Genomic DNA, 144,179 nt, shown 5'->3' with positions numbered 1-144,179 from the left:
TACTCGCAATATCCGATGACGTAACAATGACATTTTGCCTCGCTTTCGATTCCGAGGGCGCGCGCAAGTACTGAGCTGGCTCGGCTCGGTACTCTGATCTGCTAAGTTCGGGTGTGTTCGGTTCTCGGGGAACCGAGTCTGAGCATCTCTAGTAACAACGATAAAGACACACATTGCTTAGGTATAAATTAGCTTTATTACATATATTATTTCATAATTGAATTAAACTTGAATATAGTGTTATATAATGGAAGTATAGTTATTTATACAAAACTATACATTCCATTCTGATGATACTTACAAATGCCTGCCTGATGTTTCTGTTCATTCACTCAGAGAAATGTATTATTTTTACTAGCTTTAGCACAATGTACAGCCCTTCTGCTTAGAATATTGTCAAACATTTATTACAGAGTTGTATATACTGTGTGCTTCTTTTCATTCTTGCTGCCAACCTAATCTAACTTAATGCATTCTAGTTCATATTTTACTTTATATTGCTGTAACACACCTCTAACTGTTCAATTAGGGGTGCTTCATGTGTACTGTGTGTGTGTTACTCACTCTCTCTGAAGTCACAGTGCCTCCACCCAAATCTTCTCCGCTGTACTATATGGGGATGTGGATAGCTTGCTCTACCAGCAGACAACTTGGGAGAGCCCCTGAATCCACACAGACCTCGCAGGAATAACACACCACAGCATGTAAGTAAAAACCACTGTGGTGTATTTATTAAAAAGAAAAGGTGGTGTAAAGTTACGTTTAAATTAGGGATGAGCGTACTCGGATTTATGAAATCCGAGCCCACCCGAACGTTGCGGATCCGAGTCGGATCCGAGACAGATCCGGGTATTGGCGCCAAATTCAAAAGTAAAACTGAAGCTCTGACTCATAATCCCGTTGTCGGATCTCGCGATACTCGGATCCTATAAATTCCCCGCTAGTCGCCGCCATCTTTACTCGGGCATTGATCAGGGTAGAGGGAGGGTGTGTTAGGTGGTCCTCTGTGCTGTTTAGTTCTGTGCTGTTTAGTTCTGTGCTGTTTAGTTCTGTGCTGTGCTGTGCTGTGCTGTGCTGTGCTGTGCTGTGCTGTGTTCTGCAGTATCAGTCCAGTGGTGCTGTGTGCTGTGCTCTGTCCTTCTGAGGTCAGTGGTGCTGCTGGGTCCTGTGCTGTGTCCTGTTCAGTCCAGTGGTGCTGTGTCCTGTGCTCTGTGCTTCTAAGGGCATAGTTATTTCCCCATTATTCCCAAGTTTTTAAAAAATAAAAAAAAAGTAAAAAAAAATAAAAAATTAGAAATTAAAAAAAATATATATAATTATAACCAAATGTGCAAAACCAATCCAGCAGTATAAGTCCATTGGTACTGCAATATTACCAAGTTCACACATTCTGCAGTATCAGTCCAGTGGTGCTGTGTCCTGTGCTCTGTCCTGCTGAGTTCCGTAGTGCTGCTGGGTACTGTGCCGTGTCCTGTTCAGTCCAGTGGTGCTGTGTCCTGTGCTCTGTGCTTCTAAGGGCATAGTTATTTCCCCATTATTCCCAAGTTTTTAAAAAATAAAAAAAAAGTAAAAAAATTTAAAAAAATAAATAAAAATATAATAATTATAACCAAATGTGCAAAACCAATCCAGCAGTATAAGTCCATTGGTACTGCAATATTACCAAGTTCACACATTCTGCAGTATCTTGTGCTACATATAATGGAGACCAAAAATTTGGAGGATAAAGTAGGGAAAGATCAAGACCCACTTCCTCCTAATGCTGAAGCTGCTGCCACTAGTCATGACATAGACGATGAAATGCCATCAACGTCGTCTTCCAAGCCCGATGCCCAATCTCGTAGTACCGGGCATGTAAAATCCAAAAAGCCCAAGTTAAGAAAAAGTAGCAAAAAGAGAAACTTTAAATCATCTGAGGAGAAACGTAAAGTTGCCAATATGCCATTTACGACACGGAGTGGCAAGGAACGGCTTAGGCCCTGGCCCGTGTTCATGACTAGTGGTTCAGCTTCACCCACGGATCTTAGCCCTCCTCCTCCTCCCCCCCCCTACAAAAAATTGAAGAGAGTTATGCTGTCAGCAACAAAACAGCAAACAACTCTGCCTTCTAAAGAGAAATTATCACAAATCCCCAAGGCGAGTCCAAGGGTGTTGGTGGTTGTCAAGCCTGACCTTCCCATCACTGTACGGGAAGAGGTGGCTCGGGAGGAGGCTATTGATGATGTAGCTGGCGCTGTGGAGGAACTTGATGATGAGGATGGTGATGTGGTTATTGTAAATGAGGCACCAGGGGGGGAAACAGCTGATGTCCATGGGATGAAAAAGCCCATCGTCATGCCTGGTCAGAAGACCAAAAAATGCACCTCTTCGGTCTGGAGTTATTTTTATCCAAATCCAGACAACCAATGTATGGCCATATGTAGCTTATGTAAAGCTCAAATAAGCAGGGGTAAGGATCTTGCCCACCTAGGAACATCCTCCCTTATACGTCACCTGAATAACCTTCATAGTTCAGTGGTTAGTTCAGGAACTGGGGCTAGGACCCTCATCGGTACAGGGACACCTAAATCCCGTGGTCCAGTTGGATACACACCAGCAACACCCTCCTCGTCAACTTCCTCCACAATCTCCATCAGATTCAGTCCTGCAGCCCAAGTCAGCAGCCAGACTGAGTCCTCCTCAATACGGGATTCATCCGAGGAATCCTGCAGCGGTACGCCTACTACTGCCACTGCTGCTGTTGCTGCTGTTAGTCGGTCATCTTCCCAGAGGGGAAGTCGTAAGACCGCTAAGTCTTTCACAAAACAATTGACCGTCCAACAGTCGTTTGCCATGACCACAAAATACGATAGTAGTCACCCTATTGCAAAGCGTATAACTGCGGCTGTAACTGCAATGTTGGTGTTAGACGTGTGCCCGGTGTCCGCCATCAGTGGAGTGGGATTTAGAGGGTTGATGGAGGTATTGTGTCCCCGGTACCAAATCCCCTCGAGATTCCACTTCACTAGGCAGGCGATACCAAAAATGTACAGAGAAGTACGATCAAGTGTCCTCAGTGCTCTTAAAAATGCGGTTGTACCCACTGTCCACTTAACCACGGACATGTGGACAAGTGGTTCTGGGCAAACGAAGGACTATATGACTGTGACAGCCCACTGGGTAGATGCATCCCCTTCCGCAGCAACAGCAACAGCTGCATCAGTAGCAGCATCTACAAAATGGCTGCTCATGCAAAGGCAGGCAACATTGTGCATTACAGGCTTTAATAAGAGGCACAACGCTGACAACATATTAGAGAAAATGAGGGAAATTATCTCCCAGTGGCTTACCCCACTTAGACTCTCATGGGGATTTGTGGTGTCAGACAATGCCAGTAACATTGTGCGGGCATTAAATATGGGCAATTTCCAGCACGTCCCATGTTTTGCCCACACCATTAATTTGGTGGTGCAGCATTACCTCAAGAGTGACAGGGGTGTGCAGGAGATGCTTGCGGTGGCGCGCAAAATTGCTGGACACTTTCGGCATTCAGCCAGTGCCTACCGCAGACTAGAGGCACATCAAAAAAGCATGAACCTGCCCTGCCATCACCTCAAACAAGAGGTTGTGACGCGCTGGAACTCCACCCTCTATATGCTGCAGAGGATGGAGGAGCAGCAAAAGGCCATTCAGGCCTACACAGCCACCTACGACATAGGCAAAGGAGTGGGGATGCGCCTCAGTCAAGCGCAGTGGAGACTGATTTCCGTGTTGTGCAAGGTTCTGCAGCCATTTGAACTTGCCACACGAGAAGTCAGTTCCGACACTGCCAGCTTGAGTCAGGTCATTCCCCTGATCAGGCTGTTGCAGAAGCAGCTGGAGAAAGTGAGGGAGGAGCTGGTAAGCCATTGCGATTACACCAAGCATGTAGCTCTTGTGGATGTAGCCCTTCGTACGCTTTGCCAGGATCCGAGGGTGGTCACTCTTTTAAAGTCAGAGGAATACATTCTGGCCACCGTGCTCGATCCTCGGTTTAAAGCGTATGTTGTGTCTCTGTTTCCGGCGGACACAAGTCTACAGCGGTGCAAAGACCTGCTGGTCAGGAGATTGTCCTCTGAAGAGGACCGTGACATGCCAACAGCTCCACCCTCATTTTCTTCCACATCTATGGCTGCGAGGAAAAAGCTCAGTTTTCCCAAAAGAGGCACTGGCGGGGATGCTGATAACATCTGGTCCGGACTGAAGGACCTGCCAACCATTGCAGACATGTCTACTCTCGCTGCATTGGATGCTGTCACAATAGAAAAAATTGTGGATGATTACTTTGCTGACACCATCCAAGTAGACATGTCAGACAGTTCATATTGTTACTGGCAGGAAAAAAAGGCAGTTTGGAAGCCCCTGTACAAACTGGCTCTATTTTACCTGAGTTGTCCCCCCTCCAGTGTGTACTCGGAAAGAGTTTTTAGTGCAGCGGGGAACCTGGTCAGTGAGCGGCGAAGGAGGTTGCTTCCTCATAACGTTGAAAAAATGATGTTTATAAAAATGAATAATCAATTCCTCAATGAAGTACAGCACTGCCCTCCAGATACTACAGAGGGACCTGTGGTTGTGGAGTCCAGCGGGGACGAATTGATAATGTGTGATGAGGAGGAAGTACACACTGTAGGGGGAGAGGAATCAGAGGTTGAGGATGAGGACGACATCTTGCCTCAGTAGAGCCTGTTTAGTCTGTACAGGGAGAGATGAATAGCTTTTTTGGTGTGGGGGCCCAAACAAACCAATCATTTCAGCCAAAGTTGTTTGGTAGGCCCTGTCGCTGAAATGATTGGTTTGTTAAAGTGTGCATGTCCTATTTCAACAACATAAGGGTGGGTGTGAGGGCCCAAGGACAATTCCATCTTGGAACTTTTTTTTTTGCATTATATGACCAATCAACAGTCGTTTGCCATGTTCAAAAAGTAAAACCAAATGTAAAAAAATTCAAGAAATTAAACCAAAAGTAAAATGCCGTGTCATAATTTAAAACAAGAGGTATTGACGTGCTCTAAAACTACTGTATTGTTGTTTATATTTTATAAACACTACACTTGAAAGCTTGAGTCTTTCAATAGAAAAGTAACTGTCCATTGCACGAATATTTGCAACAGGGACAATTTTAGGGTTAAGAAAGTCAACTAATAACACTTCGACGCTGTCTGTCTTTATAAACACTACACTTGGAAGTTGGAGGAGGTATTGTGGCCCCGGCACCAAATTTACTACCGGGGCCACTCCACTGTGCAGTCCATATTTAGGTGTATCAGATATTAAACAACGGTGACAGTTGATGCCCAATTTTTTAATTATATTGTGGCCTCGGTACCAAATTGTGTACCGGGGCCACCACACTACGCAGTCCAGATACTTGTTTGGTGGAATTCAGACCAGTTGAGGGTTTTATTATTATATTGTGTGGACCACTCTATCTATACCACACTACAACTCTATACCACTCTATTTCATACTTTAATTCTATTTCATACTTTAATTCTATTTCATACTTTAATTCTATTTCATACTTTAATTCTATTACTAATTAATTACCATAAAGAGGAACAAAATAAACCAATTTTACCAAAAGTATAATATGACTTAGACTTACAAACACTACACTTGAAAGATCGTGCCTTTAAATGAAAAAGTCAGTCTTCATTGCACGACTATGTGCAACAGGGACAGTTTTTTGGGTTTACAAAGTCAAACAATAACACTTTGACCCTGTCTGTCTGGGATCTCAATGACGAATTGTCTGTACCATGTTTGGAGGAGGTATTGTGGCCCCGGTATCAAATTGGGTACCGGGGCCACCCCACTATGCAGTCCAGATACTTGTTTGGTGGAATTCTGACACGTGGAGGGTTTTATTATTATTATATTGTGTGGACCACTCTATCTATACCACACTACAACTCTATACCACTCTATTTCATACTTTAATTCTATTTCATACTTTAATTCTATTTCATACTTTAATTCTATTACTAATTAATTACCATAAAGAGGAACAAAATAAACCAATTTTACCAAAAGTATAATATGACTTAGACTTACAAACACTACACTTGAAAGATCGTGCCTTTAAATGAAAAAGTCAGTCTTCATTGCACGACTATGTGCAACAGGGACAGTTTTTTGGGTTTACAAAGTCAAACAATAACACTTTGACCCTGTCTGTCTGGGATCTCAATGACAAATTGTCTGTACCATGTTTGGAGGAGGTATTGTGGCCCCGGTATCAAATTGGGTACCGGGGCCACCCCACTATGCAGTCCAGATACTTGTTTGGTGGAATTCAGACACGTGGAGGGTTTTTTAATTATATTGTGGCCTCGGTACCAAATTGTGTACCGGGGCCACCACACTACGCAGTCAAGATAGATAGATGCGTATTGCGTATCATAGATAAAGTACATTCAGTGGTGTGGGGCAAATTGAAAAATATTCAAAATGCACTGACATTATCAAAAACAAGAGGTTGTCACACGCTAAAACTCCAACATGTATATGATGGAGAGGATGGAGGAGCAGCCGTATGTGTAGTGTAATGCAGATCTGTTGAAGGTTTTTTATATATTTTATTGTGGTGCCCAGTGCCCACTCCTCTACGCAGTCCAGGTACAATTATTGGTGCGAATCATAAAAGTTCAGGGTTTTTAAGATATTGTGGTGACCCACTCCTCTACGCAGTCCAGGTACAATTATTGGTGCGAATCATAAAAGTTCAGGGTTTTTAAGATATTGTGGTGACCCACTCCTCTACACAGTCCAGGTACAATTATTGGTGCGAATCATAAAAGTTCAGGGTTTTTAATATATTGTGGTGACCCACTCCTCTACGCAGTCCAGGTACAATTATTGGTGCGATTCATAAAAGTTCAGGGTTTTTAATTTATATTGTGGTGACCCACTCCTCTACGCAGTCCAGGTACAATTATTGGTGCGAATCATAAAAGTTCAGGGTTTTTAATATATTGTGGTGACCCACTCCTCTACGCAGTCCAGGTACAATTATTGGTGCGAATCATAAAAGTTCAGGGTTTTTAATATATTGTGGTGACCCACTCCTCTACGCAGTCCAGGTACAATTATTGGTGCGAATCATAAAAGTTCAGGGTTTTTAAGATATTGTGGTGACCCACTCCTCTACGCAGTCCAGGTACAATTATTGGTGCGAATCATAAAAGTTCAGGGTTTTTAAGATATTGTGGTGACCCACTCCTCTACGCAGTCCAGGTACAATTATTGGTGCGAATCATAAAAGTTCAGGGTTTTTAATATATTGTGGTGACCCACTCCTCTACGCAGTCCAGGTACAATTATTGGTGCGATTCATAAAAGTTCAGGGTTTTTAATTTATATTGTGGTGACCCACTCCTCTACGCAGTCCAGGTACAATTATTGGTGCGAATCATAAAAGTTCAGGGTTTTTAATTTATATTGTGGTGACCCACTCCTCTACACAGTCCAGGTACAATTATTGGTGCGATTCATAAAAGTTCAGGGTTTTTAATTTATATTGTGGTGACCCACTCCTCTACGCAGTCCAGGTACAATTATTGGTGCGAATCATAAAAGTTCAGGGTTTTTAATATATTGTGGTGACCCACTCCTCTACGCAGTCCAGGTACAATTATTGGTGCGAATCATAAAAGTTCAGGGTTTTTAATATATTGTGGTGACCCACTCCTCTACGCAGTCCAGGTACAATTATTGGTGCGAATCATAAAAGTTCAGGGTTTTTAATATATTGTGGTGACCCACTCCTCTACGCAGTCCAGGTACAATTATTGGTGCGAATCATAAAAGTTCAGGGTTTTTAAGATATTGTGGTGACCCACTCCTCTACGCAGTCCAGGTACAATTATTGGTGCGAATCATAAAAGTTCAGGGTTTTTAAGATATTGTGGTGACCCACTTCTCTACGCAGTCCAGGTACAATTATTGGTGCGAATCATAAAAGTTCAGGGTTTTTAATATATTGTGGTGACCCACTCCTCTACGCAGTCCAGGTACAATTATTGGTGCGATTCATAAAAGTTCAGGGTTTTTAATTTATATTGTGGTGACCCACTCCTCTACGCAGTCCAGGTACAATTATTGGTGCGAATCATAAAAGTTCAGGGTTTTTAATATATTGTGGTGACCCACTCCTCTACGCAGTCCAGGTACAATTATTGGTGCGATTCATAAAAGTTCAGGGTTTTTAATTTATATTGTGGTGACCCACTCCTCTACGCAGTCCAGGTACAATTATTGGTGCGAATCATAAAAGTTCAGGGTTTTTAATATATTGTGGTGACCCACTCCTCTACGCAGTCCAGGTACATTTATTGGTGCGATTCATAAAAGTTCGGGGTTTTTAAGATGTTGTGGTGACCCACTCCTCTACGCAGTCCAGGTACATTTATTGGTGCGAATCATAAAAGTTCAGGGTTTTTAATATATATTGTGGTGACCCACTCCTCTACGCAGTCCAGGTACATTTATTGGTGCGAATCATAAAAGTTCAGGGTTTTTAATATATATTGTGGTGACCCACTCCTCTACGCAGTCCAGGTACAATTATTGGTGCGAATCATAAAAGTTCAGGGTTTTTAAGATATTGTGGTGACCCACTCCTCTACGCAGTCCAGGTACAATTATTGGTGCGAATCATAAAAGTTCAGGGTTTTTAAGATATTGTGGTGACCCACTCCTCTACGCAGTCCAGGTACAATTATTGGTGCGAATCATAAAAGTTCAGGGTTTTTAATATATTGTGGTGACCCACTCCTCTACGCAGTCCAGGTACAATTATTGGTGCGATTCATAAAAGTTCAGGGTTTTTAATTTATATTGTGGTGACCCACTCCTCTACGCAGTCCAGGTACAATTATTGGTGCGAATCATAAAAGTTCAGGGTTTTTAATTTATATTGTGGTGACCCACTCCTCTACACAGTCCAGGTACAATTATTGGTGCGATTCATAAAAGTTCAGGGTTTTTAATTTATATTGTGGTGACCCACTCCTCTACGCAGTCCAGGTACAATTATTGGTGCGAATCATAAAAGTTCAGGGTTTTTAATATATTGTGGTGACCCACTCCTCTACGCAGTCCAGGTACAATTATTGGTGCGAATCATAAAAGTTCAGGGTTTTTAATATATTGTGGTGACCCACTCCTCTACGCAGTCCAGGTACAATTATTGGTGCGAATCATAAAAGTTCAGGGTTTTTAATATATTGTGGTGACCCACTCCTCTACGCAGTCCAGGTACAATTATTGGTGCGAATCATAAAAGTTCAGGGTTTTTAAGATATTGTGGTGACCCACTCCTCTACGCAGTCCAGGTACAATTATTGGTGCGAATCATAAAAGTTCAGGGTTTTTAAGATATTGTGGTGACCCACTTCTCTACGCAGTCCAGGTACAATTATTGGTGCGAATCATAAAAGTTCAGGGTTTTTAATATATTGTGGTGACCCACTCCTCTACGCAGTCCAGGTACAATTATTGGTGCGATTCATAAAAGTTCAGGGTTTTTAATTTATATTGTGGTGACCCACTCCTCTACGCAGTCCAGGTACAATTATTGGTGCGAATCATAAAAGTTCAGGGTTTTTAATATATTGTGGTGACCCACTCCTCTACGCAGTCCAGGTACAATTATTGGTGCGATTCATAAAAGTTCAGGGTTTTTAATTTATATTGTGGTGACCCACTCCTCTACGCAGTCCAGGTACAATTATTGGTGCGAATCATAAAAGTTCAGGGTTTTTAATATATTGTGGTGACCCACTCCTCTACGCAGTCCAGGTACATTTATTGGTGCGATTCATAAAAGTTCGGGGTTTTTAAGATATTGTGGTGACCCACTCCTCTACGCAGTCCAGGTACATTTATTGGTGCGAATCATAAAAGTTCAGGGTTTTTAATATATATTGTGGTGACCCACTCCTCTACGCAGTCCAGGTACATTTATTGGTGCGAATCATAAAAGTTCAGGGTTTTTAATATATATTGTGGTGACCCACTCCTCTACGCAGTCCAGAAAGATACCTTGTTGCAACGTTTTGGACTAATAACTATATTGTGAGGTGTTCAGAATACACTGTAAATTAGTGGAAATGCTTGTTATTGAATGTTATTGAGGTTAATAATAGCCTAGGAGTGAAAATAAGCCCAAAAACTTGATTTTTAAACTTTTTATGTTTTTTTCAAAAAAAATCCGAATCCAATACCTTAAATCCGAACCGAGACCTTTCGTCAAGTGTTTTGCGAGACAAATCCGAACCTCAAAAATAACGAAAATCCGGATCCAAAACACAAAACACGAGACCTCAAAAGTCGCCGGTGCACATCCCTAGTTTAAATGAATAAAATCAAATATGGTAATTTGTCACAACAGCAATGTCAATCAAACAATGACTCCTAAACCAGCAAATCACTTTACTATCAATAATCAGATTATACAGGGTGATTCAAAAGTCGCAGTACACCCTTTTATTTCAAAAACTCTACAGGAAATTGGGAAACCTGAATACTCCAGTAAGGTATGGGTGACGTGGTCTATCTTTTACGGAATGTACCAAACATGGGCGCCATCTTGAAATCGGCCAATCAGCCCAATTCCTGTAGAGTTTTTTAAATAAAAGGGTGTACTGCGACTTTTGAATCACCCTGTATATCCCTACAGTCCTACCACTCTAACAGTTATGAATGTTCACCTGTAAACATGCCCCACATTCAAAACTGTCTCAATACCTGTCTGCAGACTCTTTGGGGTACATGACAAAGACAGAATTCAAGTCAATTAATGTATTTAGTACATTCTACAAAATGACAGCTAGAATCTGATTGGTTGCTGTAGGCAACATCTCCACTTTTTCAAACCCACAGTTCAGTAAATATACCCCTTTATCTCTCTCTCTCCAGCCCTCTTCCCTGACTGGGTCCAATGTAGGGTGGAAATTCTGGTGTTGTTCCTGCTGGTCTCTCTCCAGCACTGACAAAGATTCCCAAAATGGTCCTCTCCCCTATTTGGCTTCCCATCTCCCTTTTACCAGCTCCACTCTCCAGATTTGCACTGACAGGCTTCTTTCACTAGGCACAGCTTCTGGAGTGTTCCCTCTGCTCCTCTGCTCCTTCAAGCAATAGGGGCTACTGGACAGTGCATGCTGTGGTTCCGCTCCACAGTTTTGATGAAGCCCTGTGTTTTTTCTCTTTATTTTGCAGTTTCCCCTTTGATTTGAATTCTGTCTGTGTCATGATTTTTTTACACTAATGTGTTGTTAACACATTAGTGTAAAGCAACCTCCATAGATGTAAACACTATGGATTTCACCCTGAAAATATTTCTGTGCCCGTTTTTCCCAAATCGATATCTACTGAATTTATTTGATTTTTACAACAATTGATTAAGTTATTGAGCAATCTATAAAAATATGTGTAAACGTAAGTGTCATACTAACTCACTTGGAAAGGGTCTTATATTTTCCTCGACCCCTCTGATTCAAGAGGTAAAAGTCTACAGAATTACCTCAATAGGATAACAAGGGAATTGCTGCCAACACTTTATTTACATGGTGCAGGGTCATTTACATAGTTAGTTCAGCAACTCTTGTAAATTGGATCACTAGTCCTGGTCGCTGTGGCCAAAGCATGAAGATTCCATTCATAAAAAGATGGCAACAATGTAGAGAGTTTTAAGCTTTAGAATCTTATGATTTTAACATTTATAACTTTATTGGTTGCAGACAGTTGCAGGTAAAAGGTATTTACACAGGGTACAGGAAAACATGATTTATGAACATCACCAGGCTATACAGCAAGATGGGCAACCTGATACACTTCATGGGCCGTGTATTCGGCCCTCTAACCTTCCAAAGTTTCAACGCATTACTATTAATCTCAGGAAAAATATTAAAACAATGTTTTTAATCAAAGAAAGAGACACCACATGTCACTTAAACCACTCAACCCTAAAATGCCCCATGGACCACAATATCCTCACACCCAAAGCACAATCATATGCCCTTTAGAGCCCCATTTATCTAAAATGCCTCTGAAACACCCCTCAGCCTCCCCACTCACTTATTGAATTAAAGCTGAGGCTGATGAGCCATAAAGCAGTAATGAGTCAGGGGCCACAGAGAAAATATTGGTGGGACACATGTGGCCCCTGGGCTGCCTGTTGCCCATCACTGACATATAGGATACAGATTGCAATTACTACAATTCAATAAGTCCAAAGACCCTAATACAATCCTCCAAGGTCTCTCTCCACAAGGGGTTTAATATGTTCAGTCTATTTATTATTTAGGTGGCAGCACTGAGTTCACAGGCACTAACCCTGTTTTCTCAAATTATTTCAATTCCCATAGAGCTCTATGGGGACAGAGAAAAGTATAAAACTATCAATCGTCGGGATCTCTTCAAGTTAACGTCACCTATGGATGGTGTTTAACCCTAAAATTCATCAAATCAGACCCCCCGAGGAGAAAAAACAGGAGTGGCAACCACTCAAATCTACCTAGTTCCTCCTCTGCATGCTGAAATCACCTGACACAACACGATTATATCCACGTTTTATCCGTTATGATAACATCTATAACCCCCTGTCCCGGTTTGCAGTGTGAGGTGCTCCCCTCCCTCTCCAGCACTGGCTAGCTCATGCGCATGGGTGTAAATTACCAGGGGATCCCCACACATGCAGGTTATTAGAAAGTCTCTTTGAACATGTTGGTACACAGGTTATGTACCTTTGTGGTGCAGTGCAGTCAGATGCTTCAATAATTTGGGCGCCAGACCATCTCCATATAGCAAAATATAGCATCTTCATTTAGACACCTCTTCACTCTAGCACATTCTTAAACTGTTGCAGTGATAAGTAAATATGTACAGTTCCTATATACATCTCCTGTCTCCTCCTGCTCAGTGCTTAACAGCTATATGAACAATGCACTTTAATTTAGCTTTGAGATTGATAGTAATCTATGTGAAGTTACTGTCTATAAACTATTCTTTATGGCATATATACAAAATGTTTTAATTCTAATGATGTTAGGATGAAATACTCTGGAGAACGTTACATCCACTAAGACGCTATGACCCTTAACGGGGTTGTAGTTTTGACAAGGATCAGAAGCAGAACTTTGGTCCACTCAGCTACTCACAATCAGTCACATGGCACTCTCTATGACTTTAATTTTCTCTTTACCCTTGTAAAGGTTTGCTGCTGATCAAAAACATATTTTTACAGATTGAGAGGTGTACCATCCCCTTTAAAGAACTCCATCCAGAACTAAAGGTTTACCGCTACACCTCCATCCATACGTCTAACAAAACCACAGAGATCTAAGGCCTGAGTCATTAAGGAGAGCAAAGCGTAAAAAAGAAGTAACTTTGCATCTGGGCATAACCATGTTGCACTGGAGGGGGAGGTAAATTTAAAATGTGGGGACAAATTTATAGTTTGGGTAGGGCATGTCCTAGATCATCTTTAACTTTCAGTGTAAAAATAAAGCTATCATGTATTTGTGTGCTAGATGAAAAAACATCCAGTATTTAAATTATGTGCAAAATAATAAACTAATTGGAACCCATTGCATCATAATATGGTTTGTCCCGGTGAACAGTTACTCCATTTTTTTGCCTTACTTTCCTTAATGACTTAGGCCCTGAGAGTCCAACACCAGTGCCATTCAGGAGGAATGAAGCACTTGGTCAATTCATTTTTTGTTTTAGCTTTGTCAACAGCTTAGAACTTTCTTGTGTCAGGAGCATGATGGTTGTACAGATGACCAATCAGAGCATTCAATACAAAAAGTTTCAGAATGCTGAAATTCTGGCAGAAAAATTGACCACTGAACCGGTACCAAACGCAGGTTCTCCACATTTCTGTTAATGGAGGAAACATACCAAACATACCATAATTATATTATGAACCATGAGAATGCTGGCTTGCACATCAATGTACTTTTTGTTCTATGAAAGCAAACTCACTGAACCATACAAATTTAAGGAACATATATTCTATTTGGCAGAATAAAAAAAGAGATAACCCTATATGTGCAGCCAAATACATGTTTTATTTTCCATCTACGTGTGTAATTATTGACAGAAACACTTCTGTGTATAAGGAAATATATCTTCGGATCTGTTCAATTTCATAAACTTTCTCATAGGAGTGCCCCCCCCCCCCCCGAATCAGTAGCACCCCCCCCCTCCCAAATCAGTAGCAGTGCCCCAACCCTGTTTCTCTTTCTCATCTTGGCCAGCTAGAGGTGGGGGCTGCAGCCTGGTATCCTCAGATTAGGAATGTGGTGCTTGTCTCATGACATTATAGCCAAGTGCCACATTCCCAGTGTGAAATTGACATCACTGGTAATGATAAGCAACAGACAGTAGTTTCACATGTACGCAGATGTTAACACTCAGAGAGGAGGTGAAGGACAAGTCTGGAGTGAATCGATCGTGACATTCTGCTGCAGGGAACAGGCTAAAATGATATGATTTGCTGCAAATCTCACCACGTACTGCTCAAGTCCTGCACTAGGAAGTGGACAGGATACAGATGAGACCTGCTCTCCCCAGAGTCCAGGAGACCTACCCAGAGTTCGAGAGTCTTCAGGACATTCCAGGAGAGTGGCAGGTATGTGTTAGTGCTTCTCCTAAATGACAGGGGCCGGCATTCCATGTGGGGGGTCTGTGAAATTATGTCACTCATTCAGTGTCTAAGGTGCCCCCAGACCATCGGTGCACTAGGTAACCTCCTAGGTTCACCCAATGGTAAGCAAAGGCCTTGCAATACGATCTGCGAATGCTTTGTCAGACTTTTTGTGACAGTAATATAGACCCTTGTATACTTGTGTGCAGACTGCATTTGTTTGTTACATAGCTGTCAAAACAATATTGCAGCATTGCCTGATATGTTTCACAGCTGTTTTTACATATCTTTCACCAGAACTACTTATCTTAATTATCACAACATATAATGCATTTTTAAAACATACATCAAATGTACCTTACAGTAGTAGTGTCACTTCACACTGTGTACTTTTGGAGTACAATATTTAGATGTACTTATTCCATTTACAAATTGCCTATATATTCACGTTCTTTTCCTTAATAAAACATTTTTTTTGTTAGATATTTCTATGGGCAAGAGAGACTATTCATTTACAGATAAGCGTATTAATACTTAAGAAATTGTGTTGCATTCTAAAATTTTAAACATGATGCAACCTTTTAGCAACGGTGAGAACGACCCATAAGCAAGTATTCATTCTTTTTATTAATACAGTTTTCAGGTATTAGTTAGTGGCTGACAAATGCATTAACAGCACACAGGTGTGAATGAGCCCTTAGTACAATATACACACTTGTATTGACGGTGGTAATTGGTGTCTCTCAGTGGTGTGTCCACCATGGGTGCAGTGTGTGCAATGCACATGGACCTATGAGTCAGGACAGATGCCAGTTGCTTGACTTATGTCACAACAACAACAAAAGTTTTCATGCATTGCGAGAAAGGGTGATCACAGGCCCAAATCTGTCATGGTTTATCAGAGCTGGCCCTAGCCTATAGGGCCCTTTCTGGTGGATGACCACTACCCAAGGACTAGCCACCTATTAAATGTCCAGCTACTTACAGCCACAGCATTAAATCCAACTGCTTAATATTGTGTAGGTTCCCCTCGTGCTGCCAGAACAGCTCTGATCCGTCGAGGCATGGACCCAACAAGTTCTCTGAAGGTGTCCTGTGGTATCTGCCACCAAGATGTTAGCAGATCCTTTAAGTCCTGTAAGTTGCGATGTGGGGCCTCCAAGGCTCTGACTTGTTTTCCAGCACGTTCCAAAGATACTCGATCAAACTGAAATCTGGGGAATTTGGATTCCAAAACAACACCTTGAAATTTTGACATGTTCATCAATCCATTCCTGAACATTTTTTGCAGTTGGCAGGGCGAATTATCCTGCTGAAATAGGCCACTGCTACCAGGAATACCGTTGCCATGAATGCCAGGACCCAAGGTTTACCAGGAGAATATTGCCCAGAGCATCACACTGTCTTCGCCAGCTTGCCTTCTTCCCATAGTGATTCCTGGTGGCATCGTTTCCCCAGGTGAACGACGCACACACACCCGGCCGTCCACATGATGTAAAAGAAAATGTGATTCAACAGACCAGGCAACCTTCTTCCATTGCTCCATGATCCGGTTTTGGTGCACACGTGCCCATTTTAGGTGCACAACATTTAGCATGGGCAGTCTGACAGGTCTTAACTTTTTCAGCAATTTGTGCTACAGTAGCTTTTCTGCAGGATTGGATCAGACAGGCTAACCTTCACTCTACATGTGCATCAAGGAGCCTTGGGTGCCCATAACCCTGTCATCAGTTGTCCTTTCTTGCACCACTTTTGATAGGTACTAATTGCTACTTATCAGGAACACCCCACAAGACCTGGCGTTTTGGACCTGCTTTGACAATGGCCAAATTGTCATAGCTAGATGACTAGGTCAAAGTCACTCAGATCTCTACACTTGCCCAATTTTCCTGCTTCCAACAACTTCAAGATCTGACTGTTCACTTGCTGCCTAATATATCCCACCCCTTGAGAGTTGCTATTGTAACGAATAATCAATGTTATTCACTTCACTTGTTTTAATGTTGTGGCTGCTCAGTGTATAGTGGATATCAGTCCCTTGCCCTGACTGGCTCAGCTACCTTTCTGTTGTCCTAGGGCACGATGCAGTGCTGTCTTTTACCAAAACATGTTTTTCTTTCCCTATTATACCACCTTCTGTAAACTTCTCTGCATTCCATTCTTGAGTTATAAAGTTAAGTGAATCCATACATTGATGCAGTAGGATGCCTGGGGCTAGATTTACTAAGCTGCGGGTTTGAAAAAGTGGGGATGTTGCCTATAGCAACCAATCAGATTCTAGCTGTCATTTTGTAGAATGTACTAAATAAATGAAAGCTAGAATCTGATTGGTTGCTATAGGCAACATCCCCACTTTTTCAAACCCGCAGCTTAGTAAATCTAGCCCCTAGTGTCTTCATCTGTGTGTCTTGTTGGTCTACCCATATAATTCCTACAGATTTGGGGGCTTATTTATTAAGCCATAAACCATTTAGAAACAACTGTTTATGACAAATACATAAAAGAATATAATAATCAGATATTTTGTATATGTTTAATAATAGAATGTATAAAAATCCTAAACAGTTTTACTACTTTATCTTACATACATCAGTGTATTTGTTAATATTACAAATGTTTTGAGTACTGTATCATTATACAGTGTTATGGTGGTGTTATATTTATTAAAGCTGCCTCTTGAAAACCTCAGCATCTGCTTCTACTGTACCACTCACAAGCAGCAAACAATGGATTGCGGTATGTGCAGGCCCGGCGCTACCATTAGGCAGCTGCCTAGGGCTCTGGGCAGCGCCACTGAAATCGTGCACATCTGCTGTGCGGCGGCCATTGAAGTTAAACTCAGCGGCCACCGCACAGCTTTCTAGATGTGCACGATTTCATCTGATCCATGGTGGGGTGATTGATCACCGCCGCCCCCCCTATCGCTGGGACGCGCTATTTCCCGCCCCTCTCTTCCCTCACTGACTGTCAGGAGTGACGTCATCATCGTGTACCGACAGTCAGTGAGGCGCCCAGAGAGGAGCAGAGCATGGTAAGTACAGAGGTGTGTGTGTTGTGCGTCTGTTGCGCAGCGGGGCAGGAAGGGGGGACATGGTGCTGCGGGGGGGAGAGGACATTGTGCTGCGGGGGGGAAGGACGTGGTCAAGTAGGGGGGGTGACATGGTGCTGCAGGGCAGGGAGTAGAGGACATGGTAGTTTGAAAGTTTGCCTAGGGCGCCGAGAAACCTTGCACCGGCCCAGGGTATGTGATTGGTCCTCCCACTAACACTCCCCACCTGCCGCCAGTTTACAGTGCGAACAGCATTGATTTGCTTATTACAGAACCTCTAGTACCCTGGGGAAACATCTTCATGTAGCAACCCCCAGTTTTTCAGCTAGGGGGTGGGGCGCACAAGTAAAATCTGCTACATAAGTGCAGCTTTAATATAAAACTTTGAATTTTACGTGTCCAAGAAACAAAGTTATTAAATACAGAATTCTGTACAATTACATTTACAAGTTAAATAGCCAAAATAAGATGAGGTTCTTCATGTCCATAAATTCAGGGAAACTTTATCAGCAAACGTATGACTGCAAAAAGAAAACAAAAGATGTGGTTATAACGAGTAAATTATAAATGCATTACGTAATATAACCAAACACAAGGAAAATCTATAATTGCAATTTGTAAGTGGTTAACAGCCTGCCGTAAGAGATATAAAGAAGTGGATTTAAGTTTGCTATGGTATATATTGCAGCTAACAAAACATTTATTACTGTTCTGAGCCTGAGACTTTCATAAACATATAACAGTTGTTGTTTTGAGAGTGACTGAATGCTTTTCTGAGTTAACAAAGATGATCTGATATCCAGCAAAGTACAATAATTGTAAATTTTGTGGTTTAGTTCAAATTAATCTATTGAAAATATTTACCATACTTGCAAACAATTGAACACACTGCGATGACATAGAGTTTGCACCTACCCGATCATAATAGAATTCTATTACACTGCATTCAGACAAAGGACACTACACCAACTCAAAAAGTGCAACTTTACAATATGACCTAACATATGGACACAATCAAAATAGAATTCTGTAGTATTCTATATAGATATATAGTACAATGAACATAACAAATGTGACCCGACCACTGGATTGGATGATAATGATTCTATTACAATCTATACAACTATAGAAAACTACACCTTGCCCAAAATGACACAACTCCTGCACATGATCAGGACACAATGCTTTTACAAAATCACTACACATATTCAACATGATCCTTGAAGAAGAAGTAAATGTAATTCTGTATAACTATATAGATATAGAACACTACACCTGCCCAACAAGACCTGACCAGTGGCCATGACCATAAATTAATAAAACTATACCTAACATAACATGGTTCACAGTAAAAGTAATAATAATACTGCAGACATAGGACAACACATACACCCAACACACTATGTGATCATATTAACATTATCTATACTGTATATAAATGTAATACACTGCATCTCCCAGAATGACATTGTTAAGAAATAAGGATCTCTCCTGATTGTTTGATCTGTCATCTGTACAATTTCTTATACTACTATGTGTAGGATCATTCCTGCAGTTCACTGACTCAGCTTCTTGCTACATAAATAGTTACAAGAGTCATTCAGCTCTCAGTCTGGCAGCCTCATGTGCGCAGTCACCTAGTACACTGATACAGCTAATAATCCTGCTTTTTCTGATTGGTGCTACTGCCAATATAAACATCTTTCTGACTTTTTACCAAAGCTGGTGATAGTTCCTGCTTGACGTAGTATGCCTTGTATCCTGACCTGTTCTGCTATCAGTGTATGACCCTGATTTTTTTAAAGGATTTTGCTGTCTTCTCCACTCCTGACTCTGGCTTTTTAAATTGATCTGCATATATATCTCTACCCTGGCTTGTTTATAGGAACTGCTGTCTTCTCTAATCCTGACCATGGTCTGTCTGTTACTTGCATTAACTCCTGCCTGTCAGATTGTCAGTTTGCAACACTATGCCACTTGGTTGCTCACTACATGTTACTGTGTTACTTCACCAGGCAAGTGCCAGCCTGATTCTCATTTCTCTTTAGGAAACCATCAAGGTTGCTTACTACCTCCTACTGTGTTATGTCAACTCCACTGGGCAATTGTAAATCAACAACTACTACCACTACCTGAGCTAAAGTCCTGGGGGCAACTGAGTACTGTGGAAAGTATCTACATCCTTGGAAAGGGGGTTGCTAAAGGCAAACATCTCGAATAGTGGTTCTAATTGTTGAGGATTACATACCCCTTGCCCTTAACAGACATAAAAAAGCTTCAGTAACTGTTAAACTCCATTTGGGACCTAAAAGGAGGTACTTTATGAGACTGATTCATTAGAATACGCATTCTGAGTGCAACTCGCGCTTCATGTTCTACACATGTATCCATGTGTTGTGGACTACTGAATTCATCAAGTAACGGATCTCAAGATATGTGCGCTGTTTAATTCGGGTGTAGGTCTGCTATGCTCTACTACACAACACTGCAGGATATGTCCAATACCTATGTTGATTATAAATTCTCAAGTCAACGCACAGGGAAATAAAAAAATGTAAGAATTAATGTCACCTGGTAATAATAAAAGCATTAATGATAAAACATTTTTTTTAAAACAAAAGTGTTTGTTTTTTTTGTTCCATGAAATACATTTATTAGACCATTGTTAATATTTACTGAACATACAAATAAATTTTACAGTTGCTTGTAATTGCAAAATAATGTTACAGGATGTACGAGTCTGTCATCATTACTGATCGGGACTAAGACTAGCCCCAGATTGGGTGCAAGATATATGGCAGAAAATCAAGTAACAATCACCGCCGTTCACTCCAGTTTGGCACGCCCTTATTATGATGTGAATATAGCAATACGCCTCTTTCCCATCCCCAGTTCACTCCCCTAAGTTGTATACTGTAATAAGTGCCCCTTACGCTCGCTTTCGCAAGGACTTTTCTTGCATACATGACTGTATCTCTCTGTTTCTCAGCCATGTCTTCTGGTTCTGCGCAGAATGCGCTCAAAATCGATGAACCAGGCCCTATGTGTTGATGACCTAAGCACACTTCAGGTAACATAGACGTCCTAGGTAGCCCAACTGTATGCAAGCAGAACATAGAATATTACACCTTTACAATATGACCTAACCGCTAGGAATTATCTTGATACAATTCTGTGGCACTCTAGAAAGATAGAGCACTACACATGTCTGATATGACTGGGCCATGAAGGAATGCAAATGGTCACAAATATTCAAACAGGCTGTGGCATTTAAACAATGGTACTAAGGAGCCTAATGTCTGCCAAAATAAATACTCCCCACACAATTACGCCACCAGTTTGTTGAGCCTCTGCCCACTGTAGCCTCAGTTTCTTTTTCTTAGCCTGTTGTGGTCTTTTGCTACTCTAGTCCATGCATTCAGAGATGCTCTTCTGCATATAACTGTGGCAATACATGGTTATTTGAGTCACTGTCACCCTCCTGCCAGCTTGAAGCAGTCTGGCCATTGTCCTCTCTCATTAATGACGCGTTTCCACCCCCAGAGCGACCGCTCTCTGGATATTTTTTGGTTTGCACACCGTTCTCTGTAAACTCTAGAGATTGTTCTGTGTGAAAATCTCAAGAGAACAACAGTTTCTGAGATACTCAAACAATACCACACCATCAACCAACAAGTCTGCCTTGCTGCCACGTGATTGGATAACAGATATTTGCATCGACAAGCAGGTGTGGAGGTGTATCTAATAAAGTGGCCACTGAGTGTAAGTGTGAGTGTAAGTAGCCAATGAAGAAGCAATGCTTTACCACTGTCTGATCATTGTGTCCAACAATGGCATTTACTTGCTCCAATGAAAGCATAATGATATGTAAAAGTTATTTTTTTTTTACTTTGAATATGTATATTGTGTAAAATTAAATATTAATTTAATTACCTGGGATTTCTCTTGACAGCAACAAGCACCACATATTCCTCCAATTAAACCATTGATGATCTGGATTAAACATAAAATGATCTGGATTGCAGACAAACCCAACAGGATGGAGAATAGGGTGACATTCCAGACAACAACATTATTTGGTTCAACGCACTGTGACCAAGTAGAATGATCACGCAGATAGCTGTAAAAAAAATATTTTAATTAGGAATTTCATTTTCTTAGAAAATATATTGTAATATTCAAATATAATAATAAAAATATTAAAATTATTATTAACAACAACAACCATCATGCACTTAAAACATTAAACATTATAGTGTTTTACTCCCTTTCAGCAGTTATTTGCAGATAATCCTATATAATGGATAACACTTAATCTAAACCTGCTCTTTAGGCAGTATAACAATGTGGCATTATTAAAGATATAGATGGCCATTTAATCAGGTTCAGCAGGTTTTCTGTGTAACATATTGTGAGAACGCCAAAGGCCACAATACAGCTCCACCCAAACTGTTAATTACTACTGAGGAAAGAAACCATACATATATCACAGGCACAAAACAGTAGTGCCTTCTGTATCTCTTTCTTTGTTTCTGCAATGTTTTGCTGCACCCAAAATTATAAATAGAGATGGTCAGGATATTTCAAAGTGGTTCTTGAACCCATTCATCGAACAGGTTCTAATAGACTAAACAATCTGAAATATATTCAAGCAAGGTGAACATGTTTGCCGATGTTCTAGTCTGTTTAAAATGATCTTGTTTAAATGGCTACTTTAAAAAAAAAAAATCCATGTGAACCACAGATTTCATCTTTGGATTTGCACTTGAACTCGAACACAGTAATGTTTCTGTTCAAATTATACAAATTATAAGAATTGCTTGATATATGTTTTGGGCCCATAATACACAAGTTTTGAAGACACTCTGTTCAATCCAAATTATCACCTTTGGCAGGTTGTATGCCAACACAGAGACACCCATTGTTTGACTAATCTGATGGGGAGAGGAATATTTGTATAGAAATGGCACCGAGCACAATAACCCTTTTACGATATTATAAATTACTTTTAGCTCCACAGTTGGTACTTTGTGTTACCATTTCCGGCAGCTTGTTTATAGCAAAAACCCCCATGAAGAACAACGTTTGTGAGAACTTAGGGCCTGATTCATTAAGGATCTTAAATGAAGAGGATTCTTATTTCAGTCTCCTGGACAAAACTATGTTACATTGCAAGGGGTGCAAATTAGTTTTCTGTTTTGCACATAAGTTAAATACTGACTGTTTTTTCATGTAGCACACAAATACTTGATAGCTTATTTGTACACTGAAATTTAAAGTTGATTTTTGTGTCCTACATGAAAAAACAGTCAGTATTTAACTTATGTGCAAAACAGAACACTCATTTGCACCCCTTGCAATGTAACATGGTTTTGTCCAGGAGACTGAAATGAGAATCCTCTTCATTTAAGATCCTTAATGAATCAGGCCCTTAGAGACCAGTTACATGTTTGCTCAGAAATGGATACATACTATATGTTAGAATTTGCAAATGGATAATCCCAATTTCCATTATTAAGACACCATGGTCCTTCCACCAAAGCCAATGCAGAGATGATGAGGCAGTAACCAGCACCAGCCACTCCGATTAAGGCAGCCACAACGGATCCCAGCATCTGGAATAAACAATGAAAGTCTCTGATATCCAGTGTTTACTGGGAAGAAATAACACACATTATAACAATAAGACTACTTACAGCACAGCTTTTCCCACAAGTCGCATTGCCACAACATCCACAACAGTCTTCTTCCTCCAGCCCAATGAACACAAATGCTGGCAGCAACATCTAGGAAAACAAATCTACCTTAGAGCATATAAAGTGAATATTACTCTAAACTTTACATTTTACACTTGATCGTTGATTCAGATCACTGGAGGCATTGTGTGGACTGCGTCAATATTTTATGAGAACGCAGCCTAACAATTCATTATTATTGATGTGATTCATTCTCAAAGATATAGGTTGAAAACACACAATGGCTGGCTCCACTGTGTGATGAATGGGGCACTTATTCCATATACTGGAAGGATCGTTTCTGCAGAGTTCATATAACTGAAATAACAAAAGTGTCTTTACAAATGGAAAATAGCAACATTCTTGCTTGATAATGTTTTTTTTAAAATATTTGTTTTATAACCAAATCGCAGAGACAATATAGTCATTATAACCCCTAAATTGTTAGTGTACAGTATTTTGTACAGCACTTTTATGTTAATATGAGCATGGCATAAAGCCTGAAGAATAGTAACATGTATAGTCTAGTCCTTGATATTTGTCTGAAGTGTATATACGTGTTGTATTACTCTTAAATGGGTCAATACAATATTACTCTTATTTTAATATTTTGTGTAAGTATTGATTGATGTAACACTTAATAAAACATGATATTTTAAACTAATAAGATAAATTCGGGAAAATAAAAAATGGTGATGCACAGCAACAGGTTACCCTATAAAACTAGTGAGCAGACTTAAAAATGCATCTCTTTAAAACTGCAAATATTAAGAGCTAATAAATCAGGTATGTGCAGGGGAAATGACCCTCCTCAAACAGGACCGGATTTCTTGTCCCCCATGTCACTTTTTTTTAAGCAGCCCCATACTCTCCTACTACTGTCCATCTCCCAGCTTCCAGCCCTCACTGTGTTTCATCGTACATAATAAAAACATGAAAATAATTGTTCCCTGACTGAGCGAACACTTCAATGCAAATGGTCAATTATTCATATACAAACCAAAAAATATATAAAATAATAAAAACAATGTGCAAAGTAAAATGCCGCCCCCTGTAAGTCTGCCTTCCATGGTCCAAGTCTGTGTGCCCTTTCCACAAATCTAGGCGTGTCAATCAAAGCCAAGGCTCTTAAAACTTTTATATATGTATCTGCAAATGGTATCGGTAGGTCTGTTTGGTATTATAATTTATTAGATATTTTATATAAAGCAATATAGGTTTTTGGATTCAAGGAAGAAACCATACTACCTACACAAATACAGACATTAGTTCTATGTTAATCTCCAAGTAGCAATTTTGAAAAGCAGTCTGCTTTAAACAGGACTGTAATAGATACCGTATAGTCTAAACTGGAGTTGCATTGTTCATAGCTTAACATTTAATGTAAGTTCCAAAAACTGATAAAGTAATATTTTTGACACCAGAACCAAATGTCCTTGCTGACCCCATTTATAAGATATGGCAGCACTAGCCGCTGTCTATTTGGGTACGTGGGGTATTCACTATAGAACTGGAACTGTGACATCAGCATTAACAAAGCTATTTTATCTACAGTATAGGGCAATAGTATGACAACAGGTAAAGTTTTTATAGATTAGCTACACAATAACAAAAATAGCATTATAAAAATATTTTAGATTTTTAATAACTACCACCAGGTACCTCCAATAAACTGCATATTCTTCAAAACTGGTGCATACACTGTCCCATAATTGTCAAAGTTTAAGTTTGGAGATGACAATTATCAAGAATTTTGCATTTGTCATCATATTCATATTTACAATATCCTAAATGCATTTCCAAATGTTGTTTATTTTTATATTTTGCTATTGTATTGTATATTTCCCATATAATCTGTTATACTCAATGGGTGTCATTAACAAACTAAGGGCAAATGTGCAAAAATCCATGACAACTGTAATGGAATCACACAGCCAATCAGACCTTTGTTTGGAGCAATAAAAGCTAATTTCTAACTGAATGCCATAGGTTCATGAGCATTTACATTGAATAATAGCCAATGTTAATAAGCAATTTTTGTGGATAACACATTTCGTTCTTCAAAGTCTCCTTGGACTATCAAATTATAGGTATCCCACTAATGTCATTAGAAATAACCACTTACATTATCTACTGAATCATATTACTATTTTTTGTCACTTGGTAGAGAAACGCATAATTGAAACTTGCCAATTTATATATAAAATGGGCCTGAATAAATCTATGTTGTGTGCACTACATTAGAAGAAATATGTATGCAAGCCTACAGTCGATTATTCATTAAATCCATGCATGTTATAGGACTGCAAGTGTACAGTGACTGGTGCTTTAAAGTTACTTAATATTTCTAGTGTGTGCTTGTAATGGGTGTGAACAGATCGATTCCTCTGCTTAGACTAAATAAAGAATAATACAAGAATAGACCAAACAAGTTAAAATAAAAGCACACAGCTTGCCCTAAAATGTTACAATTATTAGTTTTGCAGGGTTTTTATACTGAAGAAAGGTTTCCTCAATACTCACAACAAGTCCAGCTCCCCCAATACCGTGGAAAAACCATACGTATCTAGACAGGTTGTTTTCCTGAGCGTATTTTGTTTCTCCATTGGGAAAATATAGTAAGATGTTTGCCACAATGCAGAGGATTGCCAATATGAGAAGATGGTAGCCAATACATTTTGCACACTTTCCGTAACACATCTTTGCTGCTTCTGTGGCTGAGTTCAGCTCTCTCCCAAACAAGTGTTCTCTGCTGGAAGCTGATTACAAATAGTGTGAACCTTTTCTTTTATCTCCTAAATACCCAGAAGGCAGAGTTAGTCACCAGGGTGAGACTTATTAATATCAGTACTGATTGCTCAGTACACAAGCCTTTCTTTTGGTGAACATATAAACAAAAAGGCAGGGACGGTTAAGCTAATTACTATTTGCATTATTCCAAAGCAAAACCTTACTGAGCCAAAACTGTGAGGTCACATTACTCTTAAGTAGCTTTCAATGAGATTCATTCTCATGTGATGCATGTTTGCACACTTACTAATGTTCTCTGCCATTTACAGAGAGATTACAAGCTACACCATTTGTTTCCTTTATCCCTTGACAACAATGGGTAGTGTATATGCAATTATAAATGCTGAGCAAGCTGTCATATTGGTCAAGACTTCCACAAACTGTTTTTTACTCACAAGCTGATTAATAATACAGGACAATCTAGTTGAAACTTTTATTTTAAGTACCTATTATTATATTTTGTGACACTATTGCTTTTACTTGAGGAAACTTAAATACATTGAACAAAGAAGTTTAATTATCCAGAAATTCATAATAATTATTTGACCCCTTTTATTTTCGCTCTTGTAGGTGCATGTAAATTTTTTATACTTTGAAATCTGTGATTTGTTTTGACCCATAATATCCTGAATATACACAGTTCCTAAGAAAACCCATTCCCACTCATTCCCTCTTACTTGTGAAGCCCTTCTTTGTGGCTCAGGGTCTTTCTCAGATGTCAAACAGAGCTTTTGGGTTCTTGGGTGGAATATCATGTGTCCTTTCACCCTAGAATGACACCACTGTGGGACAAGATGTTAAATGATTGGGTGCCTGCTCTGTTAGAACATTTTATGAGCTACAGGTATTGGATAAAATTTGTCCAAATTGTCTTAAAACTGATGATAGTGCTCTAATGTGTTTAATAGTTGTTGCAAGTTAGCTATCAATGTAGCTGTACACAAAATGGCTTGTTCCATCTCACCCCAAAGATGTTTGATTGGATTTAGACATGGTGATTCAGGGATGCGGGTACTGCATAATGCAAATTTCATTGTCCCCTTGCCTACCCTTTGTCCCTACTCCCACCATCCTCTGTGTATACTTTCTCCATCCACTCCCCCTCACCGTCACCACCACTTCCTAGCCCACACACCTTTTCTTCCTTCACTCCGGTGTCTGCAGCTGAAGTCCGCACCATTCTCTACTCTTCACCTCCCTTCACCTGTCCACATGACCCCATCACCTTCCACATTCTTCGCTGCCCGTCTCTTAATGCCTTCTCCCACCTCCTCAATCTATCCCTCTTCTCTGGAACCTTCCCGTCCTGCTTTAGACATGCTATCATCTCCCTTATACTCCAAAAAACTATCCCTTTACCCTGTCTCTCTCTCTCTAATTATCGCCCTATCTCCCAACTTCCTTTTGCCTCCAAACTTCTCAGATGGATTGTCTACAACCATCTCACCTCCTTTCTCTCTTATAACTCACTCCTTGACCCACTCCACCAAAACTGACCTCTCCATTGGAACTGGTCACTAATGACCTTCTCTTTGCTAAATCTAAAGGACACTTTTCTCTTCTTATCCTTCTCAACTTCTATGCTGCCTTTGATACTGTGGACCATTCCCCCCCTTCTGCAAACTCTCAAATCTATAGACCTCAGAAACACTGTCATCTCCTGGTTTTCCTCTTACCTCACCAATCGCTCCTTTTCAGTCTCTATACATCTCTTCCTTTACCTGTCGGGATTCCCCAAGGTTCTGTTCTTGGCCCCCTGCTCTTCTTCCTCTACACCCCCTCCCTTGGTGACCTCATGCTCTCCTTTGGTTAACAGTACAAGCACTATGCCGATGATATCCAAATCTATCTTTCATCCACTGACCTCTCCCTTCCCTTATGTCTCATGTCTCATGCGGTCTCTCAGCCATCTCATCTTGGGTGTCCCAGCGCTTTCTTAAACTCAATATATCCAAGACTGAACTAATTGTCTTCCCTCCTGCAAGGGCTCCCTCACTTTCTCCCCCTCTCGCTTTCTGTTAATAATACTACTGTTCTTTTTGTCCCTCAAGTCCCTTGCCTTGGGGTCATCCTCGACTCCTTCTTTTCCTTCAAACCTCCCATTCTCTCACTCTCAAAATCGTGCTACTTCTACCATAGAAATATATCCAAGACATGGCCCTTTCTCACCATTGAAGCAACCAAAACTCTTATTCACTTACTTGTAATGTCTCGCCTTGATTACTACAACCTCCTTCTCTCTGGTCTACCTGACTCTCACCTTGCTCCTCTTAAGCCTATTCTTAATGCTGCTCACCTTATTTTTCTCTCCCGCCACTCTATCTCTGCTGCCCCTCTCTGCCAGTCTCTACACTGGCCCCCTTGGCCTACGGACTTAAATTTAAACTCCTGACCCTCACTTTCAAAACCCTCAGTTAATCATCCCCCCCCCAGCTCCAACCTCCTCTCTACCTACACCCCTTGCCGCCCCCTCTGCATCACTACATCACTGATTACCTCTTCCCATTCATGCCTCCAGGACTTTGTTCCACAGCTGGGGAGCAGTTAAGGCAATCTCCCATGCTCTATCAGATTAGCCTCTACTCTCAAAGGCTTCAAATGTGCCCTTAAGACTCATTTATTTATTCCCTCCTACCAGCCTTCCTCCAGTCTCCCTTGACTTGGCTTTCACCCCCACTCCTCTTCTCGATACCACACTATATGTGTCTCCCCCTTTCTTTTAGGATGTAAGTGTTCACAAACAGGGCCCTATTTCCTTGTATTTTCCATCTACTATTCCATCACCATCTGAACCTCTTGACCTGCTTCTCTAGCCTTGTTTTCTGAAGCTCAGGCCTACTTCATGCTGGTCGCTACCATCACTCTCACTCTCTCCCCTGTAAATAATTTGATCTGCATTAATGTTTTTTCTGTATATTTGTTTATTCAGTATGTCTGTGTATTTTGCTCTTCATGTATCATGTAATGTGTAATGGGTCACTTCTTTCTGTATATGTCTTGTACGGCGCTGCAGACCTTTTGTGGCAGCTTATAAATAAGAGATGATAACAATAATAATAATTGTCATGTTCCTGAAAACATTCCAAGATTTCCTGCATTATGGAGCATTATCTTCCTAAAAATTCCAATCTACAGATTGGTACATTGTTGCCAAGAAAAGCTGCCCTTGGTTTACAATAATGATCAAAAAATTGTTGCCATTTAAACGTTCCTCAATTCATCTCAATGAACCCTATGTCCCTATGTGTGCAATAAAAACACTCACCACTCTATTACAGCACCACCATGAACTCAAACATTGAGCCTGATCTTCCCAGCAGTGTTAAACCATAGGAACCAGAATTCACCAGACCAAGCAATGTTACTTCAACACTCCAAAGTCCAGTGGTTGTGTACCTTACCCATTGGTGGGCCACAATTTCTTGTTTTTTTTGCTGTCAGGAGTCAACTATGGTGGGGAAATGGCATAGCTCATCCATGGCAAGGTACAATGAGTTATGCATTCTGATATGGTCTTTTTGATGATCCAGGATGTACCTAGCTGTTGCCAGATTGAAGACTGCTAGTTACTGCATACATAGTTTTATACTTTATTTAGTGGTCTGTTTCCAGCAATGGACCACTGTTGACTAGATGTCATTGCATGTGCTAAACAATCTGTTTTATCACCATGAAAAGGGAAAACAATCAAACAGTTTACAGGGCTACAATTATTCTTCAAATATAATTTGAAATATATTCAGTATATTCTTGCAATAACTTAGATATTTATAATAAAAACTCATAGCAATGTTATCTTATTAAAGTGTGCCAAAATCTAAATTCTAAAACAAAATCTTATTAGATGTGAGCATACAATGAAATTAAAAGTGTTATAAATGACATTTTTATTTTAGAATGACATTGCACATTTGCTCTGTTTTTTCCCTTTGCTCTTAACTCTAAATGAGGCCCTGAGTGTATGTGGATTAGCTGGGAGTGATGTACAGCAGTAAGGGGAACTATCTCCATACTGAGTGTGAATGAACTAGCTGGGAGGGATGTACAGCAGTAAGGGGAACTATCTCCATACTGAGTGTATGGACCAGCTGGGAGTGATGTACAGCAGTAAGGGGAACTATCTCCATACTGAGTGTGAATGAACTAGCTGGGAGTGATATACAGCAATATAGGAAACTCTCTCCATACTGAGTGTATGGACCAGCTGGGAGTGACGTACAGCAGTAAGGGGACCTATCTCTATACTGAGTGTGAATGAACTAACTGGGAGTGATGTACAGCAATATTGGAAACTCTCTTCATACTGAGTGTATTGACCAGCTGGGAGTGTGGTACAGCAGTAAGGGGAACTATCTCCATACTGAGTGTGAATGAACTAACTGGGAGTGATGTACAGCAATATTGGAAACTTTCTTCATACCGAGTGTATGGACCAGCTGGGAGTGTGGTACAGCAGTAAGGGGAACTATCTCCATACTGAGTGTGAATGAACTAGCAGGGAGTGATGTACAGCAATATGGGGAACTCTCTTCATACTGATCGTATGGACCAGCTGGGAGTGTGGTACAGCAGTATGGGGAACTATCTCTATACCGAGTGTATGGACCAGCTGGGAGTGTGGTACAGCAGTATGGGGAACGCTCTCTATACTGAGTGTATGGACCAGCTGGGAGTGATGTACAGCAATATTGGAAACTCTCTTCATACTGAGTGTATGGACCAGCTGGGAGTGACGTACAGCAATATTGGAAACTCTCTTCATACTGAGTGTATGGACCAGCTGGGAGTGTGGTACAGCAGTATGGGGAACGCTCTCTATACTGAGTGTATGGACCAGCTGGGAGTAATGTACAGCAATATGGGGGAACTCTCTCTATACTGAGTGTATGGACCAGCTGGGAGTGATGTAGAGCAATATGGGGAACGCTCTCTATACTGAGTGTATGGACCAGCTGGGAGTAATGTACAGCAATATGGGGAACTCTCTCTATACTGAGTATGAATAAACTAGCTGGGAGTAATGTACAGAAGTAGAGGGAATTCTCTCGAAAGCTGAGTGTGAATGGACTAGGTAGGAGTGATGTACAGCAGTAACTATTCTACAGGTGGATTGTAAGCCACCCGTTGTATTAAAGGCAAAACTGCAGATAAACTGCCCAAAAACTGCTGTTTTATCTAGTAAAGCGTTGAACATTGCCATCCTGATTTTTAACCTTGACTACTTGCAAACTGTCAAACATTCCTAGTGATTTATGTTGACAATTTGACTGTCGACTTTACAACAATATAGACATTTTAACTGTGTGGAACTTATGAACATGTAGACATTATGACGGTCGACCATATGACTGTAAATAGTTTGGTGTAGACATTTTCACTGTGTGGACCTTATGAACATGGAGATCTTATTACTGTCTACTTTATGACTGTTCTGACTTTATGGCTGTAAATATTTTGGTTTAGATATTTTCACTGTCGACTTTTCAACTACATCCCAGTTGAATAATGCTTTCTTAATACTGTTAAAAGCCTTAGAATAAAAAGTTCAATTCCAGTGTTGTCATAGGAAATATAATATTCCAGTCTGACCATGTATAATGGAGTGGGTGAACTTTGATGTTTCTAAAATGTAAATTACTATCCAGTAATTTTGCTCATATGGTTGTGCCTGATCCTGGGAAATTTTGGTCTGATGTTAGTTTCAGGTATGCAAGTGGCCTTCACCTGAGAACTACTCGCTGCACACCTCACTCCACAATAAGACTGAAGTAAAAAGTAAATTATTGGGCAATAACATTCGTCTATAGAGTAGTAAAGTGTTAATTATTTTTGTTTGGTGAAAAGGTGTTGATTAAAAAGAAAAAAAATACATTAGCTTACTAACCTACGCTGTCTGACCAATTTGAGACAAATGGAGCTCATAACACAGCAAGTTCGCTCACCCTAAAAAAATCTTGAGAGTACAACAGTATAAGGGATCAACTAGGACTTTAAACTTTAAAAAGGCAAATTTTAATATGCTAAAGGAGTCTATAAAGAGCATAGACTGGGACAAAGCCTTTGAAGGAAAAAATACGGAAGAAATGTGGGCTGTCTTTAAAATGTTGTTGGAAACATACACGTATAAGTTCATTCCTATGGGAAATAAATGTAAAAGAATTAAGTCTAAACCAATGTGGCTAAATAAAAAGGTAAGGGAAGAAATGCAAAGGAAGAAGCGTGCATTTAAATTGTTTAAGTCTGAAGGGTCAGAGGAGTCCTTCCGTAGGTACAAGGAATGTAATAAAACATGCAAAAAGGAAATTAGATTGGCTAAATTAGAAAATGAAAGACACGTTGCAAAAGAAAGTAAGACAAACCCCAAAAAGTTTTTTAAGTATATAAATGGCAAAAGGATTAAAAAAGATAATATAGGACCCCTAAGAAGTGAGATGGGTGAATTGATAAATGATACTAAGGAAAAAGCAGAAGTATTAAACACGTTCTTTTCTTCAGTATTTACCAGAGCGGAACAAATGGCAGGAGTAATACATAAAAATGGAAATGAAACCATGCCATTAATTAATATTTGGTTGTCAGAGGAAGAAGTCCAAAGGCGACTGAAGAATATTAAGATAAATAAAGCTCCAGGTCCATATGGCATACACCCAAGGGTCCTTATGGAGTTAAACTCGGAAATAGCTAGACCGCTATTCTTAATTTTCAGAGATTCAATCTCATCAGGCTCAGTACCAAGGGATTGGCGAATAGCAGATGTGGTGCCGTTGTTTAAAAAGGGGACGAGATCAATTATAGACCTGTAAGCCTGACCTCAATAGTGGGGAAACTACTGGAAGGTATTTTAAGGGACAGTATTCAGGATTACTTGGTACGCAATAAAATTATTAGTGGGAATCAACATGGATTTGTGAGGGATAGGTCATGTCAAACTAATCTAATTAGTTTCTACGAGGAAGTTAGTGGGAACTTAGACCAGGGCAGGACAGTAGATGTGGTATACTTAGATTTTGCAAAGGCCTTTGATACAGTGCCACACAAGAGGTTGGTTTACTAAATAAGGGAACTGGGTCTAGGAATCAAAATTTGTACTTGGATCGAAAACTGGTTAGAGAATAGGGAACAGAGAGTTGTGATAAATGGAACATTTTCTAATTGGTCAAAAGTCTTAAGTGGAGTACCTCAAGGTTTCGTGCTGGGACCACTCCTTTTTAATATATTTATTAATGACCTTGGTGATGGTTTAGAGAGTAAAGTTTCTATTTTTGCAGATGACACTAAACTCTGTAAGGTAATAAAATCAGAGCAAGATGTAGCTTCTCTACAGAGGGACTTAAATAAACTGGAGGATTGGGCGGCCAAATGGAATATGAGGTTTAACACAGATAAATGTAAGGTTATGCATTCAGGGATCAAAAACAAGAACGCAATCTATAAATTAAATGGAATTAATTTAGGAGAATCTATAATGGAAAAGGATTTGGGAGTGCTCGTAGACAGTAGACTTAGCAATAGTGCTCAATGTCAAGCAGCAGCTGCAAGGGCAAACAAAGTATTGGCATGCATAAAAAGGGGCATAGATACAAGGGAAGACAGTGTAATTTTGCCACTGTATAAATCGTTGGTAAGACCTCATCTTGAATATGCAGTACAGTTCTGGGCACCACTCTATAAAAAAGATAATTTGGAACTAGAAAGGGTTCAGAGAAGGGCGACAAAATTGATAAAGGGTATGGAGTCATTAAGTTATGAGGAAAGGTTAGCCAGTTTAGGCATGTTTACTTTAGAAAAGAGGCGTCTAAGAGGAGATATGATTACTATGTACAAATACATTAGGGGTCAATACAGAGAGCTTTCATGGGAACTTTTTACCCCAAGGACCATACACAGGACACGTGGTCATCCCCTAAGGTTAGAGTAGAGGAAATTTCACAACCAGCAAAGGAAGGGGTTCTTTACAGTAAGGTCAAGATATGGAATTCATTGCCAGGGAAGGTTGTGATGGCAGATTCAATAGATATGTTTAAGAAAGGGTTAGACAAATTTTTAGCGGAAAGGTGTATCCAGGGATACGACCGTTAATTTAAAATGAAGGATAGTAGTGGATATAGGGTAAAAATAGGACTGCAATATTGAGTCTGGGGGGATTTTCAAAATTGAAACAGATTGGCGGTTGCTTACTCTGGATTAATTTCAAATATAAGTGCAGGATCGCAGGAGATCCAAATAGGTTGAACTTGATGGACTGGTGTCTTTTTTTCAACCTCATCAACTATGAAGTGACTAACTATGAAGTGACAGAAATCTGTACTTAATAATGGACCTCATCCAATCAGAGTTCATTTGGCTGTTTCCAAAGATAGAAAAGATAACATTTTCCAGTTAGTAGGTCTGTTTTTATTGTCTGCAGCCTATCCAACATACATTTGACATTGCATGACTGTGTAGTTTTGGTCACAAGGCTTAATTATGCCATAATACATTTCCTTGAATTCAAATCACATTGTACAACCATGTGAATGAAGGAAGACTGCAGTAGGTTGAGTCATCAGTAGGTAACTCTTAGTGCTATTAATTAGTCATAAATAAGAATGTTCATGTTAACCAGTGAAACCTCTGCTCATGTTAGACTAATACAAATCCAGCATAGAGGGTTTTATGTTATGTATTCATAGCCAAACTATATTTTATGAAATCTCTTTTTTTATGATTTTCCCCAAAAAACATTTACTTTAAGGGGGGTATTCAATTGTCAGCGAGTTTTCTTTTTTTGACCGTGTTCACTCATTTTAACGCAGTTTTTTTATCATTTTCGAGCGGGTTAACTTTACCAGCAATTCAATTCCATGTTTAACGCTACGTTTTTCTTCATGAAACGGTCCTCTCGCGCTCCAGTAGAAGGTCTATTGAAAGTATAGGGTGTGCGAGAGGCAGCCGCGTTAAAAGCTATTCAATTGTTTCTTAACGCGGCGGGTAAAACAGGAAAATATGCTGTTTTATCTCGCACCTCCTTGGGGTGTGTTAAAAATAAAGAAACCTCTGAAAAGTATTTGAAATCAGATAAAAATGTGGAAAAAAAAGTTAAACTTATGTTTATCACTAATGCCTAACTTGTGTAAGTTGATTTTCTTGTGAAAAAATAATGAAATAAAAAAAAAAAAAATTAAATCACTAATTAATTATATTTATGTATGTTTTTGGTACAAATATGAATGTAGTAATATGTTTTAACATGGTGTAGATGATTGTATGGTAAAAAATAGTTAAATTAAAAAATTTGCTAAGGAAAGTACTGTAATGTAGATATTATCATTGTGTAATGCAATCTAATGTATGGAAATGTATGCAAAACCTTTTTTTTTGTGTGTGTTACACATGACCATGTTAAAACTCCCCTTCACTCCCCTAAAATCTCGCAAACACAATTTTTAAAGCGTGGGGGCAGCGTTCCCTCTTTTTCAATTGAATTGCACGAGTTTTCCCGCTGCGCTAACTCAAAACGGTCGCTATTGCTGTCAAAAACCCGCGGGAGATTTTTTTATTTTTTTTTGCGCAGTGGGGAAAAAAACCAACTCCCTAACAATTGAATACCCCCCTAATTGTAAGCATTTAGTATCTGTTCTTAGAGCCTTAAACACACATTGATGTTTATAGTTCAATAAATAACATGATGAAATTTGTAGATACATTTTCTGACAAACATTATCTTTCACTCTGCCTTGTGTCAACTTAAACGTTGCTTGTAGGTTCAGAAGCAGTAAAGCTCTGTAATATACAATGGCATTCTATGCCGATTATTAATAATATATAATTTACTATGCTGCAGCGTAATTTGTAAAGGACCCATCCCCTTTTCATGTCCCCTTAGATATTAGCCTAGGAAATGCTGCACTTACTTGCTGTGTTTTCCTGCAAATAGTCTGCAGTGTAAACTCTAAGCTCCTGACCAAAGCACAGTGTTTCCTGGGCTAATACACATGGTAGTGAAAAGCATACCAAAATATTTAATTTATTTAAGGTTTGGTCTGCTAATGCAGGCAATGTGATAATAGGCAGGTTAGCTTAGGCTAGGTTCACACTGGAGGTTTTTCAGCCAATCATTGGGCCAATCAGCCAATATACGGCCATCTGATCGGATGTATACTTACACGATGAACGACAGTCGTCCCAAAGTACCGATTGTCGTTTCATTTGGTTGGTTCGCATGTTGTATAATCTCATTTCAATCACCTTCCGATCCTGCAGTGTGTATGCACTCATGTTCACGATCTGCATAGAGTCATGGTCTTTTCAGCTGATGCCGGCAGTGAACATGTCCCGATGACTAAATGTAGAGAGTCATGTAGATGGAATAATTCGTTCCTTCTGAGACTGTTAGGAGCCGCGGCGGTGCCCACCCGCCGTGACTCTCTCACCTGTGTCCCGGCCATCACTATGACGACCGGGACGTCACTTCCGGGCCCAGTTCAGAGCCGGGTCCCGGCAACACAGGGCAGCCGGGCGCGTGCGCAGTAGCTCAGCAAGCCTGCGGGCTAATTAATACTATCATTAGCAGAGTCTGAGGGCGATTACAGAGCTAGGCTCTGATTAGCTGATTCCTGTATTTAAGGCAGGAAGGGCTTAGCCTCCCTGCCGGTTATAGCTTCCAGACTTCTGTTTGCTACCTGCTGTTGTGCTGTTGGTGTAAAACCTTTGGACTTTCGTTTGCCGTGTATGACCCCTGCTTGTACCTTGGATTTGCCTTTTGCCTGTGCCCTTGACCTTCTGGTTTGAACCTTGGATACTGCTGATTTGCTCGTGACCCCGACCCTTGGCGTGTTTTCCTATTATTCTACCAAGCAAGTGACCCCTGACCTCAGCTTGTTCTCTGAATATGCTGTCTACCATAACTCTCTGTTCCTGGGTTCTCCACAGCCGGTACACATCACACAACCCTCCGTTTGTCTGCAGCCAAGTCTGTCCCCACCACTTGTCTCAGTGAACACCAGACTTTCGGAGCAGACTTCGGGTGTTGTTGTACTGGCTGGGGGGGTTCCTAATAGAGACTGAATATTTTGTTTCAGAATCACAGAAGCTAACGAAATTCATTATGACATGAGGATAGCTATAACAAGGTGGTTAATCATTGTGACCGTAATGAATGAATGCATATTGTGCTGTCATTCTCTAAACGACTACAGGACCAGATGAAGAGTACAGACCTGAAAGTAAATCTTGTAGTAGTGTTGTATGCATGAATCACCCGACCGGTTGGACCTTCAGTTGTAGGTACTATCGTTGTAGATAACAGATTGGTCAGAAAATTCTCCAATGTGTGCCTAGTCTTACTCATTAATGTTTATGTGAGAACCCCATCTATTTGGTCCAGCCATGTGCTCACTAAAATGTCCCAAGTAAAATAAAGGGAGATGGAAAACATCAATAGGCAGAATCAGTATTTTTACTGCAAACTCACATACTCAGTGTTTTTAAACCAAAATGAGCTATTTGTCAGGAAATGCCTTAAAGAACATAAAAAGCATATTTAGAATAGTGGCATAAGTATTCAGACCTCTTTGATCTAGTAGTTTTACAATTACAGAGGTAAAAAATGCCATAAAATTGCCTTACTATTGTGCTTTCTCTAAGTAACGGTCACATTTAGTGGATGAAAACATTAGCGTCTTTAGTAATGCAGAAGAAAAAATACATATATATATATACATACATTTTGACTAAGATTCAAAAGAAGTTAGATACAGTGTTAAAAATGCAAAACAACATTATCAATGGTTAGATCAATAATGGAACTATGGAAACTATATCACATCACCCAGACACCCCTTCGAAACGCATGTCCTTCATAACTCAACATTTGAAGATAGGAGATTGTTGGGGGAGACATTACGAGGCCTAGAATCACTTTGAAACACCTACATTCAGTGGATGAGACTGCAGTGAAGGTGCAAATAGCTACCAGTGTAAGTTCCTGGCCAAAGAGCAGTGTTTTCTGGACCAATAAACATGGGTGTGCAAAGCGCCCATATGCCATAAGCCTTATGGGTATGTATGAATGCAAGCAGGCCTATTTGCTTCTCATCATCATCGCACACAGGGAATATTGTCTGCATTGCAGTCTCACAGCACTGGAGTCATGAGTTTGATTCCAACCAAATTCCTAGCCGTGTAGATTTGTACATCCTCCATGAGTTTCCTTCTGGTGCTCCAGTTTCCTTCCACAGTCCAAAAATGTACTGGCAGGTTAATTGGATGCTGAATAAATGGACCCTAGTCTGTTTTTGTGTAAGAAATTTAGACTATAAGCTCCAATGGGACAGGGATTGATGTGAATGATTTCATATCCTCTCTACAGCGCTGTGTAGTTAAGATATTCATTTGATCAGAAATGTCCAGATGTTGATTGAGATGGTTGTAAAATCAGTTCAGGCAAAGACTGCAATCTCTCTGTGTGTTGCCTGAGTGCATTAGATACGCCCTATGTCATCCAGATTTAGCATTCCAGTTCTAGGTAAAAACTGGACATAGATCCAGACTCTGAGAGTAGTCTGGTCCAGTGACCAGATTGGACCTCATGTGGACAGCTTAAAAATCTCGAATGAACTGAAGGAAATCTACCAAAAGGAATGAAAGTTATTTCTAACCAGTGTAATTCCTACTCTAGAAAACAAAGATGTAATTGTGGAAAAAGGGCAGCACGGTGGCTTAGTGGTTAGCACTTCTGCCTGACAGTACTAGGGTCATGAGTTCAATTCCCGACCATGCCCTTATCTGTGTGTGGAGTTTGTATGTTCTCCCCGTGTTTGCGTGGGTTTCCTCCCACAATCCAAAAACATACTGGTAGGTTAATTGGCTGCTATCAAATTGACCCTAGTCAATCTCTGTCTGTGTGTGTGTGTTAGGGAATGGGGGTGGGCAAACCTGTCCTCAAGGGCCATATCCAGTTCATGTTTTTAGGATTTCTTTAATCATGTACAGCTGAGTTAATCTATTTGGCTGGGTCAGTAATTATCCCACCTGTTTCTACAGACAGAAATCCTAAAAACGTGAACTGGATATGGCCCTTGAGGACAGGTTTGCCCACCCCAGTGTAAGCTCCAATGGGGCAGGGACTAATGTGAATGAGTTCTCTGTACAGCGCTGCAGAATTAGTAGTGCTATATAAATAGCTGATGATGAAAAAGGTAACTCTACAATATATTAATGTTTGAACAATATGCATAAGTAGCATGTTTCCACTTTTGATTTATAGATTGTAAACTTATGAGCAGAACCCTTTTACCCCTTATTGTGCTGTTTATTTTCTTACTGTGTTATTCCCCAATGCTGTGGAGTATACTAGTGCTATATAAATAAATGATAACAAATAAAAAAAATAAGATGCCAACAATTAATGTGCACACTACACGTAGACTACAGCCCACTATACAGACACTGCACCACAATACAACTGTGAGTAATTATGGTGGATGGTTTATTTTGCATGCATCGTCACATTATATATAACTGATTGTATCACTTTGTTTCATTGCTTTAACAATATTAATAAACCTATATTAAACTTAAGCACCCAATTGTTGAGTCTACAAAGAAGAATAAACTAAGGTTTTTAAGATATTTGATGCGGTGTGAGTTTGAATTATGGTATGACCTTTTTCCATGTGTTTGTTTCAATTATGAAGTTCTTATGGATGTCTATCTCTGGTTACTTTATTATGATATTAGTCATACACAATAACATATTATGCTAAAAGCGTCTTGCGCCATACGTTTTTATTTTTTCACCAAAAATTGAAATCCTTTAAGGCTTGTGCAGGCTTATAACATCTTATTGATTCATTTTTGCAACTGTAATTATGACTGTTACCTGAGTAAAGGGTAGAGCCCCAAAATATTGTACACTTTGGCTGTTCTGGAATAAAACTACTACTATGGGAGAACTTGTCTCTTCATCTAAGTGGTGGCTATTTGTCCAAAATGACCAACAATCTATAAAAATGATCCTAATTAAAATATGATTTGCATAATTTGGATTTTGTTTGGTTATGCAGGAAAATACTTTTGGCCAATGTATGTGTCTAATTGGGCCTTAGATGATCCAGTCATTTGGTCTGACAAGTGCAGAATGATACAAGTTTCCTATGATACAATAAGTTTCTGTCAGTTCTATTGAGACTGAACTATTTTATTGTGCTAGATAGTTTTAGTTGGCATACTTGACACGAGAATTCATTGGCATTGAAAGCATTTCAAGTTCCCTCAATACAAAGCTATCAATCCTTTTTTATTACTTTTTCCTCTCTTGTTTTATGACTGATTGTTATGCCCCATTCTCGCACTCACTGTTTTTCGCTCTCTACAGTTGACATTGCCCAGAAACCCACACACAATTAAAGCACAACAGTGTTGTGGGTTAGAACAGTGAGTAGGGAAGTTTCCAGCAACCTCCCAGTAAATACTTGTATTAAATAAAGTAACTCTGTTTTGTTGGAATGTGCCTATGTTTTCATTAACTTCTGCTTCAACATTATGGCCACTATATTTGTTCTTACTTATGTTTTGGCTCTAGTGCTTTTCTGTGGATATAGGAAAAAATAAAGCAAATTATTTGTGCCCCTATGCATTTTCTTAGCTGCTGAGAGTGCTATGAAGCAAATGTCCACCCAAATACATATTTTAACATTAAAACACACTACCCATAAGTATCCCGGGGCCTCTACCATTCAAGAGATATTCACCCTCTAACTGTTGATTGTTGCGCTGCCAATATCAGGGGGAATTTTGGAAATTTCAAGCTACAGAATCAAGATGTCACATGTCCAGATTGCTGATTGACTCATGAGTATTGGGAGCACTGAATTAAAAAAATGTCCAGTTGACATACTCCACGTTTTCTGGAGTTGCCCTGTGGCACGTGCTCTCTGGGCAGAGGTATATACCTTGGTAGCTAAGGTCATCCGAACTCCGATCCCTAATACTCCAGAAGTAGCACTTCTACACCTTTTTCCTCCACAAGTTTTATCGGGGGATCGGTATGTCATAGGCCACATTTTTATAGCTACCCGTGTGGTGATAGCCCAAGCATGGAAATCAACTACGTTACCCTCCATAGCTAAAATAATCTCTAAGGTCCAGCTAAGATGTGACATGGAAACCATGGGAGTACCTTACACCTCTTCTGCCTCCTCTCCCCACATCAAATGGTTTGATTGGAATCGATATGTCTCCAAAACTTCAGTTTAATCAATCATTTTGAATCCCCCCCATAATCCGTCACAGTAATATCTGGAAGTGGTTTCCCAGGCTACGTATTCAACAATTTGTAATTTGTTAAGATGTTGGGATTTGTACACTTTTTGATGCTATTGATATGTATCGATTTGTACTGCCTCCCTTTCTCCTCCCCCTCTTCCCCTACCTTCCCCCTCACCCCCTTTGTTCTTTAAAATGTATACTTTTTTTTGTGTGTACCCTGTAATTAAAAGCTTTAATAAAAACCATTATTGAAAAAAAATAAAAAATGTCCAGTTACAAGTAGCAAGAAAATTAAATATTCTCAAAGCTCCCAGAGAAAAGAATAGGCTGAACTGCAAGGACCACAGACATGGGGCCCCTGTCAGTTTGATTCTTGGGCGAGGGGTATTTGCTATTAAACATCTGCTTGAGTGTACACTAAATATATTGGGTTATAATTACCAAGCTCAAAATGTTATTTTAAGAAAGCAGCAAGCAAAGTCACATATGTAATTCAATATCCCATTGCACAGCCATCTCCTCTGGGATCAGATCCAGCCCACCACACTTTGCTGTTATTAAGGATTTGATGGGATCTCCACCAATCCCCTTTGGTAATAATTTGTCCACGTCCAAACAGGCATCTGTCATAGCCACTGATAGGCCAGTGTACCACGTGGCCTCTTGCCTTCAGGTCCTCCTCAACATAACTTGGAATCCCCTCCTCAAGATACAGGTGCCATTTCTGTTCTAAACATGAAAGAAAAACAAAAAATATATATAAAGAATATATGGATGTATGGATACATGTTTTCATTCCTACACATTTAGCCAAGAGGAGTTTTTTATTCTGGAGCATTGTGAACATTGTATTTTCAAGTTGTTTGTTTCTATATTGTTTCTTAATAACATTAAGGGCTTGTCAACACTAACCTTTTCTCATATTAGAAACAACCAAGGAAATAGAATGGCACAGAAATCCATTCATTTCTATATCATGTCCCTATGATGGCCACATAAATGGGGTTGATAAAAGTGTCAAATATGTTACCATGACAATCTACATCATCTATCAGATCTCCATGCCATACTATTTTACCGTCAGTTTGTTTCAAGTTGCATTCCTTTTGCGGACATGGTCTAAGTTTATTATGTAATAAGATATCAATCTATTCCATATGCTCAGGGCCATAACTAGGGCTGTGCAAGGGGGATAACTACACAGGGCGCAAAGCTGAATGGGGGTGCAGAATAGTTAATACTTTAGGCTAATTTGGCTACAGTTGAGGGCTGGGGGGGGGAATCAGTTTTTCTTCTTGGACCAGGAACAAACATTTTTAGCTATGGCTCTGTCAGGCGCCATTCCCACACTCCTCCTAAGTGCAGGGGATGGTCGCCTGTTCTTCACTACTCCGTGCATCCCATTGCCTAGCAATGGGACACACTTCTGGTTTTGGAGCACTCACTGTGTGCGCATGCGCCGAGATGATTGCGTCCCGTTGCTAGGCAACGGGACGCGCTGCCTGGGCTCCTGTGGGCGGTCAGCTGAATCTGGCCGCCAAATCAGTTTCTTCTCCCCTCTATATAAGTAACACTCTGGCAACATTAGTGTGCCAAAGTATTAGTTTACACCAGCTCAAGCACTTGCTGCCTGTATGTGTTTTGCTGACTTCTGACTTGTTCCTTGGCTCATTCTCCTGGATCCCGGATTGGTACTGCACAGTCCGTTTGGTATTGACCTTCTGCTCATCCCTGACACTTCTTCATGTTCTCCCTGTGTACTGCGTTACTGTTTGTCTTGACCCGGATCACCTGACTATTACTGTCCACAACTCCACTGTGCCGGTAACGGACTTGGATAACCATGACCTGCGCATTCCACACACCAAAGACCATATCTCCTTGCGGGGGTCCCTGGTGAAGACCAGGGGTGCGTTAGACTCTGCGCCTCCCTGTTCAGTTACGTAAATACCAGCCGGTAACCCCTACAGTGTCTATAACCATGGCAGGCTCTGCATACACTTGTGTATGCGCATGAGAGCTTAGGGAGCTTTTATAAAGGCTCAAAGTAATGTTTCTGCATAGTATCCACCACAAAAAAAACATATTGCCACTATTTGCTTATTTCGTGTATTTCACTGTACTTTGCAAAAATCAATGGCTTTTCAGCCAAATACCCCATTGAAGTCAGTTTGTAAGCTATACATCACACATTTGTGACCTATATAAGAAGCACTGGTGTGTTGTTAACTTCCTCTTTTCCAGTTTAGACCAGGCTATTATGTTACATGGGGAATCTAATGTAATAGAAACCAAACGGGAAAGACCTGTTATTAAAGTCATTGATACAAATGTAGTTTTTTATTGTTAAATATTTATTGCCACTGTTTTTTGCCCAAAAACTTTTTTTCCTTGTAGATAATAGCGGTTAGTTAGTGGTTTATACCTTCAAAAACTTTATACCATTGGAAAAGTCAAAAAAGACTTTTTAAAATAGGTAAAATAAGGTAGGTGGATTTAAGTTTGGTAAATGGTGAATAGAGTCAACAGAGGAAATACAGTTTCAGTCCCTCCAAATCGGCTGTAAGTAATGTAACATTTCCTTTTTGGGGAAATTACTTTGCAGTGTCTATGGATGTTAGCCCTAGGTTGCTCTAGGTTTCATGCAAACTATACTTCTACAGAAATCTATAGAGCTTACCTTTTTTTACATACATCACATAAAATCGAGGGGCATCAACAGCCTGCTGAGGATTCATTCCAAATTCTGCCATGTTTAACAGAACCTATACAAAATGTGTGAAAAACAAAAAGCCTGTTTACCTGAGTATGTCAAAGAGCCAAATAATTGTAACAGTATCCATGAACATGGCTTGATGTGTTTGATGTATTATGGTGTCTATTCATTACAGATGAGCCCAACACCCCACGTTTTGGGTTTGTGTTTCCGAAATCTCTATTTTGGTTTTTACAAGACTAGGCTGGCGCTTTGATTTCAGCTTGGGATTTCATCCAAAAAAGTTATTAATTATGACAAAAAAATGCTATAAAAAAAAACCTAATACAATCATGTAAGTTTTAAGCTTTTTCTTTTCCTACATTAGTATATATAAAAGTAAAATTTATGGTACAGAGAAAAGATGTGGGGCAATTGGGTGTAATTTTAAAACTTCATTGTTTATTGGTATGCCCTAAAACAGTTTAATTAGTGTGAGAACATCTTATAAATGATAGCAAGAAAAGTATACTAGATAGAAAAGTGAAGATAATATATCACTAAAATACAGTATTGCAACTGTAGTTATCACCTGTTGCTGTTTACATTTGCAATTTATATATATATATATATAAATACAGACACACACACACTTTTTTGCCATATTATTGCAATAGTTTATAGTAACTTTAGAGGTTGCACCATAGTCGTATTCTTTAAAGATCTCATCTTTTAAAAGTGTTATTATAAACAAAGAAGTTGCACGTTGTTTTAGGTAAATCAGACTGTCTGTAAGCTGTGGTGCAGGGGTGCATCTGCCCCCGGGGCCAGCTCCATAGTGGGCTTCCTTGGGCTTGGTCACTCAGCCACCTGCCTTTAGAATGTTCCTAATGGGCTACTGAATCGAATCTTGCCCCCCTCGTAAGGTAGATATCATATCTTGTGTTCACTTAAATTGCTCTCTTTTAGCTCATTGACTATTATACAGAGTCATTTTCATTCATTTGTTCACTGCACCTTAGGTTAGAGTTGGTACTTTCTTTTTTTGTTTTGTATCTGTATAATTTACATTCATTTACAGTCTATATTGCAGTGACCACCTCACAATTAGCAACATTATGAAGGCAGAAAATGTTACCTACACCTAACATTAAATGAATTTGGCTAACAGGCTGGTGGAAAACTAGGTCTGTAAGTCTCCTAAACAACACCTAGGGTGATATTTAGTAAAGTGCAGCTTTACAAATCCACGTGTTTTTTGGCTATTTTATGTGCAATTTGCAAACCATGACAATTACTAGAGGCAAAACCACAAATCAAACCCTATAATTTGAAACCGCCAGAACAATTTTGACACATGTGTAGAATACAAATTGTGCAATGTATGAAGCTACTATTTGCAAAACAAGACGCCTGACAAAAAGGTTTTTTTTTTTAATTTCAGACGTGATTCTGGTAGTCAAGATTGCTCATCCACATGATGTTTGAGACGGTGGTAGTCAGCATATCAATGCTGACAACCCCGATAAGACTTACACCGACGTCTTGACAGCGAACGGCTCCTTCCCGACTGATGTGACCAATGACTGCTAGGCATCGCGATGAATGGAGACGTCGCCGAGAGTTGATGACGTCACCGGCGAGTGCGACGCTGTTATCTGTGCTGTCAAAGGGGTAATGTAAGTATGCGGGCATGGACTATGTACTACGCTTTGCAAAGTACAAAGCACAAAGTACAGGAAATGAGTAGTGTGCCAGCAGTGTTAAGGATAAGCACTGACATCTCTTTTTAGTTTTGTATACATATATGGGCATTTATATTGCCACGCAGCTGGCACCATATACAATATGGGATATATCGAGTGCAGGCTCATTGCCATGCAGTTGGTACCATATATAATATCGGATATACAGAGTACGGGCTTATTGCCATATATAATATGGCATATGGGTACCATATATAATATCGGATATACCGAGTACGGGCTTATTGCCATATATAATATGGCATATGGGTACCATATATAATATGGGATATACCGAGCGCGGGCTTGTATTTTTCTCTGGTTTTGCCACCATGCTCAGGCTCGGTTCCTCGAGAACCGAACACACCCGACCTTAGCATATCCTAGTACCGAGCCGAGCCGGGTTGGTACTTTTGCGCTTTTTCGTGACCTGAAAACAAGGCAAAACGTCATTGTTACGTCGTCGGATCTCGCGAGTTTTGAAATCTATAAAAACTGCCCCCCATGGCGATCTAGCGCCATTTAAAAGAGGGACACAGAAGGGGTAGCACAGTGTGTAGAGCAGTTGGGCAGCAACATAGATAGAATTGAAAGAGGAGGGGGTAGCAGTGATCAACAAAGTCTACAGTGACATTCAGGAGAGCTCCATTGCTCCATTGCTAATTCTTATTGCTGAACAATACAAATACTAGTGTTGGCAGGCTTGGTGTAATTCTGCAGTCACATTCTACTGTGTTATATAGTTAACACACAAAGAGGAGAGCTCCATTGCTAAATGTCATTGCTGAAATACAAATACTAGGCCTGGCAGACTTTTCTTCATATTTTTGTCAAATTGTACAGTGTTTTATAGGTTACACACAAAGAGAAGGCTCCATTGCTAATTGTCATTGCTGAAATACAAATACTAGGCCTTGCAGGCTTTTCTTCTAAATTTGCAGTCAAAGTATACAGTGTTATCAAAATGGATTCACAGCAGTACACAGAAGAGTAGGAGTACCAAGCAGCTGCTGCCACCAGTCATGATGTTAGTAGTCCCTGCATGTCATCTGGTAAAGCCTATGTAAAAGTACATAGTGTTTTTAAGTCAAGGAAACAAAAATGTAAAAAAACACCTTTTACCTTGGTCAAGAAAAAAAGAGCTGTAATTCAGGCTGTTAAAGGATTCCATGTTTCCCAGTGGGGGAAGGATTTTTATGTGTACATTCACTTATCTAATTCCATTGTGACTGAATCTATTCAAATATTATAAAATGAAACATAAATAATAGATTATTTATGTACTCTCATCACAGGCAAAATTGTCTGCACAAAAATATAATATTCCCAACATACCATTCTACACACGCAGTGGCAAAGAAAGAATGAGGCCTTCGCCTTTCTCTATGAGTGCGAGTTCTGCAACTGTTACCGAGACATCTTCTTGTAAGGTCAGTCGTGACCAAGCAAGACCTTGCCATTCGGACTCCAAAAGTTGTGCCCAAATACTTTTATGTGTAAAAGCCGAGCTGGAAATAAACATTAGAGGAAAATGTATGTTCAGATTCAGAAATGACACAAATCCCTGAGCAGAGTCCATCCACGAGTGCTATGTGTAATCGTGACCATTCTGATAGTGTACCCATAAAGCAGATCTGTGCCTGAACAGCCTGAGTGTAGCCAGTGATACATCAATTGAGGATGCCACTTTGGAATTGGAAGAGGATGAGGGGGAGATTTGTGTAGCTGACGAGGGCACTAATGAGATGTTGATGAGGATGATGTTGTTTATGTAAGACCTTCACCGTTGGAAGCATTTCTTGCATATGATAAAAAGAAGGCCAATGTTATGCCTGGACATAAGACCAAAAAATCCACCTCTTATGTGTGGAATTATTTTTACATAAATCCTGACAACAGTTGTCTAGCCATTTGTAGCGTATGTAAAGCCACAGTCAGTCGAGGAAGGGACCTTAACCATCTAGGAACCTCACCCATGTTATGCCATTTGACGCAAGTTCATGGCAAGGTGTTGGGAAAATCAGAAACTTATGATCAAAAAATAACAACAAGCAGTCCTTCATCAGCTAGAACCTTTCTCTCACCTACATCACGACGCCTGCAATCTACACCCACAACACCATCCTCACCAATATCCTCAGTAGCGATCGGAGTTAGTCCTGCATCCAAATTGCTAAGGCTAGATGGCTAGAAGTATTCTTGAGCGTTAGTCCCACTGCTGCTGCTGCTGGGGGTGGATCTTCATCCCAGAAGCAGACCAAGAAGAAGACTATTAGTAGTTTACAACAATTGACTGTTAAACAATCCTTTGCAAGAGGAAGCAAGTATGAAAGCTGTCACCCAGTCGCAAAGCGGATCACAGACACCGTGGCGACTATGCTCGTATTAGATCTGCGTCCAATATCCACTATCAATGCAGCATTGTTTTAGACAGACAGAAAAGTGTATTTTGGGCCGGTGGAGTAACCTGCCCAAGTTTCTATTGCTTGGTTGGCTGCCCCCTTCTCCGAGACCAGCCACCGTCTATATTGGCCGCGGATTCTGCTGATCCGTCCCCCCTCCCTCCCTGTCCTATGTGTGCCTATCAGTGAGAGCCCCGGTGTCACATGGGACATGCACCACGTGACAGGTGCCGTCCCATGTGTGAAGTGCGGTAGACAGCACGCGGCACGGATTGAATAAGGCAAGTGTTGTGGGGAATGTTAAAATAGAGTGAGTGTGTGTGGGGGTACAGTCTGTTAATGTAAGGTGTGTGAACACAAATACTTGATAACTTATTTGTACACTGAAATTTAAAGTTGATATTTGTGTGCTACATGAAAAAACAGTCAGTATTTAACTTATGTGCAAAACGGAAAACTAATTTTCACCCCTTGCATTGTAACATGGTTTTGTCCAGGAGACTTAAATAAGAAACTTCTTAATTTAAGTTCCTTAATGAATCAGGCCCCAGGTTTTTAAAGCAAATGGGCTTTTTGCATTTTTATAAATCCCATTATAATCAGACAGGTATGTGGTTACAAAAACCATAAAAGTGCTCTAGGGATAAGGAACATATAAAATAAAATGCAATATAAAGTGAAGTTTGTTTTTTGTTGCATTATTTAATTTTATTATTTAAGACTTACCATTTATAATAATAAAGTATTGGATTAAGCAAGACTAAAATAGCGTCTTTTTATATTGTAAATATATATTGTACTGAAAAACAGCCTTTAAGGATGGGCCGCTACTTATGGGCCAGTGTTGTGTGCTTGCCCCCCCCCCGGGACTAAAGTCTGCCAGCCCCTGGCCTTGGACAAGCTGATATTAGAGTGGTTGCTATGATTTACAGCACATAATTGTTCTTTGCACCATATTAGTAAAACCTTTTTGCCTAAATATATGAAAATATTGGTCCATGGAGAAATCAGCTGTTTGGCATTAAGCTCCTGATTTTACAAATTCAAAACTAATCTAGGTATATTTTGTCCTTCCCTAAAGCATCAGAGCATAAATATAGCAAAAATATAGCAGTCAATATATTTTGTCTTTTTAAAACATTATTACATTTATCTTAGCCAACTTGTGGTTATCGCCGGCGTTGCCATAACTTTTACAGAAATATAAAAATAATTTTCCCTTCAGTCCTTCTACACCAGTGGTCAGGAAACAGGGGTAAATTACCCCAAATGGGGTAAAAATGAAATTCCTGCGGGTAATGCTGCCGATTCACATGCTCTCAGTTGTACTGTAGACCCCTTTAAATGTGAAATTGCTGTAGTAGCAGAAGAGCCTCAAGGGTTGGCAGAGGCACTTCTTGAGCTTCGATGCAATAATGAAGCATGTATTGCATTTGAAAACAAAGCAGATCTGTCATATTTTTGGACGTCAACAGCTGTAAAGGCATTCAAAATTGCACATGAGGAGGCAGTCAAAAAGTTGCTGCCTTTTGCAACAACCTACCTTTGCGAACAAGGATTTTCCACTCTAACGAACATAAAAACAAAGCAGAGAAAATGATTGGACGCTGAAGACTGTATCCAAATTGCTCTGACATCACAATGACCCAATATTGATGCTCTTGTATCAAAAATGAAGCAACATCATTTCTCCAAAACCTGAAGTTTTGAAGTTGAAGCTTTCAAAGAAATTTTGAATAGATTCAATAAAATTTTGAATTCCAATAATTAATAATATATGATTTCCTTCTTTTCAAATCAAGGGGGTAACGTCAGCGTATCTAAATATATTTGGGGGTAAAAGGTAAAGAAGTTCACTGACCCCTGTTCTACACTATACAGCCTCTGGCAGCGTGCCAACCATACAGAAATCCCCCACTGGTGGCATGCTGCATACAGTACAATAGGTTCCACCTAGTAGTGCTAGACATGTTCCTGGGTGACAGTAGATATGCCCACGGGTGGCGCGACACAGATGGAGCACAACATGCCCACCTCGCTGCCGTGCGCCACCTGTATGGTACTTGCATAGTCACTCAGAAATTGTTTTTCAAAAGTGGGCAAATATGGCATAGACACATCCCAAGGGGTCTGCCAAGTCTCTCTAACGCACTAGGCCTCCCCTTACCCTCTCCCTTCCAAACACCAATTAATTGTCACACATACCTACCACTGGCGTGCTATGCAGAGCAGCAGGTAATGGAACACACCTCCCAACTTTCTGCAATGCAGAACCCCCAAATCAGGACTGTGTCATCTAATTCAGAATAGTTGGGAGGTATGAAAAAAGTAAATTGTTGATTAAAAGTGCTGCACGCTCATTTCTTTATTTTTATAAGTTGAAGGAATATGAAGGTATTTGCAGTACTTTTAAAGTGAAAAAAGAACATAGACAGTTATGTGAGGGACATAAAGGGTTGCCTAATTTATTAACTGCCCCTCCAGTGAATAAGGGGATTCATTCCTTCAGACCCTCTCATGACCTGAAGCTAGGAACCAGTCTGTGCTGTTTATATTAAAGCAGCCACTGCATCTCACACGCTCATCTCAATCTACTCAGTATAAGCGGCTCTAAAATAAGAAGGGGCGGATCACAATTTAGAATGGTTTCTGGCTGCCCAATTAAAGGCCTGCAAAAGTTTATGTAAATGTGCCCAGCTGTATGTATTGTACATAATGATCTTCCCTTATGAAGTTACTTGTGAACATTTCATTAACTAGAAACATACTGAATCTATTGTTTAATATATTTACTCAATTTCACCAAGCAACATGTTTCTACATCTCTTATCTTTCATTACAATTCCCATTAGCGGCGACGGCAGCAATTATCCATTGAGCAACTGTAAACATTCAGTGTCATACAGGTGGGGCTGCATCAATTATAGGTGTGCCCTTACCATTTTGGAAATTATAGAGTTGGCCACAGAGCCCTCTGTTAAAGTTCACAGCTCTCTGTTGACAAATACCACTAAGATTACAAACTTGTTCTTATATCTTTATAACCTGTACTTCTATTCTTATTAACATGTCTATGACATATTGCTCTTTGTACAATCACAATCTTGTTACTATATCTTTGTAATCAACCTATATAAACTATTTCATATCTAATAAGGGGAGAAAACCTTTTTAAAAGCTCAGTCAATATGCCACCAGTTATAAATTATATTTTTAGCTAGGTAAATATTTTAGCATCACTTCTGTTAACAATCGCTTATTATCAGATGTGTCCGCAGATGTGATTCATCACCTCATTATTCGGTAAAAACACTTGTATCAAAGAATAACATGACCTCTTATGGACATTATATGAATATGTGAAGTAAGTTTGGGTCTTTATATGGATTAAAACACATATGTTTATTGCCTAAAATAATTGTTTAAATTGTATATTTCAGTGAAAGAGAGAATTATTATAAAAACTGTTTAAACCTAAAAAATAACAGCTAATTGTTAGCCCAGTGGATCCCAAACTTTCTCCGTTCGAGGCACCCCTAGGGTCTCCATAATTTTTTCAAGGCACCCCTAAGCCAAAATAATTACCAAGAAGTCCGCAGTCCTGCTTACCACCGGCCCTGGCCACAGCACAGCGGCGCACATTTTGGGAACCATTGCCTATTATTACTGTTGGAATTTTGTATTTTCATAAAAAGATCCAATTTCACATTATACATTACATTAATTGTCATGTATTTAGGGCAGCACGGTGGCATAGTGGTTTGCACTTCTGCCTTACAACACTGGGGTCATGAGTTCAATTCCTGACCATGGCCTTATCTATGAGGAGTTTGTATGTTCTCCCTGTGTTTGCGTGGGTTTCCTCCAGGTGCTCTGGTTTCCTCCCACACTCCAAAGACATACTGGTAGGTTTTCTATCAATTAGCAAAATGCAAAGTGAATGAAGAGAAAAGAAATCTAAATCAAATCAATATTTTGTGTGACCACCATTTGCCTTCAAAATAGCATCAATTCTTCTATGTACACTTGCATGGGATTTTTTAGGATTATAGTCAGGTGCATGATTAACCAATCATACCAAAGGTGACAATGATCATCATTTTCATATGTATGTTGAAACACCGTCATTAACTGAAACAGAAACAGTTGTGTAGGAGGCTTAAAACTAGGTGAGGAACAGTCAAACTCTGCTGCATAGGTGAGGTTGTCGAAGACAGTTTCATGTCACAGGTCATACACCACGGTAAGACTGAGCACAGCAAGGTAGGTATACTGCATCAGCAAGGTCTCTCCCAAGCAAAGATTTCAAGGCAGACAGGGTTTCAAGATGAGCTGTTCAAGCTTTTTGGAATAAGCACAAAAAAACAGGCAGCGTGGAGGACTGTAGACGCAGAGGTCGACCAAGGAAACTTAGTGCATCAGATGAAAGACACATCATTCCTACTTCCCTTTGTAATCGGAAGATGTCTAGCAGTGCCATCAGCTCAGAACTGAAAAAAAACAGGGGGACTCAGGTACACCCATCTAGGGTTCATAGTGGTCTGGCCATAAGTGGTATTCATGGAATAATTGCGGCCCAAAAGCCATACCTTCGAGGTGGAAACAAGGTCAAGCGTCTCAACTATGCACTAATACATAGGAACTGGGGTGAAGAAAAATGGCAGCAGGTGCTCTGGACTCATGAGTCAAAATATTAAATATTTGGCTGTAACAGAAGGGCTGGAGAGCAGTACAATAATGAGTGTCGGCAGGCAACAGTGAATCATGGTGAAGATTCCTTGTAAGTCTGGGGCTGCATTTCAGCAAATGGAGTTGGGGATCTGGTCAGTGTGACCCAGAACACAACACCTGTCTCCAGCAACAGTCACACCCCACAGAGTGAACCAGTGGGGCAAGTTCAACAGCGTGATGAGGGTAACTTTTCTGTATTAATGTAGCAGCTGGGGTCCCTGGGAGAGAAAACAACTGAGGCAGAGCGGTTGCTTATCATAAAGTTGTGGGGCAATCGATGGGCACCACCTCCTGTAGCGGCCTGTGAACCGTCATCTGCTGCACCCAGATTGGGATCTCTTCACTTTACCAAATTTGATTACACTGTTGGAGATATTTATGGACATTTGCAGGGGTTTGAAATGTCTTGTAGCCTCCATGACTTGCCCAAACAGGAGGGGGACTTGGCTAAAAGCACCCATATCAGCCATGAAGAATTTGCCAACCATTTGCAGCAGTTGAAAATAAGATGGATTAATGGATATGATGCCTGGGAGGAATTAGTGGATTTAATTTGCAGAGAACAATTTCACCGCCCAGTTGGCGGATCAGTATGTGGCAGTGAGGCCACAATGGCAGAAGCGGCAGGTTAGCAGCCAACCCCAAAAGACTGTACAAACAGGGGGACACCCCTCTTCTACTTACCCCCAAAAGCAAGTACCTAACCCTTCAGGTACTACTACTCGCCAGCCACTGCCCCGCCCTGTCCCTGGGAGTTATCAGAGACCACCGGAGCCCAGGCTGGAGAAGAAGTGCTACAACTGTGGGAAAACCGGTCATCTAAGGATGAACTGTCCCATAACCCCAATGCACCCCAGACTCGTGCCCCTAATCCAAGTCCTGGGGCCCGGCTGACTTGCTTCACTGGCAAAGGTGAGCCATTAAAGACTGTTTCCACCCCTGCCAGCACAACAGAGTGTGGCCTGTCTGAAGGTGATTTGTAGGGAAGAGTTACCGGTGTGTCCAAAAGACCCCCCTAAAACATGTGAAGGAACCTGCAGCCGGTCCAACTGGGACCCCTGCAGGGAGAAAGACTTAGAGAATCAGTGGCCTCAGTCACTGTAGTGAGTCCCCTTCTTATTGATCCTGCTGCAGTACTGCAGGATCACACTGCCAAAGTTACTGTGGTAGATAGACTGGAGAAGGAAGTGCCTGTCACAAGGGTGTCTCTGGACTGGGGAGATGGCTAGGAGTTGCGAGATGTTGCCGTTATGCATGGCCTCCCAACTGATGTGATCTTAGGCAACGATGTTGGGGGTGGAATTGTGACCACATTTCTCAACTCTATTACCCGGAGCCAAGCTGCTAAACTACAGTCTTCAGGATCTTCACCTGCACAACCCAGCCCAGAGCAAAAGACCACAGCTCCAGCGGTGAATATAGCTGACCACAGTGATCTCCCTTTGACTAACCCCACTTTGACTGACCTAGCCACCCTAACATAGACCCCCCCCCACAGCATATCCTGACTTAGAAGATAGTGAGGGCCGCAGGGAAGAGTTCAGGGCGACACAGCTCTCTGATCACTACTGGAAGACAAGCCAGGCATAATGGGTTGTTGTATGTGTACTTAGGAAGATAGATGGGGATAGACCAGTCCGAGAACAAGTTCAACTGGTGGTACCACAGGGCTTTTGCACGTAACTAATGTCAGTTGCCCATGAAATCCCTATGGCATGACACCAGGAAAGAAACCGAACACTAAAGCGCCCGACACAGAACTTTTTCTAGCCGAGAATGTCGGATGACGTCCGGGCCTACTGTAAGTCCTGTTATGTGTGTCAGTGACTTCGGCACCCCAGTGGTCGTGCTCCCCTCAGGTCTTTGTCAATAGTTGGGGAACCTTTTCAGCGAGTGGCTGTGGACATAGAAGGTCCCCTGCCTGTGCCCAGTAGATTGGGGAAGAAGTACATCCTCACTGTGGTGGACTACGCTACCCGGTATCCAGAGGCTGTAGCTCTGTCCTCCATAACTGCGGAAAAGGTAGCGGATGCGCTGCTAGGAGCATTTAGCAGAGTAGGGTTCTCTAGTGAGATCCTAACCAATCAAGGGACACAGTCCATGAGTGAACTAGTCCAGTGTCTCTAGGCCAAGTGCGGAAACCCCGTGCTGCCCCCTACAATCCCCAGACTAATGGACTGTCCGAGCGGTTCAATGGCACTCTGAAGCACATGCTACTGGCATTTCTAACTTTGTCGGGGGGGGGGGGGGGTCTGGGAACGCTACCTTCCGCACCTCCTGTTTGCTTATCAGGAGGTGCAGCAGGAGTCTACTGGTTTCTCCCCCTTTGAACTACAATATGGCCGCAGAGTCCGAGGACCTCTTAAACTGTTCCGGTAGTCTTGGGAAGGGGAGCTACCCACCCAGGATGTCTCTGCTGTGGAAAATGTGTTTAAGCACAAAGGTCGGTTAGAGAATCTCATGGTGCTTGCGCAGGCTAACCAGGCGGAAGCACAGGCAAAACAAAAGACTTGGTATGATCAGGGCGCGCATGTCAGAGTGTTTGAGGTAAGACAGAAGGCTCTTGTTCTGATGCCCACGCGCCAGAACAAGGTTCAGGCTGCCTGGGCTGTACCGTATACATCTCAAAACTTACGTGGTGTCATTTGATAGCGGCAGCTGACCTACCACATAAATATGTTGAAGGCATACCACGAGCGTGTGGAGGCGGTAGCGGTGGTTTGCTGCTTACCAACTAAGGAACCCGGAAGTGACCCACTACCTAACCACCTCGCGGATGCCAGAAGTGAAGGTGGTGTAGAGGAAGTGGGCTGGGATAAGCAGTTGAGTGCCTGTCAGAGGGAGCAGCTTGAGGCAGTGTTGTGGCCCTTTGCGACTCAGTTCAGTAGGAAACCCAGTCGGACTTCCTTGGTGATGCACCATGTGGACACTGGTGAGCATAGGCCAGTTAGGCAACCCGCGCATCGGGTCTCACCAGCGGCCAAGGAGAGTCTATAAAGGGAGATTTGGGGGCCACTTGAGCTAGGGGTGATCCAGCCATTGCGCAGCCTATCTGCTTGCTCCGGTCTATTGGTTCCCACGAATGATAGGGCAACGCAGTTTTGCGTATACTACTACCAGTTGAATAATGTGCCCATGTCTGACACCTACCCCTTACCCTGTATTACCATTTTTGTAGATGAGTTGGACAGAGTTCAGGGTTACCTAGAAGACATTTCCATTTTCGGTAAGATTTGGGAAGATAGCAAATAGGGCTGGTGTTAGAAAGATTGGGTGGGCATGTCTGACCATCAGAGCAGACAAGTGTCAAATGGGGATGTCAGAGGTGCAGTACCTGGGTCACCGTGTGGGGGGAAGCAGGGTTAAGCCAGAACCAGCTATGGTAGAGGCAATCCGAGACTGGCCCCGGCCCATAACAAAAAGACAAGTACTGGCATTGGTAACGACTGCAGGGTACTACAGACGTTCTGTCCCAGACTTTAGTACTGTAGCAAAACCCCTGACAGATCCAACTAGGAAGAAACTCCCCAAAGTAGTTGACTGGACACCCGCTTGTGAGCTGGCATTTCAGTCGTTACAGGAAGCCCTGGTTCATGCTCTAGTACTGTTGGAGCCCAATTAGGACAAGGACTTTATTGTGCAAACTGACGCATCACAGTATGGACTGGGAGCAGTACTTAGCCAGGTGGGGCCAGATGGGCAGAAGCACCCTGTGGTAAGCCGTGAGGTGGAGCATGCCACAATCGAGAAGGAATGTTTGGCCAGTGTGTGGGCAGTGAAGAAACTTCAACCTTATTTGTATGGACGACATTTTACTGTAGTTACTGATCATAAACCTTTAAAGTGGCTACAACACACCTAAGGGGAAAATGGCCGACTGTTGCACTGGAGCCTTGCACTTCAAATTTATGACTTTGACATAATTCACAAGCAAGGAAAGGCTCACAGCAATCGGACAGACTGTCTTAGCAGCAAGAGCCGGATCCTCCGGGTCACCTCCGGTAACCCTAAGAACTGCGGACCAGAAGTCATATCGTTGGGACATGGCACCCTGGTTGCCCACATCGACAAGGGGGGGAGGAGTGTGACTGGATCACTGATAAATAACTTATTTGTGGCTGGATCATGTGGAAATAATTTATTGTAGAAATGTATTTCAATCAGAGGTGCAGTCACCAATGTATACTTTGAAATGCACTTATCCTGTTACATTGGGATGTGTTTTGTATGGAAGTATCATTGTTTGGGTTTGTAAGGTTGCTAGTGGAAATCTCCAATTAGGTATATGTGGGGAGGGAGTCTGATAGCAGGAAATGCTAACTAATGAAATGTCAAATGCCTGCTCTCGCCAAAGGCCCAGCAGGGGGTCGCTACTGTGTGGCCTTTTGTCCAGAGTGTTCAAACCTTTCTGAACATTGTAAACAGCATGTGATGCAGGAAATCACAGCAAGTTATAGGATTTTCCGGTACCACTGCTCTGCCTGCTACCCTGCAGCTCTGATCAGTGTGATAGGCCAGGGGGAATCCATCCATAGCAACTCTGATCCATAGAAAGAGGTCAGGAGTACCAGCCCAGGTACACCAGTAACGGGGTACACTCGCAGCATCAGTAACTCCGAAGAAACCCAGTATAGGTGATTATCGTTTGAACAGTAGAGGCTTCAGGTTTCAGCAAGATGATACTATATATGATGAATGGAGAATCATTTATTAGTCTGGCATAGGGAAAGGAAATTACGGACCTTATGATCTAAAATGAAGCTCAAATATCACAATTGCTTTCACTCTCGTGAGAGGGTAAAAATCATATTGGGGAATCAAGATTATTTCTAGATCACGAGTGAATCAATTAAGTCTAATCATAGTCCATGGAATTATGTAGGAGCCTGAAGTCCCCGTCTACACTCTCACTACAAGCTCTGAAGAATTAAGTGTAATATAACACAGTATATCCCAAATCTTTATTTGAGATTGAACTTGTCAAAACATATTCTGTGAACTGACTCTGCAGGGTGCCACACAATTATTTTATCACACATAACACTGTTTGTATCATTCTATGATTTTTATATTTCACTTTTCGTTGATCTATTAATTTTAATTTGACTAATAAAAGTTATATTTTATTTCATTTTTGAATGAGGATATATAATAAACACTGGAGTGCTTATGCTGATCTTTCTCCTTGACCTAGGTCAAGGAATTTCTTTTTTTTTAATTAAACTCAATAAGGTTTTGAGCCAGTTGTAAGTAGGCGTTGTGGGTCCCAGGCTTGGTTCTAGTAAATTAGACCATCACAGATCCCTAGAGAAGTTACATAAAGTTTTTGGGGCCAGTACATATAGAAAATGAGGCAACCTGTGACCTTTATGTAATTTCAGTAGCCAGACTTACCTGCACATGACCTTGTGGTTGCATGAATCCACCCATCACTCCAAAACTGCACAACAAGTCCTCAGTATGGGCATTGGTGGCCAGGGCTGGGATGATTGTGTGAAAAGGACGTTTCCCAGGTGACAAACAATTGGGATGTGCAGGAGACAGAGAGAAATTGTGTCCTCGATTCTGAAATGTCAAAACCAAATATTAGAATGCAAATGGAAAAAAAATGGAGAAAATAATCTATTGGTTTTTTTTTCCTGTCCTAATGAACATTTTCTCTCGCTGTTTCTAGAAGGTCTATGTAGTCATCAAATAGTCACAACTTCAGGCACCCCTGCCACTCGTTCCTTGCAGCCAGATGACATGGCAGTAGAAGGTTGGAAATTAGTGCAGATGATCGCTATTGGCTGTGTGTGCAGTCATCGTCCAGTCATGCCAGTGGCCCGAGCACTCAAATCTCATACAATCTGTTAGTACTTTGCCCAAAGTGGTCAAGACGACATTGGTCCTGTCGTCCGATGCAGTAGAATATACACATGTATTTACAGCGTAAGTGAAATACAGGGCTAAACCCAAAATGCACAGCGCCTATACAGCACAGCAAATGTGCCTTTCTTTAGCCTCGGAAAGCTTATGACTTTGAACAACATGTTTGTAAGGAAAATCAGATCATTTCTGCTCCTATTCCATAGTGTAGGACGACAGATATTGATTAATGATTTTATAAAATTTATGGTTACTTCAGTTATTTTTAAAATGTTTCTGTATCTTTAAAATAAAATAAAATAAACAATAATATAAAATAAAGTAATATAAAGAACTCTGTAGATATTTATTCAATATATATATATATATACACAAGTTAACCCGTGCATGATACTCATGCATTCTAGTCAAATCAAGCTACTTAAGGTGTTAAAAAGGTTCTTGTCATGCATTTGGGGTTAGCCCAGGCCTCCTCAGGGGAAGAGCGTTGCTACCCGACGCAAGCGCCCTTTTTTAACGTGGTTTTGTCCACATGTCATCACCTCATCATTCTTCTCCATCACCTCATCCTTCATTTTCATCGCCACATCTATCCAGATGTCTATCCAGACACAGGGATCTCTCTCAGCTGTCCTTAATATCACACTCCTCTCGCTCTGTCACCCCCGGCAACCACCAACCACTCCCCACTGTCACCCCTGGCAACCACCAACCACTCCCAACTGTCACCCTCGGCAACCACCAACCACTCCCAACTGTCACTTCTACTTCAAGAAATATATATATATTTTTTTTTAAAATCTTTATAAACACTTTTAACAATTAACAAATTAAGTTAACTAATTAAAAACATCTTAGTATACCAAATTTCATCCCTTTCTGAGTTTTTTCCCCCACACACACTAAGAATTTAGTAGGTCAGTGTATAACTCCGCCCAGCAGGTGGCGCTGCAGCTTGTTGTTTTTTTTCACACACACACACACAGACAGACTAACACACGCCACTAGGCATTTATATTATATATCTATATATATATATATATATATATATATATATATATATATATATATATATATATATATATATATATATATATATATTTATTTATATATATACTGTATATACATTTTAAATCAGTACCACTAATCCTTAGTGTTTAACATGTAAAGACATGGAATTGGTTAAATTAGTGGAGGAGGGTGATCTCCCAAAAAAATATCCTGTAGTAAAATGTATTGGATACAGAAATTGCAAGCCCTCCACTCTAAAGGAAAACATTATTGTTATGAGATTACTTCATTTTATAAAAAAATAAAATAATTTTTCTTATGTTTTATAGAGCTTTTTATGATATCTATTTTCATAATACATACATGATATAATAAGATTATGTTTATTTTCAGATTTGTTCATAAGTATCTGCTATTATAATTTACGTAGCTATATCTCAATTTTTACACTGTGATCATATGCACTTTGATCTCTATATAATCACAGGAGTCTTTTCAGCGCCGTGCAGGTACAGACCAATAGCCTACATACTGTTTTAACACTGCTCAACAACATTTATACATTCAATCAATGGGATAATGCATACAAGCATAGTACTGTATTACACTGTAATATATTACACCACATTAGAGTGGCACGTGGCCAGCAGTTAGTGATGGCTGCACTTTGAATCAGCTCTCTGCCCTAACTCCTACAATCATATGAAATGATCAAAGGGGGAAATGACATGGTAGTGCCAAGGAGGATCATGGCATTGTCAAGGACAGGTTATCTAGAGGATCTGACAAGAGTCCTATCAGTAACCAAGAAGCTAAACTGTGATTGCTGTTGCCATATCACTGAAAAACAAAGTGTTAAATATCACTGATGCATTCCAGATGTACCAGGAGACATCATAGAGACCCCACCAACACTTTTGAAGTTCCAGACACTTGGATAACTATCCTTGATAATAAAAGCATTATATTCGGTGTGTGCACACAATACCAATAGGGTATATATTTATACTATACGGGCACTTCCATTTTTATATTAAAAACAGATATTTTTATTTATTTGCACAATTAAAAGGGCAGCAATCATCAAAACTCGATGAAACATATTTGGTAACTAGCCGTTCCATATAGAATCATATTGGTGTGCGTGTGAGGACTGCGACTAGAGAGTACCCAGCAAGTGAATTAGATCTCCACTGCGAGCAGGGCAGGGCTGGCAAATTTTTGCCCGGGGAATAAGACTCGACTCGACAGCCTATTTTAAATGAACAAATATGCAGGTGGCCCAGTGACCCAGCCCAAGGTAGCCCACTACGGGACCGGCCCAGGGGGCGGATGCCCCCCTGTCCCCCAGCCCAGCCTGCCCCTGACTGCTAGGAGATGACAGGTCACAGTCCCACAGGAGTACCAGCAGGAAGCATCTGCTTATCAATGTACCAAATCACAAAATAAGACAATGAACAAAACAAATGAGGTCAGGAGTAGGCAGCAATGAAATGTAGTGAAGAAGGTAAGGAGCAGGAAGGTTACTGAGGAAGTCACCAAGAGCAGACAAGAGCAAAATCTAAAGAACTTGCAGAAAAATGTTTGTCTTAGCACTTTTACATGGCCAGGTGCACACTTGGGGGAAAAAGAGACCACGTAACTTATATTAGGTCCTGCTATGACGTGCAACCTGATGTTATCACCGATGTCATGACAGATGGCTAAATCTGAGAATGTGTTATTTGCTCTTTTAATTTTTTTCTGGATTCTATAAACTGTAGAGAGCCCTTTGTAATTAAGTGTCTGCAACAGACCTGGGCATCTGCGGTAAATCACTTGAAACATTGCATTGAATCAACAGTTGGGAAGTGTGTTTCCCTTCACACTGTTTTTGTAATGCAGGACATGTGAAGTGAGAGTCCTCTGTACCACAACTTGTGTGCACAGCATTGCAAGAGGGGGTGGAGGGTGGAGCAGCAACTGATAAGTGCAAGTCACACCCTCTGCAGACTGACCACGCCTCCTACTGGCTTTTCCCACTGCCTGACTACACTGCTTGCTTAACGGAAACTATGACTCCACGATCTGTGTCCTCCGAGTTGACATTATATCGCCATTTATTCATTATTCTGCTGACAGATTTGGGTCCCACATGCTTTTTTTCTTCATGTTGATGTATTAAGTGTAAGATTCCCTAAACCACTACACATTTGTTTCACACCTATCGGGGTATCCAATCCTGTTGAATATATTTGTATCACCAAATATCTTATCTTCTATAACATTACATAAGCTCCTGCATATATATTTCATAAGCATAAAATATGCTTTTTCATATTGGAATAATTTGCATTCTAGTAATCATTTAATTTTATATGTACTTGGATTATAAAATAGCAATAAAAGATAGTTCAATATTGTGATGAAGTAGGAGGAGGCGGTAGATAAGTTTGTGCGTATGTTGTACGTTACTTTGGGGATCGTTCATAAGAGATATCAGCTAACTCATATTAGACCACTCCCAGGTTCCAGTGTCTCATGTTTATTTAGTATTGCATATTGTGACAATATGTCTACAGGATGTTAATGGAAAACTATAGATCACTATTGTCACAAGTCAAAGTCAATAAGTATGACTCATTGTAACATATCACTCCCTATACAAGACAAAGATATCTGGAGGGAGAATATTTGAGTTGTAAATTCAGACATACAGGAATGTGTCGACATAAATATGCAATTCTATTAAACAAAAGAGCTACAAGCAACATTCGCAAATATATGCACAAAAATTTCAGGAACTTGTTAGAATTAATTTAAGTGTAAAAATGTCATCTAATATGATATAAATATGTGTCAAATATATTTTTATTACATTGTAAATCAGCATTAGAACACGGAGAGCAAATAAGGAGGGGCACAAACCTCCTGGGACAATGTACGGAGGCCCCTGGAGTGGTACCATGGGGCCCAGCGATTGAGGGTTAGGCCCCTTATGACATGTTTCAGCTATTCTTTTGTCTAAAAACTAATATACGTTTATAAATTTGAGCCTCAAGAATACTAATAGTAATAGTTTGCTGTGTACATTGTGAAGGATAATCTCTGATAACTTACAGGCACAGAACAAAGATTACGTCTCTGTCCATTGACCTTGCTTATTTGCACCAAAATCTTAATGCCTGGAAAAATATTTTTTATTTCAAAATAACTGCACATAGAACATACAAAGTCCTATCTTTCTTTGATAATGGTAAATGGCTTTGTTTTATATAAAGGTGCTTTTACCATCAGGTTTTCCCACATCAGTTTGACAGGTGTCTCTCCTGATTTCCCTGTACTGTCAGCAGATCCTGCTCATTCCACTATCTAAATCTCAGTCTGTGGCACCTGCTTGCTTCTACTTTTCGCCTCACATCGTAACATTTTTTCTGTCACACTGACCCTGTTCTCTTTTAATAACACAAGTGAATAGCAAGCCCAAATTTGTTTAATAATTTTTTGATGTATAAAAATATACATCAACATTCTTTTAGATATGTTAAATAACTTTTTTCTCTTCAGGAACAAACATAAGGTGGAAAAAATATGACTTACCTGCAAAGTAAACCCACAGCCTTCTGGCACTAGTCCTGTACCAAAATCCATATAATTGCTATTAATGAAGGAACAGGCATTGCCGTGTGAATCCACCACAGTGAGGTAAACCGTGTCACTCCCCATTTCAAAAGGACTTCCATGTTTATTGCCCTCTGATGCTCTTAATAAAACAGAGAGGAGTGCAATGTAAATAAACATAGTACATATACATACTAAAAGTGAATTTAATTATTCTAATTATCATTTAATAATTGTTTTACCTATTCCTTTGTTTAAATGTGAATATGGTCACGGGGGTCTCTTAGCACAAAATATATGCACATCTCCTTTGCCACTGCTATCACTGTTCAGAATTCCATTTACATGGTTGCTATAGGCAACATCTCCACTTTTTCAAATCTGCAGCTTGATAAATGTATCCCCCTGTATTTGCCCCTACTGCCCTGGCATTTCCATCCGCGTTAAATTGTTTTGAAAAGAAAATAATAACTATAGAAATAAACACTTTGATATATGACAAAATCACCAAAATGCAGGATTCATTTACTTTTTTCCTTCCACCTATTGGAACTTCTGGATAACACATTTCTGGACAAGTTATCCCATACCTGCAATTTATGTAGATCTCCCAGGACTATGCTTGCTACTGCATCCTCCACTGTGCGGGACATAACTGAGGAGCTCCCCAGCATTAACGCTGCCCCCCGTCCTCAAACAAAATTGAACCCATTCCGGTCTGCAAAACAGGCCGCAATGGGGTTGGGGACCACCTGCTGGGTGACTCTTCTGGTGCAGTTCTGCTGCTATGTGGCAGCTGCATGTTTTCCAGTGTTAGAGAAGGAAGTCTTGCAGCTGCTATACAGCTGAAGTACTCCATCAGAAGCTCAGTCAGTAAAGGGAGTTTTTTTTAAGATTCCGCTATCATTTCATTGACAGAGTAAAAAGATTTATATTATTTTGAAATTCAAGAATGAGAATGCTAAATACTATATACATGCTTTACAGAAGAGTCCATAAAGCTATGAGGCCAGGAACAGGTTCCAGAAATAATTTTTCAGTTTTAAGAATTTTTAATCTATTTTTAGACTACTTTTATTGTTGACCAGGAGAGACCATCTACAGTTCATGCACATGGCAACTATCTCTAAAGGACGCTTATAAACATCCATTCGTTGAGAAGGGATTAGGATGCAAAATTAATCCATATGAAAAGATATTTTTTTTGTAAGACTTTTTTTTTATATATTTCTCCAGTGATCTTACTTTCTTACAATATGCTACAGGATGAGTCTTCATACACGCAAAAAACAAAAATTACAAAGCAAAAGTTTACATATAAATATTACAAATGTCAAAATGATTTAGAGTTTCTGGTCTTGTGTGTAGTTGGTGTGAACGACATGTTCGAGTTGTTTGGGTGGGGCTCCCAGGTGGCACTGCTCTCTCGTGTTTTGGTTCATCACAAAAGAGGACTATTCTCTGACAGAAAGGCAAAGAGGTTTCAAAGTCTGAAGTCTTTTTATGACCAGGTAATTTCCATGGAGCAACCCAGCTAAGTTAGATAAACATTTTTATCTAAAGTACACAAAGCTGTCTTACACACACTGGTACCAGCATCACGGGGCACCCTGCAGCGGTCATAAAGTCAGCCTCCACCTGTAATATATAACAGCTCTAAAGGGCAGAAGCTGGAATAACAATTTACCTTTGAATAAGGCGTGTGTGTTTAGTTAAAAATTATGACATTTAATTACACTTATTCCAATGTACTGGCAAGCTCACTCTCCTTTTCTACTGAACATGGGATGCAAGACAGCAGTTACAAACAGACAAAGATACATAAAAGTCATCTTCTGCCACACTACTTTTCTCTGAGCATAAAGTAAAGTAATCAGGATAAAAGGCATTATTCCAGGCACCAACTATACACTGCTTATACCAGCTTAGTAAGAGCTCTAGGAGACATTTGAGTTAAAAAAGCTCTTAACAAAAAATAGTCATTTACTTTATACTCAATGTACGGAGAAACCAGTAGCCAAATTGTGTCTTCCTAGTGTTAGGAAATTGGATTAAAACGAGCACTTGCACTGGCCTTTGCTTAAGTTATGGGTCCCCACATCAAATATGTCTTATGCATGATCTCCTACACTAAAATCACTTACATAATACTTTTATTATATTTATTATTATACTTTTGTGAACATTTTCATTAGACGACACAAAATGAAACTTCATGAAGGCTTTTAACATAAACAGCAAATCGTATACTTGCTAATCTTGGCACGTGCAGCCTAAAACGTGTACTTAGATATCTACCTATCACACTTTAAGGTACATCGCCACCCTCCACTCTCGTTGGGAACTAGGTGTACACAGAGTCTGAAAAATCTCTGCAAAAGTGTAAATGTACTGTTAAAAAATTGAAAACTCCTACCACATTAGAATCACCCATTTAATTAGATATAAGAAAAACATTCCCCCTAAAATACAGTTTGGTTTACGCTCATTATTAGTTTAAATTAATCATCATCCCAGTTAGGAGATATTGGGGTGGTTTTTTATTACATGTGGCACTGTTGTGTGTTTGATGCTTTGTTTTACATTGGGCAAAGTGCACTAGGAAATGTGTTTCTTCTCCAAAAAGCAACTGAGCCAAAACAAATAGCAAGTCCCTTTGCAAAATGGAAGTATCCATACACCCCACCACACAGCAAGGAACACCCCTAAAATGCTTCCTTCCCACCCTGTATCTAATTTAAATAACCAAAAAAGATAGACCCAAAAGGGAATAACTCTCTAATCATTGGTTAGATACTCTCTAGTAGACTGCATCTAACATTAAGGATCCAATATCTGGCTTTGTGAAGTTAGGCATATGCAGTACTCTGCCTGCACGGCTGTATCATGTGGCCAATATCAGTAATTTGAACTTAGTAGTGTTAAAAGATATTTGCAAGTTTCAGTTCAAACCCAAGGACATCATGTTCGTGACACACCAATAAGATTGCGGGAGCCATAAATAGAAAGAGGAGCATTGAAGCAATTATTAGGTGTAAGATAAGATTAGACTTACAAAACATGCCCTATGGGTTTAATTTGCACATTTAACCCCTGCAAAAATACCAGATCAAACTGTGAACTCACAATTTAACACTTGTAAAGCTCTTGTCAGTACACTTGTCAAAGCCACACTAACAGATGCTACCTTTCTTGTTCACCAGCTATGATGGCTGCTGAATCTTTTTCCTGGGTCACAGACATTATTAATTTAAGTCTCTATAAATACGCTTATGTGTTGCTCATTAATGGTTCAAATACGTAATGACTAAGATGACATAGGGGGTCTATTAAAACTTGGCAGTTTTTCACTTATTGCTGCAATATAGCAATAAAATATCGTCTGGGTAGGTGAGAGATATGCAGCTGGGCCAGTCTATCCGGTTCAAACATAAGCAGTGCTACAAAGCCCAGACCTGGGCTCGCAGTTCCACTTTGTGGATGAAAAAAAATTACAAATGGATTAACTTTATTAAAAAGAAGAAAAAAAAATTAAAAAGCCTTCAACATGGCAAAAAAGTTTTATTCCAATAATAAAGCACTTTTTTCATTCATTTTCCTGTGTTATCGCCATTAAATAGGCATATCCATGCTTTACATGAAGGTGCAGTTGACAAGACTCTGTGAGCCGCCGATGTGTTTTTTTCCTCCTTTAATATATATAACCCATAGTCGATGCCTTTAATTCAAGTTATCCTGCCTATACAGTATTCCTGTTTTACTTATGTCCAGCCAGGCTCCCTTGGCATGCTGGGTAAACACTTGCTCATCCTGCAGTGGATGTGTCTGTGAACAGGGGTAATGAAGCAAAGTACACAAATCAGGAAGTAACAATGTTGTCCTCATTGTTTCCACTTCCTTAAGTGTCCCTATGGCATATAATTTTGAGAATATAAAATATAAAATATAGGCAAATGTATTGCTACCTAATAACAGAGACCATCATCATCATCATCAACATTTATTTATATAGCGCCAGCAGATTCTGTAGCGCTTTACAATTGGGAACAAACATTAATAAGACAATACTGGGTAATACATACAGACAGAGAGGTAAGAGAACCCTGCTCGCAAGCTTACAATCTATAGGACAATGGGAGTTTGAAACACAAGGGCATGTGCTACATCATATTGCACAATGGACCAGCTAGACCATACATGCCAACTTTTAAGACTTCTCCCCTGGGAGATCCGCGAGTCATGTGACATGGCACTATAAAAAGCCGAAATTCACGACATTGAATGGAGGGGGCGGGGCTTAAATCCTGTGCTGTCGGATATTTCAGGCTGTAATAGGCTAATTATCCGTTAATGGTCTGATATAGCTCTTGTATGTAACACTTACCTCTGGAAATCAATATGTTTGGCTTGCGTTGCACAGTACACCTTACTAAGGAGGTCTTCTGTGGGCACAGGATACACTGCAGGATCTGCACAGTACCACTGACAATCTGAAACACTTCTTTTTATAACTTCAGTTAGGATATGAATATAATCAGAGCTATTATGTCCCATCCCTGTAATATGACAAATTAAATAGTTATCATAAATATATATGATGGTATAAGTTAGACAGTTAAGGATTTATAACATTTATTCTCTATCTAAACCAGGCTGAAGAAACTTGTGGTTCTACTTTTATGGATCACAAGATCTACAAGACGCCTCTGATCAACCCAGGGCATTTCAGATCCTGACTTGCCCATCCCTGGTATAATAAGCTGTATTCATAGAATTTTAAAAGTGAAAAATATAAACTAACATATACTGAAAACAAATCCTGCATTTAAATGATAAATAAAATAATTAAAAAATAATTGATATACTGTCTGACGTGTCTATTTACACATAATAATTGGCACAGGTAATTATCTATAAGAACAACCTCTGATTAAGCCAAGGTTTGTTCAGTAAACATTTTATGTTGAGCCTGTTAAGGCTTAACACAGAGCAGCAGACTCCCTATCCAAATTTGCCCACACGTGGGTGACTGAACTAGATCTATCCACTTGGACTCTGGCTGAATGCCTGGATTAAATCCGGAAAGGATTAGGGTCTGTAACTGTATTATTCTGGAGATAACCGCACACACAGGCCAATATTGTTCACCTTTCAATCAAATTTTGCAACTTGCCTAATAATCATCTTGCTGAGTTTGATGCACCTGGAGAGCCATGTAAAATGTATGTATGTACAATATATACATTATATATATATATATATATATATATATACATATATATATATATATATATATATATATATATATATATACACACACACATATATATATATATATATATATATATATGTATATATATATATATATATATATATATATATATATATATACACACATATATATATGCAGAGGTTTGTTATACATGGATCATATGCCTTTTTTTCGAAATAGGGGAAGTTTAACAGATATTTACTGTGGGGATTTTTCCTTATCTTTGTACCTTTGACACAGAAGTTTTCCAACATATTCAAAGCCATTAGAACAGTGATTCCTTGGCTGTTGGGTGGTAATTCCCAAACCTTTATTCCCTATGAAAAAAATAATACATTAAATGAGGTGGTGGCAACATTATTGAGTCCTATTGAGAGAGCTACAGTATATATACACAACATGCACACAGATTAGAACCAGGAAAGTTTGAAATGTTATAAAGATGGAGTATGTTTCTTTTGGATGAACAGTGTGACTGAGCACTTGCCACAGGCAGCATCAATTGTGCTCTAACAGTATTGCACCTCAGCAGTGTTACAACTGGATGAAGTGGGATAGTACTGTGGGATATTGTGTGTCCTATGCAGCTTGGAAAACATCAGATCATTGAGTTTGTTAAAAGAAACCTGCTCTATGTAGTGCAAATGCAGCTTGTAGCACATATTACGCTATAAAATTATTTTTGAGCTTCTTCTCAATTTACTACCTTGTTGATACTGGAAAACTATTAATAATAAAACAAATACATACATTTATACAAAAAAAAGTATCAGTAAGACCAAATTGTGCATTTCTACTTGGACATTTCAATTTCTATATCAACAAATGGAGCAGGAGAACCTGATCAACACTAGAGGCCCAGTAGGTAGAAGACAGTTTCTATGTAAAAGGTCAAAACCTTTCTACATAAAAACAGCTTTAGTATGTGAGGGTTTTCTCTATTTGGCTAGAGATAACTAAACTAATTATGTGTATAGAGGATGGCCTATCTAAATACATTTCTAACAATGGTCAAATTATTAATTAAGGAGAAAATTTACTGTAGATAAAATATTCTCCAAGACACATATGATATTCTACATTGTGTGCAGTAAATTATTGTTGAGGTCCAAAATCAAGATAAAATAATACTTATTCTATTATACCAATACAACAATGGTAAAAGCAGTAATCAAAAAACCCCATGATACGTCCTGAGGAGGAGGTGAGGAAGAGCGATGACAGAGGTCTCATAACGACCACATAAATAAACTTACATACTGAGAATCTTACAGGTACTTACTCATATCAATAGACTCCATGCATTTTATGCAGTTGTCATGAGTCTATTTAAAGTACTGATGGCCACACAAAGGAAGTTCCAGCCACTCAACCCAACTGCTGAATGATTTGACCTGTGGCCAATATGGACCGCATATATGTCAAAATGGCCATTGCCTGATGAGATTTACGAACATGTCAAAAACACTATATAATATTCAACTAATTTTAGTGAAAGACAACTACATTGGCAGTCCAAATCTGCACTGGAATGGCCAGTATAAAAGTGTCCATTCACACAGTGAGTTTTGTGGCCAATTAGGTCATAATTGGAAGCAAATTGCTGTGTGTATGGGCCCAAACACAACGTAGATCCTGATCAGCATCTGATTGATCAGATGCCAAAAGGAATGGAAAATAAATTCAGCTAGACAATGACAGCATCTGACCATGTATAAGAACATCAACCAACAGCTCTAATAGTGCATCTCCTGCCCTTCAGATCAAGCTGTTCATTGCTAGTGCCAAACAGTAGGATTTGTGTGAGCACCATAAGGATGAGGACTTATCAACTAAGCAAGCAATAAGTACAACATATATCGTGATATGTAATCTAACACAAGAGACCCCTGTAGGAGAGACACATCTGGGAAATAAGCATAATTTGTGCAGTACTGGAAAAAATCAGAACAATATATTGCTAAAAGCAAGAAAGTGATCCTACGTGTGTCACATAACATGAGGTCAAAACCTGGGCAGAGAAGAAGCAATATATGGACATACACACTATAAGCCCCTGCTGTGCTCTTCTGAGCATGTGCGAGGAGCGAGGGGCACGCGCATACCCAGTGAAACTTCATTTGCCTTCAGATCCTGGTAAGTGAAGTGCACTCTGTGCTGTGTAATATGTTAGTTACATGAACTTGCCCTGATAAGATGTGAATTGCAAAAGCTCCTTATGGCTTATTGCCCTATACAAAGGCTTTTCTGCTCGAGTGTTTAGTAACAGTTTCCTCTCTGACATTTTTAAGATTACTATTGGTACTAGGCAGGTTGTCCCCTCTCCCCCCTCTTTTTTCTCCTTGCAATAGAACAGTTGGCCAAACGAATTAGAATCTCTCACGCATGTAGGATGGTGTTTTGATTAACACTTTACATCAGTTATGTCTCCTTCGCAGAAGATGTGCTGCTCGTTTCTGACCCGGAGACCTTGATGATAGTCGTACATGAGATCTTAGCTTTGTATAGCAAGACCTCCCTCTATAAGTTAAATACTTCCAAGTCTGAGACCCTGTCGATTAATATCCCAAATGGAAAACTAAAACGTCTTAAAAACTGTTGATATGGAGCGCTACGCTCCGTCACCTATATGTTTGCCTCACTTCTTGTCCCCACTAGACCAACGGAGATAGAGTCCAGCTGTCTGCATGATGCTACTGCGCATGTGTGCACCAGAAGTTCGGGTTTGTACCTTTACTGTGTGAGGAGGAGTCGCGTACAGCAGTAGCTATGTCTTCTGTGTCTGTCCTGTCAAATATAAAAGTGACTGGAGGCAATATGTTTGAAAGACCTGCTCCTTACAGTACCCACAATAATATTCTGCACGGACAGGCAGTATATACTAAAGAGTTTTACATCCTGCATATATGTGTATAAGGATACAACTGTATATATAATCTGCATAAGACTGTTCTACATCTTACTGCTGCAGCCATTGTCATCTGTGAGTACCTGCATTACCATCTGTTACAACTGTTCAATAAAACAAACACCTTGGTTCAGTTTAAAGCGTATGTGGCTTAACATCCATATCCAACACCATTGACACCATTTACAGAAACCACAAAGGTTCTGCCAAATAAAATCCAGTTTACTTATTTCTGGGATACTTCTTCCCTATTTAGACAATGATTAACTATATAAATATAATAATATATAAATAAATAATATATAAATCAAAATAAATAAAGGAACCGTAAACCTTTTTCCAAGGCAGACATGCATCATTCCAGCATACATTGCTTTTAATGAGTGAAGCATTTTATTGCTGGCACACAAACTGTGCTGTCACTTTAATGGATCCTACAGAGTAGGAATATGCTATAGACATATCCCTACAGACATTTCATGTTCTGCCATTGCAGAAGTTAAAAACTTTCGGCTATTATGATCTCCTATATTTGGAAAACTAGCCTCCGGCCATCAAGCAAATTACCGTCGATAAAAATTGATGTGGACTCGCCATACCAAATCTTGCCAAATATTAAGGCTCAGCTCAGTTTTCAGATGCAAACATTTGGGATATCCTATTCCACTGTAGCTTCCCCATCCTTAATTAAATGGTTTAGTTGGCATGAATATGTGACGGATGGCGAGGGTTCACGATCTTAGTCTGCCAACTTGTTGCCTCCATTGCATACCTCTATACCAGATTCACCTGCTCCCTCACAAGCTTAAACCCCATTAGTTTTTCTTAAATATGTTGCCTAATATTTAGGAATTGTTTTGGCAGTTTTGATTTTACTGCTGTGTTCACTCCCCACTATGTACCCCTCTCCCTCTGTTCATTTCTTGTATTTATCCTCCATTTTGCTATGCAGCAATATACTATAATCCAAGGCAGGGCCGGACTGGCCATCTGGCACATCTGGCAAATGCCATAAGGGCCGATGGCTAGTTGGGCCGATTCAGCAGTAGCATGTCTGCCAGAGCAGCAGCACTCCACTGCGCGGTGCTTGGAGGACGGAGCTTCAGTGACGTGCGTCCACGTGATTTTAATCACATGGGATGGCACCTATCATGTGGTGCACATGCCATGTGATTACTTGCATTGGCTGCACATCACTGAAACTCTGTCCGCCGAGCAGCGTGCAGGGAAATAAGGTAAATCTGTGGCCAGCCATGTTGTGAGTGAGTGAGTATGTATGTATGTTCATTTACTGAGTAAGTGAGTATGTTCATAGAGTGAGTGGCCATTTTCATAGAGTGAGTGGCCATGTTCATAGAGTGAGTGGACATGTTCATAGAGTGAGGGGCCATGTTCATAGAGTGTGCGGCCATGTTCATAGAGTGTGTGTGCCCGCGCAGTATTTTAATATAGTGTGCGTGTGTGCGCACGCAGTATTTTAATATAATAGGTGAGGGAAGGGGGATCTTAATATAGTGTGGGAGGTAGGCTATTTATTGCTGGACTGTAGGTGGGGGTAATTATTTAAGGTGAGGTGAAGGAACCTAATTTAATGCTGGGGTAGTTTAGGGCTATCAATTGAATATGGGGCTGATTTTGGGGAGGAGGGCTATTTATTAAATGTGAATATGAATTATTTATTGCCGGGGATGGTTGTGGAAAATAGCTATATTTATTAAACTTTAATGCTGTTTAATTTATTGCTGGGACTGTTTGGAGGGAGGGAAATATGTTTTGAGTAAATGGATATACTGTTAATTTAATGTTGGGGCTGGTTGGAGGGAAATAGGTCTACTTATTAAATGTGAATATTATTATTGTGGGGACTGGAGGGAGGCCTAATTATAAAACGTGAGTGCTATAGATTTAACATCAGGACTGGTTGGAGTTTTCTAAATCTCATGTACCCATTTTTTTTCAAAATAGGGCATCCAATATTCCAGGATCAAGACAAGAAGGAACTGAGCTAAAGAAACCAGCTGCTACATGTGGGGAAAGTGACCAAGACAGGTTGGAGAGAGCAGGACAGTCTGCCAACTGTACTGAATCTGATGGGGCAGTCTTGAATTTGGGTGACTGTCTCTCTTAGTCAGGATTTGGTCCAACTGCAAGGACAGTTGGGTGGTATGTCCCGCTTCACAATGTACTGCTTGTGAAGGCAGAGCTGTGTGCTTCTAACAGTAGTGCACACAGTATTGCCTGTGTATTTGTCTAAAATGATAACCATGTTACATAAGAGGGGCCCTGATTCCCCTAATCAGAATTGCCTAATCCACCTCTGGTTAGGGGAAGGGAACTGATAGCTGCTCCCAGTTTCGGGACAGGACACAGACTGCAGAGCAAGCTAAGAAGCTCTAAGTATCACAAGATTTGGTAATCTCGTGAGACAAATAGCTTCACTGCTCACTAAACAGGAAGTTCCCACCTTTATGGATGTCAGCAGCACCAGAAGCATAGATAAGTACAGTGGGCTGGGGGTGTCATAATATGCCTGGGGGATGGCTTGATGTGGCTGGGAGGGTGTGATAAATGTAATGCTTTATTACAATGTATGTATCAATGCCCTATGTTGGCCCCACCCACAATACAATGTGGTCACGCCCCTTTTGGCATCGCCGATGCACGGCGGCACATAGTTTCTTTCCTGCTGGAACTGAGGTAGGCCTGTGTATTTTAAATGTCAGGGCTGATTTTTAGTCCCAGTTCGGCACTGATCCAAGGTTACTATGTCTTTATCAAATCTGCTCAACATTTTGTCAATTATAATTAATTGTGAACTATTATATTTTATTGTATGTTTACTGCAGTCTTTCTAATATTTTACATTTATCAGCTTAGAGAAAACCTCTGGAATTCAGTACATAAGTTACAACTGATTACAAAGTGTAAAGTTCTAGAGATAGTGATAAAGGGATTCCTTTTCCAAAGGAGATCTTCACTTACTGTCCCCTTCACTGATAAACTGCACAAATGTATTACCGCTAATACTACACTGTTCATATGCATGTGCTTAGTATATTCGGTGGAACTGTCTATATTTTTCTCACCTTATATTTAAAATCTAGAATTAAAGTTTCCAATTAATAATGATGTAAAGTATAGACTAATCTGGGTCATCTAGTTAATATGCAGAAATAGTGACATAAATCACTATATATTAGTGATTTGTAGGATGATTGAAATTGAATGTATTAATATTGAAATCTTACTACTTATTTCATTAATGCAATTGCAGTAAAAGCTTTCAATATTCAGCATAAATCACACAGTGTTAACAAATGATTAGCCACTCAATTAAAGACTTCAGAATTAATACTGCTGGGTAGCTCTGGGTATATGGAAACGCACAGATAACAAAAATTGGATCATTTGGAATTTACAGGAGAACTGTGAAAGGTGCCCAAATGGCAGACTTTTCTATAACTAGCCCAACTGGCTGTTAATGGCAAACTCCATAGATGGTGTACTTCTCATATATTTCAATGTGCCCATTCATTTCAATGGGGTGGAAAATCCATTAAAAAGGGCACATTGCAAAGAAGGTGAAAAGCTCCTAGATTTATAAATAGGATGAAACATATACTCAGGATTACTGTGGCATGTTTTCTTTTCATTGAATCCTGCAATTAGCATGGCTAGTTTATTATTTAAAGAAAGTGCAATCTGCATAGGTATTTTGTGTGTATAATGTAAATCATATTATTTCAAGATATGGGCTGAATAAGTTCACCATTTTGACTTTTATTTTATTTTAACTAATGCTCAATTACATGTCCTGATGTCTGAGGTACAGCTTTAGACACTACTCTAGGAAGGTGTGCCTTTTGATTAAGTAGTTTGTTTTGTAGATCTAGAAGCCGATACTCTGACTCAGCTTGTACTTAAGCCAAAACTGTAATTGTAAGCAGGTCTTTTGTAATTCTGACCAGATCTGGCCCTTAATATTTCCCAGTGGATATTGTAATGAATTCCAGATAGTTACTATGTTGCTTTTACATTCCTAAGGCATTCTGTTGTCAGGGAAAGGAGTATCAAGTGAATCAAGCTGGGTGTGTTTATCTCATGTGGCTTGATGACAAATCGGAGACTTTGGCTTCTGTTGGGTATTATTAGCATAATCACAACAGGTGTAGAGTATTTTATCAGAGGATGCAGGGAGGATATAATATTTAACTCTTAAAGGGTCAAGTTAGTAACGTTTCATGGCTTGTGCACCTGAGCTAATGACAAGGATAGCAGAAGCTTTCCCAGGTCTATAATTAGATGATATTGTTATGTGCTATATAAAAAAAATATCAGAGGAGAACTATAATGAAATTATGATTATTTTTTTAAGTTTAGCACAAATATTATATAAATCGGACTGTCCAACTCTTATTCTTGGTGCACACAACAAGCCAGGGGTGAACCCCACACCCGCGAGAGCTGCTGCGCATGCGCAGCAGCTCCGTTTCTTCAGCGCTGTCCTATACAGCAGCCGCGGCGCTGTCTAAGAAGCGTCCGCGGCGGTGCTGTATACACTACAGCACCGCCGCGGACGCTTCTTTGACAGCGCCGCGGCTGCTGTATAGGACAGTGCAGCTATAGCGGCCACTTAGTTAGCGCAGGGGGGGGGGGTTCTGGAGACTCAGAAACCCCCCCTGTGTGCGCCACTGCAAGCCTGCCCTTTACAGAAGAGGCTCATATAGTATGACATTAAAATAACAAGGGACAAACATCAGGCTATTGTTAGGACTTAGAACGAGGAATCCTCATCCTACAAAAAATAGGCAGTAAAATGGGGAGAATAAATGAACAAATCATGTTTTATGTGCCATCAAATAATGTTTCATTAGAATACAAAAAAGATTAATGCAGGTGTTAGATTATACAGTTTGACAGCCACTCAGTTTAAGATCTTGTATAAAAATCTGAAACCAGCAGTTGCTTCATCAGAATTTTAAAGAAGTGTATGTTGCATGTGTTGAACATAAGTTTTGTAGAAAAGACTTTTATATTTTCAATAGATGTTAATATATAGCGACTACAATTAAATATTCAGTATTTTTCTGTAAAAAATCTATTGTTTGTTGTTGTTTCTATAATAGCTCTTCTTTTTTTAAGGTATTATGCAAAAGATTAATGTTTTAAAACAGCTATATATGCATATTAACTTGTACCCTAGATTAAAAAAAATACTTCTTTGACAATAGCAGATAAGTATATCAGAGACAATACTTGCAGGGGAAGGTGTCACATTGATATCACAGGGTTCCAGAATTCAGGTTTCCTTAAATATACCCTAGGAATGGACAAAGTTATTTCTGGCCTTTAATTCCATTAATGCAGTAATTTATCTTATGTTACCTTGTATGTTGTGCAAATTGGTTGCACTTCTTCTGTCACATGGCTTGATAAGTCACTGAGTTCCAAAAATCCACCATTGCTCCGCACTACTTGAACAATGGCTTGCGCAATTTGTCCTTCGTAGAATCCCTCTTTACCCAATTTAGACAGTTCCTGTAATGACAAGACTGACATTTGTCTTAAAAGAGTACTATGATATCTGATAAAGTTTACGTTGTACTATTATTATTAAAAATAATCTTTATTTATAGGGCGCCACGTTTGGTCCACATAGCCGTAAAGAGGGCAAACAACAAGACAGTACATGGTATAAAGGTACAGTAAATAAATAATACTACAACTCTCCACACAGCTGATAGCACTGAAAACCTGGCTCCCCATCCTCCTACAAAATCCTCTTCAAACGCCTCATCATCACGTATAAGGCCCCTTCCAACTCCACTACTCCCTACATCTCCAACCTCATCTCCATACATACTCTCTCCTGGCCTCTCTTGTCAGCCAATGACCATCACCTTTCCTCCCCTCTGGTAACCACATCTCAAATCTGAAACCAATATTTCTCCAATGCCTTTCCCCCATTACTGGAACAATCTCTCTTATTCCATCAAACTTTCCTCTTTCAGGAAGTGAAAGGAAAAGTTGAGTGTCTTCGGCATAAAGGCGAGACTGCAGAATGAAGAAACTCACGAGTTTACCCAGGGAGTAGATGTACAGAGGAGACAGGAGAGGGCCAAGGGCAGAACCCTTTGAGATTTCTACAGGAAGGATGGATGGGGGGAGGAGGAGAAGGAACCAGAGATAGAAACAGAGAAGGAGCGGTTGGTGAGATAGGATTTGAACCACGAATGGATGGTGTCAGAAATGCCAAAGGTGTGAAGGGTGTGCAGCAGGAGATGGTGATCCACTGTGTGAAAGGCAGCATAGAAGTCCCAGAGGTTAAGCAGGGAGAAGTGGACCCTGGATTTGGCCAAGAGAAGATTGTTAGTGACTTTCATCTCTCCCCCTGATCCCAGGGGGATAGTTGCAAGTCAAGGAATACACCTAGCCAGCGAGCTTGTGGGGTGGGATTTATGGTCATGTTGTCAACAGAAATAGAAATGTCAGGCACCAAGCTTCTATTCTAGGGTATGAGATTGATCAGGTAAGTTACCCAGTAACAACCCGCAAAGTAAAGACTGTAACACAACAGTGATAGCAACATGATAAAACAAAAGTAAGGTATCAATGGCTACAATACCAGGGAGAACAGACAGAACAGTCCATTAAGAAGCAGGGATGGAGGATGAATATTCACTGCCTACAAGTTCTATTAAATTCAGTTAGGTTCCGGATAAGTTCAAGTTCCGGAAGGTGTAAAGGAGAAGACTGGAGTTCCAATAGAAGGTAGCAGGCTCAGGAGACAAGGTTCCAGGGTGGTAAGTTGATGGTGAAAAGGTCAGGACACAAGCATATAAGAACTATACCAGACTAGAATAGCAAGATTGAGGAAAGCAGTCCCAAGCAACAATCCAGGATGGATTTAGGCCAAAGCCACAGTCTGGATTAAGTTCATAGCGGTGATTGGGATGGATGGATGGACACATGGAGGAGAAAGCCACAAGAATGTCAGGCTGGCAGCAGTTTTTTTTTTTGTTTTTTTTTACAGAGAAGAGTCAGTGAGTCACAAAAGAGAGGGTGGTCTATTTAACATCTAGCAGTGATAACATAGATTTTCATTATCTGCTTATTGCTACATCGCATCCTGAAATAACTATAGCAATAAGAGGACTGCAGCTGTACTTGTACCACCGTTGTTCATTGTAAATAGGCTTCCCCTTTGCCTTGCATGGGAAAGTTTTCACTTGAAGAAACCCTTTGAAGTATTGGAAGAAGCCCTAATTCCAATGAAAACAAATGATTTTGCTGGAGAAAGGAGTGATTTTGAAGTGAAATATAGATCCCAAATGATGTGAGAATCCATACAGCATAAGAGAAGTGTGGGAAAAGAATAAGATGAATAGGAAAGAAACAAGAAAATATAAAAATGTAACACAAATTTCAAGTCAAAGAAAATAGAGTACAGTACACAGTTCAGGCAAGCAATAGTTAGATAAAGGATAATGACAGAACAAAGAAAAGTACAGGGGAATATAAGAGTATATCAGTTAGTCAAGCAATTAGAATAGCTGTCAGTAGGAAACATTCTGCCATTTTAGTCTGTAAACTAGTAGTTAAGTGATAATATGACAGTCTATAATTTTTGTCAAGTTAATTAGTTAAGACATGATAGACCAGTAAGTGAAATAGAGTATTTTAGTCAGTAAATTAGCAGTTAAACAAAGGTCCTATTAACAAATGCTCAATTACATGAAACATCGAAGTCCTAGCCAGGTAAACAACAACAAAAAAAGATATAGAGAAAGAGCTTAAGCTCGAAGGCGTTTAAACGCCAAGGTTGTTGCGCATGCGGAGATAGTTATTAAAATAGCAGTGAAAGTTCTGCTGCTGGGTTGGTTATAGGAAAGGACCAATAAGTGTGAAGTGGGGAGGGTTTAAGGATATAGGATTCTATTCATTGGAGGGAGTTTGTGATTACTTCCTCGTGGCTTTATGATTTCCCACAGAGAGGCAAGAAAGTACAGCAGTCAGCGACCATGGTTGGTGCAAGGAACGGTCGTGGAGCACTCTCCTTTGAAGCGCGGCTGTCACACCACATATGCATGGGCTCCTGCACTACACCCTTGCAGGAGGTCCAGGGCTGAGCTGGGGAGGGTGGGTTCTTCACAGACTGGTAGCACAGAGGACATACTACCGCCCCCAATGCTTTATTTGCAGTTTGGCAGGAGCTGATGGTTTGCTTGTGCTTTCTTAGTCACCATTTCAGAGATAATTAAAGCTGTGACCTCTGTTCGCCAAATATGTCTCCTAGTCTTCATTTTATTATAAGAGTTAAGGTTTGTGGGTTTGGGGTCATGTGTAAAGGGGAGAACATCATTCGCTACGAGGCTTAACTAAAATAAACAGTTTTACAGGGAGTATGCCTATAATAGTGCTTGGACCAGGGGAAACATCTAATAAAATAACTTTGATTATTGCAAACTGATTTGTGGAACTTTCTGAGTGTCTACTGCCAACCAACTTGCATACATGAAAAAGTGCTGCTAAATGAACACTTTACCAAAAGGAAAGTGAAGCTTAATATTTTAACTTATAGCCTAGTGATTACTTTATTGGACAATGATAGTGCCATATAGTGATAGAAGATATTGCCATATAGTGATATATTGAACACTTTGGCAATGTATTAATACTGTAGAAAGTATCCTGTGTGTCATATATATATATATATATATATATATATATATATATTATATATATACACACATATATACACACACACATTTGCTGTGAAGACTGCTAAATTATTAACCCCCAATTCCTTGAGGATCTCATGTTGGTCTGGGTCTTTTCCCTCCTTTGGGTTGGAGCTAATGGCATCCACTCTTTGAAGTTGGGACAGAATGACCTCCATGGCACAATGACGCAATTTTGGCGTTATATATATATATATATATATATATATAACCACAACAATAGATATACACTGGCACTATCTACCACATCAGTTAGTATTATATATAAAGGTTCACAATACTATATAGTATCAGATATAATAATTAGTAGTCCACAATCACTTCACTCATGTGTGAGTGGCAGCCACGTATAAGCCTGTATCCAGATGGTCAATCCAGAAGAAAATAGTCACTAGAACAAAGCACAGGCGGGGCGCCTCATAGTGTTATACCAGGATAACAAAGGACAAAATATGTATATATATGCGTACCGTCAGGTAAAGATGTATAATCTAGACTTGAGTGGATCCTCTTGGGGAGTTGTAACACTGGATCTCAACTCAGGAACAATCCAAAGGCGTGGAGAAAGGCAAACATAGTATAATATTGTAATGCAAAGGATAATGCACCACGTGAAACACCACAGAATATTCAAAGGGTGTAATGTTCAAAAATGCACCAGGGTATATATATAGAACAAGACTTCCTCAGGAGCACAGAGATGTAGAACACCGGATTAACCGGCTTTTTATCGAGTCTGCGCGCCATTTTGGCGCATGCGCACAGTCCGCCACAGTGTGCGCAGGCGCGGGATCGAGAATTCAAAAAAACTTTATTGTAAACAGATTCTATGTGCAATCGCAACAATAACAATGAATCAACATGTTAGATGCGATCCATACACAGCGCCAGAGTATATATACTTATGAACATAAACATTACATCACTGTTGATACGAACAGTTATCTTCACTATAGGAGTTGCCACCAGAAACGGTGGAAAAACAACATACCCTTTTCCCAATTTAACAGAATTAAAAGGAACTGTAGTAGGGAGACAGATTTTGAAGAACAACTATCATTATACTCAGATCGTTTTAGAAAAAGAGGTTATCCGGCCTCTTTGTTAGATGAGGCTACTCAGAAAATCAAGAACAAAAATAGAACTGAGATCCTAAAGTATTCAATTAAAGGTGAAAAGAAGGATATGATACAGTTTATTACAGAATACAGTAGTGGGGAAAACCTTATAAGGTCGACCCTAACTAAACACTGGAATATCTTGAAAAGGGATCCAGTTTTATCTGAAATACTCCCGGAAAGACCAGTGGTAGTTTTCAGAAAAAAACGATGTTTGAAAGATATGATAGCTCCAAGTTTATTGGAGAAAACAACAATAAGTCATAAACCACCTGTATTAAATACTAAAGGTTCAGTGAGATGTAATCACTGTAACATTTGCAAGTTTATGGACCCTACTAAAACACATTTTTTCAACTCAGACAATAGTAAAATTTTTTTTATTAAGGACAGGATGGATTGTTTAACAACCTCTGTGATATACATGTTGGTCTGCCCATGCAAATTGAAATATATTGGCAAAACAAAACGTATTCTTAAATTACGTATACAAGAACACATTCGTAATATTCGGAACAAAATTAAAAGCCATTCTGTATCTAGACACTTTAATTTGATACACAATGGAGATCCACATGGTCTTAAATTTATAGCTTTAGAGCATGTTACACTGGGTAAAAGGGGAGATGATCTGCAAAGGAAACTTTCACAACGTGAAATGTATTGGATATTTGAATTGGATACCTTATCCCCTACTGGTCCTAATGAAAACTATGAACTGGCCCCTTTTTTATAAATTTTCCCTTAAGGTTCTTCACTCCCCCTCCCCCCCCCCCCTTTTTTTGTCACAATCGTATGTAAACTATTTTCCATAAGTTTGGTTATCTATGGATCATATATTAGATACATATCATATAGATATGGGTTTATGATATTGAATGTCTTTTTAGGCATGAAGTATGTTATATGTATTTGCACTTTATAAATATGTCTTTTGGTAATATAATGTGTGGGTAGTCTATAGTCTTTTATACATATGTTATTTTACACTTCAATAGAATTTTTATACCTCATTAATATTGTATATTATGTTACATGGATTATATGAGATGGTTACCATCTAGTTTTGTATTATACATCTTTAAAATGATATTAATGTATATTCTTTATATAGCATTATTTGTTAGTTCCAGCGGTACTTGAGGGATTAACTCTCTGTGCCGCATATATGGTGATGTAATGTTTATGTTCATAAGTATATATACTCTGGCGCTGTGTATGGATCGCATCTAACATGTTGGTTCATTGTTATTGTTGCGATTGCACATATAATCTGTTTACAATAAAGTTTTTTGAATTCTCGATCCCGCGCCTGCGCACACTGTGGCGGACTGTGCGCATGCGCCAAAATGGCGCGCGGACTCGATAAAAAGCCGGTTAATCCGGTGTTCTACATCTCTGTGCTCCTGAGGAAGTCTTGTGATCATCAAGACGAAACGCGTCGAGCCTTATTGTTGATCAGCTGTACCTGGTGAACTATATGTGAGTTCAGTATGTTTATTAAATTTTTATTGCTCTTTACAATTGTATCCCCTTCCATTTATTATACCGCCGCTGGAAGGGTGTCCATTGCACGAGATACAGCTGCTTATAAAGAAAACATCTTCTGGCTATTATGCCCATATTTCTGGGTATCCATTGTATGAGATACAGCTGCTTATAAAGAAAACATCTGGCTATTATGCTCATATTTCTGGTACGCATATGAATTATTACCTACACATAAAGTGGTGTGTGTTTTTCTGGGCTACGTTGTTCTATATATATACCCTGGTGCATTTTTGAACATTACACCCTTTGAATATTCTGTGGTGTTTCACGTGGTGCATTATCCTTTGCATTACAATATTATACTATGTTTGCCTTTCTCCACGCCTTTGGATTGTTCCTGAGTTGAGATCCAGTGTTACAACTCCCTAAGAGGATCCACTCAAGTCTATACATCTTTACCTGACGGTACGCATATATATACATATTTTGTTCCTTGTTGTCCTGGTATAACACTATGAGGCGCCCCGCCTGTGCTTTGTTCTAGTAATATATATATATATATATATATATATATATATATATATATATATATATATATATATATATATATATATATATTCCCCCCCATACTAGGCACAGTTCAACAAACACACTTACCCTTTTAAAAGGAAAGCAGTTATGAAAATAAAATAGAAAGGTAAGAAATATATCACGTGGCAATCAATGAAATAAATTTGCATGATAGAGGTCTCCAGTCTTGAACAGTTTTGCGCTTCCCTCTGTTCTTTCTATATCTGCTCAGGTCTAAGGCCCTGTCCTGATTAATTTGTGAACCCTACAATCCTATGGCCCCCTTACTAAATGACCATAACTTATTACCTTAGTATGAAAGTATGCTCATTTGTCAACTATTAAAATATAAAGGTAGACACATAAATTTAATTCCAGTGGCATTGTGTGCATATTACTTCATTGCTTTTATTTTCTTTATACACATCTGTGCTTAAAGTATACTTCACTCGCATGACACACATCAAGCTTTTCCTTATGGGAAACAGTCCAGATGAGTTGGAAAAGTGCAAGCTCTGCATCCGGGCACACAGCAAAGAAATGCCTGCTCCTTAGTTACTTCTCCTTTTACTTTATTTTTCGTATGAGAGAAGAGTGGGAACAAGCTAATATGTGCCTTGTGATCAACGTATTTCTGCATTCATTTACAACGGAGGCTAACTTGCTTACCATTACAGACATTATAGTGGCACATTAGACCACACATTGCAAATTCATATGTGATAACGTCAGTAATAGCTTTTGTGTACAGGTGTGTGTGGGTGTTCATTCACAAACAGCACTTTTTATGTTTTCACACTTTTACAGAATGCAGCTAACTACACTGCATCCAGGTGACATCGTCACATCCATATCTGTGTGCAGTATATGCCACCTTTGTAGTTAAGACAACATTTGTACATAAAAAAAAAAAAAGATTTACTTTTGTATGCTTTGGTTGCCATAACACAAATATGGCCGTCCTAGATCTCTATTACTGAACTGAGCTATAAGGGACATTACAGGGGAAATGTACATGTTTCTATGCTGTATATACAGCCAAAGAGTTTATGATGGCACATATGAATCCGTTTTAATACCTGGTGCCTAGGTAGTAATAAGCCAGGTTTCTGAATTGGAAAGCCATTGTTCTCAAAGATATCGCTTCTAGTCTGTCTCTTTCATGCAGCAAAAGAAAACAGATAGGTTGTAACAAATCGGAAACAACCCATTAATACAAAAATCTTTCATTGTTGTGTTTTTGTAGTAGTATGCACACCCCCAGAATACATATGGGGTTCCTTTTACATCAGTGACCCACACATATTGTCTCTCTCCTTACGCAGCCCATAGCCATCTTTACTGCCTCTGGCAACGCTACAGTTGTGGTTCAGGCACATTATTGTGATAGTTATATGTATTAGGTTTTCATAGATATCAGGAAATGTTGATATATGCGAGATTTGAAAATAAGCAGCAACAATTTATTCATAGTAATCAGCAATGTACTGTGTAATAAAACAGATTGCCATTATCTACCAGTAACCACTGGTTACCTATATCACACGGAGATCACGCAAGTGTCCCTTGCCTTATATACTAGGAATGAGGTATCTCCCAATATATAGACTAACATCTCTGTTGGAATGTTTAGTGTATCCTGTATTATTAGTCAGAAGACGAAGGTGCAGATTGTAATCTTACTAGGTTTGATGTGACTTAAGTTCCACCTAAGAAAATGAACACACATAAATAGTCTATTTTGAGAGACAGAGATAAATCAATAATCTCTTGTTCACATGGTAATAAATGATTTGTACATTATCCAGGTTCCAGAGGGGAAACAACTACAATTATTACGATCTGCATCCTCCGTAACTCCTTACTCTGTCACTGAAGATAATGACTCAAATAATGACTGCCCTTAATTGAGTTTACAACACGTAAGTGATATATAAATACACATGTAAATTAGACATTAATATTTAATAGTGCTAAAGTTTTCCAGTTAATGTTTATGTAAGCTAACTGTACAGGCCTTATGATTAATTTAAATGGATTGTACAATAATAGCAGTTACGAGCTACGAACTGTATAGAGAATCCCATGTTGCTGAAATAGAAACTAGACACCCATGTTACAAAGAGTGTGTTCATATTTCTACCTGCTGTCCTTTCACATATATAGCAGTAAGAGGCTTGTTATGGGTGGGCATACCTGTCCACTAATTATGGCAGCTGTGTACTCCTGGGTTAGACCCTTTATGATAAATATTGGGAGTGAAGACTGTGTACTCCCTGGTGAGACCCCTTATGATAAATATTGGGAGTGAAGACTGTGTACTCCCAGATGAGACCCGTTATGATAAATACTGGGAGTGAAACTGTGTACTTGCGGGTGAGACCCGTTATGATAAATACTAGGAGTGGAGCTGTGTACTTCCGGGTGAGACCCCTTATGATAAATACTGGGAGTGAAGCTGTGTACTCCGGGGTGAGACCCCTTATGATAAATACTAGGAGTGAAACTGTGTACTTCCGGGTGAGACCCCTTATGATAAATACTAGGAGTGAAGCTGTGTACTCCCGGGTGAGACCCCTTATGATAAATACTGGGAGTGAAGCTGTGTACTCCCTGGTGAGACCCCTTATGATAAATACTGGAAGTGAAGCTGTGTACTCCCTGGTGAGACTCCCAGAAGGCAAGCTGGGGTCTGGTACATAGTAAACAGCAGAAACAAGGCTTGGGAGACAATCGAAAGACACTGCTTGAGTGATTCAATAATCTGGCAATCAGTGAATAAAAATGTGCTGGATACTTATAGACACAGAAATGCGTTGGACGCTTCCAATCATGTCTCTGATTGCTGACAACAGTCTTCTAATGTAGAACACAGGTCATCTTTAAATACTGAGATCTGTTACTTGTTTTTCCTCTGAGTCAATCTGAATGCCAATGTCGCAACGGTGGGCGACTGGTACCTTTCTGATAATTTCCCATAACAGCCGGCTCTAAGAATATATGTAACCTAGCTCTAATGTACACCTGTCAATGTACAGCCTGGGAGTAACGTGCAATGATTTCTAGGCCATTTATGGCTCTTGTACCAGGCACTGAGGCTGGAGTGAATATCAGGTTACCAGGTTGTCGCCCTCAGGAGTTATAGGGCATACTAAGAATTATGTTTTACTGCATTATCAACTAAAGAAACACCCGCGATTTGTATCTGGAACAGTCCGCAGAGACACATCGTGTGAGAGTTTTTTCTCAAATCTCAGCTCATTTTCCCTTGCGTGTCATAGAGATGTCGGGAGAAAACGAGCGGAGATTCTGTACTGTATTGTTAGGTAATGTGCGAGGCACTGTCCGTCGGCACATTGTGGCCAATTGAATTCCTTCCTTTGCGTGCCTGGCAAAAGTTATATTATTATTAAAAGGTGTTCCTTATGTATACAACAATAATCATGAGCAGAGAGATATTTATAAGACGATTAGTGTCATCAATGTGGACTCAAAAACATTATCAAGACTTTATATGCTACGCCTTGACCATATAGGTCAAACAGGGTTTATATACTGTATATTTAACGTCTCAAAAGAAGGAGTAATACTCACTATGACACACAACACTCAATTCTAGAAAAAATATCATCTTACTTAGTTATTATATCTTTGACCTGCTTTGTGGGGATGCTAAAATCTTGGAGAATGTCAGGGATTTATTAGTTTAAATTTAATTTTTAACCTTGTCTTAATCTAGATTTTTTTCTTAATTTTCCTAATAATACATTTTTGTTTTATTTTAATTGAATGTCGTGCATCATTTTGAGTGTTATTTCTGCTTAGCAGAATTGAAAAAAATTTTGATGCAAGAATACTTATCCAGTCTGTTATAATGTATACGTGGCACACAACACTTTTCCTTACATTCATTATTTAACCTCTCCCACATCTCATACTACGCAAGCAGTGTATAGTACATTCCTTCTTTGCATAATGTCCTTTATAAGTAAGCAAATCAATGGTGTTTGTGACGGAATGCATTTTGTCTTCACTGTCTTAAACAATCTCATATCTTTATGGATACATAAATAATTTGTCTTAAAGTTACTATCACAAACATATGCTGGATGGTGGCTCCTTGCCAGTCTTAGTGCAACTGAAATTAGAGGTACGGGGTTTAACAGGGACCCCCACAAGGAGGTTTGGTCTTAGCTGCAAGGGATGCACAGGGTGTAATTCTCCAAGACAGTCACCAGCAAAGCGGAGGTGAACAGAGAGTAGTTAGATAGTCCGAGATCAACACCAGCTGGGCAAGAAAGTACAGAATCAGAATCCAGAAGTGTGATCAGACGACCCAAAGATCTAACACCAAGAGGGATCATGATAGCAAAATTGGAGTCCAGAGAGAAAGAGGTCAAAGTTAAAGCTGGGTTAGAATCAAATAGCATAGACAGGGTAGCTGGAGCTGAGAAGCACTGGAGTAGGAGCGTGACCTGATACTTTGGCACCCTAATGGTGCCAGACTCCACTTTAAACAGAGGCAGAGTAGTCCTGTTTGGCTCAGTCCAGTCAGTGAGATAACTGACTGACAGCTGAGGGGATCGTCCACGTCGCCTGGCAACAGGAACTTGTGCAGTGCGGGCCAGGAGAGACTGCTCCCAATGCTAAGCAACAGGTCGCGCCCGGCCTGGAAGAGACAGGTGGCCGTCCCCGAGCAGGAAGAGAACTGTGGGACAGTGCCTGACAGTTACACTTTAATACAGAGGGGTCATTTGTAACATAGAAAAAATTTAGATGCACAGTGCATTTTATTTTGCACAGACATGCCTAGTCCTGTCCTTAATAACAATTCAATATGTGGTCACTGCCTCCCATAAAATAGGCAAATATGTCTCCTGCTACTGTGAACATTGTAGTGATACAATTAGCTAATAAACATGGTACAAATGGACAACAGGAGATGAAGACTGAATACAATGAAGTACTCAGGTTCAAGTCAAATATACCTTAATAAATTGCAGCATGTGACATTATCTATAATATCTTAGATTTCTTTTGAAATCTTTCTTTTGAGTATTAAAGCTTCAAGCACTGCTTTGGAAGATAGAAATTAGTGGTGATATAGGATAAAAATATTCTTACAGTGTTCGTTTAATAGCTCTCTAGACACTTGCATTGAGTTATATACTATTTTAGGACAAGATTAATATTTATACCACCAGATGAAAACATAAATATGGTGTTATAGTGATAATGGCATTATAAAGAGGATGTAATTAAGTTATGCATATTAATGTACCTTTGTGCAGAGATCCTACTTGGTCATGATATATAGACAAGGCCGGATTAAGGGAATGGAGGCCCCCGGGCTAAGGGTTCTGTGAGCCCCCCCCCCCCCCCCCGTTGCGAGCCCCCCCCTCCCTGTGAGATCCCTCCCCCCGAGCTCTTGCCTCCTATTCCTGATCCATCCTTTCTTCACTGTCTGCAGGCAACAGGTGTTCTTCCATCACTCCCTGTAGTGCTTCCGCGGCGTGCAGTAGGCTCCTTACTATGACTCATAGTCTCACTCTCATGAGATCTCCTCAGTAGGGAGATTACTGTGTGCTGTGGAAGCACTACAGTGACAGCAGGTAGCTAACAGCATAACATTTGCTGTTAGCTGCCTGCCATTCTCCTTGACCAGCTGACAGTTAGAGTCGGCGGCGGGGAAGCCCCTGACCCGTTGAATGCCGGCAGGCCCCGCCCAAAGCCCCTGGGCTCTAGCCCAGTTAGACCTTGGGTTAATCCAGCCCTGTATATAGGAAGAGCTTGTAGAGAGGGAACACTATACAATATAATCATCAGTGTTCTCCCCAACACCCATTTCCAGCTTGCTCCACCCGACTGTTTTCATCCGGCTCTTGGAGCCCAACAGCCCTATTATAATAGAATAAACCATTGTTTCTCCTAATAGAACAGGCACTATGTGAGCACTACAGCCAGCAGTGTGTGTTATATCACTGACCACCAGTCCTGGCAGGTGTGGGCAATAACCTCCAAATTTTTCACTATTACTACAAAGTATTACAACTGTCCCCACCCGGATGGCAACATTTTCTGGGGAAAACACTGAAGGTTCATGCAAAAACACAAATGTGATTTTTTTTTTTTAGTGGGAGTTTTGTGATGCCAGATGCCTACTTTGTTCAAGCGCATCTAATTATACAGCTAAGTGCAGGTATTTTCAGTTCAAGGTTGACACATCTGCGCCAGCACAAACATTTCCACCATCTGAAGGGTGGAGTTTTGTGGATCAGAGGCATTCCTTGAGGAGTATGCCTACTTTTGCACCTACATGCAGAAAGAAGATTTTGTTTTGCCGGACGAGATTATTTAAATGAAATGAAATGAAGTAGTGGAGAAAGCACATTTAGGTGGGAGCGTTTCCTGCTAGTCAGGAAGGAACAAAACCTTTATATTCCTGAAAGCTGATTATTTTTACACTTCCTCTGAGACCTTATCCTTAGACCTTATCCTATATTGCAACGTCCAACTTTCAAAATATGTGTGTGTGTAAAAATAAATAAATAAAAAAAAAAATATGTGTGTGTGCGCGCGTGTGTGTGTATTTGTGTGGGCACAGAGGCGGAACTAGCGAGCTGTGGGCCCCACTGCAAGGAAGCGGGGAGAAGGGAACTGGAGCCCACAAATTGCTAGTTCCACGTGCAGCAGGCCCCATTATCACCATGGGCCCCTATGCACCGCACCTGCTGCACCAATGGTAGTTTGTTTTGCCAGTGTGAGTTTGTGTGTGTTTGTGTGTGTGTTATCCACCCTCCTGCATCCACTGCCGTGCACAGTAAAGTCATACAGTATATGTATTTGTTTTTTCATTTAAAGGGGTGTATTATATGTAAGCTATGAATCTATAAACAGTATAACTTGGCAGTGTTTGTTAGGAGGAATTATGATGGTAGTTTCCTTCCATGATAAACCCATAATTGCCCCTTCTATAGGTTTCATGTGTAGCAGGGTGGGTAAAAAATAATGTGATCCAAAAACGACCCAAGAATATTTTCCTATGGAAAAAACTGAGCACGTTTTTAAACTTTACACCATAAAAGCAGTAATGTGGGTTTTAGGGAGCTTCTCCCAGACAAGAACAGAGACACTAAAGGGTAAATATAATACAAATCGTGTTTGGCAGCGGTTTCGAACCGCCGTTCATTGCCACAGTTTTCCAGTGGTCTAGAGGTGAAAACTGCCACATTTACTATTGGGCTGCCATCTAAAATGCCTGGTGATGTGTGGCAGATTGAACAGTATGCAGTTTAACAAACACAACCGCCATAAAATTGGTCAAGCAGCAGCTTAGTAAATCTGTCTGTTTGTATTTTGATCATGTTAAAAATCGGGACTGCACTCTGAAAACTGGTGCTTTGTAAAATTCTAAAACCGTAGAAAACTGGCGGTTTCATCAAACCGCCCTTTAGTAAATCTAGCCCTAGGTATCTCCGTTTGTCCATCTAAAATCTATAAGTCGCAAAAATTACCATCTTATAATATAAACTCCATGATTAACCCAAATTAGTGGGGGGAAGATGAGAAAAACTGTTTAACCTTATGTGGGACCTAAAGGGCAGTGTGGGGTAGAGGTTATGGCCAGAGCAAGCTTCAGGTCACATGGGTGTCCCCAGTTATTTATTTAAATATTATGGAAGCCCTATTTTAAAGGAAGTTTGTTGGTTACATTCAGAAAAATTCCATGCTAGTCAAAAGAATGATTTAGTAAAGTTTCACCTCTGTTTGAACATCCAATTGTCAGGTGACATTAAGTGAAATATCTGTAACTTCAGAAATGTGTAAAGAATGTAATTACCACTTCACAACTATGACGCTTACAAGTGCATTCCTGGCCTCCAGTTTTGTTCCTTAATATTTTGCAGCTGTGAATCATTAACAATTCTTCCGTTATCCCTTCCTTGTTGAGAGAAAATGTAATTTCTGCTGCACAAAGGTTCATGACAGTTATTGAAAGACACTTAAATTGCACCCATCTACACACACTCAGTGGAGCTCAATTCTGAACCACACTGGATGGTTTGTCCAGTACTCTTCAGAGACCATGCCAATTCTCTAACTTAACAGGCAGACTATGAATCACAGGTTTGCTCTGCAGCAATGTACTGTTTGGACTGGTAGTTTCATACAAAGCCAGAGCTAGCATAAGCACAAGGGATGGCAATCTCAGGTGACGTTAGATTCCATTAGGGCATAATTAAATTTTACTTGTTAAATTATATTACATCTATGCTTTATATCTGAAAATCAGGTTTGGAGTTTAGTATACCTTTACACATGTGGCCTTTTTGGAGAAGATATTTTAGGTGGTTTTCAATTTAAACAACTTGAAACAATGTTTGAAACATATTATTACATATCTCTTTGGTACCAGTTCCAACACTCCTTGGAAAATAATCTTCAGTTTCCAAAAGGAAACATGAGTAAGTGCTCATTAGCAAATGGCAAAAGTAGAGCTAAAATTAGTTCAGCTGAGCAATGACTAAAGGGCAAATGATCACCTTATTATAGGATTTGGTCATTAAATGTGTCATTGGTACAAAATTTACAGTATTTTCTTATGATGGAAATTAATGGGTTTTGGAAGCATATCTATTCTGTGCAAGCAGAGTAATTACAAGTTATTTGTGATACTTTACTACTGTTGAAAAACAAGCAGTTGTAAGAGGCAAGACAATTACAATAGCAGAGATCACTTATTGTGTAATATAGTCTAGAAGTTCTAAGATATATTTTCACCGTAAATCCTGCTTTAACAAACAGAAAAAAATATTTATTGCTTTCATGAAATCAAAGCAGATACCAAAATGAAATGCTGAAATATTTAAATGTATGAGCAGGGGGTTCCGCCCCTTCTGCCAACCTAGGCGGTACTTGTACACTTTCGTCATAATACTCCCCCTTCATCTCCTGTCCCACATCCTCAGTCACAACACTGCAGGGAGAAACTCGTGTCTCCCTGCACTCGTCCTGTAGTTGCTGACCAAGTGCTTGGGGTGGTGGTGAGAGTCATGTCAGGGGCATATCAGTGCATTGTATTGGTTCACGTTGGTCACACAATAAATTACAACTGTCTCCATATTGACATTGACGTAATCTAACAGCACAAATTAGTGGTTGGTAGGGGTGAAATTAATTATGCAGAGAACCCAAGGCCAGTGGGGATTCAAATCTCTGACTAAATTCAAAACAACTGTCAAGAGTAGACTTACCTATATGGGAGTTCAAAAACAATAGTTGAGTTGACATTATTCTCCACAGAAGACAAAGAGCAGTGGTTGTCAGGGGATGACTAAACTTAATTAGAGCTCTAACGCAGATGTAGCATGGGATGAATCATATGTCAATGGCAGTACAAAGTCAGTGTAGACAGCAGGAGCAAGAGATCAGTGTGTGTCAGGAGTGAGACTATGGTCAATGGTTGTCGAGGGAGCAGTTAGCAACAAATAAAAATACCTTAATTTGGAGTTTTAAAGTAGGGAAAACATATTTATTTCAATTTTGCACATGGCCGCCTGGTAACATAAAGATTGACATATTTATAGACAAGCAAAAATTGCAGCTTCTGGAAAACAATTTGTGACACACAGCAAAGATAGGAGAAACAAATGGGCGGAGGACAGTAAAGTAACACTCACTTTTTTCTTTGGTTCTGATTCTACTATTGGTTAAGAGCATGAGGAAACAGGGATAACTTTTCATGCTGGGACACATATATGCATTTAGGACCAGTGTTCGTTTAAACCCCATTAACGTCTATGGGCAGCATTCTACATATGAATTAATAGGGGTTTAGACATATACAAGATGAATGATACCAGAAAGAAAAATTCCCTAAATATTACTGTGTCTACTGAGTAGCATGAGAACATAGGGGCTGTATCATAGATCCATTCACCTGTTATATTTCCAGGAGGAGTAATATAGGTAACATTATGCATACTTGTCAATATTTGGAAACAGTTTCCAAACAGGTTATTAGGAAGCTGCAAGCACCAGTATGACTACCCCTTCTTCTGCCTCTTGAATAGTTCAGGTTCAGATGCTTTTGTGTCGTCTAAGTCTAATAAGTCCAGATCCTGATAGACCACTAGGACCAAATCCTGTACTCCCTGACCCCTTGAAGATTCCTTTAAGTCTACAACCTGAGGGGAGTCACAGTCCTCAAATACTCCTCCTTTTTCTTTATAATATTTATCTTTATTGAAGTTTTTAAGGCAGTTTCAACAGAGATTCACGAGAACAGATAAGTGGGTAACAAAACCACCTCATTAATACAAAATGCCATAATAACACATTCAAATAAATGTTATAATAGAAGAAGAAGGAAAAGAGAAAAAGGAAAAGGCAGAGACGGGGATAAAGGAAGGGAAGGGAGGGGGGGGGGGAATGTTTCCTAGTACAGATTATGTAAATAAACAATTCAAGTCCTAGCAAGGAGAGTAGGTGAGAGAACTGGGTTATTTAAATGATTAAATTTATCGGAGTCCTGGAATTCGAGCCATGGGCTCCAAATGGAGTAATATTCAGTAAAATTATCAGCAGATGAGAGTAAAAGCTCATCCATTTACTCATACATTATCATACATTACTCCTCCTTTTTCCTCCAAAGACCCTTCCAAGTTAGAGATAGCCAAGAGAGGATGAGCGGTCCTAGGCTTGAGGTCTAGGGGTCTAAAGAAACATTTAATTTTTTCAGGCCCGCACTAAGTAAGTGGACCATTAGATCACCTGGGGGTGACCCTGGGAAAGTGGAGAAGCTGGAGGGGCAGAAGAACCCATCCCAACATCCTCTGGAGCTGACAGCTGTAATGTTGAAGCAGCAGTGTCCCTGTTGCAGGTCCGCTCAGGAGTGCCTCTCGAGCGCCTGCAGCGACTCCAATATCAGCTTCATCAAGCTCTTTCCCGTCCGCTGTTTATGAAGGCTCTCCTGCTTAAGCCCGCAAATGGCCACCTTAACCATCAGCACCATGATTGACTTGAATTACATACCAAATTGCCATCTTGACCTTGCGACACTCAATGCACCAAGGGCAGTGCTGTTTAGTTTGAAAACTAAAAAAAAGTTCCGGCTTGAGTCTATGTAACTACTCACAGGCACCCATAATAGACATAGACATATTGTCTCTCACCTGTCACGATGAAGAAGTCTACTAGTGGGAAATACAATTTCCCACAGCCGACTGTGGCTGTCTATACAAGTGTGCTGCAGAGATGAGCACAAAAAAATTAAAGAAAATAAATGAAATTGCAAATAAAATAAAGCATTACAGAAATAGCTGCAGAGCAACCAAATATAAGACCAACTCCAACGGCACTTAAAAAAACACTGAAGAGCTACAGGGGCTACACATGGGAGGAGTTCTGTCATCAAATATATTAACAATGAATTAACTAATTAAGTGCCAACTCCTGTGTCAACTCATACAACCCATGGTAGCAGGGTCACCCAGATTGGATGGAAGAGAAATAATATTTGGAGTTTACATTCTCTGCAACGCTGGTGCACAGGTAATTGTGCCACTCCATGCGGTCATCCAGGACAACAAAAATAATTTTTTGAACTGTGCTAGAAAAATGTCAGTTAGCACCTGATTGTTTCCAATGGGAAACAGCACCTTGTCTATCCACTTACCTGTGCACCAGTCACTTCACAAACAACTATATTAGGTTCATCTTGTTTATGCTGCTTGACTTTACTTCATATCATCAGAAAATGGTAAAAGAACCTGTACCTTGAATGTGTTTGCCAGTGAGGGATTTCTAAAGAGCTGTCCATGTTGCGGAGCCTGTCCATTAATCAGCAGGTCTGCCCCATGCATGTTATTGGGAGCTTGGAGCTTGTGGGCTGTTTTATTCCATTGGAAAGCACACACTTCAGACACCGGAAACCCGAATTCTGCTAATTCAATAGCTGGCTGTAAAATCTCACCCAAACTCAGCTGTAAAGAAAATATGGAACAGCTTGTAGATACTATTTACTATTTCTCTTTTTTTCCCTCAAATGTTTATTAATACATATTACATGATTGCAAACATTTCAAAAAAATTTTGCTGTTGAGCACATAAAGTACTAAACTGTCTAAATAGACTCTGGATCACTACTGTCCGCGTCATAGGAAGTTTACTAAAAATTGCATTTTTTGCATCTTAGATACCTCTCTTCAATCAATAGCAACTTACGCAGGGTTTCCCAAACCCAGTCCTCAGGGCTCCACAACAGTGCAGGTTTTCTGGATCACATGTGACATAATTAGGACCACCTGTGGATCTGTTACAATGTGTCAGTTAGTAATGAATACACCTGTGCTCCAGCAAGAGATATGGAAAACCTGCACTGTTAGGGAGCCTTGAGGACTGGGTTTGGGAAACCCTGGCTTAGAGAATAAGAAGAATATCTTTAAACATTACATGTAACATGTAGAAAAAGAGGAGGAATATTGGGCAGTTGCTTAACACTGACAAATAGGGAGTTTTCCCATCTACAAATTTTAAAACCAAGGCCTGTCCGTGGTAATGTATATATGGGACTATGCTATTCTGCCCAAGAAACCTATTTGTTTGCATGCTTGTATTTATAAACATAGAAGTAGTTCTTTTACTGGCCCTAGTAAAAAGAAATATCAAACAGTCTATAATAAGGGCTCATACACATATATGCCGGGAACAAGCATTTCAATGTATTTTACATGCACTTTCATGCACTGTGATATAACCAAAACAATCTATTGTACTAGCAGTCCGTGTTATCACCAGAGATGCAGGTTGTGTTCTAAGGGGGGTATTCAATTGTTCCGAAGTCCCGCCGCGTAAAAACTACTACCGTTATTACATGGGAGAACATACAAACTCAGGGACCAGCAAGCTGAAATCCAGCGAGAAATTACCGTAGTAACGTTTTTTCCGCGCACTATTACCGTAATGACGGTAATAGTGCGCGGGCCGTGGGATTTTCGGCGTTTCCGCCGACAATTAAATACCCCCCTAAAACTTTAAAAGCGACCTGAAAATAACATTAACAGTGGTTAGATGTGAACAAGCCGTCAATTAGTATAGACATATAAATTGTAAGATTTGACAGTAAAATTATTTACCAAGAAATACATTTTGCGGACTGAGGAAACATTTTTCAGATACAATATGAAGGTGACGTTTTATTCAGAAAGAAGAAACATACAATGTTGTTTAACTCATTTTTAGTACAAGTTTCATTAACAAGGCTCATGTAGACCATACTTGCCAACTTTTCCTCGTTGGCTTCAGGGAGATTCTGGGGGGGAGGTGGGCGTGCAGGGGTGGGGCTTGACAAATCGCATAATTTTGGCCCCTGTCCCCTAAACGATTGTCACAATTTTGGCCAATTAGAACAGGGGACGGGGCTAAGATGATGCAATATTTGCATCATTAAGCCCCCACCGCCACCACTTATCTATTGCAAGGGCGAGAACCGGGAGGCTGTCCTGCACTCCCGGGAGCCCTCCCAGAAATGCGGGAGTCTAGGCAACTATGCGTGAAAGAAAAGCAGCTAATGACTCTCTAGAGACTGAAGTGTCTTTTACATTTCTGTCCCTATTACTGAAGTCATGCTGTCTTACCTGTCAGTCTTTGATTAAATCTTGGTCTCCATGAAAATGGCCACCTCCATAGGCATCAATACATGGACATAGGACACAATTTCTGAACTGTGTCATCTTGCCACAGATGGCGAAGCCAACCACGTCTTGTACTGGCTCAGCATCAGGGAGAATGCCAGACTCTTCAGGGAGTGAGGGAGATCACTCCTATTTCAGGGAGTCTCCCTGACATTCAGGGAGAGTTAGCAAGTATGATGTAGACCTGATCTGATTTGGTACTGGGTAACTGATTTAGAAGTAGGATAATGTGAGTGAATTTACTTTAACATATTTGATACAACAGGTTGCAGAGCAGATTACCTCCTGACTTCCAAAGAGAGAAACTGTGTCAGCCCAGGCAGCTGCAGCCCCCGGGACAGTGACATTGTGAGCATGTGTGGGAGGGAGAGGGTTGTCATCATCATAACCTTGCTGATTCAAAACTTCCAGGCTCAAGGTCCCCGGACACCTTCCACTGCAGTCAACAGATAAGTATCTGAATTAGTACCTCACAGATATTGTAGTATAGATAAACTTACTGGAAACAGCAACCAAACCAATATGTGAGTTGTAAAAACAGTTAATGACAACTACCTGAATTAAAATACTAAAATAATAAGCCTTCAATACACAAACCATATTTTGATGAGTTTTACTATTTTTAGTGTGTTGCTCAATAATGATGCAAAGTTAAGTACAAAGGGCCTGAGTTAGAGTTGGACTGAAGCCCATTTGCGATGCACAAAAATGTGCTTGGCCTCAATGTGCATGCACAACAATTACACTAGAATTAAGAGTTGAAAGTAATTGGCACATATGGCCCCCGGCACCTTGAGCGGGTTGTCAGAGGTATGCACGAGCAAGGTCAATAAAGTAAAGATGTGTAAAAGAAAGTGTAACATGCCGCCAGGAGCTGGGTCCCAGTTAGACTTGTGTACATCTCTAGATGCACTATTTAGGTGCAGCACGGTGGCTAAGTGGTTAGCACATCTGGCTTACAGCACTGGGGTCCCGAGTTCAATTCCTGACCATGGCCTTATCTGTGAGGAGTTTGTATGTTCTCCCGGTGTTTGCGTGGGTTTCCTCCGGATGCTCCGGTTTCCTCCCACACTCCAAAATTAATATGGTAGGTTAAATGGCTGCTTACAAATTGACCCTAGTCTGGGTGTGGGTGTGTGGGTGTGTCTGTGTGTCTGTGTGTCTGTGTGTCTGTGTGTGTGTGTGTGTGTGTGTGTGTGTTAGGGAATTTAGACTGTAAGCCCCAATGGGGCAGGGACTGATGTGAGTGAGTTCTCTGTACAGCGCTGTGGAATTAGTGGCGCTATATAAATAAATGATAATAATAGGAGGAAGTTTATAGACTTGGAGGGTCCATACCCACGCAGGCGTGTGCACAATAATAAGCCTTTTATTACGGTTTTAAAGATTTTCCCCAGAAGTGCCTTTTTTGGTCAAAAACACGATAGTGCTCTTCAGTTAATTTCTGGTCAACAGTTTTCATAATTCAACAGTAAAAATGTTACATCACAACAATGTGGCAAGTGTTCCTCTCATAAGTTTAGAATTTAATACTGAAACTTAATTTTGACTTTTAGTTTTTATTAACTGGATTGAGGTGTGTCTTTCATTATTCAAATTAAATATATGGCAAAGGCAAGACATATGTATTGCTCATACTAAGTGCTCATTAAATAATTGCCATCCGTTAGCATGACATCATGCAATTTGTGACTCTTCTGGAATGTATAGCAAAAATTGTTTAATAATTATTGCCTTTTTAGGGGGGGTAGCTCTGCCCCTGTAGTATATGCGTCAGGCTTAAGTCAGACATACATCTACCCACATACACATATAACAAGCAGATCGTAAGCACAAAAAAAGTTTGTCAACATTTGTTTTGATAGCAAAAACACATGCGCTATTAGGCTTGATATTATATAGCAGATAAAATATTCCTTCTCGTGTAAGAATGAAAGTAGCAATGATGATATTTATATAATATACCAAATATACTCGAGTATAAGCCGACCCGAATATAAGCCGAGGACCACAAAAAACTGGGGAAACTTTTTGACTCGAGTAAAAGCCGAGGGGGGGGGGGGGCTTTTTCAGCATAAAAAATGTGCTGAAAAACTCGGCTTATACACGAGTATATACAGTATGCACAATAAAGAAAGAATCAGCTTCAGAGGTGAATTTGCAATTAGCCAATTAGAAGTGTCTAGCTAGTGGCGGCAACCATCAGCAGCAGCAGCAGCGGGTACTTGCACCTGAAAGATACAGCTCCTGACAGGCGTCCGTGCTGGTGGCTGAAGCCAGAGCCATAACTAGGCAGGTGCGGGCGGTGCCGTCGCCCAGGGCGCAAGCCCAAGGGGGCGCATTAGCCGCCCGCTACCTGCCTCTGTACCCAGGCTCAATCACTGCACACAGCGCTCTTACATCCATCTGCCTCTGCCTGCCTGACGAGAAACAACCTATTCCCGGCATCGGACGCTGTAGCTGCGGCCGAGCGGCTTCCTGCTTTGGCATTTGGAACGCAAGTTTGCATTCCAAATTCCGAAACAGAAAGCCGCTCAGCCGCAGCTACAGCGCCGATCACCGCTGATGACCACTGCTAGAGAAAAGTAATTTTTACAACAAACTGCTCTTATAAGAGCATAATTCTCAATTCTATTCCATTCCACTACCATTCTCACTCATCCCTTCCACCTACCTCCTCCATACCCAAACTCCTATTTCAGCCCACTTATACACCACTTCCACCCACCTCTACTCCCACTGATCTCACCAGCACCTTATTTTACTTAATCTCTCTCTATTTCTCAACTATAAATTTAATATTAATTTCTATTTTATAATACACATATTTGCAAATTTATGATAATCCAAATGCATCAGAAATATAGATAGAGTTATAGATCTCTCTCTCTCTATATAAATATATATATATATATATTCATGCATCCGGCTTATCATGCATTTGCAAATATGTGTAACAGAATTTTTTCAGTAGCCACACCCCCATATTAGGTTGGCCACACCCACTTGGCAAATGTCACTCCCACTTAGATGGGGGGCGCCGGTGTCCTGTCTCGCCCAGGGCACTAAAGTGTTTAGTTACGGCACTGGCTGAAGCAGATATTAGTATGAACAAGTCCTTACACTACTCAGCCTGTGTTATATCGTTCCTTCCCTACCCCATTCTGCCTTTCCAGTCCAAAGGAGGTGTAAGTGTGGGCATGCACATTGCAAATGTTTATAATTTACACTATTCAAACAGGCGTATGTCCAGCTCAGAATCAGTCTCACAGTGTCAAATATCTCAAGTTCTGTCATATTATAGGAGCTTTTACATATGTACTTGTGGATGCTAAGATACCCTTTCATTGTAGGGCAAATGGTATTTCAGGTTGTATCATCTCTTCATGTAATACATAGACCTACTACAAGCAATCTAAAGGAAGAGTGAACTGTACCTTCCATTAAGTCCATAGACCTTTTTGGTTTCTGCCTTGTAATACAAACAGAAGCAATCACCACCGATTCCCGTGCTGGTGGGTTCAGTGACATTGAGGGCAGCGGCTACAGCCACTGCTGCATCAGCAGCATTCCCTCCTTTCTTTAGGATATCTACAAGTGATAGAAAATGTCATTAATTTACTGTATACTTATATTATATTCGTGGAAATGGATGTTATTTATTGAGAATGCAATGCAAAAACAGAATAGACGAGTCATTGTTTCCTGTTCATATTTATATTTGGCAGGCAGAAATGCTAAATTAGTTTACTGTTCTGTTTTTAGTCCTGCTATGACCTTTGTGAAAGCACAAACAGTTATATCAATATACACATTATACTGTTTAACACATGTGACAGCTTCTGGGGTGGCTGCTGGCTTTTTATTTTATTTATTAGAACCAAAGGAGCAGGAAATAATATTGATATACATTAGTCAGCATTTGAGAAGTATTTCAAAAGTTCCAATTCATATAACGCAACTTATAACATGTATAGGATAAGCTCATCAATTATAGATAAATAGCAGATTCATAGTAAAAAAAAAAAGAAGCTTTTGGGGCTGTGGAGATTTCAGAACAGATTGCCTCAAATTTCTGATCCCGATCAGATATAGATGATACTAGATAACTATTGAAAAGGTCTGTCCAACAGTAAAAGTAGCAAGACTGGAAACTTACATTGACATTCCAAATGCCACACATGCAACTGTGACAGCTACACCATACCTGCCTACTCTCTTGGAATTCCCGGGAGACTCCCGAATTTCGGGGAGTCCTCACGGACTACCGGAAGAGTAGGCAAAACTCCCAAAACTTGGCGAAATTAACGGCAGTAAATGGAGGGGGCGGGGCTTAATCGCGTCATTAAGCTCCGTCCCCTCCATTCAATGCCGTGAATTTCGGCTTTTTTTATAGTGAGGACGGGGCTATGGTGACGCGAAATGTTACCCTCCTCCTAGCCTATGTCTTTGACCAAAAACAACAATAGTAAAGGGTGAAAATCCAATACAATTAAATCAGAACTCATCTGCCAGGATGGAAAACATTGCCTGCATGTTTGTTTATCAAGAGACAAGTAAAGTGAGCCCTCTTGAGATCTGTTGATTAGGCCTGGCCAAAAGAAATGCCCAGATGTGTCATATTTGGCTGTAACAAGTACAGCCCAGTTAGGTGCATATTAGAGAAGTAACTGAATTTTGCACAAATCAAGTTTTGCGGCAGAACACTCCACTTGAGGTGCAAAGTCCTGGAACACAATTTTTGAATCCCACTTTACCTTCACCAGTCCCCGAGTGTAACAAGTAAAACAGAAGTTATTATTTATTTTTTTTAAATGGCAACAAGTAGTTATAGTGTAAGAGAGCTCCAGATTGGTAAGCGCTGGGTTGGTGTCTGCCGCACACTATCAGCGGAGCTCTGAAAAGTGCTGTGGGTCTTTTTGACCCCTCTGTGCTGTGGGGGCTTGGGTAATTAACAAGATTGGTGTGGAACCTTTGGTTTCGGCATAGTGGACAGGGGTCCTTGAATCTCGTGCCAATTATACCAACAGAGAGTAAAAAGAACATTGTTCCCAACTTAAATATAAAATAAAACTTTTTTTTTACTTTTGAAGTAAAGTCCAGAGCTCCAAGTACTCCCCTTCATTGCCAGCCAATCACAACGGGCCAACATGGGAACATGCATGTGATTGGATAGCAATGAAGCAGAATTCAGTAGACTCCCACCTTTGATCATTTCACTTTGGTCATATTGGGGGGAATTCAATTGGCCGCGTTACTTTTTCAAGTGGCCTGCGCACTATTACCATTATTACAATAATAGTGCGCGTAAATACTGTTACTACGTTCGTTTTAATGCCAGCTTTTTGCTCGCAGCTCCCTGAGCTGCGAGCAGAAAGCCGGGTTAATATTATCGTAATTACGGTAATACATTTAACGTGGCAGTGCTTCGGGGGAATTGAATTCCCCCAAAATTAGCGCGGCGTTAAAACTATTACCGTTATTATGGTAGTTTTAACTAGAGATGAGCGGGCTCGGATATCTGAAATCCGAGCCCACCCGAACATTGCCGATCCGAGTCGGATCCGAGACAGATCCGGGTATTGGCGCCAAATTCAAATATGAAACTGAGGCTCTGACTCATAATCCCGTTGTCGGATCTCGCGATACTCGGATCCTATAAATTCCCCGCTAGTCGCCGCCATCTTCACTCGGGCATTGATCAGGGTAGAGGGAGGGTGTGTTAGGTGGTCCTCTGTCCTGGTAGATCTCGTGCTGTGCTGTTTAGTTCTGTGCTGTGCTGTGCTGTTTAGTTCTGTGCTGTGCTATGCTGTGCTGTGTTCTGCAGTATCAGTCCAGTGGTGCTGTGTGCTGTGCTCTGTCCTTCTGAGGTCAGTGGTGCTGCTGGGTCCAGTGCTGTGTCCTGTTCAGTCCAGTGGTGCTGTGTCCTGTGCTCTGTGCTTCTAAGGGCATAGTTATTTCCCCAATATTCCCCTGTGTTTAAAAAAATAAAAAAAAGTTATTTAAAAAAATACCAAAAACTAATTTATTTATTTTTAATTACCACAAAATTTGCACAACCAATCCTGCAGTATAAGCCCATTGGTACTGCAATATTACCAAGTTCACACATTCAGCAGTAAAAGTCCAGTGGTACTGCAATATTACAAAGTTTACACATTCTGCAGTATCAGTCCAGTGGTGCTGTGTCCTGTGCTCTGTCCTGCTGAGTTCCGTAGTGCTGCTGGGTCCTGTGCCGTGTCCTGTTCAGTCCAGTGGTGCTGTGTCCTGTGCTCTGTGCTTCTAAGGGCATAGTTATTTCCCCATTATTCCCAAGTTTTTAAAAAATAAAAAAAAAGTAAAAAAAAAATTACAATTACAAATTAAAAAAAAAAAAAATATAATTATAACCAAATTTGCAAAACCAATACAGCAGTATAAGTCCATTGGTACTGCAATATTACAAAGTTCACACATTCTGCAGTATCAGTCCAGTGGTGCTGTGTCCTGTGCTCTGTCCTGCTGAGTTCCGTAGTGCTGCTGGGTCCTGTGCCGTGTCCTGTTCAGTCCAGTGGTGCTGTGTCCTGTGCTCTGTGCTTCTAAGGGCATAGTTATTTCCCCATTATTCCCAAGTTTTTAAAAAATAAAAAAAAAGTAAAAAAAAATAAAAAATTAAAAAAAAAAAAATATATATAATAATTATTATAACCAAATTTGCAAAACCAATCCAGCAGTATAAGTCCATTGGTACTGCAATATTACCAAGTTCACACATTCTGCAGTATCTTGTGCTACATATAATGGAGACCAAAAATTTGGAGGATAAAGTAGGGAAAGATCAAGACCCACTTCCTCCTAATGCTGAAGCTGCTGCCACTAGTCATGACATAGACGATGAAATGCCATCAACGTCGTCTTCCAAGCCCGATGCCCAATCTCGTAGTACCGGGCATGTAAAATCCAAAAAGCCCAAGTTAAGAAAAAGTAGCAAAAAGAGAAACTTAAAATCATCTGAGGAGAAACGTAAAGTTGCCAATATGCCATTTACGACACGGAGTGGCAAGGAACGGCTTAGGCCCTGGCCCGTGTTCATGACTAATGGTTCAGCTTCACCCACGGATCTTAGCCCTCCTCCTCCTCCCCCCCCTACAAAAAATTGAAGAGAGTTATGCTGTCAGCAACAAAACAGCAAACAACTCTGCCTTCTAAAGAGAAATTATCACAAATCCACAAGGCGAGTCCAAGGGTGTTGGTGGTTGTCAAGCCTGACCTTCCCATCACTGTACGGGAAGAGGTGGCTCGGAAGGAGGCTATTGATGATGTAGCTGGCGCTGTGGAGGAACTTGATGATGAGGATGGTGATGTGGTTATTGTAAATGAGGCACCAGGGGGGGAAACAGCTGATGTCCATGGGATGAAAAAGCCCATCGTCATGCCTGGTCAGAAGACCAAAAAATGCACCTCTTCGGTGTGGAGTTATTTTTATCCAAAGCCAGACAACCAATGTATGGCCATATGTAGCTTATGTAAAGCTCAAATAAGCAGGGGTAAGGATCTTGCCCACCTAGGAACATCCTCCCTTATACGTCACCTGAATAACCTTCATAGTTCAGTGGTTAGTTCAGGAACTGGGGCTAGGACCCTCATCGGTACAGGGACACCTAAATCCCGTGGTCCAGTTGGATACACACCAGCAACACCCTCCTCGTCAACTTCCTCCACAATCTCCATCAGATTCAGTCCTGCAGCCCAAGTCAGCAGCCAGACTGAGTCCTCCTCAATACGGGATTCATCCGAGGAATCCTGCAGCGGTACGCCTACTACTGCCACTGCTGCTGTTGCTGCTGTTAGTCGGTCATCTTCCCAGAGGGGAAGTCGTAAGACCGCTAAGTCTTTCACAAAACAATTGACCGTCCAACAGTCGTTTGCCATGACCACAAAATACGATAGTAGTCACCCTATTGCAAAGCGTATAACTGCGGCTGTAACTGCAATGTTGGTGTTAGACGTGCGCCCGGTGTCCGCCATCAGTGGAGTGGGATTTAGAGGGTTGATGGAGGTATTGTGTCCCCGGTACCAAATCCCGTCGAGATTCCACTTCACTAGGCAGGCGATACCAAAAATGTACAGAGAAGTACGATCAAGTGTCCTCAGTGCTCTAAAAAATGCGGTTGTACCCACTGTCCACTTAACCACGGACATGTGGACAAGTGGTTCTGGGCAAACGAAGGACTATATGACTGTGACAGCCCACTGGGTAGATGCATCCCCTTCCGCAGCAACAGCAACAGCTGCATCAGTAGCAGCAACTACAAAATGGCGGCTCGTGCAAAGGCAGGCAACATTGTGTATTACAGGCTTTAATAAGAGGCACAACGCTGACAACATATTAGAGAAAATGAGGGAAATTATCTCCCAGTGGCTTACCCCACTTAGACTCTCATGGGGATTTGTGGTGTCAGACAATGCCAGTAACATTGTGCGGGCATTAAATATGGGCAATTTCCAGCACGTCCCATGTTTTGCCCACACCATTAATTTGGTGGTGCAGCATTACCTCAAGAGTGACAGGGGTGTGCAGGAGATGCTTGCGGTGGCGCGCAAAATTGCTGGACACTTTCGGCATTCAGCCAGTGCCTACCGCAGACTAGAGGCACATCAAAAAAGCATGAACCTGCCCTGCCATCACCTCAAACAAGAGGTTGTGACGCGCTGGAACTCCACCCTCTATATGCTGCAGAGGATGGAGGAGCAGCAAAAGGCCATTCAGGCCTACACAGCCACCTACGACATAGGCAAAGGAGTGGGGATGCGCCTCAGTCAAGCGCAGTGGAGACTGATTTCCGTGTTGTGCAAGGTTCTGCAGCCATTTGAACTTGCCACACGAGAAGTCAGTTCCGACACTGCCAGCTTGAGTCAGGTCATTCCCCTGATCAGGCTGTTGCAGAAGCAGCTGGAGAAAGTGAGGGAGGAGCTGGTAAGCCATTGCGATTACACCAAGCATGTAGCTCTTGTGGATGTAGCCCTTCGTACGCTTTGCCAGGATCCGAGGGTGGTCACTCTTTTAAAGTCAGAGGAATACATTCTGGCCACCGTGCTCGATCCTCGGTTTAAAGCGTATGTTGTGTCTCTGTTTCCGGCGGACACAAGTCTACAGCGGTGCAAAGACCTGCTGGTCAGGAGATTGTCCTCTGAAGAGGACCGTGACATGCCAACAGCTCCACCCTCATTTTCTTCCACATCTATGGCTGCGAGGAAAAAGCTCAGTTTTCCCAAAAGAGGCGCTGGCGGGGATGCTGATAACATCTGGTCCGGACTGAAGGACCTGCCAACCATTGCAGACATGTCTACTGTCGCTGCATTGGATGCTGTCACAATAGAAAAAATTGTGGATGATTACTTTGCTGACACCATTCAAGTAGACATGTCAGACAGTCCATATTGTTACTGGCAGGAAAAAAAGGCAGTTTGGAAGCCCCTGTACAAACTGGCTCTATTTTACCTGAGTTGTCCCCCCTCCAGTGTGTACTCGGAAAGAGTTTTTAGTGCAGCGGGGAACCTGGTCAGTGAGCGGCGAAGGAGGTTGCTTCCTCAGAACGTTGAAAAAATGATGTTTATAAAAATGAATAATCAATTCCTCAATGAAGTACAGCACTGCCCTCCAGACAGTACAGAGGGACCTGTGGTTGTGGAGTCCAGCGGGGACGAATTGATAATGTGTGATGAGGAGGAAGTACACACTGTAGGGGGAGAGGAGTCAGAGGTTGAGGATGAGGACGACATCTTGCCTCAGTAGAGCCTGTTTAGTCTGTACAGGGAGAGATGAATAGCTTTTTTGGTGTGGGGGCCCAAACAAACCAATCATTTCAGCCAAAGTTGTTTGGTAGGCCCTGTCGCTGAAATGATTGGTTTGTTAAAGTGTGCATGTCCTATTTCAACAACATAAGGGTGGGTGTGAGGACAATTCCATCTTGGACCTTTTTTTTTTGCATTATATGACCAATCAACAGTCGTTTGCCATGTTCAAAAAGTAAAACCAAATTTAAAAAAATACAAGAAATTAAACCAAAAGTAAAATGTCGTGTCATAATTTAAAACAAGAGGTATTGACGTGCTCTAAAACTACTGTATTGTTGTTTATATTTTATAAACACTACACTTGAAAGCTTGAGTCTTTCAATAAAAAAGTAACTGTCCATTGCACGACTATGTGCAACAGGGACAGTTTTTTGGGTTTACAAAGTCAAACAATAACACTTCGACCCTGTCTGTCTGGGATCTCAATGACGAATTGTCTGTACCATGTTTGGAGGAGGTATTGTGGCCCCGGTATCAAATTGGGTACCGGGGCCACCCCACTATGCAGTCCAGATACTTGTTTGGTGGAATTCTGACACATGGAGGGTTTTTTAATTATATTGTGGCCTCGGTACCAAATTGTGTACCGGGGCCACCACACTACGCAGTCCAGATACTTGTTTGGTGGAATTCAGACCAGTTGAGGGTTTTATTATTATTATATTGTGTGGACCACTCTATCTATAGTATACCACACTACAACTCTATATACCACTCTATTTCATACTTTAATTCTATTTCATACTTTAATTCTATTTCATACTTTAATTCTATTTCATACTTTAATTCTATTACTAATTACCATAAAGAGGAACAAAATAAACCAATTTTACCAAAAGTATAATATGACTTAGACTTACAAACACTACACTTGAAAGATCGTGCCTTTAAATGAAAAGTCAGTCTTCATTGCACGACTATGTGCAACAGGGACAGTTTTTTGGGTTTACAAAGTCAAACAATAACACTTCGACCCTGTCTGTCTGGGATCTCAATGACGAATTGTCTGTACCATGTTTGGAGGAGGTATTGTGGCCCCGGTATCAAATTGGGTACCGGGGCCACCCCACTATGCAGTCCAGATACTTGTTTGGTGGAATTCTAACACGTGGAGGGTTTTTTAATTATATTGTGGCCTCGGTACCAAATTGTGTACCGGGGCCACCACACTACGCAGTCTAGATAGATAGATGCGTATCATAGATAAAGTACATTCAGTGGTGTGGGGCAAATTGAAAAATATTCAAAATGCACTGACATTATCAAAAACAAGAGGTTGTCACACGCTAAAACTCCAACATGTATATGATGGAGAGGATGGAGGAGCAGCCGTATGTGTAGTGTAATGCAGACCTGTTGAAGGTTTTTTATATATTTTATTGTGGTGCCCAGTGCCCACTCCTCTACGCAGTCCAGGTACATTTATTGGTGCGATTCATAAAAGTTCAGGGTTTTTAAGATATTGTGGTGACCCACTCCTCTACGCAGTCCAGGTACATTTATTGGTGCGAATCATAAAAGTTCAGGGTTTTTAATATATATTGTGGTGACCCACTCCTCTACGCAGTCCAGGTACATTTATTGGTGCGATTCATAAAAGTTCAGTGTTTTTAAGATATTGTGGTGACCCACTCCTCTACGCAGTCCAGGTACATTTATTGGTGCGATTCATAAAAGTTCAGGGTTTTTAATATATTGTGGTGACCCACTCCTCTACGCAGTCCAGGTACATTTATTGGTGCGATTCATAAAAGTTCAGGGTTTTTAATATATTGTGGTGACCCACTCCTCTACGCAGTCCAGGTACATTTATTGGTGCGATTCATAAAAGTTCAGGGTTTTTAATATATATTGTGGTGACCCACTCCACTACGCAGTCCAGGTACATTTATTGGTGCGATTCATAAAAGTTCAGGGTTTTTAATATATATTGTGGTGACCCACTCCTCTACGCAGTCCAGGTACATTTATTGGTGCGATTCATAAAAGTTCAGGGTTTTTAATATATATTGTGGTGACCCACTCCTCTACGCAGTCCAGAAAGATACCTTGTTGCAACGTTTTGGACTAATAACTATATTGTGAGGTGTTCAGAATACACTGTAAATTAGTGGAAATGCTTGTTATTGAATGTTATTGAGGTTAATAATAGCCTAGGAGTGAAAATAAGCCCAAAAACTTGATTTTTAAACTTTTTATGTTTTTTTGCAAAAAAATCCGAATCCAAAACCTTAAATCCGAACCGAGACCTTTCGTCAAGTGTTTTGCGAGACAAATCCGAACCTCAAAAATAACGAAAATCCGGATCCAAAACACAAAACACGAGACCTCAAAAGTCGCCGGTGCACATCCCTAGTTTTAACCCGGCTTTCTGCCCTTAGCTCAGGGAGCTGCGAGCAAAAAGTCAGCGTTAAAACTACCGTAATAACTGTAGTTAAGCACATAATTACCGTAATAATGGCAATAATGCGCAGGACGCATTACTTTTACCCGAAACGCGCCCAATTGAATTCCCCCCTTATAGTGTGTGGGTGGGTTATTTTCTTATGAGGGTTTGTGGGTTTGGTTTTTCTTTGTACTCGATCGTCTTATGCACAATATATTTTACATGATATAGTTCAAACTGAAAGTCCAAATATAACTTTCACTGAAGACAATATCTGGCATTAAAAAAAAAATAATGCTAATTATTGCATTATTTTTAGAATGCTGCCATCTGTAATATAAACTACGTTGAGTTCAGTGTCTTGCCAAGACAAGTGGAAACAGAGTATCAGCACAAAGGAACAGCAAACAGCACAGTTTAAATCATTCTGCTTAGATGTTTGAGAAGATGACTGTGAATGCTTTGTACTTTGCACCTAAAGCTCATTAATTATTAAGCTGTCCTTCTGCATGAAATTTTCACTGCAGTGTGAACAAATCTTAATTCATATTGGGGACAAAGGTGCCAGGACTAGATTTGTGAGAAGGCCACATAGGCCAAGGCCTAGGGTGAAAGAAATGCAGAGGAAGCACAATTCCACTTCATTCATTATATTAAAACACATTTTATTCCTTATTAGAGATCAGGAAAATTTGCACTACACAAACATATTTGACTGCAGAACTCTGCACATTTTGTTCCCAGTCACACACCAATCTCACTATGCTGCAGAATGAATTGACCATCATCCCAGCTCTATCAATTAATTATAAACTCCATGGCATACATCTTCTAACTGTCCTGAAAAAAAGACAAAAGTCCTGATCGGATGAGAAGGCCGGACAGACCACTCAATTCAGGCCATGTCCACCTTAATCAGGGCAGTTGAAAGGTATGCAGTAGCAGTACATTGGGAACTTTCCAAAATATATGTTGGTGACAAGTTAAAAAGAGATTATGGTACAAAGTTCAAAGCATGCAGAGTTCTTAACAGGATCACTAAACAGTCTTTTTTTTTTTAATCTCATCCAGTAGCAGAACATCATATGTCTCCTCTAATGAGAAGCCCTTTTTGGGAACCCTAATTTTTCCTCATGTAAATTTGCACCCTATCACTTAGGAACAAATTTAAGAAAGGCGGAAACTGGCATTTTTAAAAACCAGTGATTTAGAACTTTTCCAAAGCCCACGGGCTGATGTTAGCTAGATCATTGTTGCCCACTCTCCCATAGGATTTATAAAGCAGTAAATGATGGCTGTGGAGGTGTTTGTATTTCATAGAAAATGAGACTATAACATTTCAAAACATTGTCAAGAGACTATTTTCTCCTGTATATGACCACCGCATTAAATAGGTACAAATAGGGTAATGTGACTTTTGCATTTATATCTAATATTGTCAAGTCGCATCTCTACGCCATCACACTAATAAGTATATGCATTTGTATGCCTGATGTACAAATAATGCTGTATTTTGAGATTGACGTATCCAAGATACCCATGATGCTCCATAGTTGCCTACTCTAGAACCAGCAGAAATACCTTGACAGGGTATGTGGCTCATCATACATTTGCAAATGTGTGTAACTGAGATTTCTGCATTTTATGTACAAGTAGAACAGAATCTCTTTTACCGGTTCACAGCAGTGCACGGGGGGACTTTTCTCTGTATTTGTGCCTTTCTGGTTAACCCCACCCTTTCAAGCACTTGCTGTGAACCTATACATTGATTGAACAACTTCCATTTCTGTACCCTGTATAAATGCATTCATACATTTGTCAAATTTGGGTGTGTGAACTATGTGCCGGATTTGGAGGGAGACAACCCCAATTTGCGTATTATATCTTTGTGTTTTTTTTCACAGTGCACATGCTCAGAAAGTGAACGTATGCAAATGCGGCTATTCTGACCTGCAACTTTTTGGTACTTATACCTGAAGAGGTATAACTGGTGAGAGAAGGGGTGTTATAATGTAATATACAGTAATGGTGTGTTTGAACCATTGCGCACACATTCACACCGGGATGTAGTCGCAGTTACAACTGGAAAAGCACTTTTATATGCGGGTGGTCAGGGGCAGGTGTAAGTACTGGATGACGATGATGACAAACACCCAAACCGATTGTAACTAGAGGTTTGCAAATGATTTGCAGATGCTTATAGACAGTTTAGCTGTCGCTCTGCCATAGATTAAGATTTGCCTCGCGTGTTGTAGCAAAGATTTAAAAACTGTGCGCATTTCAGGAAGCTGTTCCTGCTGTATTAGCTACGATATTCAAGCTTAAATGATGCTTCATAGCAATTGTATTTGTAAGATATAAAATAAAATATTTTTGTACATGTTAGCAAGATGGACGTAACTGTCTGAGGGATGTGTCTGTTGTCAAGTGGACGAATCCGTTACTCATTCAGACCTGGATGCCTCTTGAAGTCTGAATATGGCGCATATACACATACACTTGCATGCGACTTTTCCAATTGCAAGTTACGCTTGCGTTCCACTCAGGCTTATATCATACATGCCAGCTTTTACAATTTCTCCCCCGAAAGTCATGTGACAGGGGGTTAGGATGGGGGGTAGTGGTGAAGTTGTCGTGTCACCATAGCCCCACCCCCACTATAAAATGCAGAAATTAACGACATTGAACAGCGGAGGCGGGGCTTAATTACACTATTAAGCCCCAGCACCCACCATTCAATGCCTTGAATTTAGGCGAATGTGGGAGGTTTGCCTACTCTTCTGGGAGTCCGATATATTTCCTTCATTGTCTTTAGCACTGAAGGCTGTGACTAGCTTCTCTTTGGTCATTTCAGCTTGGGCTTACTATCATTATCTGTAATGTGTAAGTAGATGCAATAGATAGAGATATGTAAACAGAGTGATGTAATTTGGTTATCAGCATCCAAATTAACTGACCCGATTGCTTTATGTGGTTAGTTTTAGAATATCAGATCAACTGATTCCAAGCAACCTATTAAGCTGAAAAGAAGAAATCATTTTTAAATCATTTCAAAATAAATTTTATGGAATACCTAGGCCGATGTTTGTTGCAAGTGGCTGATTGGATGCCACACATCCTCCAGTGCAGACAATGGGAGAACGTCTAGAAATGAACTGAAAGGCGGATGTCATTGAAAGTTAGTTTGATAGGCCTGGTAACCACAAATCCTGTAATGAAAAAAACAAAACAAGAAAGAGATGTAAAAAAAAAAAAATGTTGACATGAAATATATATAGGACATTAGGATGTTACATAAATGCTTGCTATTCGTGTCCCTGCTGGTACTGTGTTGTTAACCTCTGTGGAATTATTAAAGCAGGGGAAGAAAAAGGTAAGTAGCTTTGTAATCTAATGGTACACTGTATTTTAGAATTACGTGTCTAACTGAGCCTTTTAGAATTTGGAAGTGTTGTTTGGAATAGCAGTGTACTCTAAAAACTAAAAATACGCGAAACTGTAGTAGAAGTTCTACTACACTGTAGTCGAAGTTCTGGCAATAGTGTACTGTCCCACTTTTGATTTGCCCTTCCACAGAATACTATTCCGCATTGTGTTTGTAGTTTTGCATTTTGCAGAATTTATAGTCTATAAATACATCTGGGAAGAAAATGGTCAATACATTCTATTGCTTGGTGTGGTTGTGGTAAGTATGGGATCACTTACAGACAATTTCCTTGGCGAACAATGTGAAATTTTGCATCCAAGTGTAAAATAAGTGACACATTTTATGCAGAAGAATTTTCACAACAGTTTTTTGCTAATCTTTAATACAGGCCAACAATGACAAACAAAAGAAAAGCTCTATTTATGTGTATTTGGTGTGTGGCACCAACATTTCAGTAATCACTCATAAAAATGGGTTTAGATAAACATACTCATAGGGTTTGTCCTATTTTAGACAAACTAACATAATATTTTGAAGTTTAAACTGTCTATAGGGATTTCTTATTTGGATTGATAGAAAAAACATTCCCATAGGATCTATAAAGCAGTAAATGATGGCTGTGGAGGTGTTTGTATTTCAAGGAAAATCAGACTATAATATTTCAAAACATTGTCAAGAGACTATTCTCTCCTGTATATGACCACTGCATTAAATAGGTACAAATAGGGTAATGTGACTTTTGCATTTATATCTAACATTGTGAAGTCGCATCTCTACGCCATCACACTAATAAGTATATGCATTTGTATGCCAGATGCAGAAATAATACTGTATTTTGAGATGGACGTATCCAAGATACCCATGATGCTCCATAGTTGTCTACTCTCTCCCGGAATGTCTGGGAACTCCCGAATTTCTGGGAGTTCTCCAGGACTCCCAGGAGAGCAGGCAAACCTCCCGGTTCCTGTTCGACCATTAGTTTAGTGGCAGGGGCGGGGCTTATGACATGATTTGCGTGCTCATTGTGACCACGACCCCTGCTGTAATTGGCAGTGATGCAATTTAGGGGGTGGGGCCAATGACAATTCCCAGAGCCCCGATAGGCTCGTTAGTCACCTGTATTAACAACTCCCATGCAGCGTTCCAAGGGTTCACATGATCAAGCAATGCTCTTTGTAAGAGGCTACTGGATTCATAGAGTATCCAGGACAGAACTTATTGAATTTTAGATTTAATATACGAAGGTACAGGGCATTTGGACATGGTAATATACAGAGAACTATTGACATACCACTAACATAGGCATACCAGTTACAAAAACAAGTGAGCTGTACTTTCAGAGCATTAATTATGTATGGTAATCTGCATGCATGGGGCAGGCAGTAGAGATGGACAGTCCTTCAATTGGATTGAGACCCCATGAGCTGACAATATCTTGGAAGTGGTCTCCTCTGTTAAAGACACTGTCACCTTTCCCCTCCTACAGGGATTGGTCTTCAGGCCTATGACACGGTAGTGCAACCACAATGTGCATCTTCCCTGTTTACTCGTCAATGCTAAACAGTAATATCTTTTCTGGGGAGAGTTACACAGACCCAATTTTATCATTAATATATCCAATACGAATTTACCTGTCTACAATTACTGAGCAAACATAGGACAAATGGATGAAATGAGCTGATATACATTGAGCACTAGATAGCTTGATTGGAAGTAGTATTTTGGAGCTGGAATCTATATTGTCTATATAAATTTAGCAAGGCATCCAGTGGTCAGTTTCTTGTAATCTCGTCAGGTGCCAATGGCCACTCCAGTGCCAGGACGTAGCTCTCCCTTTGGAGCCTTTGATTTTGCTCAGTTCCCCCTATGGGTGACAATGTTATCTTGTAGCCATTGGGTCACATAGATAAGGTATAAACACAATCCAGTATTTCCGGCTTCACATTTACACCTTGGGTGAGATCGTTAACCCTGTGAGAGTGGGCTTTGCTTGAAGTCATTGGCTTTGCACCCTAGCTTGCCCATTAGATTCATTTGATATACAATATTTGCCATGCAGTTCCCTATGTCGATGCAGTCCCTTATGATTATACAGATGGGAAACTAATGTTTACAAGCGTTATGTGCGGCCTTCTCTTCTTTCTTAACTTTTCTCCTTGCCTTACTCTCTCTGCTGTGACACAGGGTTTCGGCTGTTTGTTGCCTTTGGAGGCAGGGTGTGAAGGGATTTGTCCATTTTTACCTCTAAAATGTGGGCCTGATTGGCACTTGCAACAAGATAGGGGGGGTGGGCTACCGTGCTCCCTTAGGCTGTGTAGATAGGTATTGCTGCCGGGGGAACACTGAGCGAAAGGGCAGTCCCAACCCTTGATAGTAACTTAATAAATAGAGAATATGGTCCCCTATGGCGCAAAAAGGGTAGGTGAGAGTGCTGAATATAGTGTATGGTAGTGATGAGCATACATCAGCGAGCATATTGCTCAACATAAGTAACCTTTGATGAGGTAACAAATAGTCCCAATACTAAATGTATTGGAGGGATTGCAGTTCAATACAGACAATATTTATTTATTGCTCAAAAGCATCTCAAATAATATATAGCACGTACCTTGCTATTGGTCTAATCATATACAAATAAGTAGTTAGAGACCATAGACATAAAATCCGAAAATGGATAAGGAAGATATACAATATCATGGATACGTAGTGATGAAATGAAGCAAAACCAAACAGATAGCTTGGCACTTGGCACCATGAGGTTTTAGGGGTTTACCTTCGCTTGTGCCTTCTGCTCCCCCTTTGTTTCCTTTTTTGCCTCATGAGTGTGTGCTCTGGTGCTCTTCTGGTACGGTGGTGCAGTTGGTGCTGCTAGGTGTTTGAGCTTTCTCCATTTGTCTCTCTGTTTTTCAATTTCCTTTCTTTTCGGGGATTCTCTCTGTCTGAAGTCCCTGGTCCTCCCGCCTTTTTAATTATGCCGCTGTTTATGTATGCTAACGTTTGTTGGTTTCTTTCCTACCTTATAGACCACCAGACCCCACTTCAGATTTGGGTGCGTTGCATAAAGTAGCTGGAGACACCATTCCTGGGGACAGTAGTGGTCTCTTGGAAAAGTCAGAGGGTTCACGATGGCATGGGTTTAGGGGGCTCCTGGTTTGCTGAAATAGCTAGACGATGGGTGCACCACATATTGGTGATCCATTTGGGGGGGAATGATTTGGGCCAATGTAAATCTGTGAACCTGATATTGTTGATACAATCCAATCTAGCTTGGGTCCATGCCTCCTGGCCTGTCCTTCTTCGCTGCTAGTCCGATGTAGTACTTAGGAGGGTCTGGCGTTTATTCCCTGAAGGGCACGTAGGGGATGAGGTGCAGGAAAAAGATAATTCTGTGGTGTCCCAGTTCATGCGTTCCTTAGGTGACTTATAGATTGAGCACCCGCGTATAAGATTCCAGAACCCTTTCCTCTATAGGCAGGATGGCGTTCACTTAAATGGCGAGAGCTTGGCTTTGTTTATAGGAGACATTTATAGGAGTTTAGCAAAGGTAGGTGTAGTTATGGTGGCGGGCCTCGAATCCTGAGGATTCAGGCGTCGCCAGAAAGCGCAGTGCAGTTAATGACCAGTGGTTGGGGTGCACATTACGGTAGTGGGCACACTGAACCTGCTTCTCTTTGATGACTTGGCTATAGTCTTGGTGCTAGTACCATCCCTGTGGGTCGGCTATTGGTTGCAATCTTTTGAGCCCAGAAGGGTTGCGAGTTCTGCTGTGCCCGGGAATGAGGGACCGGGTAAGGTAGATATGTGCGCCAGGGGTGTATTTTGGTTGTCAGCTCCCGTTTGAGGATATCCCATGGTCATTGCTGGGAAATCCTGGTTGCCTGGCGGATGTTGTTCTGACTGCTCTTTTCTCCACCACCATATTTGGTTGAAAATAAACTTTAGTTTTGCCACATTTATGTCTCGTGTCAATTATTCAAAGAAGTTAGAATAAGTATTAAGAGGTTTATATGTAGTGAGGTATTTCAGCTGTTAAGTATTTTAAAAGTGAAGTGGGAACTCCAGTGGAGGCGGCAGGTTGTGTGAAATGCCAGTGGATGGTTCTGAAAAAGGTAATGTCCCCCTAGAAAAGTCCATTGCAATCCATTGTGGATTCTATTTTAAGAGGTATTGATCTGGAGTTAATAATGAAGGAAATAGAGAGACTACGTCTGCCAGGAACTAATGCATTATAAAGATTGCTTAATCCGTGAGTCAAGGTGGAGACATCGAAGTTTTTTAGAAGTTTTTGTACATACTGGTCCTAATGATTTATTTAACAATCATTTATTAACAATGAGGCTGGAGCAGTGCAGAGAGCTTTTTGTTAGGAAAGGAGCTTGGGTAGATTTTGTTTGATTTCTCAGTCATCTCAGCAGAATATAGAAGGATTAGACATTGTACAAAATTGAGTGCTTGTATCTTGTAGGTAAACAGAGCTTTTATTAGTGTTTACTTAAACTAGTTAGGGGGAACAATACAAGTTGGTAGATCACTCTGCTCCCCTAAAGAAGGAAAAGCAGGTTGGTTTTAAACTCTTTTGGTACAAATGCTTGCAGTTTAGGAAATAAGCTCCAGGAACCAATTGCTATCCTGTCAAGGGATAGTTTAGATCTTGGAGCTATAGTCATGGTACAAAGATAGTACAAAGATAACCATGACTGGGACTTAGTTATACATGGTTATTGCATACTTGCCAACTCTCCCGAAATGTCCGGGAGACTCCCGCATTTCGCGAGAGTCTCCCGGACTCCCGGGAGAGTGTGGCAATCTCCCTGATTCGGTTCAAACGCCGCGATTCACCGGGAATCGCGGCATTTGGCCCCGCCCCCGCTGTAAAATGACGCGATTTGCGTCATTACGTCACGGGGGCGGAGCTAAAATGACGCGATTTTCGGGGGCCCGCCCCCTACACGCCCACCTCCCCCTTGCAGCACCCGGAAGAGAAATAGTAAATGTTGGCAAGTATGGGTTATTGTTAGGAATGCATAGCTCAGATCGGCTGCGAATTGCTAGCAGGAAGCCTTAGGGGCATATTTAAGAAAGCACGGTAGTGCACTATCGTGCACTTACCGTGAAATTAAGGCCCCACAGTGTCCTCCGGATATTTATGAAAGGTGCATCGCAGCAGATATCATGGATATCTGCTGCTTTGCACTCCTCTTCGTTTTTGGGAGCAGTCAGCATACAACAGTATGGTGACTGCTCCCACTCACAATCTAACAAGTTCCGAAAAAACATTTTTTTCGGAAACTTGTCTTGATAATGAAGCTGGCGTATATTATCATAATTGAACAAATCCATTGCTGTCAGCTCTGCTCCGAAGAGCAGAGCTGGACAGCGCATGTGTGGAGGGATCACATGATCCCTCCCTGTCACTCACCGCTCTGTCTCTGCAACGATAGTTGCAGAGACAGAGCAGGGATCTTCGAACTGCACATGCGCAATTAAAGAATGAAGAGGAGCAAAGAACACCTGGAGGAGATTCTGACAGCGCGTTCCGAAGAGGCGGGTAAGTGTGATTTTTTTTATCACAAAAACAGCAGTTTTTCGGAACTGCTGTTTCTGTGATATGTTTTTAATAAATTTGAGAAATAGTTCAATCCTTATCCATGCGATAAGGATTGATAACTATTTTTCATTTTTGCAGATGAATGATAAATGTGCCCCTTAGTCTTCTCTGTCCCGACTGCTTATTGCTCATCGGCGGTATCATGATTATAATACACAATCATTATTTAGGGGCTCACTAGTAAGGAGCGTTCTGATTGGTTCTTGGTAATTTAAATGGCAGGGAGTGCAGAGCCTCCCTGCTTGTAATAGTGCTTTCTTGATGCCCTGATCTTGTGATAACGGGGTAAATAAATAGAGCAAATAAAATATATACACAAAAACACACACATAGGCAGCATCAGGCCTCTCTGCCCCAACACTTCTCACCACCTGCCCCCCTCCACTTTCTTTCTACCCTTCACTCACAGATTCTCTCACTCCCCTCCCCTTTTCTGATACCGGTATTTATCTCTCCCCCCACTCTCTTCCTTAGCCCTTTTCTCTCCTCTGTATCCCTTCTACCCCACCTCCATTATCCACTTCCTGTCACCAGACCGCACCGCTCCACTCTGTCATCTACTATTCTCCATCGATTATTCAAACCTACTCCCAGGTATCAGCGTCCAGTGATGGCGCGGGGGATGCAGGAAGCTGCATCATCATGTGTGCATGCAAAAGCCAGCAGTTCGGGAGGCACAGTGGGGATCTAGGAAGTTAGCCTATCGGCCCAGGGGGGGTAAATGTTTTAAACTGTGAGTTTTGCAAATCGTTGATATTCGGCGACTTTGCAAGTTAAATTTAAAGTGGCAATGACTTTAAAGGCAAGTTTTGCCTTTAAAGCTATTGTCGCTTTAAATTTACAATGAAAAGTTGCTGGATATCGGCGATTTGCAAAAATCACTATTTGATACATTTACCCCGAGGAGTACGGGAGGTCTCCAACTATGTGTTTAAATGGGCCTGGACCTCACATGGGCTGCTATGGCTATTGTTACGCATGCTATCCTTACTTTGTTTTCTGTGATTAATTATTAAAATAACATAGCTAGTAAATATCTACAACAATTTTAATGTTAATCGCCATATTTATAAGGGCAGCATTATAATCAGCTGCACAAACATATTTCTTTAAAACACTCCCTTAATTACATCAAAGAGATGCATTAGCTACAGCAAGTCACATGATACATGTTGGAAAACTAACATTTAGTAAATAAATATCCAGTAACAGGGAAAAAATAGTCAAATGAAAGTAAAAGATACATTCGTTTTAGCAGAATTGTCCATTGACAGTGGCAGAATCAAGATTCCATGCAGTTGTTTATATTGCAATATGAGGCTAGTGTCTGGATTAACACTACTTTACATGCAAATACACGTTACACACATACCTTGCTTCTGAGTACAAAGGTGACAGTTAGCTAGCTCTGGGCAGGAAACTCCTGGATCTCATTAGTTCAGTTAAAATGTTATGTGTAACTGGGGTTGTTCTAATGATCAAACACAACTTTATTCACAATTTACAGAGCAAAACAAATTGCTTTTTCAGTGAGGAAAACTCCAGCATTTAAGCAGCTGAAATGACACACACTGGGCTGATTCATTCAGGAAACTAAGGCAAAAAAAGGAGTACATTTTCTCTTGGCAAACCATGTTACAATGCAAGGGGTGCAAATTAGTTTATTATTTTGCACATAAGTTAAATACAGGCTGTTTTTTTTTTCATTTAGCACACAAATACTTGATAGCTTTATTTTTACACTGAAATTTAAAGTTGATCTAGGACATGCCCTACCCCAACGATAAACCTGTCCCCACATTTTAAATTTACCTCCCCTTTCAAAGCAGCATGGTTTTGCCAAAGTGCAAAGTTACTCATTTTTTCTGCTTTACTTTCCTTAATAAATCAAGCCCACTGTGTTTTGAAATTTAAAGACAATATAATTAGTAGAGATGAGCGCACTCGGATTTTGTGAATCCGAGCCCACCCGAACGTTGCCGATCCGAGTCGGATCCGAGACAGATCCGGGTATTGGCGCCAAATGAAAACCTGAAACCGAGGCTCGGAGTCATAATCCCGCTGTCGGATCTCGCGATACTCGGATCCTATAAATTCCCCGCTAGTCGCCGCCATCTTCACTCGGGCATTGATCAGGGTAGAGGGAGGGTGTGTTAGGTGGTCCTCTGTCCTGGTAGATCTCGTGCTGTGCTGTTTAGTTCTGTGCTGTGCTGTGCTGTGTTCTGCAGTATCAGTCCAATGGTGCTGTGTGCTGTGCTCTGTCAATTTTGAGTTCAGTGGTGCTGCTGGGTCCTGTGCTGTGTCCTGTTCAGTCCAGTGGTGCTGTGTCCTGTGCTCTGTGCTTCTAAGGGCATAGTTATTTCCCCAATATTCCCAAGTGTTTAAAAAATTAAAAAAAAGTTATAAAAAAAAATACAAAAAATAATTTAAATTACAACAAAATTTGCAAAACCAATCCTGCAGTATAAGCCCATTGGTACTGCAATATTGCCAAGTTCACACATTCAGCAGTATAAGTCCAGTGGTACTGCAATATTACAAAGTTCACACATTCTGCGGTATCAGTCCAGTGGTGCTGTGTCCTGTGCTTTGTCCTTCTGAGTTCAGTGGTGCTGCTGGGTCCTGTGCTGTGTTCTGTTCAGTCCAGTGGTGCTGTGTCCTGTGCTCTGTGCTTCTAAGGGCATAGTTATTTCCCCATTATTCCCAAGTGTTTAAAAAATTAAAAAAAACTTATAAAAAAAAATTAAAAAAAAAAATTAAAAAAAAAAGTAATTACAACAAAATTTGCAAAACCAATCCAGCAGTATAAGTCCATTGGTACTGCAATATTACCAAGTTCACACATTCTGCAGTATCTTGTGCTACATATAATGGAGACCAAAAATTTGGAGGATAAAGTAGGGAAATATCAAGACCCACTTCCTCCTAATGCTGAAGCTTGCTGCCACTAGTCATGACATAGACGATGAAATGCCATCAACGTCGTCTTCCAAGCCCGATGCCCAATCTCCTAGTACAGGGCATGTAAAATCCAAATAGCCCAAGTTAAGTAAAAGTAGCAAAAAGAGAAACTTAAAATGATCTGCGGAGAAACGTAAAGTTGCCAATATGCCATTTACGACACGGAGTGGCAAGCAACGGCTTAGGCCCTGGCCCGTGTTCATGACTAGTGGTTCAGCTTCACCCACGGATCTTAGCCCTCCTCCTCCTCCCCCCCCCTACAAAAAATTTAAGAGAGTTATGCTGTCAGCAACAAAACAGCAAACAACTCTGCCTTCTAAAGAGAAATTATCACAAATCCCCAAGGCGAGTCCAAGGGTGTTGGTGGTTGTCAAGCCTGACCTTCCCATCACTGTACGGGAAGAGGTGGCTCGGGAGGAGGCTATTGATGATGTAGCTGGCGCTGTGGAGGAACTTGATGATGAGGATGGTGATGTGGTTATTGAAAATGAGGCACCAGGGGGAGAAACAGCTGATGTCCATGGGATGAAAAAGCCCATCGTCATGCCTGGTCAGAAGACCAAAAAATGCACCTCTTCGGTCTGGAGTTATTTTTATCCAAATCCGGACAACCAATGTATGGTCATATGTAGCTTATGTAAAGCTCAAATAAGCAGGGGTAAGGATCTTGCCCACCTAGGGGCATCCTCCCTTATACGTCACCTGAATAACCTTCATAGTTCAGTGGTTAGTTCAGGAACTGGGGCTAGAACCGTCATCGGTACAGGGACACCTAAATCCCCTGGTCCAGTTGGATACACACCAGCAACACCCTCCTCGTCAACTTCCTCCACGATCTCCATCAGATTCAGTCCTGCAGCCCAAGTCAGCAGCCAGACTGAGTACTCTTCAATACGGGATTCATCCGAGGAATCCTGCAGCGGTACGCCTACTACTGCCACTGCTGCTGTTGCTGCTGTTAGTCGGTCATCTTCCCAGAGGGGAAGTCGTAAGACCGCTAAGTCTTTCACAAAACAATTGACCATCCAACAGTCGTGTCACTCACCGGAGTGTGAGTGCCTCCACTCTGGTACGTGGTTCTCCATCTTTCCCGCTCACACCTGTGTGGAACCGCGGCCGTCCGCCATCCTGTCTCACTGGGCATGCGCAGGTCCCTTTAACAACTACAACTGACCACTAATGTGATTGATGGATCAATCACCCCTCCCTACTTAAGGCACCTGCAGCCATAGTTAGGGGCCTGATCTTGAAGTCTCACTCCCTGTGAACTTCTATAGGTGTGTGCAGTTTTCAAACTGCTTCCAGCTCTACTCCTGTGTGCAGTTTCCAAACTGCTTCAAGCTCTACTCCTGTGTGCAGTTTACAAACTGCTTCCAGCTCTACTCCTGTGTGCAGTTTCCAAACTGCTTCCAGCTCTACTCCTGTGTGCAGTTTCCAAACTGCTTCCAGCTCTACTCCTGTGTGCAGTTTCCAAACTGCTTCCAGCTCTACTCTTGTGTGCAGTTTCCAAACTGCTTCCAGCTCTACTCCTGTGTGCAGTTTCCAAACTGCTTCCAGCTCTACTCCTGTGTGCAGTTTCCAAACTGCTTCCAGCTCTACTCCTGTGTGCAGTTTCCAAACTGCTTCCAGCTCTACTCATGTGTACAGTTTCCAAACTGCTTCCAGCTCTACTCGTGTGTACAGTTTCCAAACTGCTTCCAGCTCTACTCGTGTGTACAGTTTCCAAACTGCTTCCAGCTCTACTCGTGTGTACAGTTTCCAAACTGCTTCCAGCTCTACTCGTGCTTCAGCTTCCACACTGCTCCCTGCTCAACTCAGCGGCGGTTCCCATACCGCTACAACGCTTCACTTCTCAGCTGATTCTGGATCTACACAACTGGGTATGCTCTACTGACTATTGACTATTGCCTATTGCTCGCATACCAGTTGTATCCATTGTTGTTTGCTGCATAGGGTACAAGTACCCATATAGACTGTGTTACTGCATTGCTTCATTTAGGACAAGCTTTCACTCAAGCTACGATATCTCCTCACGCTACTACTTAGCGTTATTGTGCATATCTGCTGTGACCAGCTTCTCCTCCCTGCAAGGCATCTACTCCATACAGACTATTCATTGTGCCTTCCATCTCTGCCTCACAAGACATTGCTCTACTTGCGCTGTTTCCATACAGCCACAGTTTGCCTTTCAACTTCACTCTCCTGCACCTGGACAAGTCCTCATTCCTTCTCACAGCAGTGGTACAACTTGCTGCACGCAGACCACTGACTTCCCTGCTACCTACCCGCACCTGGACAAGTCCTCCTATCACAGCGGAGGTACAACTTGCTATACGCAGACCACTGACTCTCCTATTACCTACCTACACCTGGACCAGACTCCTCACCATAGCGGTGGTACAACTTGCTGAACGCAGACCACCGACTACCCTGCTTCCTACCTGCACCAGTACTATTCTTCCCATCACTGCAGTGGTACAACTTGCTGTACGCAGACCACTGACTCCTCCTCTACCTACCATCACCTATCCAAGTCCACTCCTCGTGTCTACATTATCTTCAGCCTCCAGTTTACTGCTCCAAGTCGCTGACTTTCCTCTAACCATAGCTGCAAGTCACTGACTTCCTCAGACTATCTCTACTCTCCTGCTGTTGTGTCGCTCCAATCATTCACCTGCCTGCTTTGAGGTGCGTGCCATAACCCCTCCTCTCTAGCAGAGTTCCATCTGGTGAAACTCGGGTAAGCAACTCCTTGTGCCCGTGACAAGTCGTTTGCCATGACCACAAAATACGATAGTAGTCACCCTATTGCAAAGCGTATAACTGCGGCTGTAACTGCAATGTTGGTGTTAGACGTGCGCCCGGTGTCCGCCATCTGTCTACAGCGGTGCAAAGACCTGCTGGTCAGGAGATTGTCCTCTGAAGAGTACCGTGACATGCCAACAGCTCCACCCTCATTTTCTTCCACATCTATGGCTGCGAGGAAAAAGCTCAGTTTTCCTAAAAGAGCCGCTGGCGGGGATGCTGATAACATCTGGTCCGGACTGAAGGACCTGCCAACCATTGCAGACATGTCTACTGTCGCTGCATTGGATGCTGTCACAATTGAAAAAATGGTGGAGGATTATTTTGCTGACACCATCCAAATAGACATGTCAGACAGTCCATATTGTTACTGGCAGGAACAAAAAGGCAGTTTGGAAGCCCCTGTACAAACTGGCTCTATTTTACCTGAGTTGTCCCCCCTCCAGTGTGTACTCGGAAAGAGTTTTTGGTGCAGCGGGGAACCTGGTCAGTGAACGGCGAAGGAGGTTGCTTCCTCACAACGTTGAAAAAATGATGTTTATAAAAATGAATAATCAATTCCTCAATGAAGTACAGCACTGCCCTCCAGATACTACAGAGGGACCTGTGGTTGTGGAGTCCAGCGGGGACGAATTGATAATGTGTGAGGAGGAGGAAGTACACACTGTAGGGGGAGAGGAATCAGAGGTTGAGGATGAGGACAACATCTTTCCTCAGTAGAGCCTGTTTAGTTTCTACAGGGAGAGATGAATTGTTTTTTTGGTGTGGGGGCCCAAACAAATCAATCATTTCAGCCAAAGTTGTTTGGTAGGCCCTGTCGCTGAAATGATTGGTTTGTTATATTGTGCATGTCCTATTTCAACAACATAAGGGTGGATGAGAGGGCCCAAAGACAATTCCATCTTGCAACTCTTTTTTTGGCATTATGTGACCATTCAACAGTCGTTTGCCATGTTCAAAAAGTAATACAAAATGTCAACAAATTCAAAAAATTAAACCAAAAGTAAAATGCCCTGTCATTATTTAAAACAAGAGGTATTGACGTGCTAGAATTACTGTAGTGTTTATATGTTATAAACACTACACTTGGAAGTTGGAGGAGGTATTGTGGCCCCGGTACCAAATTTAGTACCGGGGCCACTCCACTATGCAGTCCAGATAGAGGTGTATCAGATATTAAACAACGTTGACTGTTGCTGCAAAATTTTTATATAATATTGTGGGGAACACTACACTATGCAGTCCATAAACTTTTTTGGTGGAATTCAGACCCGTGGAGGGTTTTTTAATTATATTGTGGCCCCGGTAAAAAATTGTGTACCGGGGCCACCCCACTACGCAGTCCATAAACTTTTTTTTTGGAATTCAGACCCGTGGAGGGTTTTTTAATTATATTGTAGGGACCACTCCTCTACGCAGTCCAGATAAATTTTTTGGTGTGATTCAGGCCAGTTGAGGGTTTTTAAATTATATTGTGGTGACCACTCCTCTACGCAGTCCAGGTACATTTTTTGGTGCGATTCAGACCAGTTGATGGTTTTTTTATTATATTGTGGTGACCACTCCTCTACGCAGTCCAGGTACAATTTTTGGTGTAATTAAGACCAGTTGATGGTTTTCTTATTATATTGTGGGGACCACTCCACTACGCAGTCCACAAAGATACCTCGTTGCAACGTTTTGGACTAATAACAATATTGTGAGGTGTTCAGAATACACTGTAAATTAGTGGAAATGATTGTTATTGAATGTTATTGAGGTTAATAATAGCATAGGAGTGAAAATAAGCCCAAAAACTTGATTTTTGAACTTTTTATGCTTTTTTAAAAAAAAATCCGAATCCAAAACCTTAAATCCGAACCAAAACCTTTCGGCAGGTGTTTTGCGAAACAAATCCGAACCCAAAACCTCAAGAAAATCCGAATCCAAAACACAAAACACGAGACACCAAAAGTCGCCGGTGCACATCCTTAATAATTAGTAGGATTTTGGTGCTAAATATGTTTTTGAAGCGCATAATTTTTTTTAAGCACTTTGATTTTTTTGCATTGTTGCTAAATAATTGTACTCTACGGGGGAATTCAATTCCCCGCAGAACAGTGCCGCAATAAATATACTACCGTCATTACGGTAAATTTAACCAGGATTTCAGGGAGCCGCGAGCAAAAAGCCGGCGCTGAAATCTGAGTGTAGCACAAGTTGCACTTGTTGCCTCCGATAACTGCAGAGGCAAATCAGGGGCGTGCAACTTATTCTCAGCAAGATTTAGGGGTAAAATAATGATAGAAATGAGTGATTTGGGGTTTGTTTATTTTTAATAAAGTTCAATTTCAACAGTGTTAGCTTTTATAATTACTATTTTCTGAGTAGAACTACAGGTAACAGCAGGTCTTTGCTGTCTGAGTGAAGGAGGAAACTGCATGAAAAGAAGCCTAGAGCTTCAATCTCAAGCTGGAAATTACTCTGTAGATATACCTAGCAATGGGATGTAGATATATATGATAAATGGCAAAAATATATGATGTTTGTTTCACAAGGACAGTATTACGACACTGATCTACATTACTTGTAGCATAAGCAAACACTTATAAGTAAAACAAGGTATTTGAAAGTACCACTCTTGGCTTCTGATAAATGCTCTGCCCATCGAGGATTGCATATTACTAGTCTTTGAATTTTTAGTATGGGTGCAGGCCACTTTCATATATTTTTTTTTATAAATGTCTAACTCCATTCATACCACAATCCATTCAATGACCTCAGCCTGTTTCTGTAGCATTAGTGTCTCTAATGGATTTCCTATTATGTTCAAAATTAATTGTGTGCGTAGTCTTTGAAATTTTTTAGTATGGGTGCAGGTCACCTTCGTCTATCATTATCAAAATTTACAATTGGGTATCTGTTTGTCTTAATATCTACTGATGCCTCTGTCCATCTAATGACATCACTGACTCTTCACTCTCCATGATGCATGCTTTCTAATGTTCCAAATTTAGTGTTTGCATATTGTTGCTTCAGTTGGTGCCATGGCAAACGACTTTTTTTTGCATCTGCTGCAATTTTCTACATTCGGTCACTGAATGACCATAAACAACTTCACAAGTATTGAAATATACAAAAAAGTTTAGAATATAGTAGTTTTTGGAGGGGTTCTGCTGCTGGCCCTCGCACAGAAACACCCAGGTTTTATTAACACTTAACATAGATGTCACTGCTACACACAAAATTGCTTTCACTAGAAAAACTTACAATTTTAAAATAATTTTTTTTTTTTCGGTTCTGCTGCTAATAGACATACAGCAAAAGCACACTATTTTTCTGCACTAAATACTAGTTAGTTCTAGAGATGCTTGGGCTCGGTTTTTGGGAAACCAAGCCCACCCGAACATAGTCATTCAGAGTACCGAGCAAAACCAGCTCGGTACTTTCGCGAGCCCTCAGAACTGAAAACGAGGCAAAACATCATCGCAACGTCGTCGGATCTCGTGAGTTTTGGATTCTATAAATACCACCCTCCACGGAGACCCAGCGCCATGAGAGGTGGCAGTGTTCAGTGCTGAAACAGAAATTCTAATAATAAGGCTGACGGTGTTCTTAAAAGTCTCCAGTGACATTCTACTGTGCCATAGCTCACTCAGAAACAGGAAAGGTGGCAGTGTTCAGTGCTGAAACAGAAATTCAAATAATAGGGCTGACAGTGTTCTTAAAAGTCTCCAGCCACATTGTACTGTTTTATTATAGCTCACACAGAAAAAGGAGAGGTACCAGTATTCTTGCCAGTCTACAGTCTATGTGCCATTGCTCATTGTCAGTCCTGAAAGAGAAATAATAGAGCTTGCAGTGTTCTTAAAAGTCTACAGTCACATTGTACTATTACATAGCTCATACAGAAACAGGAGGGGTGGCTGTGTCCTTGTCATTCTCCAGTCACATTGCTCTCTGTGATTGCTCATACAGAAACATGAGGGCTGGCAGTGTTCTTGTCACTCTCCAATCTTTAGTTACATTGTTCTTGTCACTCCCCAGTCTCAGTCATGATGATACTAATCCCTCTACGTCATGTGCTAAAGACTATGTTCAAGTGCATAGTAGTTTTAAGTCAGGGAAACAAAAATGTAAAAAAAAAAAAGCATTTTCCTTTGAAAAGAAAAAGAAACCTCTCTAATAAGGTAAATAAAGGTGAAAGTTTATTGTAGAAAAACGTAAAATTGGCAAAGTGCCATTCTACCCAAAATATTAGCAAGCATACCAGCATCAGCTAGCTCCGTTCTCTCAGTTAGATTCCAGCACCTGCAATCTACACTGTCATCATTCTCACCCTCATGAGTGTGTACATCATCCTCAGACAATACTTATTCATCCTATCTGGAATCCACCATCAAAGATGTCTGTGTAGTTTGATGTAATTGATGGTAATGCCTTCCTCGTGGAATTTGTAGTTCATTTTACGGCAAAGGTGTCACGATTTTTGGGCAATTTTTTTACATCAGACCAAATGTCAAAATGTTGTGCTGACTCATCTGCATCACCACTGGGTGTCTTGGGAATGCTATGTTTTTTCCTAGGAGCAGTTGCCAGAGAAACTGAAGGAGGAGAGGTCATTGTGGCGTGTACCACTTGAGCTGTCAGCTTGCTGACCACAAGCTCATTGCATCTCTTAAGATCTGTGTCAGTTGGAAAGAAAGAGAAGACAGAGCTCTTAAACCTAGGATCAAGCACAGTTGCCAAAATGTAATGATCCGATTTCTAGATGTTGATAACTCTTGGATCCTGACAAAGTGAATAAAGTACTTGATCTACAAGTCCAACATAGTTAGCAAAATTGCTTTGTTTCATTTCATCCTTCAATTTCTCTATGTTTCTTTTCAAAAAGTCTAATTAGGGGAATCACTTGACTCAAGCTAACAGTGTCTACACTCTCTTCACAGGTGACTACTTCGAGTGGTTTCAGCACCTTGCACAACACGGAAAGTATCCTCCACTGTGCTGGACTAAAGTACATTCCCCCTCAAATTCCATTCTTCTTGCAGCTGCTGCATTCTCCTACATGCTGTTGCAGAATGCTGAAAATGACCGAAATAATTCAGGACACAAACAGCATCTCCTGCATGTCCCTGTCATTTTTTAAAAAACTCTGTACCACCAAGTTGATTGTTGGAGCAAAACACGGAATGTAATGCTCTAACAATATTGGTGGCGTTATTAGAAATCACATATTCTCAGAAGAGTCCAAGCAGGATAAGTCATGTTACAATGACATCCTTTAGTTTTTCAAACAGGTTGTCAGCGGTATTGTCACGGGCACTAGGAGTCTTTACCCAGGGATCACCAGGTGATAGGCTTAGCAGAGCAGTATAGGTGGTAATATGGTACTCTGGTAGCAGGGTGATCACGGAACAGGAAATAGCAGATGATGAGATGCTCAGGAAAGTCTATGACTAGCAGCACTGGCAATATGGAGGTAGTAATACACGAGGAACTGTATGGACAAAGGACACGTGAAGGTAGTCAGTGGTCTGCGGTAGCAAGTTGTACCACTGCTATAGTGAGGAGGAATGTCCAACAGAAACGAGGAGGTGATGAGAGTCAGCGGTCTGCGGATAGCAAGTTGTACCGCTGTCTGAGTGAAGGAATGGAATCCAGGTGGAGATATCCGGGGAGTCAGTGGTCTGCGTTAGCAAGTTGTACCACTGCTATGTGAGAGGATACTGGAACAGGTGAAACTGTAAACAGGAGTCAGTGGTCTGCCACTAGCAAGTTGTACTACTGAATATATATGTGAGGAGGTGCACGGGGAGAGACTGCAACACAATATATACACGGGCACCTTGACTTTGATCCACAGTAATATGCACGATATAAATGTATAAATGACTGAACAATACTGCCAATATAGAAAGTCTCTTGAAGTAGTCCAGCATAAGATAACACAGTCAATGATGGCAATAGACTCAGCGGATAGCACACTCCAGAGGAGAACCAACACAGTCCAGCAAGGTATGCAATACACAGCACAGTCAATGAGAAGTATGCATACCGTGGTTCAGGAGGCAGTCAGACAGGAGTGCAGAGATACCTGAACGGCAGGAGGCCGGCAGGATGCGAAGTCCCTGGATGGGTGAAGCGGTGGTCTAGTAGGTGCAGCGCACGGGAAGGTAGACCAGCAGGGAACACAGGAAAGCGTGGAGAGCGGATCAGCAGTAGATGGATGAGTAGTGCTGAGGAGTAGCAGCAGCGGGTCTCTGCGGGAACACGGAGGTAGCCAATAGCAACCAGCAGGTGCAGTAACGATGGGACACGGGAGAGCAGAGTTGAACAGGCACTGTTGATCACGGAGAATAGCGGGTAGCAATAGTGGAGGCAGACTCAAGAAAACACGGGAGCGTTGACAAGGACTGAAGACTGAAGCGCACAGAGGCAGCGGATAGGAATCAGCCAAACAGTCACGATGAAACACAGACGGGTTGCAGGTTGAAGACTGTAGTGCACGGAGGCAGCGGATAGGAATCAGCTAGCAGTCACGATGATGAAACACAGACGAGTTGCAGGTTGAAGACTGTAGTGCACGGAGGCAGCGGATAGGAATCAGCTAGCAGTCACGATGATGAAACACAGACGAGTTGCAGGTTGAAGCCTGTAGTGCACGGAGGCAGCGGATAGGAATCAGCTGGCAGTCACAATCATGAACAGGTGAGTGGATGTGGTTGAAGCCTGTAATGCACGGAGGCAGCGGATAGGCATCAGCTAACAGTCCCAATGATACATGGTAGAGTTGAAGTGATTAGAAGACTGTAGTGCACGGAGGCAGCGGATAGGAATCAGCTCACAGTCACGATGATTCAGTAGATGGTAGAAGTGGTATGGGAACCACAGTAGCAGAAGTGGTTTGGAAACCACAGAGGTAGAAGTGGTTTGGAAACCACAGGAATCAGCAGGGCTGAATAAACAAGGAAACACAGGAACACCTTCAGAGACTCATGGGGAATGAGACTCCAAGATCAGGCAACGTGGTGTTGACCACAGGTGCTTAATATAGGGAGGTTGCCTGATCTGCCAATTAAGTTAAAGGAACATACACTGGAGGTATAGAAAGGGCTGCGCATGCGCAGTCCCTCAGGATGGAGGACGGCCACGGTTCCTAAATGTCCGGGAAGAAGCACTCACAGTCCGGTGAGTGACAGTACCCCCCCTTTTAAAGGTGGGCACAGAACGCCTGGAACCGGGCTTGTCCGGATTTTTGGAATAAAACTTCTTCAGAAGGGCAGGAGCATTAAGATCTTCAGCTTTGATCCATGAACGCTCTTCAGGACCGAAGCCCTTCCAATGAACGAGGAAACGGAGGACTCCTCGCGAAATTTTTGCATCCAATACCTCAGTAATCTCGAAATCCTCCTCCTGATGAACTTGAACTGGCTGCGGTGCTGAGGGAGGAGTCGAGAAACGGTTGATGATGAGAGGTTTGAGCAAGGACACATGGAAGGCATTGGAGATCCGAAGATTCTTAGGAAGAAGAAGTTTAACACATACTGGATTGATAACTTGAATGATCCTATATGGACCAATAAAACGAGGGGCGAATTTCATAGATGGAACCTTCAAACGAATATTTTTGGTGGATAACCAGACACGATCTCCAATTTTTAGTGGTGGAATAGCCCGCCTCTTCTTATCTGCGAAAGACTTATATTTGTTAGATGTCTTCTTTAAACAGGTTTTGACCTGAGACCAGATATTTTTGAAGGTCTGACAAGCAGTCTCCACAGCAGGAACTTGGGTGGGCGGGAGGGCAGGAAATTCCGGAAAAGACGGATGGTGACCGTAGACCACAAAGAATGGAGTTTTGGATGATGACTCATGGTACATGTTGTTATGGGCGAATTCAGCCCAAGGAAGCAATTCTACCCAGTTGTCTTGGTTGGCTGAAGAGAACATCCTAATAAAGGTCTCAAGATCTTGATTGACTCGTTCCGTTTGTCCGTTAGATTGCGGATGGTAAGAAGATGAGAGTGCTAATCGTATGCCCAAGGTTTTACAAAGGGCCCGCCAGAATCTGGAAACGAATTGTACTCCTCTATCCGACACAATCTCAGACGGACATCCATGGATACGGAAGATTTCTTTAATGAAATGTTCAGCCAGAGTAGACGAGGAAGGTAAACCGGACAGAGGGACGAAATGGGCCATCTTCGAAAATCTGTCTACCACTACCCAAATAGTATTGTGATTCTTACTTGGTGGCAAATCAGTAACGAAATCCATACTAATATGGGTCCAAGGCTTGGACGGAATGGGTAGTGGTCGCAGCAACCCTGCTGGAGTTCTGCGGGAGGATTTGAACTGAGAACATAAATCACAGGAAGCAATAAACTCTTTGACGTCTCTCCTCATTGAAGGCCACCAGTAACTACGAGAGAGAATCTCAAAGGTCTTGTGTTCACCGGCGTGTCCAGAAAAACGAGAGGCATGGAACCACGAAAGGATTTTCCTCCTCAGAGTAGGAGGCACAAGGGTCTTCCCAAATGGTAGCATTTTGGTGGATGAAGCAGCCAGAGAAATACATTTGGGGTCTAGAATAGCATGGTTGGGAACCTCTTCTACATCAGAGGACGTCACAAAAGCTCGAGATAGAGCGTCAGCTTTCTTGTTCTTAGCGGCTGGTTTGAAGGTTATAATTAATTCAAAACGGGAAAAGAAAAGAGACCATCTTGCTTGACGAGGGTTCAAGCATTGAGCAGATTGCAAATATGACAAGTTCTTATGATCCGTGAAGATCGTCACCGGATGGCGAGCTCCTTCCAACAAGTATCTCCATTCCTCTAATGCAGCTTTGATGGCCAGCAACTCCTTGTCCCCGATAGTATAGTTTTTCTCTGCGGGCAGAAGACCCCGAGAGTAGAAGGCACAAGGATGTAATTTTTGTTGCTCCGAGCGTTGGGAGAGAATAGCTCCTAAGCCCACATTAGAGGCATCTACTTCTAGGAAGAAGGGGAGTGTCACATCAGGTTGTCGCAGAATGGGAGCAGACGAGAAGGACTCTTTGAGGATTTGAAAGGCTTGGAGAGCCTCAGATGACCATTGCTTAGTATTAGCCCCTTTCCGAGTTAAGGCCACAATGGGAGATGCAATGGATGAAAAGTCTTGAATGAAGCGTCTATAGTAATTGGCAAAACCTAAAAAACGCTGGATGGCACGAAGAGTAGTTGGCTGAGGCCAATGTAGTACAGCATTTACTTTGTCTGGATCCATCTTCAGGCCAACTCCGGAAACTATATACCCCAAGAATGGAATCTGGGGTAACTCGAATGAACATTTTTCCAATTTACAGAACAACGAGTTTTTCCGTAGTCTGGAGAGGACCTCTGCCACATGTTGGTGATGAGAAGGCAGGTCCTGTGAGAAGATCAATATGTCGTCCAGGTAGACAACGACACATACATATAATAAGTCCCGAAAGATCTCATTGATGAAACCCTGGAAAACCGCGGGGGCATTACACAGCCCGAAGGGCATTACTAAATATTCGTAATGCCCATCTCTGGTGTTAAACGCGGTCTTCCATTCGTCACCGGAACGGATTCTAATTAAATTGTAGGCACCACGAAGATCCAACTTAGTAAATATCCGAGCTCCCTTGATGCGATCAAATAGCTCAGTGATCAGCGGAATGGGATACCGATTCTTGATAGTAATGGCGTTGAGTCCACGAAAATCTATACAAGGGCGTAATGATCCATCCTTCTTTTTGACGAAGAAGAACCCAGCTCCAGCGGGAGAGGTGGAAGGTCGAATGAACCCACGCTGGAGGTTCTCCTGTATGTACTCAGATGTGGCTTGAGTTTCAGGTAACGAGAGAGGATAGACCCGACCCCTGGGAGGAGTCTTGCCAGGTAGAAGGTCGATCGGACAATCCCAAGAACGATGAGGAGGAAGACGTTCAGACTGAGCTTTATCAAACACATCGGCAAATGAAGCATACTGAGGAGGGAGTCCCGGGGAGGAAGATGAGATGGAAGATTGCTGTACTTTAAGAGGAATAACTTGAGAGAGACAACGATGGTGACATTCAGACCCCCAAGACGTAACTTGAGGGGTGCGCCAGTCAATCTGGGGAGAGTGACATTGAAGCCATGGAAGGCCTAAGACAATCGGACTTGTCGTAACTGGAAGAATTAAAAACGAAATTTCTTCATGGTGTAGTACACCAATCTGAAGGGTTACTGGAGACGTACTCTGGGTGATGAGACCATTGATGAGACGTGATCCATCTATAGCCGTCACAGTAATGGGTGTTTTTAAAGTGATCACTGGTAGGGACCATTGATTCACTAGTGATTTAGAAATGAAATTTCCTGCTGCTCCGGAATCAATCAATGCCTGTGACTCAAAGGATTTGGTAGCAAAGGAAATCGTAACATCGAAAGCGCAGACTTTAGATTTCATAGACAATGGAGAGGACTCCAGGGACCCTAACTTCACCTCTCCAGAACTAGTTAGGGCCTGGCATTTCCCGATTTCTTAGGGCAAGAACTGAGCATATGTGTGGAATCAGCACAATAGATACAGAGTCTATTCTTTACTCTTCGTTTCCTCTCTTCTAAAGATAATTTGGAACGTCCTATCTCCATGGGAATCACAGAAGGTGAAACTGGACGAAATTGAGGGTTTAAACGAAGAGGTGCTTTAGCAGAAGTTGTTTTCTCAGATTCTCTTTCACGAAATCTCATGTCTACACGATGGCAAAGAGAGATCAAATCTTCTAGTGACGAAGGAAGCTCTTGGGTAGTCAGTGCATCTTTAATTTTATCGGAGAGCCCCTGCCAGAAGGCGGCAACTAATGCTTCAGTGTTCCACTGAAGTTCAGAGGCTAAGATCCTAAATTGAATGACATACTGTCCTACTGTATGGGAGCCTTGTCGCAAACGAAGAATGCTGGAAGCAGCGGAGGTCACACGACCTGGTTCATCGAACACACTTCGGAACGTGGAAATGAATTTGGCGCTATCTTGTAGAATTGGATCGTTTCTTTCCCACAGAGGGGAGGCCCAAGCCAGGGCTTGTCCAGAAAACAATGAGATAAGATAGGCCACTCTGGAACGATGGGTAGAAAAATTTTGAGGTTGGAGTTCAAAATGGACTGAACATTGGTTAAGGAAACCTCTACAAGTTTTGGGGTCCCCGTCATATTTTGACGGAGTAGGCAGGTGAAGCGTAGGAGCTGTAGACACCTGGGATGGCACTGGGGAAACGGAGGAAAGCACAGGAGCTTCAATATTAGCTGTAACAGTCTGTCCAGATGTTCCTTGGGAGGTTAACGATTGGTAACATTGAAGTAACAGCTGTTGGCGAGCATCCTGTTGCTCCACACGGCTGACCAGATGCTGCAGCATCTCTTTAGCAGTAGGTTCCGTATCTGGGTCTGTCATGGCCTGATCTTACTGTCACGGGCACTAGGAGTCTTTACCCAGGGATCACCAGGTGATAGGCTTAGCAGAGCAGTATAGGTGGTAATATGGTACTCTGGTAGCAGGGTGATCACGGAACAGGAAATAGCAGATGATGAGATGCTCAGGAAAGTCTATGACTAGCAGCACTGGCAATATGGAGGTAGTAATACACGAGGAACTGTATGGACAAAGGACACGTGAAGGTAGTCAGTGGTCTGCGGTAGCAAGTTGTACCACTGCTATAGTGAGGAGGAATGTCCAACAGAAACGAGGAGGTGATGAGAGTCAGCGGTCTGCGGATAGCAAGTTGTACCGCTGTCTGAGTGAAGGAATGGAATCCAGGTGGAGATATCCGGGGAGTCAGTGGTCTGCGTTAGCAAGTTGTACCACTGCTATGTGAGAGGATACTGGAACAGGTGAAACTGTAAACAGGAGTCAGTGGTCTGCCACTAGCAAGTTGTACTACTGAATATATATGTGAGGAGGTGCACGGGGAGAGACTGCAACACAATATATACACGGGCACCTTGACTTTGATCCACAGTAATATGCACGATATAAATGTATAAATGACTGAACAATACTGCCAATATAGAAAGTCTCTTGAAGTAGTCCAGCATAAGATAACACAGTCAATGATGGCAATAGACTCAGCGGATAGCACACTCCAGAGGAGAACCAACACAGTCCAGCAAGGTATGCAATACACAGCACAGTCAATGAGAAGTATGCATACCGTGGTTCAGGAGGCAGTCAGACAGGAGTGCAGAGATACCTGAACGGCAGGAGGCCGGCAGGATGCGAAGTCCCTGGATGGGTGAAGCGGTGGTCTAGTAGGTGCAGCGCACGGGAAGGTAGACCAGCAGGGAACACAGGAAAGCGTGGAGAGCGGATCAGCAGTAGATGGATGAGTAGTGCTGAGGAGTAGCAGCAGCGGGTCTCTGCGGGAACACGGAGGTAGCCAATAGCAACCAGCAGGTGCAGTAACGATGGGACACGGGAGAGCAGAGTTGAACAGGCACTGTTGATCACGGAGAATAGCGGGTAGCAATAGTGGAGGCAGACTCAAGAAAACACGGGAGCGTTGACAAGGACTGAAGACTGAAGCGCACAGAGGCAGCGGATAGGAATCAGCCAAACAGTCACGATGAAACACAGACGGGTTGCAGGTTGAAGACTGTAGTGCACGGAGGCAGCGGATAGGAATCAGCTAGCAGTCACGATGATGAAACACAGACGAGTTGCAGGTTGAAGACTGTAGTGCACGGAGGCAGCGGATAGGAATCAGCTAGCAGTCACGATGATGAAACACAGACGAGTTGCAGGTTGAAGCCTGTAGTGCACGGAGGCAGCGGATAGGAATCAGCTGGCAGTCACAATCATGAACAGGTGAGTGGATGTGGTTGAAGCCTGTAATGCACGGAGGCAGCGGATAGGCATCAGCTAACAGTCCCAATGATACATGGTAGAGTTGAAGTGATTAGAAGACTGTAGTGCACGGAGGCAGCGGATAGGAATCAGCTCACAGTCACGATGATTCAGTAGATGGTAGAAGTGGTATGGGAACCACAGTAGCAGAAGTGGTTTGGAAACCACAGAGGTAGAAGTGGTTTGGAAACCACAGGAATCAGCAGGGCTGAATAAACAAGGAAACACAGGAACACCTTCAGAGACTCATGGGGAATGAGACTCCAAGATCAGGCAACGTGGTGTTGACCACAGGTGCTTAATATAGGGAGGTTGCCTGATCTGCCAATTAAGTTAAAGGAACATACACTGGAGGTATAGAAAGGGCTGCGCATGCGCAGTCCCTCAGGATGGAGGACGGCCACGGTTCCTAAATGTCCGGGAAGAAGCACTCACAGTCCGGTGAGTGACAGGTATTGTCATTAGCCGCGGCGGCCTCGGGCACCGCCGCGACTCACTTCTTGCTGCAGTGAACGTCCCGGCCGTCTCCATGACGACCGGGGTGTCACTTCCGGTTTCTCGGGCCCGACCGTTGCCAAGGCAACGGCCGGACGCAGAGCAAGTGAGGCAGCCGGGCGCATGCGCTAAGATAGCCTGCGGGCTAATTAATTCCAGTGAAGCCTACCTGTGATGCAGTTCAGGGCTAAGCCGTGATTGGCCAAAGTCTGTATTTAAGGCAGGGAGGGCTTAGCCTTCCTCCCGGTTTTAGCATTCAGTTGCATGTCAGCTAGCCTGCTCCTGTTTCCTGTTGGTGACAATTTGTGGATTGACTTCTCGTGTATGACCCCTGCCTGGACTTTGAATCTGCCTGTTTGCCAGTGACCCTTGACCTTTCAGCCTGTAACTTGGATCTTGCTACCGTGCCTGTGACCCTGACCTTCGGCCTGTTTACTGGATCTGCTATCTGCTGCCGGCCCTTGACCCTTGCCTGGACTCCACTACGCTTACCTGGGTTCTCCCCAGCCGGTAAACACACGTCAGTCTGCCCCCACCACTCCAGTGAACACCTGACTGGCAAAGCAGACTCCGGGTTGTGTTGTATTGGCTGGAGGGGTTCCTAACAGGTATGCCTCTTAGTGAAGCAGATGATACACAGAGTAGCCAGAATCTGAAAGATCTGGTTATCACGTTTCTGCAGAATATTTAGTGGATCCCTATTCTCTGTCAGTGAGTGGTACTCACTCAAGAGAGTGGAGTCTAGCGGGTAGGGGGTTTTCGCCAGTGATCCCCGCAAGGAGGTATAGGCTTCGCTGCTCCTATCCCGCAGGTAGCGGCCTCCCAAATGAGTGTAGACAGATAAATGGTGGAGCTTGAAACAACGGGTTGGTAACGCAGGGTAACAGTAGGAGAATCATTGATACAGCAACAGTTCAAATAGTCAATGAAGATGGATAGAACTAGCTGGCTTGTAATTAGTAACTCAGGGTAACAACAGAAAAATCATTGATACAGCAACAGCTCAAATAGTAAAGGTAGGACTAGCTGATCCAAGAATGGTAACTCAGAGTAACAGCAGAAGAATCACTGATACAGCGGAAGTTCAAACAGGGAGGACATGGAATAGAACTTTAGCTGATCCATAAATGACAATTGTACCTACAGGTGAGTTACTGGTTACAGCGACAGTTCAATATGCAAAATAATAAGGAAGGAGAACTTAGCTGATCCGTGAATGGTGATTCCAACAACAGGAGAGTTACTGTTACAGTGGCAGTCCCAGCGTAGAAGCAACAGTGGAGTTGAGCTGGCTGATCCGTGAATGACGATTCTAGCAACAGGTGAGTTACTCGTTACAGTGGTACACCCAGTGTAGAAGCGGAGTGAATTTGAGCTGGCTGATCCGTGAATAGCTATTCTAGCAACAGGTAAGTTACTTGTTACAGGAGCAGTTCCAACGTAGAAGCATCAGTGAAGTTGAGCTGGCTGATCCATGGATGATAAACCCAGGGCAGCAACCAGGAGTCCAGGTGCAAAGGATAGTTCATAGGTAGTATCCGTAGAAGGGAATACAGCTGATCCAGACAAATAAACGAGGCACAGAGGAGGAGACAAACCAACGGAAGCCAAGTCCTCTAGAGAGTGTATGTAACTCGAAGAACAGGCATTGAACAGAGGGACCATGGGAGGTTTAAATAGCGCTCCAAAATCCTAAGCACCAATGGGAACAGGTAGGAGGTAATAAGTGAGGGCAACAGGCATCACATGCGCAGAATCAAATACAGAAGAGCCTTGATATCGAAGTAGTAACCTAGATCACTGCTTCCAGGAAGAAGGTAATAATGCCGGTACTTGTCTAGGGGACCAGCGTGTGACACTGGTGTTGTTTGTTAGATGCTGATGCTGTTCCTGCTACTGAAGGCGATTTACCAACCCAGTGGGCTGTCACAGTCATATATTTTTTAGTTTTCCCAGTTCCGCTTGTCCACATATCAGTGGTTAAGTGTACAGTGCGTAGAGTGGCATCTTGTAGCCCAATAATTTTCTTTTTTGTAACTTCTTGGTATAGGTGAGGAATTGCTTGCCTAGTAAAATGGTGTCAAGATGGAATTTAGTAACAGGGACACAGGACCTCAATTACCTGTCTAAAACCTGCTGCATTAATGGTGGATATTGGACGCAGATCCAATACTAGCATAGTTGCCATGGCGTCTGTGATCTGCTGTGCGACTGGGTGACAGCGGCCATACTTGCTTCCTCTTGTAAAGGATTGTTTAACAGTCAATTGTTGTAACTACTAGTAGTCTTCTTCTTGGTCTGCTTCGGGGTTGAAGATCCACCCTCAGCAGCAGGAGCAGCAGTGGGCCTAATGCTCAAGAATTCTTCTGAGGAATCCTGGATAGGGGAGGACTCTTCTCGCCTTAGCAACTTGGATACAGGACTAACTCCGATCACTAGTAAGGATATTGATGATGAAGGTGTTGGGGGTGTAGATTGCAGGTGCTGGGATCTAGCTGTGAGAAGGCAGGTAGCTGATGCTGGACTGCTTGTTGTTATTTTTTTAGCATAAGTTTCTAATTTTACCAAGAGCTTTCCATGAACTTGCTTCAAATGGCGTAACATGGATGAGTTTCCTAGATGGTTAAGGTCCTTACTTCTACTGACTGTGGCTTTACATTACTACAAATGGCTAGACAACCGTTTTCAGGATTTGGGGAAAATAATTCCACACATAAGAGGTGGATATTTTGGTCTTATTCCCAGGCATTACAATGGCCTTTTTCATATCACTGGCAAGAAATGCTTCCACTGGTGCATTGCTTGCCACTATAGAGTTCATTGACAGCACTGTTAACTTAGCTGCCTTAAGCCCACTCCACCTGATCCTAGCACCACATTTCTTTTCTGCCAGTGTTGTGTGGCAATGTTTCCTAGATGTGCTATGAACTGCCGTCTTTGTCCGAAAGTGGATGGAAATAATATTGTGACCTTTGAGGTGGTCAAAATTGACTGTAAATGATTGAAAATTAGTGTCTAAAAAAATACACATCCAAAACCAAAACATGGGGGTCTGTGAACATCTCTAGTTAGTAAAGAAAATGGAAGCTGCTCAAATCAATTTATAGGCATTAGCAGGTGCATGAAAGGGTGGGGTTATCCTAAAAGGAACAAACACAGACAAATACCCCCAGCACACTACTATAGCCAGCAACAGATCTGCTATTTCTACTGTAGATAAAAATGCAAAAGTCTTGGTTGCACACATTTGCAAATGTATGTTGAAGCCACCCACCACTCCACGGTGCTTTTGCTAATAGGGTGGTCCTACTCTAAACAATGAGAGTCCCATATATTTGGGCCATACATATGTGTTTTTAAATTGAGAGCTAACTTACCAAAGAGGCACCCCAGAAGCCTCCAAATAGCAATCCAATGTCAGCACTCCCCCTCAGCTACTGACACCAACATGCCTCTCAGACAAATAAAGAAAATGGAAGCTGCTCAAATCAATTTATAGGCATTAGCAGGTGCATGAAAGGGTGGGGTTATCCTAAAAGGAACAAACGCAGACAAATACCCCCAGCACACTGCTATAGCCAGCAACAGATCTACTATTTCTATTGTAGATAAAAATGCAAAAGTCTTGGTTGCACACATTTGCAAATGTATGTTGAAGCCACCCACCACTCCACGGTGATTTTGCTAATAGGGTGGTCCTACTCTAAACAATGAGAGTCCCATATATTTGGGCCATACATATGTGTTTTTAAATTGAGAGCTAACTTACCAAAGAGGCACCCCAGAAGCCTCCAAATAGCAATCCAATGTCAGCACTCCCCCTCAGCTACTGACCCCTACATGCCTCTCAGACAAATAAAGAAAATGGAAGCTGCTCAAATCAATTTATAGGCATTAGCAGGTGCATGAAAGGGTGGGGTTATCCTAAAAGGAACAAACACAGACAAATACCCCCAGCACACTGCTATAGCCAGCAACAGATCTGCTATTTCTACTGTAGATAAAAATGCAAAAGTCTTGGTTGCACACATTTGCAAATGTATGTTGAAGCCACCCACCACTCCACGGTGATTTTGCTAATAGGGTGGTCCTACTCTAAATAATGAGAGTCCCATATATTTGGGCCATACATATGTGTTTTTAAATTGAGAGCTAACTTACCAAAGAGGCATCCCAGAAGCCTCCAAATAGCAATCCAATGTCAGCACTCCCCCTCAGCTACTGACACCAACATGCCTCTCAGACAAATAAAGAAAATGGAAGCTGCTCAAATCAATTTATAGGCATTAGCAGGTGCATGAAAGGGTTAGTACAGGATTATGTCTAACTCATATAGTACTATATATGGAAACATTGATCTGCAAAGTATTCTCCCCCATTAATTATAAACAATCAAAACTATTCTATTCTTTCCTCTGTCCCTTGCACCCTTTCTAACTAGAGATGCTCAGGCTCAGTTCCTCGAGAACTAAACTCACCTGAACTTAGGGTATCCGAGTACCGAGCCCAGTCCGCTTAGTACTTTTGCGCTTTCTCGGAATCGAAAATGAGGCATAACATCATTGTTACATTGTCATACCCCGGATCTCGCGGTTTTGGAATCTATAAATACCGCCCTCCAGGGCAATCTAGCGACATTTGAAAGAGAGACACAGAAGGCTGACCAACTGCTCTACACACTGTGTAGAGCAGTTGGTCAGCCAAGTAGATAAAATTGAAAGAGGAGAGGGTAGCAGTGTTCAAGAAAGTCTACAGTGACATTCAGGAGAGCTCCATTGCTAATTCTCATTGCAAAAAAATACAAATACTAGTGCTGTCAGGGTTGGTGTAATTCTGCAGTCAAATTCTACTGTGTTACATAGGTAACACGCAAAAAGGAGAGCTCTATTGGTAATTCTTATTGCAGAAAAATACAAATACTAGTGCTGTCTGGGTTGGTGTAATTCTGCAGTCAAATTCTACTGTGTTATATAGGTAACACACAAACAGGAGAGCTGCGTTGCTAAGTTCTCATTGCAGAAAAATATAAATACTAGTGCTGTCAGGGTTGGTGTAATTCTGCAGTCAAATTCTACTGTGTTATATAGGTAACACATGAAAAGGATAGGTCCATTGGTAATTTTCATTGCAGAAAAATACAAATATTAGTGCTGTCAGAGTTGGTGTAATTCTGCAGTCAAATTCTACTGTGTTATATAGGTAACACACAAAAAGGAGAGCTCCATTGCTCCATTGCTAATTGTCATTGTTGAAATACAAATACTAGGTCTTGCAGGATTTTCTTCTGAATTTGCAGTCAAAGTGTACGGTGTTATATACTCCCAAAGAGAAGAGCTCCATTGCTCCATTGCTGAAATACAAATACTAGGCCTTGCAAGCTTTTCTTCTGAATTTGCAGTCAAAGTGTATGGTGTTATATACACCCAAAGAGAAGAGCTCCATTGCTCCATTGTTAATTGTCATTGCTGAAATACAAATACTAGGCCTTGCAGGCATTTCTTCTGAATTTGCAGTCAGAATGTACGGTGTTATCAAAATGGATTCACAGCAGTACACAGAAGAGCAGGAGCACCAAGCAGCTGCTGCCACCAGTCATGTGATGATAGTAATCCCTGTACGTCATCTGGTAAAGCCTATGTAAAAGTTCATAGTGTATCTGAGTCAGGCAAGCAAAAATGTAAAATAACACCTTTTACCTTGGTCCAAAAAATCCAGGCAAAGTTATCTGCAGAAAAAAATAAAATTGCCAACATGCCATTCTACACACGCAGTGGCAAAGAAAGAATGAGGCCTTCGCCTTACTCTATGAGTGCGAGATCTGAAACTGTTACTGAGGCATCTTCTTGTAAGGTCAGTTGTGACCAAAAGTGGTGCCCAAATACTTTTACATGTAAAAGTCCAGCTGGAAGAAAACAGTAAGGCATTAGAGGAAAATGTATGTTCATATTCAGAAATAACACCCATGCCTGAGGAGAGTCCACCCACGAGTGCTATGTGTAATCATGACCATTCTGATAGTGTACCCAAAAAAAGGCCCTTTTTAGCATTTCTGCCGATGTGTGCCTGAACAGCCCGAGTGTAGCCGGTGATACACCAATTGAGGATGCCACTTTGGAATTACAACAGGATGAGGGGGATATTTGTGTAGCTGACAAGGGCGCTAATGAGGCTGTTGATGATGATGATGTTGTTTGTGTAAGTCCTGCACTGGTGGAAGCAGTTCTGGCATGTGATAAGAGGAAGACCATTGTCATGCCTGGACATAAGACCAAAAAATCCACTTCTTATGTGTGAAATTATTTTTACCCAAATCCTAGCCATTTGTAGTGTATGTAAAGCCACAGTCAGTTGAGGGAGGGACCTTAACCATCTAGGAACCTCATCCATGTTACGCCATTTGACGCAAGTTCATGGCAGGGTATTGGGAAAATCAGAAAGTTATGGTAAA

The 144,179-nt window shown here is 41.1% G+C and overlaps 2 protein-coding genes across 2 annotated transcripts; both read right to left on the bottom strand.

Annotated features, from left to right (window-relative positions):
* Nucleotides 1-17,190: 17,190 nt before the first annotated feature.
* On the bottom strand, nt 17,191-26,255 carry TM4SF1 (transmembrane 4 L six family member 1). The gene is made up of 5 exons (XM_075201895.1): nt 25,979-26,255; nt 23,417-23,506; nt 23,193-23,335; nt 21,654-21,840; nt 17,191-18,241 (listed from the first exon to the last, which is right to left on the bottom strand). The coding sequence occupies exons 1-5, from the start codon at nt 26,153-26,155 to the stop codon at nt 18,227-18,229; spliced, it is 612 nt and encodes a 203-aa protein (XP_075057996.1). The 5' UTR covers nt 26,156-26,255; the 3' UTR covers nt 17,191-18,226.
* A 15,609-nt stretch (nt 26,256-41,864) lies between these two features.
* LOC142143764 (glutathione hydrolase-like YwrD proenzyme) lies at nt 41,865-120,069 on the bottom strand. The gene is made up of 12 exons (XM_075201894.1): nt 119,971-120,069; nt 112,637-112,772; nt 100,778-100,931; nt 97,623-97,776; nt 95,424-95,630; nt 77,112-77,264; nt 69,048-69,135; nt 67,931-68,102; nt 63,526-63,688; nt 58,462-58,632; nt 44,175-44,259; nt 41,865-42,223 (listed from the first exon to the last, which is right to left on the bottom strand). Exons 2-12 carry the CDS (start codon nt 112,734-112,736, stop codon nt 41,988-41,990), a joined length of 1,683 nt encoding a protein of 560 aa, XP_075057995.1. The 5' UTR covers nt 112,737-112,772; nt 119,971-120,069; the 3' UTR covers nt 41,865-41,987.
* Between the last annotated feature and the right edge of the window lie 24,110 nt (nt 120,070-144,179).

This window comes from Mixophyes fleayi, chromosome 3 (genome assembly GCF_038048845.1).
Source record: "Mixophyes fleayi isolate aMixFle1 chromosome 3, aMixFle1.hap1, whole genome shotgun sequence".
In the NCBI taxonomy this organism is placed as follows: domain Eukaryota; kingdom Metazoa; phylum Chordata; class Amphibia; order Anura; family Limnodynastidae; genus Mixophyes; species Mixophyes fleayi.
The sequence above is the reverse complement of the archived record's forward strand: the minus strand, read 5'-3'. Positions and strand labels throughout refer to the sequence as shown.

Excerpts from the sequence above, each read along its gene's own strand:
- TM4SF1 (XM_075201895.1), bottom strand. The coding sequence starts at position 26,155 with ATGTGTTACGGAAAGTGTGCAAAATGTATTGGCTACCATCTTCTCATA. Across the intron at positions 23,336-23,416 it reads CTTGTGGGAAAAGCTGTGCT|ATGCTGGGATCCGTTGTGGC; the intron begins GTAAGTAGTCTT and ends TGTTTATTCCAG. Across the intron at positions 21,841-23,192 it reads TTTGCAAATTCTAACATATA|CTATCTGCGTGATCATTCTA; the intron begins GTATGTATCCAT and ends TTTTTTTTACAG.
- LOC142143764 (XM_075201894.1), bottom strand. The coding sequence starts at position 112,736 with ATGACATCCGCCTTTCAGTTCATTTCTAGACGTTCTCCCATTGTCTGC. Across the intron at positions 77,265-95,423 it reads CACTGGCAAACACATTCAAG|GAACTGTCTAAATTGGGTAA; the intron begins GTACAGGTTCTT and ends TTGTCATTACAG. Across the intron at positions 42,224-44,174 it reads TGTGATGTATGTAAAAAAAG|AACAGAAATGGCACCTGTAT; the intron begins GTAAGCTCTATA and ends TTTCATGTTTAG.